We start from the raw sequence: 144,179 nt of genomic DNA, 5'->3' as shown, positions 1-144,179 counted from the left end.
GTTTGATACTTAAGTGAAGATTAATGGTGTTTTAATGCCACTTTTTCTTGCTATGCTATAACATGAATTTCTTTCATTTTGGTGCTCTTTTTCAAAAATTTTAACTAAGTCTCCAAACTCATTTTGCTACGCAGAAAAAAACATTTTGGTTTTAATAGATTCAAAGAGAGCAAAATATTTACAACTTCAAATATAAATTTGATCAATGCCATTATCTTCTTTGAAGTCTTTTGCAAATGGATCTTCATCAATATTTTTCATTGACAATACACCTGTGTTTATATTCGTTTCACCATTTTCGTCAAAGCTTTTTGATATTTGTTCAATAGAATTATGTTTTTTGTTTTTAATTCGAATTAAAACCACAACAAGTAAAATAATAATAATAATAATTACAAACACAGTAACACCAATTATAATGTTATAATTTGGATTACCACCAATGTCATTATCTTCTATTGTATAAAACATTATAAAGAAATTAGAATAAAAAGAAAAAACAGAAGGAAATATAATAATTGTGTATTCATAATAAATAAATTCTGTGAAAATATATGTTTTGATTGAATTAATTTTTGAGAATATATAAGTTAAAGTAAAACAATTTTTTAGTGAATATGTTTGTGTAAATGAAATAAAATATGTTAAAGTGAAAGATTTTGAAAAACTTAATGAAAAATTGGATATAAATAATTTTGATTTTATAAATGTTTTCGATTTGGTATATGTATTTGATTGAGTGAATGTGTTTGTATATGTATTTGATTTTGTAAATGTATGTGTTGACCAAGGATGTTGATCACATTCATCAATTGGCGTTCCTTTGGATATGTTAAGTTTACCAAATGTTTCATTTTGATATAAATCGGATGTCATAACAAAATTAGTTACAATTTCATCAAAAGCATTATCTTCGATAATTGGTGTTATATAACCTAAAAAGTAAATACATGTGAGATTACTGCATTGTGCAAATGCTGAATCCCCAATAGAATTTACATTTTGGCCAATAATAATTGTTCTTAATGATGAACAATATTGAAATACACCAGATTCAATCCTTGTTACTGAATCAGGAATTGTGATATTTATTAATGATAAACATTTAGAAAATGCATAATCCCCAATAGAATTCACTTTTTGGCCAATAATAATTGTTCTTAATGATGAACAATATTGAAATACACCAGATTCAATCCTTGTTAATGAATCAGGAATTGTGATATTTATTAATGATAAACATTTAGAAAATGCTGAATCCCCAATAGAATTTACATTTTGGCCAATAATAATTGTTCTTAATGATGAACAATATTGAAATACACCAGATTCAATCCTTGTTACTGAATCAGGAATTGTGATATTTATTAATGATAAACATTTAGAAAATGCTGAAATTCCAATAGAATTTACATTTTGGCCAATAATAATTGTTCTTAATGATGAACAATATTGAAATACACCAGATTCAATCCTTGTTAATGAATCAGGAATTGTGATATTTATTAATGATGAACAGTTAGAAAATGCTGAATCCCCAATAGAATTTACATTTTGGCCAATAATAATTGTTCTTAATGATGAACAATATTGAAATACACCAGATTCAATCCTTGTTAATGAATCAGGAATTGTGATATTTATTATTGATGAACATTTAGAAAATGCTGAAGCTCCAATAGAATTCACTTTTTTTACCAAAGATAATAATTTCTAAATTAATACATTCTTCAAAAGAATATGCTCCAATTGTTGTTATATTTTCACCTATATAAATTTTTTTTAATTTAATACATTGTTTAAATGCCGTATTTCCAATTTTCATAAGTGAATCTGAAATTTTTATCATGTCATTTGATCTTCCTAATGGATAATAAACAATTTCTGTATAATTCTTATCATAAAGAATCCCATCTTTTTCTGCATAATTTAAATTATCTTTAGATACATTAATAAAATAAAGTTTAGTACAATTAGCAAAAACATTTTGTTCAATAGTATAAACTGATTTTGGAATTGTAATAATTTGTAATGAAATACATGAAAAAAATGCATATTCATTAATAGAACCTACATTTTCTCCAATATTAATATTTTCTAATTTAATACATGAAGAAAACGTATAACTTTGAATTGATGTAACAAAATTTGGTATCGTTATATTGATTAATGAAGAACATGTTGAAAATGCATAACTTCCAATCATTGTTACATTATTACCAATTGTAATATTAATTAATTTAACACAATTAGAAAATGCATAACTTCCAATCGTTTCTACATATTCACCAATAAATACTGTTTCAAGACATTCACATTTATCAAAAGCATTAGATTCAATTGATATAATTGCATTCTCGATATCAACAGAAATTAAAGAAGGCCATCCTGAAAATGAAGAAGGATTTATTGTATTAATTCCTCCTTGAATTATAAGATATTTTGTATTCTGTTGATATGAATTTCTAGTTGCATAATCATTTGAATTAATTATTGTTAATGTTTTAGTACTACTATTGTATGCTGAAAATATTTGTTGATAAAAGAAAACAAATAAAAATGGTAAAATTTTAAATTTGACTTTCTCTTTTGAAACAATTTGATAAATTAAGTTTAAAAAATAAGTTCTTAACATAAAAAACAATATAAAAAGGACTGCAAGAATAAATAAAACATTTGACAAAATTTTATGGAAGAAGAAAGACAATAAATTTGAAGAATTTTGGATAATATGCTGAAACTTAGAACATAATAAACCACTGATTTTTGGAAGAGATATAATAGATTTTATAGTTTCAAATAAAATTTGAAGATAAATATCTTTTTTTTAAACGATTTTAATTCTTTGAATCAATTCAATATTCTTTAACTGAGGTATTTTTAATACATTCGATACATTGCATGACATCGTGAAGACTAGAAACAGCATCCCAAAAAAAAAGCATTAACAATTTTTTTTACATAACCGAAACAGTTTTATTCAAAAGCTGATGTTAAAAAAAATTTTTGACATTGAAATTTCCTTCACTCAACTTTCATGTATTGAAAAGCTTTTCAATTTTTTTTATGACAACCGTTCGGACTTCCTTCACTCTGGGAAGTCACTTACTTCCCAGGTACTAAGAAAAACCAACTTTTTTCCCAAATTGAAAAAATTCAACTATTAATGGAAAATGTTTTTGGTTTTTAAAAGATTGTTCTTCAACATTTTTTTGAGATGATATTGGTTTAAAACAATCATATCAGTTCAAAGGCGATATCATCTCTTTAATTAGTTTTGGTTCATACAAAAATAAACTATGTTGAAAAACAGTAACTGTTGCTTTCTAAATATAAGTCATTTAAAATTCATTTAATAAATAAACAAAATTAATACATTAGTGATTTATGATATTAATGACATACATAGCTCCTTCCCGGTTTAAACTATTTGGTTCAGCCCTTGGGGATGAATCAGAATGGTCATGTTAACATGTAACTGTTTACCAATACGAATCACCTTGTTAATGGATAATGATTGCGACAATCTACTCCTTGACTGTATTTTTATATATTGAGTTTGTACAACTCATTTTTTCTTATTATCAACATATTTGAGTGCAAACAACCAGTCAGAAAATTGTTTGATACTTAAGTGAAGATTAATGGTGTTTTAATGCCACTTTTTCTTGCTATGCTATAACATGAATTTCTTTCATTTTGGTGCTCTTTTTCAAAAATTTTAACTAAGTCTCCAAACTCATTTTGCTACGCAGAAAAAAACATTTTGGTTTTAATAGATTCAAAGAGAGCAAAATATTTACAACTTCAAATATAAATTTGATCAATGCCATTATCTTCTTTGAAGTCTTTTGCAAATGGATCTTCATCAATATTTTTCATTGACAATACACCTGTGTTTATATTCGTTTCACCATTTTCGTCAAAGCTTTTTGATATTTGTTCAATAGAATTATGTTTTTTGTTTTTAATTCGAATTAAAACCACAACAAGTAAAATAATAATAATAATAATTACAAACACAGTAACACCAATTATAATGTTATAATTTGGATTACCACCAATGTCATTATCTTCTATTGTATAAAACATTATAAAGAAATTAGAATAAAAAGAAAAAACAGAAGGAAATATAATAATTGTGTATTCATAATAAATAAATTCTGTGAAAATATATGTTTTGATTGAATTAATTTTTGAGAATATATAAGTTAAAGTAAAACAATTTTTTAGTGAATATGTTTGTGTAAATGAAATAAAATATGTTAAAGTGAAAGATTTTGAAAAACTTAATGAAAAATTGGATATAAATAATTTTGATTTTATAAATGTTTTCGATTTGGTATATGTATTTGATTGAGTGAATGTGTTTGTATATGTATTTGATTTTGTAAATGTATGTGTTGACCAAGGATGTTGATCACATTCATCAATTGGCGTTCCTTTGGATATGTTAAGTTTACCAAATGTTTCATTTTGATATAAATCGGATGTCATAACAAAATTAGTTACAATTTCATCAAAAGCATTATCTTCGATAATTGGTGTTATATAACCTAAAAAGTAAATACATGTGAGATTACTGCATTGTGCAAATGCTGAATCCCCAATAGAATTTACATTTTGGCCAATAATAATTGTTCTTAATGATGAACAATATTGAAATACACCAGATTCAATCCTTGTTACTGAATCAGGAATTGTGATATTTATTAATGATAAACATTTAGAAAATGCATAATCCCCAATAGAATTCACTTTTTGGCCAATAATAATTGTTCTTAATGATGAACAATATTGAAATACACCAGATTCAATCCTTGTTAATGAATCAGGAATTGTGATATTTATTAATGATGAACAGTTAGAAAATGCATAATCCCCAATAGAATTCACTTTTTGGCCAATAATAATTGTTCTTAATGATGAACAATATTGAAATACACCAGATTCAATCCTTGTTACTGAATCAGGAATTGTGATATTTATTAATGATAAACATTTAGAAAATGCTGAAATTCCAATAGAATTTACATTTTGGCCAATAATAATTGTTCTTAATGATGAACAATATTGAAATACACCAGATTCAATCCTTGTTACTGAATCAGGAATTGTGATATTTATTAATGATAAACATTTAGAAAATGCTGAATCCCCAATAGAATTTACATTTTGGCCAATAATAATTGTTCTTAATGATGAACAATATTGAAATACACCAGATTCAATCCTTGTTAATGAATCAGGAATTGTGATATTTATTAATGATAAACATTTAGAAAAATGCTGAATCCCCAATAGAATTTACATTTTGGCCAATAATAATTGTTCTTAATGATGAACAATATTGAAATACACCAGATTCAATCCTTGTTAATGAATCAGGAATTGTGATATTTATTATTGATGAACATTTAGAAAATGCTGAAGCTCCAATAGAATTCACTTTTTTACCAAAGATAATAATTTCTAAATTAATACATTCTTCAAAAGAATATGCTCCAATTGTTGTTATATTTTCACCTATATAAATTTTTTTTAATTTAATACATTGTTTAAATGCCGTATTTCCAATTTTCATAAGTGAATCTGAAATTTTTATCATGTCATTTGATCTTCCTAATGGATAATAAACAATTTCTGTATAATTCTTATCATAAAGAATCCCATCTTTTTCTGCATAATTTAAATTATCTTTAGATACATTAATAAAATAAAGTTTAGTACAATTAGCAAAAACATTTTGTTCAATAGTATAAACTGATTTTGGAATTGTAATAATTTGTAATGAAATACATGAAAAAAATGCATATTCATTAATAGAACCTACATTTTCTCCAATATTAATATTTTCTAATTTAATACATGAAGAAAACGTATAACTTTGAATTGATGTAACAAAATTTGGTATCGTTATATTGATTAATGAAGAACATGTTGAAAATGCATAACTTCCAATCATTGTTACATTATTACCAATTGTAATATTAATTAATTTAACACAATTAGAAAATGCATAACTTCCAATCGTTTCTACATATTCACCAATAAATACTGTTTCAAGACATTCACATTTATCAAAAGCATTAGATTCAATTGATATAATTGCATTCTCGATATCAACAGAAATTAAAGAAGGCCATCCTGAAAATGAAGAAGGATTTATTGTATTAATTCCTCCTTGAATTATAAGATATTTTTGTATTCTGTTGATATGAATTTCTAGTTGCATAATCATTTGAATTAATTATTGTTAATGTTTTAGTACTACTATTGTATGCTGAAAATATTTGTTGATAAAAGAAAACAAATAAAAATGGTAAAATTTTAAATTTGACTTTCTCTTTTGAAACAATTTGATAAATTAAGTTTAAAAAATAAGTTCTTAACATAAAAAACAATATAAAAAGGACTGCAAGAATAAATAAAACATTTGACAAAATTTTCTGGAAGAAGAAAGACAATAAATTTGAAGAATTTTGGTTAACATGCTGAAAATTAGAACATAATAAACCACTGATTTTTGGAAGAGATATAACAGATTTTCTAGTTTCAAATAAAATTTGAAGATAGAAATCATTTTTAGAAAGGATTTTAATTCTTTGAATCAATTCAATATTCTTTAACTGAGGTATTTTTAATACATTCGATACATTGCATGACATCGTGAAGACTAGAAACAGCATCCCAAAAAAAAGCATTAAACCAGAAATGAAAAGAACGATAAAACTTTTTGCAAGACGATTCACTTGACACCTCTCAAATTTTCAATCGGTTTTCAATAGACGATGACTTGAGTTGATTCACCGCTCTTGTTTTGTTCTAATGTTTAATATAGAGAATAATTAAAATCATATGAAATTAATGAACGAAATATATGATAGTAACACATGATATAAACAACATTATGTTAAAATAAAATTATCTTATAAAACATTTAATATTTAATTAACATAATTAGAATTATTCATTTTTATAATAAAGTATTCTTCAATAAGTTTCCCGAACGATACACTTTTTTAGGCCAATAACCCTCGCACTTCTATTAAAAAGTTCTATCGTTTGGGAAACTTATCGAAGAATTCAAAATTTATTTGTTTTTTTTTTAGTAGTTGGTATGATCCCCATTATTGCGAATAACTTGTTGCAGTCTGTCTTGCATAGAGTTTGCAAGATTTTGAAGCATTTCAGGGGAGATGCTTTCCCAGACTTCGAATATCGCAGCACAGAGCTCATCAATGGTTTTCGGCTTATATTCATAAACTTTTCTTTTCATAATCGCTATTAGATTCTCAATTGGATTGAGATCTGGGCTCATTGAAGGCCAGTCTTCTAGAATGTTAACGTACATTCTTAAGTAATTCATAGTTTCTCTGCAAGTATGAGCGGTTGCTCCATCTTGCATTTATATCCAACCTTTGATTCCATAGACTTCATTCATCTGCGGTATCAAACCGCTTCCATCTATCAGTTCGTCTACATAGGAAACATGGTCAATGGTCCCTCTTTCAATAATGATGAGGTTTGTTTTGACTTGGGAAGATATCCCACCAAACACCAAAACCTTATCTGGGAATTTTTTTTCAGTAAGCATAACTTCAGGACATTTCTCGCCTCTTTTTCGATAAAGAGGTCGATGATTCTCGTTGAGCCAAAAGTAACTTTCATCTGTGAACAGCACTTTTGTCCAGTCGGTTCCAAGCTGCAAATGCTTTTGTGCAAACAATAAACGGTCGCTTTTCTGTTTCTCTGTAAGTGCAAATGAAATCAATGGGTAGCTGAATCGATATTCTAGAATCTTTCTTGCTCTCATGATGGTAGATTCGCTCATATTGTTGTTGAATTTTCCAGATTGGTTAGCAAAGACTGATAACGAAAGATTTGATAATCGTCGATTTGCTTTCGTCATATCATCAACAAATTCCAGGAGTTCTGTCGTAATCTTTGTCGGGGCTCCAAGTTTTGTTTTTTGAAAGTAAATGTCTTCCCCATCTTTAATCATTTTTCGAACCAATTTTACAGTCTTGTGGTCATGACAGTCATCCGTTGGATGTCCATATCTGAATACCCTAGGTAAATCCATTTTGCTATTTCCTGCCTTCTTTTTATTGTTGTTTTTGTCGCCAGCATGTTCCTTGTCTGCGGAAGTTATTTGATAGCTTTACGTGGGAAACTTATTGAAGAATACTTTAGTTTTTAGAAAACGAAATATTTGTTTTTCGAAGGTGTTTTCTGTAACGTCACTGAATTATATGTTGTAACAATTATGTCATATGTTTTTTAGACATTAGACTGCGATGAAAAACATGTAGACCAACACCTCATTATAACCCATGCCTATACTGTAGCATTATTCATAGAGGACATATTTAGTAATATATATTTAATAATTTTTTTTTGGGTTTAATTTTGTAATTTTCGCAATAAGTTCTATTTTTCACTCACTTCACTAAGTAGAACGTTAACACGAAAAAAATTTTTTTGAGACTGAACATATGTTAAAATTTCTGTTCGCTCGCAAATTTTTTTAAAATTAATGATTTATCTAGAAATTTGTTGTTGGTCTACAGGTTTTTCAAGGCAGTCTATATGATTATGAAAATTTTATTGATATAAATTTCTCATAAAAGTATGTAAATCCCTATTGTTATAATGGTATATATACCTTCCTTGAAATTTTCGGTTTCAGCATTTTCTGTTATTGTATTTGATACTGCTTCTCTTTATTATGTTTCTTATGAAGAGACCCATTATTCTTTGAAAGCTCCATATTTCACGAAACTTCCTTCTAACTTTCAATTACAACTTATTTTTTATGGAACTCTGGTACATAAATTATTTTTAAGAAATTGTGAGTTTCCAAATATTTCGATGGATTTTACCACAATTTATTGTAGAATAACGACACCGTTTTGTTCATACTAAAACGGATATTTAAAAAATGGGATCTTTATTATGTGTTTTACATGATCAAACAGAAGAATTATAAGGATTACGATCATTTAGACAAATAAATTCTGATTCAACTAATTCAATAGAGATCACAACTATTGAATATAATAATAATAATGAAAATGAATAAATATTGATGATTCTAAAGAAGATACATATGCATATTCATTTTCTTCACCATCACAACATGTTAAATTAAATAATTTATTTCAATGTACAAACATTTGGAATTACTTTCCGGAAGAATATTAAAAAGCATTTCTCTGCGTATTATTTTTATATGAAAAGTCTCTCAGAAAGTTATGATATCGAAAACAAGAAACACTATCCAAAAGGTAAAATTGATATTTACATATGATGATTGGGCAAACATTTCCCAATTAACATCAAACTAGTAAAAAAGTGATTGTTTGTGCTTATAACATTTTGTTTAAACAATCATAATGATATCAATTTATATGTTCATAATTCATGCTTAAATAATATTATATTAATGGAATTAATCTTAATATCAAAGGTATTAATTTGTTTTGTTTATTGTTTATTTAAATAATTTTATATTTCAAAATAATATTCCAAATTTATTTATATTATTTAGAACAGCACTTATGCACGCATCAATGAGTGGTTTTATAGACATTGTTCAATTGCTTCTTGAACAAGATGGAATTGGTGTCAATGCCAAAGATATTTCTTTAAGAAATTATATATCTGTTTTACCTATTTAGTGTTTCAATAAAATATATAAAATTTATTGAAATCATTCGATACAGCATTTATGATTGCGTGTGAAAATTGTCGAGCTGGTATAGTGAAGTTATTCCTTACGAAAATTGGTTGATATTCATATGAAAGGTTTTTCATTTTTATGTTTGGAATTCATTTTGCATTTTTATATTTCAAATTTATTTATATTATTTAGAACAGCACTTATGCACGCATCAACGAGTGGTTTTATAGACATTGTTAAATTGCTTCTTGAACAAGATGGAATTGGTTTCAATGACAAAGATATTTCTTTAAAAAAAAATTATATATCTGTTTTATTTATTTGGTGTTTCAATAAAGTATTTGGAAATTGTTCAAATTATTTAATGCAGCAATTGATATAGCAAATTCAAATAGTTACCCAGAAATAGTTGAACTACTTCGTAAGAAAGGCGCTGTCGAAAATACCCGTGAGAAAGTTTGGAGTTTGAACAGAATGCAAAAATGAAGACAACAATTCGTCAAATCCACAACGTTCCGAAATGAAAAGCAACAAACAGAGTCCAAAAGAAAATCAAAAAGAAAAATATTTGCTATTCGTCGTCACTCACTATTTTTTCCACTAGATCCTTCAGCATAAATGGGAATGAGACTTGGGCCGGCTCATTCTTATTTAAGTAATCTTGAAGATATTCTAAAACATTTTGTTGCAATAAAAGTGCTACTAATTCTTTTTCGTCACCCATTTTCTCTTTTGTATCCAAAACTAGACGAAAAAGTTGTTCAGCTGCACTTAACACACATTCGTTATCCTCAAATTGGAGCAAATCACACAAAATCACTAACACTTCATTTGTTATTAAATCACAAAACCCTAACTCAATACAACAACAAACATAATCGGCACATAGCAAACCAATTTCCTTTTTGGCTTCAAATACTTCGTCTTCATATATCTGAGCGTATCGTTCCATCTGACGCTCTGACGATAGGTACTTTATCACATCACATTTCTCATTTGACTGAAAACTGAGTCCGATTATGTATAAAGAGAGCTTAAAACGATCTACGTCACGGGGATTGGATAACGATTCCATAGATATTTCAACAAATTCGGCTACATTAAATGGAATGATCATCAGATTCTTCTTATATAAAATCGAATATAGTTTTAAGGCTGATGATGATGATTCTTGATCGGTACAATGGATCATGGATAACACAAAGGCGGGATAATTTAAATTGTTAAAAATTTCGAGATTGATTGTATTCATCATTGCCATATAATAAAGAATCCAACAAAGCATATAACGAAGTTCACCATCACTCTCAATCTCATTAAGGAAATAAGTGAAAGTTTGGAGAAGAAGAGCTGAATCATTAATTGTATGTTCTTTTGAAACAATTTTGAAAATACATTTCATCCATCTTAAAACTAACTGTGTAGTTGAAATAAAAAAGTCAGAAGAGATTTGTTTAAAAAATTTGGAGATGGAAACAAGAAATGGAATTGGAAATTTATTCATGGCTAAATTTGAGAGATCGGGATTTTCGTCGCCGAAATAGTTATCGACTATCTGTAGTAAGTATTCAGTGGAATAAGGATGTCTTAAACTTTGTAAAAAATGTGAAATCAATCCAAGAATATCATATTTTTGAAATTCAAAACAATATTTCCCGCCAACTGAAGTAAGGTTAGTAATTACTCTTGAAACTACAATGTGAATTTCTTGATTATTTGTTTCTTTAAAAAATAAAAATAATGGATAACAAACTTTAGGCTGAATAAAAGAAGGCAAAAATTCCACGACATCGCTATCAAGAATAGATTTAATTGTACCAAATAAATTAGCGCATTCTTGTGTTTCAGTGTTTGGTTTATATGAATTAATTTGCTGAAAAATTTTTTGAATTGTTTCTATATCTGTTTCACTAATATTGCTTGATTCTTGACAAAATTTTTTACCTATATTTTCTTTTCTCTTATTTTTATACCCAATTCTCATAAAAGACAGCCATAAAAAGTGACGTTGTTTTTTTGGATCGTGCCAAATAACCGCTTAATTGAGAACCTTGTCAAGATATAACCGTATTATTTTATTTGAAATTGAATATAATTATCATTTGATCAAATGAACCAATACGTTTTCACATATGATGAAAATCAGCCTTCTTATTTCGAGGGGTGGATGTGGAAGTGCAAAATAGGCATTTTGGAGAGATGGCAAAGACGTTACTTCCGTCTTCAAGGACGTGTTTTGTACTATTTCAAAAAAGATAAAGGTGAACCTCCATGCGGCTTTATCCCTTTACTCGATGTTAAACTCAAAGATCTCCCACCTAAAAAAGGAAGAAAGTATGGCTTTGTTATTAAAATAATGAACACTGAAAAATTGAACGTAAAACGTGACGAATATTTGATCAACGCTGAAACAGCGGAACAAAGAGTTCAATGGAAAGCTAAAATTGTCGAGAAACGTGCCAAGATTTTGGTTGGTCAACCTTATTCTGTTGCATGTACAGTTTCTCCAAAAGATAATAACGTCAATTTGTTGGTTCCTTACTTTATTACACCAGTTTTTGATGCTCTTAACCAATCTGGCTATAAGCTTCGTGGTATCTGGACAATCGATGTTCCAAAAGATACAATCAACAATATGATGTTCCAAATTGACCAAAACTTCTTAATGCCCGTTAACGATCTCCACAACTGTGCAGGAGCTATGCTTGAGTACTTTAAGTCACTTCCAGAATCTTTATTCCCATCTGATCAAATACCAAACTTATGCAATCAACCCACACCAGCGGCCATCCGTGGTGTCATCCTTCAACTCCCTGCTCCTATTCGCCAAATTCTTAAGATTCTTGCTTCTCATTTCAATAAGCTCATTGAAAATTCTTCCAGAAATGGATTAACTAAGTTCACCATTATATCCGCTTTCGGACCTATTATCATCCGTCCAAAGGATTCCTCCGTTCCTGCTGGCCAAGTTAAGAATGCTCAAGAACAAATAATTTCTGCATTTCTGACAAATTATTCAGAATTGTTCGAAGACATCCATCAGTTCCTTGACGCACCACAGCAACCAGTAACACGTCGCGCAAGGCTCTCTTCTTCTCTTGTTCATCAAAATGAAGATATCTTGGAAGGTACCCGAGGTTTACTTGTTAACGTTGTTCGGACTGATAGCTTAGGTTGGTGCACTGTTTTCACTTCTAGCCGTAGGGTTGGTCTTGTTCATGAGAATTGCTTAATACCATTATCTGATGAAGAACAAGCAGAAATCAACAACGGAACAAGCGTAGACGCTTTGGTTGATAATCTCTTAGACACTGTTCGTGAGAAAGTACCAGAAATGATGCTTTTATTTGATTCGATGTACGACGAGTGCCTCCAAATCAAAACCGCATTAACCGCTTGATTTGGTTCAAAAAGTTTACTAAAAGAAAAGTGGGTTGTAAAGCTTTGAATTTTTTTGGCATTTGGAGATGTTCCATCAGAAGTATGATAAGTTGACTGCAAAATTGGAGGACATTTATCAAACAAGAAATGATTTCTATAGATTAGCAAAGAAATTCAGTGATTTGGCTTCAACAAAAGATGAAAATGATCCTCAAGAATGTGCATACGTTGCTTTGGCAAAATTCGGAGAAATGTCTTGTTATATTAAAGTACATGATGATGCAAAAACAGCATTAACAGCTATGAAAGCAGCAAGACTTTATCTTAAATCTGCTTCATATTTTTACCAGGTATCACGTAACATTAACGATACTTGGCAAGATAACTTAACTGACGCATTCCATTGTTATAAGATTGCAATTGATCTTTACACAAAAAATAATCAAGGAAGTCTTGCAATATTCATACTCTTAGAACTTGCTAAAAACGAAATGGATTTTGAGCTTTTCCGTCACTCCGGTGAAACATATGAAGAAGCTTGTCATATGATAATTTTACAAAAGATGCCAATTGACCAAGTTTTCGAACCACTCTTTAATACTGTTGAAGCATACGCGAAGAGCGCACGCTATGATCTTGCATACAAAGCCATAGAGAAAGTTACATCCAAATTTACTCCAGCCATTATTGAAGAAATTCATCAGTCACCAATAGCTACTCGTCAATATGACGATCTTACCATCCTCAAAGCAGAGCTCTTATTGCTTCAATTCAAATATGATGATTGTTTACAATTTTCAAATGAAAATCTTAATCCGGAAGTTTTCCAACTTTTCGTTTGTCTTTGCGATTCTTCACGGAAATATAAGACGTCTGAGTTCGACGCATACTTTAGCGATGCGAAATCACAGGAATATTTCAACCAATTGGAAGTTTACTTGCTTGAACTTCATCTATCGGAGCTTTCAAAAAGTTCAGAAGCCGTTTATTCCACAACTTTGCAATAAAAAAGTCATTTTAATCATTTCGATGATTCTTTGAGGCCGTCGGCGACAAAATCTTGTGCTTCTTGAGAAACTGTTGTTGTGGGATCAACTTTCATGTACGAAAGGATTTCTTTCATCTTTGCAACATATATTTGTCTGATCTTTTCAACAAAACGATCAGCATTTTCTTCAATCATTGTGCCAATGGTAACAAGGTGAGCAAGTGGGCTATCAGCAAAAGCAACTTGTGTTGTGGAAGAATTGACAGATCCAGATAGAGAGACTGGCTTACATTCTCCAATGCTAAGCGCAGAACAGCCCCAAGTGACATCAAGAAGTGCAGAGGAAACAAGAGTATATTGATATTGCATTGATTTCTTGTTGATTCTTTTGACTTCAAAAACATCGCAGCATGAAATAAGGCCTGAAATATCATTGGAATTGCGTAGTGAAGATTGAACATCTTTTCTAACAAAAACGCCAACACCAAAAGAGTTATCATCAATTTCCCAGCAATAAACAGAAAGAATCCCATAGTCGAAATATTGCTTAAGATAACTTTGGAAGCCTCTGTTGGCCATAACTTCGAGTTGGATTAGATCCTCTGGAAGTGGATAACCGTCAGATAACTTTGGAAAATAATCATTAGTTCCTGGAAATCTATAACTATCGCAGTCACGGTTGTAGTCGCACAAAATATAGTTTCTTCCTTTAGGATCTGTTCCAACTTTTAGGGGAACATCAACAGTTGATAATAATTCATCTGTTGTATCTGGGCTTAAATGAACAACATCATAGAGTCTATCTTCAATGTTCTTTGGGTCAACATGTCGAAGGAGATCTCTACCAGCGTCTTCGTTGGAAAATGCTGATTTGCTCATTTTTATAAAGTAATAATTGAGTTCAATACAAAAAGTTTCAATTTATTTTTGTCATTCAAAATTTCATTTTTCATTTCATTTTTCTTCATGCCATAATTTAAACATGGATATCTTTCAAGCTTGTGAATATAAAATCTTTTAAAAATTGATAAAACGTCAATATTATGCATGATGTTATCTTTAAAATTCGTATTTGTAATCTTATCGAATTATAAACTGCAAATTATAATAACATTTATGAAGACTTTTATCATTACTTTTGTTGCTATCATGGTCCGACTGTAATCTTTCTTAAAATTTTAAGTATGATAATACTTAAAACATGTTTTTGATAATATCATTTTATCAATTATAATTGTTAAATAATTTAACACAACCCTAAATCATGAAAATACCTAATAATTTCTCTATGATCGTTTGTTTTCGCAATCATAAAAGCTGTTTTAAATAATTTAAATAATTACCATATATTATATTGGAATATAAAAATAATAAAATCAAATATAAATCAAATAAATTTATATTTTTCTCATTAATATTATTTCCTTTCTTCGAGATAAGCATTTTAACTATTTCTGTACGACCTTTTTTGCATGCTTTCATAAGTGCAGTTTCAAATAATTTAAATAAACGCCAAATATTACCTTGAAACTTTAAATTATCAAAACAAATAATAAATTAAACCAACAAATGTCTTTAGCATTAATGTCAATTCCTTTTTGATCTGTAAGATATCGAACTATTGATAATCTGCCAAGTTTAGCAGCATGTATAAGTGCAGTTTTAAATATTTTGTATAATTTTCATATATTATTTTGAAACTTTAAATTATTAAAACAAATTTCAAATAAATAAAATATATATCATATGCATTAACATCAATTCCATCATATTCAAGAAATAATTTAACTATTTTTGAATTACCACTTATAGTTGCATGTATGAGTGGTGTCATAAATATTTTTAATAATTATCATACATTATTTTGAAATTTTAAATTTTCAAAATTAATATCAATTAAAACGAATAAATATTTTTATCATTAATATCATTTCCTTCATGTTTAAGGATTAATTTGACCATTTCTTCATTACCTTTTATAGATGCATACATAAGTAGTGTATTAAATAATTTAAATAATCTTGAAATAAAATTTTGAATTTTTAAAATAATAAAACAAATACTAAATAAATCAAATATATATCTTTTGCTTGAATATCGATTTCATCATATTTAAGAAGTAATTTAACTATTTCTATTTTTCCTTTTTTAAATGCTTTAATCAGTATAGGAGTAAATAATTTAAATAATTTCCAAATATTATTTTAAAACCTTAAATTAACAAAACAAATTCTAAATAAAACAAATAAATACTTTTAATATTAACATCAATTCCTTGTTTAAGAAGCATTTTAACTATATTTGTTTCACCATTTTTAATGCCCAAATAAAAAATCTTTTAAATATTTAAAAGAATTACCAAATATTATATTAAAATTTCAAACTAATAAAACATATACTAAAATAAACAAATAAATATCATTAACATTCACATCAATACCTTTTTGTTTAAGAAGTAACTTAATCATTTCAATGTTTTTATTTCTAGTTGCTTTTATAAGTGCTGTACTAAATAATTTGAGTAATTTCCAAATATTATTTTTAAATAAGAAATTATTAAAATAAATATTAATTAAAATAATCAAATATTTTTAGCATTAACTTCAATTCCTTCTTGTTTAAGTAGTAATTTAACCATTTTAAAGTCGTTTTTAGAAGCTGCATAAATAAGTGGCGTCCAAATTAATTGAAATGAATTTGAAATATAATATTAGAATAGAAAATCAATGTAAGAAATATCAAATAACTTGAATAAATGTTTGTTGTATTGACATCAATTTCTTCATGTTCAAGAAACAATTTAGCAGATTCTTCATTACCATATTTGACTGCATAAATAAAAGCTGAATCAAATAATTTAAAAAAATTCCAAATATTAATTTAAGACATAATGATAATAAAAAGAACATCAATCATAAAATATATATATTTTTAGAATTAACATCAATTCCTTCTTGCTTAAGAAGTAATTGAACTATTTCTGTATTACACGCAGCTGCTTTTATAAGTGCTGTATTAAATAATTTGAATAATTTCCAAATTTTAATTTGAAACACAATATTATTTAAATAAACAATGGTTAAATTAAAAAAATATTTTTAGCATTAATATCAATTCCTTCTTGTTCAAGAAGAAATTTAACTATTTCTGTATTACCATTTTCAGATGCCCAAATAAGTGCTGTATAAAATATTTTAAATAATTTCCAAATAATTTTTTGAAATCAAATATTACTTCAATAAACTTTGAATAAAATAAATGAATATCTTTAACGTTGATATTAATTCTTGTTGAAAGATTTATGACTATATCTATTTGATTGTTTTTAGCTGCATTTATAAAAGCATCATTAAATAATTAAAATTATTATTAAATTTATTTTTGAAAACATAATTTATTATAAGCAAAACTGATAAAAGTAAACAAATATTAGTAACTTTTATATCAACTCCTTTTTTCTCAAGGAATAAATCGATAATTTCTCTATGATTTTTATTAAATGCCCAAATTATTGCTGTGTCATATAATATCAATAATTTCCAAATATTATTTTGAAATTTTAAATTATTTAAATAAATATCAAATAAAATAAATCATTATCTTTAGCATTGATATCAATATCTTTTTGTTCAAGCAGTAATTTAACAATTTCTGAATAGCCTTGAGAAGATGCATATATAAGTGGTGTTCGAAATATTTTGAATAATTTTTATTAAATATTTTAAAACATGAAATAATAAAATAAAACATTAAATAGATTAAGTAAAAGTTTTTCGCATTAACATCAGTTCCTTTATGTTCAAGAAATAATTTAACTATTTCTGTATGACCTTTTTCAGATGCTTTAATAAGTGCTGTATCAAATAATTTAAATAATTTCCAAATATTATTTTGAAATATAATAAAATTATAAAAATAAATTTCAAATAAAGCAAATAAATATCTTTAGCATATATCAATTCCTTCTTGGTCAAGAAGTAATTTAACTATTTCTATATGACCATTTTGAGATGCCCACATAAGTGCTGTTTGAAATATTTTAAATAATTTCCAAATATTATTTTGATATCCAAAATTACTAAAATAAATTTTAAATAAAACAAATAAATATCTTTAGCATCAATATTAATTCCTTTCTGTTCTAGAAGTATTTTAACAATTTTTGTATAACCATTTTGAGATGCTTTAATAAGTGTTGTGAAAAATAATTTAAATAATTTCCAAATATTATTTTGAAATTTGAATTTATTAAAATAAATTTTAAATAAAGCAAATAAATATCTTTAGCATTAATATCAGTTCCTTTATGTTCGAGAAGTAATTTAACTATTTCTGTATGACAATTATAAGATGCCCACATAAGTGCTGTTGCAAATAACTTAAATAATTTCCAAATATTATTTTGAAATATAATAAAATTATTAAAATAAATATGAAATAAAACAAATAAATATCTTTAGCATTAATATCAATTCCTTTTTGTTCAAGAAGTAATTTAACTATTTCTGTATGACCATTTCTAGATGCTAAAATAAGTGCTGTATAAAATAATTTAAATAATTTCCAAATATTATTTTTAAATTCTAAATTATTAAAATAAATAATAAATAAAACAAATATATATCTTTAGCATTAATATCAGTTCCTTCTTGTTCAAGAAGTAATTTAACTATTTCTGTATAACCTTTTGCAGATGCCAAAATAAGTGCTGTATTAAATAATTTAAACAATTTCCAAATATTATTTTGAAATATAAAATTATTAAAATAAATATCAAATAAAACGAATAAATATCTTTAGCATTAATATCAATTTCTTTCTGTTCAAGAAGTAATTTAACCAATTCTGTGTGACGTTTAAATGATGCAAGCATAAGTGGTGTTTGAAATAATATAAATAATTTTTAAATATTAATTCTAAACACGAAAACATTCAAACAAAGACCAAATAAAACAAAAAAATATCTTTGTCATAAATAAAATCAATTTTGAATTTTTTAAGAAAAAAGTTGAATATATTAAAATTTATTGCATCACTTCTACAAAATATAAACAATTTAATAATTTGACAACTAACCTCAGAGAGTTTTTTTTCATAAATATATTTAAAGATATTGTTTCTATGGAATTCAATTGCTGCTTCATATGCACCTTCAAATGATGAATGATTTTGTTCACATAAAAGAATGATTTCTTCATTTCCACCTGCAACTGCATATTTACCTGTGTTTATTACATTTGCATTGTTCATAAGTAAATATTTGAAACATTTAATAGAAGAAAAAAATGCTGCATAATCAATTAATGTAACACCTGAACAATTAATATATGAATGTCTTTCATAAAGTGATGGTTCAATTGTTTGATTAAAATCAAAATTATTTTGTGATGATATTTCTTGAAGTTTTTCTATGTCGTCATATCGAATTGCTTTTGCTATTTCGTTCGGATTAACTCCTTCTTTAACATACTTCTTATGAAGTTGGAAATTATTTGTGAAAGTAATTTATAATTCCTAATGAAATTCTCTTCTATTATCTGATTGACACTGAACTTTTCTGTGTATTTTGTTTTATTTTCTTCTTCCGTTTTGTAATGTGCAAAATATTTAGAATGAATGTTCTTTGTAACATTTGGTGATACTAAATTTAATTCAATAAATCTTTCTATAAGATAAAATGATTCTTGTGAATATAAGCCAACAAGATATTCTACAAACGTGTTAATAATTTTATGGCTTTTTCTTTTCTTTTCTATGTTCTCAACTTCCTTAATAAAATCAATAAATATATTTAAATCATTCATTCGAAAAATAAGTGATGCATATACAAATCGAGATAGAATAATATCAGAACATAGTGAATAATCATTGTCAAAAACTTTTACTACTGATGCTGCTGTTTTGCTTATGTTGTCTTGGGTTAACCCTAAAATTATTTTTTCAAGAGTTTTCATTTTTTGAGCCCATTTGCCTTGAAGTAAAATACTTGTTCGGTGTGATTCATTCATCTTGGGCTTCCTCATTTAATTATTAATCATTACAAGGTACACAAATTTTCATAAAAACCATCATTTTTTTCAGACGTTTACAAAATCTAGTAACCGTTTGTTTTGTTCCCAAATATCGAGATATTGAAAAAAAAATATTTTATTAATACGAATGATCCCGATATCTATATCTTAGTGAGATCCAAATGTTCACATAAAATTAATTCAAATATTATGAAGAATAAATTCCAGATTTTTCTTCATTTCACATAACATGTCCTTGAGAAAATGCTTCTTTTTGCTTTCCTACAAATCGCAATTAAAAAAAGCCTTACACAAGAAAAGTTTATGGAATACATTCATGGGAAAAATTCTATAATCGTTAGATTTTATGATGAACATCACTCAAGATCTGTTCAATTAAACAAAGATTGGGATAAATTTGAAAAAATGTATTCAAACATTACTAACATCACAACAGCACGTGTAAACTGTGGAAAAAATTTAAGGTTATGCCTTCATGAAACTGCTTGGGATTTTCCAATTGTTCGTTTATACATGAACAATAAAGTGATACAATACGATGGCGGTATGTCATATGAATCTCTTTCAAAATGGGCAATGGAGAATACAGGAATACAAGGAATAAATCTTCAACTAGATTTACTTTCTCCAAATAATCGCACTTTCAATGAGTTACTCAATACTCAAAAATGTGTATTTGCTATGTTCCATACAAGGCAGTGTAAGAAATGCAAGCGATTTATGAAATCATTAAAAGATATTGCGATCACATATAAGGGGAAAAATATTTCTGTCTGCGAAATTGATATCGATAAGTTTAAGTCTTTTTCATTTGATTATAAAATCAAAGAACTTCCAACATTTTATCTATTTAAAGATAAGAAACGAAAAATTTATGAAGGAAAACTGGAAAAAATGAACATAATTAATTTCATCAATGAAAAATGTTTTTTAGATGACGAAAATGAAGAATCACAGATGAATTATTAGATCGGAAATTTTTCAAAAATGTATGAAAGAATTTAGTTTAATTAAACTAACATAAATATAAAAATATTAAATAAATTATTTTGCAAAAATATCAAATTCTATGATTTTATTGATTTTTTGATGTATTTTTTTGTTTGTATTGCTTTTCAAAAAATAATTTTTATTATTTACAGACAAATTATTGTTAAAAAGTTTCAATGGTTTGTTCCATTTTTTAAAATTACAAAAAAAATCAAAATTGTAATGTTTGATGAAGGTGTTGGGAAAAGTTCGGCTTAAGAAATGTAAAGATCTGGAACTTTTAGTGGGGAATATGAGCCTCCAATTGGAATTAATTATTTATTGGAAATTACAATTGACAACGAAATACGTATTTGATGTCCTTTTAACAAGAGACTTTTTTTCAGATCAATAATAATATGCATTATGGAGATGGTTTTATTGTAATATAATTATTCATTTGAGAAAATATTACATTATTGTGACCGCATTAAGAACATTAAAGGAAGTAATTTTACATCAATTTTAGTTTGTGGTAATAAATTGGATCTTGAAAACGAAAGACAGGTGAGTAAAAAGATGGGAAGATATTGCAGATTTTTATCGAAACTTCAGCAATAGATAATATAAATATTCACGAAATGTTTGAGACAATTATTCGATTGGTGCAAAAAGAGAAACTTGTGGTTACAATAATATTAATCAAAACAACGAAACAAAGTCGTAAAACTTTCCTCATAGCAATGCTATGATATCATAATTTTTATTCGAGAGAAGCACAAGCAAAACATTCCAAAAAATAAGTAAAATGTGTTATAACATAGGTATGAAAAATATTGATATAAAACGAGAAATTTTTCGATTAATGTATTATAATTTTTCAAAAATGCGTATGAAAAACTTAAATGATAACATTATATCATTTCGAAATGACCAATGAAGTAATGTTTGCACATTTTCAACGTTATTTAAGTGTTTAATTATTTACTAAATCACTTTCTAATACGGATGTAGCTATCGGCCTTTTCTCTTTTGTTCTGGTGAATGCATTCCGAGATCCATTGTATGTTTCTCACTTCTTGATCCATCAGATGCACCCATGCGTAAAACACTCCGAATTGGAAGAATATGTTGAATGAGTCGACGTTCATTTCGGCCATTCGCTCATAGAACACGTCTTCGATCGAATTCGTTTGCGAAACAGATCCCCACAGACCGCGGTACACCTCATAGCTGTCGAGGATTCGCGCGACGTCGGCTTCAGTTTGCGCGCGCACCAATAAATGTGTCGCTTCGGGATATAGTTGTCCGATTCGTGGATAAAGAGCTTCTCTATCATCAAACATCAGAGAAGTCTTCAATGAGTTCAGTGTTATGATAATCGCGCGACGATCTGCTTCGAATTTAAGGATTTCGAGCATGATGTTTGCGGTTTCATTACCGAGGCCCTCACAGAACTTGTAAAAGCCATCAAAGTATTCGCGGTATAACATTAATCGAATGATTTCGACGTTTTGTTCATTAAGTGTAGTCTTGGATAAACATTTCTGGAATAATGGTCCAAGTGGTGTGTCAATTAAGACGGTTTGATAGAGCTCTTCGGCATTGGCTGCAACAGAAAGACTTTTGATACCATCAAACATGCCAAGTGGATGACATCGTTCAACTAAATCTGTGACATCACGATTACGAACTATACCTGAAATAAGTAAAACAACATTGTCAATCATGAAGGGGATACGTATCCATTGGAAAAAGGTCTTGAGGTCACTTTCGGCTTGACATTCAATATCATTAAAACGTTGAACCATACGTTGCATACAGCGTTCATATATGATTTGGGGTGTGGCTGAGCCTGTGTCGTTTTGGAAATATTCTTGGAATCCACAATTTCCTAAATGAAGACGAAGATCATCAAGTGTTTCACTTTGCTTTAGTTGCATGTAATCGTTCTCTGTTAAGAAGCCTGTAAAGTATGCACGAACAAGACCATCAATAAATCCGTAGCGGATGTTGTAATTGAGTGTGTCCATTTTTAAATTAACACGATTCGAACAGACTTTGTTAACTTTTATCATCTTTGAATTGACTTTGTTTGTTTGATTTGTATCGGCTATTCAAAAGTGTCAAGTTAACAACCAAAAAAGATTTATCCACTTTAAAAATGGAGACTTTACGGATGATATTCATAAACTTTGTTATTGGTGCTTCAATATGACAATTAAATTAAATGAAAATTTAACATGTATGTTAGAAAATAAATTTTAATGTACATCATCAAAAACGTTATTTTTGGTAACAGTATTTCATAATTAAATTGGTGTTTATTTGGACTAACACGACATTATGTGTTATTTTAAAATTAAGATCTTAAATTTAGTAAAAACTAAAATGTTTCACAAAGCAAATATTTTTTTTACAATTTGCTCCTTCGAAGTAAAATATATATATTTTACATGAATTGGTAATTTAAATATAGAAAAGAATTACAGAGGTTTATGCGAAATACCTTTAGCCAAATGCTTAAAATATTTGATTACAAAAACATATTATTTAATGATAATTAGAAAACCAAATTAGGAGAATAGAATATTAAAAATGTATGTTAACATGAAGTTAATTGTATTTGTTGTTATCACAAGAGCTAAAAGAAATGCTTCCAATTTTAGTGAAGAGTTTTTAGACCAATTTAAAAAATATGTTGAAAAGAATGATTCAAAATAGGTTAATTCTTAGGTTTTTTGTTTTTTTAATATCAAAAATTTTATTTGTGAAATGTTATATAAAAGTTAAAACATGGGCTTAAGTCAATCGTCTACAAAGACATCTTTTAAAGAAGGTATCCATGAGCCTAATGAAGTATTTTCAAGGCAAATGGTTGATCATATTAAATCAGAACTTGCGCATCAGTTTGCTTTAAAAGATGAAACTTCTCCAATTGATAATATTAATTTATCAATGATATTACAGAATTTAATAAATCAACAAAAATATGGTGAGTTTAAATTACCTGATGATTTCGAGTATAATTTTTTCCGTTTCATTAAACAAGATTTAGAAGTGAATTATGGTCGAGGAAAGATATTTCCAAATGCTTTTGCTATTTTGCTTGATATTATAACAAAATATTTAAACAATGAAAAAATTATTTATAATAATGATCATAAATTTATGAAAAATAAATATTCTTCTTTATTTGAAGCAAAGACAACTCCAACAAGTTATTTAGAAAATCTTTTTTCTATTACATTTGATATGTGTATAGATAACATTGAAACAATTGATGAAGAACAAATCGAAAAATCATTTAAAGTTTTAAATGATATATTATCAAAGCAACAACCACATTCTTTAACATCAATATCATCACCAATAATGAAATCCATTAGTAAACTTACAAGTCAAGTTAGTAAAATTGAGAAATTTCAAATTCCTCAAATTCAAAATCGAATAATTTTGTTGTTGTCTTCTATAGGCATTGTACAAAACAATGCTAATGGACCTATAAGTTCGTTATCTTTTATGTTAACATTAAGTAAAAAGGCGCCAATTAATGTAGATTTCGGATTGGATACAATTTTTGGAGATATTCCATCAACAGAAAATAAATTCGAATTTGATATTAATAATGAAAATGATGAAATCATCGACTTTTCAATTAATCAAACATATGTATTATGTTTATTTAAAAATTCTGGAATTCTTAAATTTATAATACCGGAACCAATTTATATTAAAGTTCCAATTGAAACAGACTCGAAAATTTTGGATTTTAATTCGAATATTTATATTTTTTCATGTAAATTAAATTCATTAATTATATTAAACGAGAAAAATAATATAACAAAAACATTAGAACTAAATCAAATGATTGATATAAACTATGAAATTATTTGTGTAGGAAATTTTAATAATGATAATATTGTAATTATTCAAGATTACTTAACTAAAATCAATATTTTAATTTTCGATGTTAACACAAACCAAAAAGTAAATTCTTTTGAAATTGTTTATAATTTTAAATCAAAATTTATTTTTATTAAAGATAATACAATTAATATTTTAAGGAAAAATTGTTTTATTCATATATACAAATTAGAAAACAATAATTTAATAAAGCAAACACAAAAAATATTTTATAGTTATCCAATAATTAAAAATTATCCAACAAAGTTTCATAATAATAAAATTATTTCTATTATTCAAGAACAAACGAAATTATATTTTATAAAATATCCATTTAATAATTCATTAACAATAAAAGATGATTCATTATTCGTTATTGACATAACATTACCACATTTAGAAAATAAGTTATTAGAAAGTATTTCATTTTTAGCAAATTCAATACAAAAATATATAAATTATCAAATAAAATCATTATATAAAAAACCAAAATTTGTAACAAATCAACAATTTTCATTTTTTGTTTCATCTGATAATAGTTTAATTTTATTAGGAATTTCATTAGTTTCACAAGTTTTGGCAATTAATTTTATTACAATAGAAATGAAATCAGTTATAATATCAATTGGATTAAAGTTAATTTCATTAAATTTGTTTGTATATTTCCAAAAGTTTTATAAAAATATAGAATTATATGATGATTCCGATAAAGAATTATTTCATTCTATCATTGATATTATGAATAAATGTATTCAAAATGAATGTTTTAAATCATCAATAATTATATTCGAATCAATTTTGTTAATAATACATTTTTCTTTTCAATATTTATTTTATCCAAATTATCAAAACATTAAAATATTTTTCGATCAATTTTACAATAATAAAATTATAAAAAATTATTTATTAGAAAACATTGGAATTATATCAAATTCGTCAGTAATTTTATATATATTTAATCAAAAGTTATATGATGAATTATTATTAAATTATAATGATGAAGAAATACAAAAATTATTTCTTTCAGCACTTAATCATTTAAATCATCAACTTAATTTTTATATAGACAATTCTGTTAAAGAAAATGAAGAAAATTTAATTTCATTTTTCGATGTATTATTTCAATTTATTACAAAAATTTTTGATAATAACAATTTACTTAATCCTTTAATTCAAGTATTAGTATTTAGAATATCAACAATCGATACATTTCCTTATATTTCATCAATAATTGTCGAGAAATCTATTCCAATTTTTTATAAGTCATTTAATAAATATTTAAATGAAGAACTTATTTTACAAGATTTAAAATTCATAAATCATAAAAAAGAACCAATTTCATTTATACAAAATGTAAAAGTTATCGAATCACCGCATAATTATGAAGATGATGCAAATATCGTTGAATATGTAACATTTGAAAACGCTTCAATTATTCGATTAGATTTTGATCCAAGATGTAGAACTGAATTAAATTCAGATTATTTATGTATATATGATATGTGTGATAATGGAAAAGAATTGTTTAAATTATCAGGACCTGATGGTTGGCCTACATCAATAATACTTGAAACAAATTCATTAAAATTCCATTTTAGAAGTGATGGATCTGTAAATTATTGGGGTTATAAAATTATTTGTACTTCAACAGAGATTAAAATTATGAACTTTTTTGATCCGAATCCTATTTTATTCTTTATGAATTTTTATTGTTATATATTGGGGAATTTAACTTTAAATGGATTAAAATCATTACCAATGTCTAAAAATGAAAAACAATTTAAGTTATTAATAGAAAGTGATTTACTTCAAGGAATTAATAAAATTAATATACCTGAACAATATTTAAAGAATAATGAAAATTATGAGCAAAAACATTTACAAAAAGGTATTTCTCGTGGTATTTCATTTGATATGAATCAAAACGAATCAGATTTTTCAAATGAATTTAAAAAAGGTTTTATTAATGATCTCATATCAAAAGAAAAAGAAAATAATAAAACGCCTGCAAAAGTTTTTATTAATTTTATGTATAAAAATATACATAATAATATTAATACTAAAAATAAAGAAATTCTTGAAGTAGAAAAATTCGCAATTGCTGCCTTATTAAAGCAATTAGGCTTAATTAATCAATCAATTTCATTTTCCTTAAGTATAATACCAAATCAAATAAAATCTAATGCTAATATACCACCAAATCTTAGATCAGTTTGGAAGGCAATTTATAGATTAAGATCAATATTAGCATCATCATATCAAAAATTTAAAACTTTAAATGGTAAAGCGAAAACTTTAAAAGAAGATTTTCGTTCATTTATAAAAGAAGCAACTTTAAAATCATTAATCTTATTATATATTGATCCTTTATTAAAAAAGCGTATGAATAGGCAAACAAATTTAAATACGCAAACAATAGAAAAAACATTAAATGATTGTTTATCATTTATTACATCAGATTTACCAATGGAAAATATTGATCGAATGATCGAATTAAGAAATAAAAGAATTGAAATTAGGTTAAAATCATTATATTCTTTACATGAATATATTCAAATGAATAATTCAAATATTTCGGCAAAATTATCTTTTATAGATCCTTTATCTTCATGTTCAAATATAATTTCCGATATTTCTGATATAAAAAATGCAAATATCGAAAGTCTACAAAAATTAAAAGCAGAATTTTCTAAAATTTATGATCATTTCATTACACATATTTGTGAAAAAGATATTAGTGAAATACAAAGATTATGTTATTTAAGATTCATTTCATATCCATTAAAATCATTGATTCAAATCGAAAACATTAATTTATATTTCCAATTGTTATCAAAATTTTGGTTAAATCATTTAAATGATTCATTTGAATCTTATATATCTTATTCTTGTACATGGAAATTGATATCATTTTGGGCATTAAATTATCATACAAAAGAAATAAATAAATTTCTTTTAAATCATGCATCTAATATAAATAATGAAAATTCTCAATATAATTCAATATTACTTTTAACTTTATTATTACAAATTAATGATGAAATTGATTATGATATAAATGATATCTTTAAATGTTTTAATAAAAAATCATATAAAATCATCAATGCAATAATTTCATGGTTAGCAAATTATTTAATAATAAAAGGTATAGAAGATTTCGAATATAAATTTAACGACAAAATTTATAATTTAAATTCTTTTTTATATTTTCTATTAAATGATTTAGGTAAAACTTTGTGTGGTAAACATTCTTTGTTGATTAAAAATGAAAATAACCAAAATATTCATCAATACATAGGAGAAGAAATCATTTCATCATTTAGGTTAATGATTAAATCATATTCTAAAATTAAAGATTATGTCATAAATATATTTCATGAGATTTTAGAAAAATTTAATCTAAAAGAATCTTTATATGAAATTATTTCCATTTTCTCGATTTTGGGGAAAGAAATAATTTCATTTCATGATAATGGTTATATATTAAAATATGATAAATCTAATTATGAAGTTATTAATATTAATACATATGATAACAATAATAATATAATATTGTCAAATAATTCGAATAAATATGAATTTATTGATTTAACTTTAAATAATATATATTCTCCTTCTTGTAGATATAAAAATAATCCACTTGATTTTGATTTTATATTAACTAAAACTGAAATAAAACATTTAAATAAAATTAATATTAAATCAAATAAAATTATAAAGAAAAATAAATTTACAAAAATCGAAGATTACATATTAATTTCAACTTATTATGGGTTTTTAACTAATATACTACAAAATGAACATAACATGAAAAAATTAAATCAAAATTCAAATGTTTTGGATTTCCTTTCATTAGTTACAATGAAAATTCCAATTAAAAAAAATTATACAATTGGTAAATTAACAAATGAAATAAGTCAATACATATGTCAAATATCGAATAATCTTAATAACAAATTAAGAAATATAAATTATATATATTCATTAGCTTCAAATATTAATACACCTTCAACATTTATATCTATTACATTTGGTAAAGTAGAAATCGAAAATTATTTAATAAAAAGTGATGATAATTTAACTTCAATATTTGTTGGAGATAAATTTATACCTTTTACAAATTTATTTTATTATGAAATTAAAATAATTAATTCAACAAATTTAAATAATTTTATTTTAGGTTTTATAGATAAAAGATCTTCAACAAAAGGTTTATATATATTTGGATATAATTTCATTAATAATACAATAATTTCACCATTTTTAGAACAGAAAAACCCAAATGATTTTAAATTACAAAAAAATGATATCATTGGATGTGGTTATAATTCGAAATGTATATTTTTTTATATCAATGGTAAAAAATTACCTTTTATTGTACCTTGTTTAAGAATTGATGATTATTGTCCAATATTATTAACAAAATCATCTTTTAATGTATCATTTAATTTTGGTCATAAAGAATTTCAAATTAATTTTTCTGAATCTTCTGATTTCGATATAAAACCATATTGTTTTGAGAAAATTAATGTTCCAATTTTAGATAAAGCTTTCAAAATACCAAAATCGAATTTATTAAATTCAGAAGAATATAATAATATAATAAATCAAGAAATTCCGAATTATAATTTCCCTAAATCACATGAGTTAAGCCAAAATAAATACTACTCAATACAAAATCAACAAACACCAATTTCAGATAAAATTACTTATACATTTCAAACCACAAAACCATTTTATTGCAATATGTTTTACATAGGACAAATAATACATATTTCGAAAAGAGAATTAACTAAATCTGATTCATTATATATCGAATATTCATTTCCTGGAATTGAATCATTAAAACAAATGAATAAATATGTAATTATTAAAAAGATAGAACATAAAGATAAATATTCAATATTAACAGTAAATTCATTAACAGAAACAAATGTAAATGATTTTACTATAGATTCGCGTTATATAAATCCAATTCCATGTAAGATTACAAATATTATTACAAATATAATAAAATTTCAAATTTATAAAGGTGTAAATACATTGCAATACTTAAATGAAATTAAATCAAAACTCATGTCTTTATCAAAGTCATTTTGTATTAAGTTGTCACGTTATTTATTTTTAATATTTCTGGATTATTTTAGATATATAAATAAAACTAAAGAATTTTTACAAAATGATAATATTACAAATATGATGAATTCTTCTATTAATGAAGTATGTAAATTTAAGCATCATGTTATGATATCAACAAAATGGGAACATGTTAATAACATTGATTTCATTTTTAAAGTGAATTCGATCAATTATAAATATCCAGGTGATCCACATTTATTTTCACGATTTATTTATACGTTTTTAAGTAGTAATTTTAAATTAATTCAATATTTCATAATAAATTTAATACAAAATTGTATTTTGAACATATCAAAAACTAAAAATATTAATGCCGAAAGTTTGTTTTCTTTTATACGTAATGAATATATATTGGAATCTTGGAAACCTCAGCCTTCAACTTCAATATCTTCGATAATTGCATTTTCTAATTCTATTTATGGGTTTATACCAATATTACATCCACTACATAGTATATCAAAGAAAGTAATAATTAATGGATATTCAATTGAAGATCCATTATCAGATTGTTATTTAATATTATCTAATAATTGTAAAATTGATATAAATACTTCAGCTGATAATAAACGAAATGGTATTTATTTAGGCATTTTAACCATAAATAAATATTTACAAGAAAACTTAAAATTTACTACATTAGGTTTTATACATGTATTATTAACAATATTTTCAATAATTTTTTCATTAAAAATTCATATCGAAGAAATAGATAACTTGTTAAAACAAAATGTTATACCTTCTTTAACAGCATTAATGAATTCGAATAATTTATTTATTAATGTGTTCGCATTTGAATTAATTACACCAATTTTGACATCGTTAAATTGGGAATCCATAGATTTAACAAAAGAAATAAAAAATTCATTTTATGAATTTTGTAAATTATTTAATGCAACAATTATAGAATGGGCGCCATTATCATTATATTCACAAAAAGCATTAATTATTACAACATTTATTAAATTGATTTTAATTGATTCGAATACTTCTTTATTAAATTCTAATTCTTCTTTAAAGGAAAAAGAAGATTTATTTGATCAATATATTTCAAATATACCGAATAATGAATCGCCTTTATTCGAACAAATGCAAAACGCTGTTTCATATTTTTCTGCCTTAGGCTTTGAGAAACCAATTTCGATACGCTTTCCATATTATTTGTTTGCAGATTCTTGGAGTGAATCTATTTCATTTAAAAGAGACTTTTATATATATCAAAATGAAAATTTATTAAATACAAAAATAGAATTTGATGAAATGAAATGTTGTACAATTGAATTTAATAGTAATATTCCAGAAAATTCATATTTATCTATAATAAGTTCTCATAATGATATAATTAAATTAGAAAAACCACAAAAAGTTAATGTAAATTCACCAATAATTATACAATTAAATGATAAAATCGATAATTTACCACTAAAAAATATAAATTATATAATATCAATTACAGGTTATCCAAATTCATATGAAACAAAACGATTTATCTTTTCTACAAATTATAACTTATTTATGAAACATATGAATTATATGAAGAATAATTGGAAAGTTGAATATGATGAAACAATTTTAAAAGCAATTAAAAGTATTCCATGTTTAACATCAATGTTTCCATTAACTTTAAATGACTCATTTTTCCAAACAGAAACAATTTTAAGTCATATTCCAATACCATTATTAAGGTCACGTATCCAAATAATTCATAACTTTTCATTATTAATACCAAACATTACAAAAGTCATTAAAATTGATGATACAAGTACAATATTATCTTTATTATTTCATTCCACAACTTCATCAATTTCTACTGAATATAAAATTAATTCCATCGAATCAATAGTATTAAATAAAACTCCTGATAATAGTAATGGAAGATTAAACTTAAGTTTTAATCGATATAAGAAATCTTTGTTAGAAATTAAACCAAATGACACTTCTGGTCAATCAATACTTTCGCAATTTATTGAACAAGTTCCATTAAAAGATTTATATAGACTTAAAAGAAGAACTGTTCCTTGGCATGTAAATCTAATTGGCGAAGGTTCGACTGATGCTGGTGGACCTGGGAGAGATTTATTCACTGAGGTATGCATGGAAATAATGCACCCAATGAATAATTTGTTCATTCAAAGCCCTAATAAACGAACAAAACAACAAAATGTTGAACAAGAACTTTTAATTCCAAACCCGAAGCCTTTAACTGATTATACCAAGAAATTATACTATTACGCAGGTGTTTTAATGTCTGTTTGTTATGTTTCTAAATTACCTGAACCTTTTAAATTTGCAAAATTGATATGGAAATATATCATCAAGTCAAAATTTGGTATCGATGACATATATGATGTTGATTTGGAGTTTAAACAAATGATTAATTCATTAGAAAAAATTGACAACGAAAAAGAAATGTTTAATCATCAACAATTTTCAATTTTATTCCCTTATACTTTTCAGGTTCAAAATTCACTTGGGGAAATGGTGGAGCTATTCCCTGGTGGTGCGTCTATACAGGTAACATTAGATAATCGAATCGATTTTATTCGAAGATGTAAAAAATTTCGTTTAAACGAATTCAATCAGCAATTGAATGCTTTACGCGACGGTTTCACTTTATTTTTTGATGAAACCGCTTTAACGATACTGTCTCCTTGGGAACTTGAAATGTTAATTTGTGGAGATGGATTATGCACAATTAAAGAATTAAAGAAAAATTGTAAATATCCAATTGAAAATCCTCATACAGAAAGATTATGGAGAGTATTAAAAACTTTTACGCCAAAAGAAAGAATGTTATTTGTAAAATTCGGTTGCGGTAGAATGGGACTACCTCCTCCTGGAATGGAGTGGAGCGAAAAATTGGTTATTAAATTTACTTTTGATTCAAAACCTGATAACTTAAAACCTTTACCTACTTCTGCTACTTGTAGCTCAACAATTACTATACCTCAATATGAAACAGATGAATGGATGGCAAAGAAATTAAGAACTGCTATTACTTTTGGCGCAGATATAGATAGAGATCATTCTGCAAACATTAGTGATGTGGAACAATTTACATAAAAGGTGCTGTAAGTAAACTTTTGAATTATTTTACAATGATTATTTTAATCCAATGAAATGCTTCACTGTTGCAGGAGTTCAACAATTATAAAAATAACTGCGATTGATTTCCTTAGTAATAGTGTTAAGGTACATCTACACTGTGGTTAACTAACAACAGTATCATGGAATCATTTTTTATCCAATTCACGAAATTGATTTTATAGAAAAATGAAAGTGTCAATTTCACAAAAAATAAATTATGCTCTATCTAAAGAAACTTATATTTGAAAATCGATGTTTAAAATATTTGACATATCTCTTTTCGATTTTTATTTTGAGTATTTGGTTTTTGAGTTTCTTGGACTGGTATGTCTCCGCTTTCTATTATTAGCTTTCCAAGTTCAAGAAACATTTTATTGATATTGGTGTTATTCAATCGGCCGATGTCTCAATAAAGTAGCCACCTAACCTTTTTGCAAGAGCTTCCCCTTCATCTTGACTGACAACCCGATTGTTGTCAAGATCGACTTTATTCCTGCAAAGGAAAAATGGAACATTTTTTGTGCGAATAAAATCATACCAGTATTCAACATCATCAAAAGATTGATGATTGTCAATGGAATAAACAATAACAAAACCATTTGCTTTCGGAATGACGGATTGACGATAATAGTAATCTTCACCTGCTGTATCAAGAACAATAAATTTAATATCTCTTCCATCAGTTGTAATTGTGCGAGTGAAAGTATCTCAATTGTTGGATCATAATCGGTTACAAAAAACCATGTGTAAATTGAATCGTTATTGATGATTTTCCTGAACCATATCCTCCTAGAACAATTATAAATAAATCAGTCATTAAATAAAATTATGTTGGTTATTTGTCAAAATCAATTTGTTGATGAAGAAATTAAATGTTAAGTGAGATTAACGTACGAAAAACGTTTAAATGCTTTAATTACAATTTCAACAAAATGTTTGATCACATTATTTTCCAAAATCTAGAAATAATCGAATTTCTTTTCCAACAAAAATGTATAACATCACCAATCACCACAAAAATTTTTTTGTAGAATTTAAGCTATTTTTTAAAGCACTTGATAATAATTATTCTGAAACTATTAAAGTGCTTCTTAAACAAAAAGATATTGATGTAAATGCTAAAAATGTTTTTATAATTAAATCGATATTTTTTTGGTACATTTTTTGTTTTTATTAAAAATTTGGTTTTAAATCATATTATTTATGACTGCATTAAAGTATGCTTGTAAATGTAATAATTTTAGTATAGTAAAATTATTGTTTCAACACAAAGATATTAATGTTAATGCAAAACATGTAAATTTGATTTATTAAGTGTTTTCTTTAATTTTACTATATTCCAATTTCGTACATAAAATTTATATCATTTATTTTATTCTGATTCTTTCTATAAGTATGATATGGATCACACGTTATTTAGCGATAAAGTTCTTATTCAAAATGATGGTATATTTTTTTATAAAGTTGTTTTCCCTCTTTTTTGGAAGTTTTTTATCTTTAAAATTTGTATTTTTTCAATTTTTGGATTTTTTTTCTTTCATATGCAACAGCTCTTATGTTATCATGCATATACGACTCTCTAAAAGCAATTAAATTACTTCTTGAACATAAAAAATTGATGTTAATATTAAAGATTTTTATATAAAATTTTTGGCCATTAATAATTTTTTTTGATGCTTTTTCAAGATAATGAATAATTATGAATTGAAAATAATTCGTATTTTTTATGAATACTTAAAATATTTTGGTCCATCCCATTCATTGATTAATTCAATTTCTTTTATTCTGTATAAACAAATTAAAAATAAAATGAGGATATTATTAATAATACATAGTAATTAAAATAATTTTTCGTCTTCAAATAAATTCGAATGTATCCGAAAATGAGTGAGTTTTAAATTTACTATTATGGGGGAAAAAATCACGTTTATTATCATAATAATGCATGTTATTCTATAAATAATATATATATATATATATATATATTTTGATTAACAATTATTAAATGATAGTATATTTTGAAATTCAAATGATATATGAGATTTAATTTGCTTACTCATTAATTTATAATTTAATCGTGGAATTATTATGTACAAAACATAAAAACAAAATTTTGCTTTAGTTGATAACTAATTTCATACATAACAAAGAAAATAAAAACAAAACATTATTTAATCATAACAATTATTATTTATTTTCTTGTTTTGCCAATGCCTTTGCGCCTGATAACAATTCCATTGACAGAACCTTTGGTTTCTGTACCATTTTACTTAATGGCTGACTAATTCCAGCCTGGTTAATCCAAACTCTATCTATATCTATCCATAAGCAATCCAAACTTTTTATATTTTTCCTTGATACCGCATGAATTTTCACTCCGATTGGTTGCTTACATTTTGGGCATAAAAGTTTAATATATGCAATAGATTCCCTATCAACATATTCCGGGTTCGTTTCCTCGAAGCAATTCTTCCCAATCGAGTCGTTTTTGATGTAGCAGACGAAGACATCCGTTTCCACATCAAAAAACGATTTTAAATACTGAGAGGCGGTTACGCCAACATCAATTTTACCCGCCGGATTCAATTCAAATTTGGCGTCGATACATAAAGTTGTCGAACATAAGGCGCACGTTAACTTGGCGTTAGCGTTAAAGTTTAACGTCTCAACAGGTTTCATCGGGAATTTGACGCTCATGTTCGCAAAGAATGTGACTAAATTCGACTGAATTTCGTTGTATTTCTTTCTTGTAATAATGCTATGTCTGACCCAGTTAGGTAATTTATCAATAATACTTTCAAATCTTTGATCAAGCAAAAAAATTGCACCATAATCACGAGAATTTCGAATGCATCGACCAATGGCTTGTGATAAGCTTCGATATGCTTGAATTTCATACCATTCTTTCCCTGATACAAAACCAGGATGTGTATCATTAAATGCTCGCTTAAGTGTTACATCGGCATCTTTAAGATTTGGATATGGAATACCAAATGCAAACACAGCTCGAGCTTGATTGTCACTAAAATCCATTCCTTCACTAATTTTTCCACGACATACACCGAGAAATAGCCCGCCTTTACCTAAGTCAATGGATTTTTTGAATTCGTTGTACACTTTATCAAATGTTTTCTTTTGCTCTTCTAAAAATATCGGTTTGATGGAATTGATCTTTTTGTAGATTCCACTCTTACGCCATGACTTGATGAGGTTTTTGAGGATGTTATGCGATGATAAGAAAAATAGTACGCCATCTGGAATTGATGGTAACAATGTGGTTAATACATCCCCTAAACTTTTATAAGTTGACTCGGAATTACTGGAAAGATATGAATATGAGGAATTTAAGGTCATTCCAGATGGGGAAACGGAGATAGGATAACATTGAACTTGAGATGGATCAATTACATGTGGAGCTGATAAGGAGTTCTCTCGTGGGAACTTAGTTCCAAGCTCTGTTGCAAAAGAGTCCAATGGTGATAAGGTACCTGATGTCAATAAGATTGAATGCACTGATGCTGAAAGTGGTGAAAATGAAACACCTGGATGCAAACAAATAAACTTGATTTGATCTTCTGTTGAATCATCTCTATTATATTGATATATGATTTTATAATATTCGAAATTTTGACCATTATTTGCAAAAATCATTTCAAAACCAATAAAAATTCTATCCAAAAATGTCACGAGAGCTTCGCTAGGAAATCTGTCACCTTCATTTGGATTTCCACTCTTTTTATCAGCTTTAAAGATTTCGTTAAAATCCCGTTTAATTAACGGCCAACTTTCGACCGTTAAGTGCATTGATGCTAAACAATCTTTGGTACTGCGTTCTTCGATATAATTATTATCATGACGATCAATGCTTTCAAATTCTGTTCGTTTCTGTTCAAAATATTCTAAAATAACAGTAAATATACCATGAATACAACTATATGCATCAACTAAAGATGGATATAAGATTTTATCCCCATCTGACATAACAGAAAGAGAATAACACGTACGAGCTGTTTGAAGAGATATAGCTAATGAAGCAGATTCTCTACATGTAGATTCAATATTATGAGCTTCATCAATTATGACAATGGCACCAGTAAGGTCTATCTTTAATTGGTTTCGAATTGAAGAACTTACAATATAAGTGTAAGGTGCTAAAATTAAATCAGCATCTTTCATCAAATTTTTGGAAATGATATATGGACACAAGGTTCTTTCACGGCAATAATTTTGAAGATCTTCCAAGTCGAATTTCGAAAATTCTCCTGGTGGTAAAAATTCTGCTGGTAAATATTTTTGATTTGTATTTGCTCCATAAACACATTTATGTAATTTTTTGTGTACTGTTTTACAGAAGTTGTCAATGTCACCTGACTTTAGACCTGCTTCGTTAAGGCAAGTTTGTTTGCGTGAAGCAAGTATTGCCATTCTTGGTTTATATCTAAGTTTTTTAAGTTCGCCAACAAGTTGTTTCAATTGGGAGTGGGTACGGCTCGTATACCATACTGTGCATTTTGGTGGAGCATCAGGATTTTGTGATTCATTTGCTGGCATTGGTTGAACAGGATGTTGAAAAATATGATCTTGATATGCTAATGAGGATGCCAAAAGAGCAAGAGATTTTCCAGTACCGGTTGGGGATTCAAGAAGTGCATTTTCTTGAGTAACATAGCACTTCATGGCTTTTGCCATAAGAGCACGTTGAGCTGGATATGGATCTCGATATGGAAAATCTACATCGATCCCCATAAACACAGGATTTTGGTTCATTTAGTTAATCTTGTGAGCCGGCGGTCTCCCGTTTTATTTGGGTTTAAATAGTTTATCTGTATCGTTGCTCACAAAAGAACGTCTAAAGTGAAGTTGATTTTTCGCTAAAGATGAACTGGCCCATATTTCAAATGATTTAATTTATTTCATATACTTCAACAATGAGATAAAATTATTAATATTGACACCGTTTTATATAACATGATTTAAATATTTTTCAAAATGAATCAATTTTTAAAATTGAATTTATCAAATAGTTTTCGAATCAAACGTTCAAAGCTCAAGATTATATCCTAATGATATAAATTTTTGTGATGAAAACAAAAAAAAGTTCATTTAATTCTAATTCTGTAAATATGAAGTTAATTTAAAATTGATCAATAGAAATTTCAGAATGACGATAAGTTTTTTCCTGTGGAAAACAGTTTCTCGATCATTTAATTTCTCTATCGTTTGTCCTTGTCCTTTTGGCGCCAAACGCAAACAATTTTACATGGAAACAAAATATTTTTTTCCAATTTTTACATAATTTAATTGGTTTACCGCAACGCGAAAACTTTTTAATGAATTTGTTTTTGTTCATCCAACAAATTCCATTTCTCGTCCAATTCCTTTTTAATATTTTCCTCGATTTGTACATTTTCGAACTTAAATTCCATTTTTGGTGCCTCCTCATTTTCACAAAAGTCATCGATTGCCCAAAACTTCAAAATCTTATCGAACTCTTCGAACGTGCTCCATTCCAACTCCAGTTCCTTCGCCATATCCAAGCTGACGCCTTTCATTAGTCCGCAGTCTCTATCCATTGACATATTCCAAGTGTACGTTATGATCGTTTTCAATTTCTCTTTAATTTCGTTCTCGAATTTCATCTTCTTAACAATGTTTAATATCATATTCCTCGAGAACTGAGTTAATATTGGTGAAACGCCAACGCAAACAACTAATTGCATAACTTCATCAACAGATATCATGTTATCGCAAATTGTTAAATATGAACAAGCAGAGTCAATAAGTCGTAATGAAGCTGGAGTCGTGTCGTTCGAATGTTTTAATATGATTTCCATCGATCGCTGCTTCGTTAGTTCGTGTGGACAGATCTCATGCATCATATCAAAGATTTCGGGGATAAATTGCTCAACAGAAAGTTCGGATACGTATTCGCAGACATATTCTTGGAAGCCGCCAATTCGAACATGTCCAACAGCAAAGAATAAGCGAAGAAGATGTATGGAATGTAAAATTCGATAGTGGTTATTTCGCTCAAAGTTGTCTCCTTCTTCATCTTTGAATGATGAAAACTCATAATACGTTGGAATATCTTCGAGATAAAATGTTTCAATATTATGTGTCACATGTTTCTGAACAAATGACTCGCCTGCAAGAGATAAAAATAATACCCATATAAAATGAATCACATTGGGATGGATGGTGGCAGCATGCGCAGGTAATAAATCTGAGCATGATTGAAAAACACATATTTTGCATATGTTCTTAACAAGGTATCGATAAGCTGTGGCACTGTAACGAAAGACTGAGGCAACATCTTCGGGCCAAAGATCTATGGCGCGCATAAGAATTCGAAGAATAGAACCAATACCATATGAAGCTGCTGGTGTGTTGGATTCTAATGATGAAAGAATGGATTCGGTAAGTGGAATGGAATCACAAAAAACACGATGAAGTGAAACATTGCTTGTTTGGAAAAGATTAAGAAGAAGCCGTTGATCAGATCGTTGGGTTTTAGTAGTGAAGTATGAGTAAAGAAGTTTGATGTTTTCGGGTTTCATTAAGAAACTCATTAATTGAGGATTATTGTTGCGGAGTTGAGTTGTAAGATTATTACATTTTAAAAGATCATCAAGCTGAAGGTTAGGGTTTTCTAATGCTTTTTCAGTTTCGCCTTTAGCTGCTTTTCCACTTAGCATAAAATCTTTTGACCGCCAACCAGATAAAAATGTTTACAAAAAGTGACAGCGTTCCTCAGCAAAACTATCCAATAACACAGCAATGATATAATCAAATTTTAATGCTTTAAATACAAAAGAATGAACAAAACATAGTAATCACTGAGATGAAATTTCAAATTATCTATTTAAATGAAAGCCACATAACAATATGACAAATTATAATGTCCACATTTTATTATTATGAAATGCTTTAAATACGCTTTATAAAAATCGTTTTACGTTTTTTTCGATAAAATTAAAAGACTCCATGAATGAAAGAGATGGTATTCACAATTTGTAGGTGTCGGAAAAGTGACAACAATTATGTGAAGTGGCCGTTTATCAATAATTGAATACTAGAACACACCCATAATTGATATCGGCAATGCTCTTTTTGACTTTATTTTTTTCTGCCTTCGAAAGCGAGAACTTACCGGACTATAGCATTACAGAGGATGGGCTTTACGAGTACATTTTTGACGAACAAACAAATTCCATAAATATAACAAACATTCTTAAAAATTCAGAAAATTTAGTTATTCCTTCAACAATTCGACATGGTAATACAGACCATCCCGTGAATAATCTTGTGCTTCATGGGAACCATGCTGGTTTTCTCACAGGTTCTCTCACCATTCCAAATACTATAACTTTTATAGGAGAAAAATATTTCCTAAATCAAGGTATTTCTTCTCTTCTGTTAGGGAATGACATAGCAGTGCTTTCTGATTATTGTTTTTATCGGTGCACTAACCTTACTTGTGATATAACTTTTCCGTCTTCATTGGAAAAAATCGGATCTTATTGTTTTAGTTCAACACAAATTTCATCCATCACGTTTTCTGAAAACTCGCAACTTAAAATAATTGGATCTTATGCATTTTCATTCATTTACCATGACATAAATTCAATTACATTTCCATCCTTATTAGAAGAAATTGGTGAACATGCATTTGGTTATTCATATCTTAGAGGCGAAATCAAGTTTCCTTCTTCATTACGCGTTATTGATAAAAATTGTTTCTATAATACATTGATTACAACAATTTCATTTGAAAATTCGACAACTGATGAAATAACTTTAGAAATACGTGATTCAGCTTTTAGTTATTGTTATTTTTTAGCCGGAGAAATTGAATTTCCTTCTTCTTTGGTTAAAATTGGTGCTGAATCTTTTTGTTTCACAAGAATTTCATCAATTATATTTCGTCCTTTTTCAAAACTAACTATAATTGGTAGCAATGCTTTCAGTCTTATTAGTTTTAATAAATCAATTGAGTTTCCACCTTCATTACAGCAAATTTGTTCTGAAAGTTTTAGTTCTTCAAAAATTCCATCGATTACATTCCAAAACTCTAATTTAACGCGAATTGATAATGAAGCATTTAAAAATGCACAATTTACTTCTGTATATGAAATTACTTTTCCTTCTTCATTACAAAAAATTGGTGCTAATTCATTTGAAGGAACAAATGTTCAAAGTATAATTTTCCGAGAAGATTCACAATTACAAATAATTTCGAGTTTTGCTTTCAGTGAAACTGATTTAACAGGTGAAATTAATTTTCCTTCATCATTAATCGAAATTGGTTATCGCGCATTCAATAACTTAAAAATTACTTCAATTACATTTCCAACTTCTTCAAATATAAAATATATTAATATATCTGCTTTTGAATCTTCAACAATTAGTGGAACATTAAATATTCCTTCTTCACTTGAATTAATAGATGAATACTCATTTAAAAATACTCAAATAACATCACTGAATTTCCCGTCAAAGTCTAATTTGAAATATATTAAATCCGAAGCATTTCATGGAACATTATTAACAGGTGAAATTAATTTTCCTTCAGCATTAATAGAAATTGGTTCCCGAAATTTTCAAGGATCAAATATTACATCAATATCTTTGAATGATTCGATTTCAATTGAAATTGGCTATGATGCATTTTTAGATTCGTCTTTAGATTGTAATTTAAATTTTCATCAATTACAATACATAAGATTTGATTCAAGTAGCTTTATGAATACAAATATTGGTGAAATAACTTTTCCTTTTAGAGCTTCAATAATATTTGGTTCGGAATGTTTTAGGGGATGTAAAAAATTTAATATACTTTCTAGTATATCTGCAGTGAGTATACAGGATAATGCATTTTATGAATGTGTAAATTTAAAAGGACCAAATAATAAAATTACAATTTATAAAAATAAATATATTTATCAAGGTGCATTTTATGGTTGTTCATCATTAGAAGAAATTCATATTGTTACAAGTAATGACAATCGAATTATTTATGAAAATGCTTTTTCATATTGTTCTAATCTTAAAACAATTACTATCGAAAGTACTTTAACATATAATCGAAACTTTATTAGTAATTGTGATAATTTAGAAACGTTAAATATATCAGGGAAAAACGAAATAACAAATTTCGCAATTCGTAATTGTCCATCATTAACAGAAATTACATTAATTAACGCAACTTATATTTTTGAATCTTCATTAACCAATTTTAATTCATTAAAGAAAATAACATTTATTAATTCAAACATTACATTTAAACAATATTCATTTAGTAATTGTCCATCATTAAAAAGTATTATACTTGATGAAAATTCATTTATTAACAAAATCGAATCATTTGCATTTGATAAATGTTCTTCATTAGAATTTGATTGTTCTAAAGTTTTATCAATAGAATCATATGCATTTCAAGATTCATGTGATCAAAGTTTTACGTTTTATAGTTCGATAATTCCTTCATATTCAATCAAAGGTTCATCCACATTAAAATATATTCGAATTGCTCCAACTGTTACTAAAATTTGTGCGCATTTCATCGAAAGATGTAATAATTTTATGTCATTAGAATTCTTAGAGCCAGAAATTAATGGGAAAGATTTAATTATAGATGATGAAGCATTTTGGAAAATGGATACATTTGAATTATCTTCAAGATTACCTAAAAGACTTATTACAATTGGAAGAGAATCATTTTCAGGTTGTACAAAAATCACAGGTTCATTAATTATACCTCCAAATTTAATATCAATTGGATCCAATGCATTTGCTAATTGTAATGGTTTAAATGGAATTTTAGATTTTTCGAATAGTACTAAATTAGAAATGATTTCATCATATGCATTCTTAGGTTGTACTTCATTAAGTGGATCATTAGTATTACCTAATTCACTTAAAGAAATTGGCGCATATGCATTTTCTAATTGTAAATTTGCAGGTCCATTAAAAATACCTAATAATGTACAAATAATTAATCAATATGCATTTGCGTTATGTTCATCATTTACAGGTTCTTTAATTATTGGTGATAAAGTTGAATATATTGGTGAATATGCATTTTCTGAATGTAAAGGATTTAATGGACAACTTGAAATTCATACGAAAATACTTAAAGAAATAGGTAATAATGCATTCTTTAGTTGTGCATCATTAAAAGGCACATTAAATTTACCAAACACATTAATATTTATTGGCGATTTTGCATTCTTTGATTGTCGTGGCTTAGAAAATCAATTAATATTACCTGAATCTTTAATATATATTGGTGATTCAGCATTTGCTTATTGTGCTGGATTTACACAAATATTAACATTCCCTAAAAACATTTCATATATTGGTCGAAACGCATTTTTACAATGCAAAGGATTCACAAAAATTTATTTTGATGAAGAAACATCTAAAAATGAATCAATTGTAATTGGCGATAAAGCATTTGGTAACTTAGCAATTCTATGTTTAACAAATGTGCCTAAAACATGTAAAGGTAATACATCTAATAATAGATGTTATGACTCAACTGGATTTAATTCGATGCAACAAAAGAGTTCAATCATTGCTGAAAGTTGTGAATTAAATACTGCATTAGAAGTTTTAATAACATTATTTGGAGTAATTTCAGCAACTGGCGTTTTTGGTATTATTTCAGCATTTGTTAAAGATTGGTTTAATAACATTTATACAGTTAAAAAACGAATTACAGCAATTTTCGAAACAATAATTAAATGGGCAAAAGATAAATATGAAAAAGAAAGAAACGAAAATGAAATTATTCAATACACAATAAATGAAATACAAAAATATATTAGAAAGGAATCAAAGAATCCAAAGTTTAACTTGAATGAAAAGAAATTAAAGGATTTGCTTGAGGCCGCGTTTACGTCAATATGGTCTTCAGTGCCTTATGACGTAATGTCAAATGTGTTGGAAAATTGTTTTAATGGAATCGATTTCGAAGCTATTGAACAAAGTCATAAATTGGCTAAAAATGAAAAATGTTGTTCGTGCTTAAAAAGAATATTTAAGAGAGAAAGTAACAAAGTTGAATTAAACTCTTTAAGTGGAGCTGAAATTAATATGCCAATTATTTAAAAAAAAAAATTAATATACATAAACCATATGTAGAATCGTTATTTTTAATGACTTTTTTCAATTTTAGCTCATCAATAAATATGAAAAAACCTCTTTCTCATCATTCTTTGTTTTGTGGTCGGAAAAAAAAGTGAAGTAACAAATATGACAAGTGCAGAATATATTGGAAAACATGCTTTTGATAAATGATATATTCTGAGTATGCTTTTCTTTGATCAGCTTTGTCAGAAGAATTGTTGCTTATGCATTTTTAAATGCTATTTTTTATTATGAAAATGTAACTTTTATTCAGTGTGAATTTATAGGAAACTATGCATTAAAAGGAACAAATTTACAATTCATGAATTTACTTAATCTTATATCACCTGGAATTTGGCATTAAGTGAAAGATAGTTAATTATATTTGCCAAATATTCATATGTTGGATAACAGTTTTTATGTTTTTATGCTTTTAGAGCAACAATTTGTCAACAAATAATAAATTTAAAATAAACATTAATAATATTTCAATTTATATATAAATCAAATGTTTGCTTGTTCAAAATAAGGATGTTTCATTGCTTCCACAGCCGTTATTCTTTGCTTGTGGTCAATCACCAGCATTTTTGAGAGCAAATCTAATGCTTCTGGTGTTGCCACATCTTTATTATATTCTGTCACAAAGCTTGCAAACGATTTCTTTTTATATTTCTGTATCTTTGTTGCGACATTCGGAGGCAGCGTAAGAGAATATTTTTCCACATAATTTACGATGTCTCTGCACCCAAAGATCTCTCCAAGGCGAATCACTTGGTCATCGTTGTCGTGGCCTTTAAAGAATGGAATGCGACCAAAGAGCAAAGTTGCAAATGTGCAACCCAAACACCAAATGTCGAGGCTTGTGTCATATTTAGTATATCCGAGTAAAAGCTCCGGCCCTTTGTAATGCTTTGTTGCGACGCGGACAAGGTATTCTCGGTCTGGCTGATATTCTTCTGCCAATCCCCAATCAATCAAACTGACAGTAAGAGTATCTGGATCAAACATAATGTTACCAGGCTTGACATCCCGGTGCATGATATTGTGAGAATGTGCATATTCAAGGGATTGGAGAACTTTATAAATGTATGTTGATATTTGTACTGTGGTGAGATGACGTAGAATTGTGCGAATTGGAACATTCTTTGACCAATCAAGAATAAGTGCTATTGATTTTGTGTCTTTATCACTAACAACGTCTAATAATTGAGATGTGTTTGGTGCTCCCCGCATTCGGCGTAAAATATTAATTTCGCGTTGTATTCGATCTGGGCGAACAGGTTTAAGAACTTTTATGACGCATAATTGGCCATTTTCTGTTTTGCCTCGAAATACATTTGAATATTTTCCGCGGCCAACACGGTTGCAAATATAATACTTGTCAATGTCTCCAAATTGATATGACTTTGTAGAATCTTCGTTTGGAGAAGTGCCGGGATTTTGGCTCTTCCGCATCTGATCGTTAACCGTTGTAGGAAAGAAAAATTTCACCAAAATTAACCTAACAAGAAGAAAAAAATTTTAACATAATAATTACATAATGCTTGAAACGGTAAATTTTTTAAAATCATGAAATTTATGAAAAAGCCTATATCTCATTGAATGCAATACAAACTTCATTCTAAAAATTTTATTGGCTTCCAAAACCATCTCATTTCTTTTATTTTGAATTTGTGAATGAATCATTTTTAAATCAATTATTGGAATCCACTATTTTGTGACAACATCATCATGTAAATAATGAGTTGTATTTTTGTTAGTCGCATTCCTGTTTGCAACAAAGGAATATTTAATTGAATCAAAAATAATTGAAATCTACAATATCCTATTATTCCAGAATTAAATATTAAATGTTAATTAACATAATTTCGCTCTCAGTTGTTTCACAAACCATGCACAATTAAAGATATTCGTAAAAAATTTTTTACAAATTAATATTACTGTTTCTCCATCTTTGTATCATAATTTTATTAAAAGACGACAAAATAAAATTGTTAAGACCACAGCCTATCCACAGAAAAAAGAATGAGATAATTTATCAAGGAGTTTTGTTTAAAACATATTTCAAATTTAAAAAAGTATGTGAGCGATTTGCCGACAAAATTGATTTTTAATTTCGATGAAATTGGTTAACAGGAATGAGCCAATAGAAAAACAAAAAAGGTAGTTGTCCCTTCATTATTGAAAAATCTCAGAATTGAATATTGTGTGGATAGAGCAGAAAAAAAGATCTCATTAATTACTACTATTTTTATGGTGATGTATTAACACCATTAATGATAACCTCAAGAAAGATTCTTGATAATGATGCTATATATATATATATATATATATCATTTAATTATTTAATAATTTCAAGGATGTAATGAGATGTTTTTATTTCACTAAATTTTCTTAACGGTGCACTCCCAATTTTCGGGGCCGCCCCAGGTCGACGATAGATATTAATGTAAACGGTTCTATTGAATACATTATGTTGAAATTTTTTCGAACGATTATTTTTTCCATAAAACATCTATCGTCTTCCATATACATATTTTTTCAGGAAAATAAGGGGATATAGTTCAGTCTACCGTTTCACTTTTATTTTTCTTGAAATTAACACATTTTCTTTACACTGATTCTAATTAGCTTTTGTAATGCGGTTATTTTCCTAGCATTTTGGAAGTACTTTTGGCGCGACCGTTATGCTCTGGAAATACAATTGTTTGTGTCAATTTTTGTTTGATACTTTTGTTTCTAGTGTTTTTTTGTGAACATTTGATCTTAAAGTTTATTTTAATATTATTAGTAATATATGATTTATTTCCATTTCGTATTGAAAATGATGATTTGATGTAGAATAGGAATCTGATTCAAAATTTTCGTTTTTGCTTTATATTTTTTTCACTAAGTAAATTTACTATTTCTGTGTAACCTTTTTGATGTGCAATTTGAGTTGCAGTAAAATATTGTTAAAACATATTCCAAATTATTAAAACATATTTCAAATTATTAAAACATATTTTAAATTATTAAAACATATTCCAAATTATTCAAAAGAATATTTTTTGCATTAACATCAATTCCTTCTTTATCTAAAAGTAATTTTACTATTTCTATATTATTATTTCTAACTGCTATATGAAGTGCTGTTTCAAATTATTAAAACATTTTCCAAATTATTAAAACATATTTCAAATTATTAAAACATATTTTAAATTATTAAAACATATTCCAAATTATTAAAACATATATAAAATTATTAAAACATATTTCAAATTATTCATATGAATATTTTTTGCATTAACATCAATTCCTTCTTTATCTAAAAGTAATTTTACTATTTCTATATTATTATTTCTAACTGCCATATGAAGTGCTGTTTCAAATTATTAAAACATATTTTAAATTATTAAAACATATATAAAATTATTAAAACATATTCCAAATTATTAAAACATATATAAAATTATTAAAACATATTTTAAATTATTAAAACATATTCCAAATTATTCAAATGAATATCTTTTGCATTAATATCAATTCCTTTTTGTTCAAGAAGTAATTTTACTATTTCTATATAATTATTTCTAACTGCTATATGAAGTGCTGTTTCAAATTATTAAAACATTTTCCAAATTATTAAAACATATATAAAATTATTAAAACATATTCCAAATTATTAAAACATATATAAAATTATTAAAACATATTTTAAATTATTAAAACATATTCCAAATTATTCAAATGAATATCTTTTGCATTAATATCAATTCCTTTTTGTTCAAGAAGTAATTTTACTATTTCTATATTATTATCTCCAACTGCCATATGAAGTGCTGTTTCAAATTATTAAAACATATTTTAAATTATTAAAACATATATAAAATTATTAAAACATATTTCAAATTATTCATATGAATATTTTTTGCATTAACATCAATTCCTTCTTTATCTAAAAGTAATTTTACTATTTCTATATTATTATTTCTAACTGTTATATGAAGTGCTGTTTCAAATTATTAAAACATATTTTAAATTATTAAAACATATATAAAATTATTAAAACATATTTTAAATTATTAAAACATATTATAAATTATTCAAATGAATATTTTTTGCATTAATATCAATTCCTTTTTGTTCAAGAAGTAATTTTACTATTTCTATATTATTATTTCTAACTGTTATATGAAGTGCTGTTTCAAATTATTAAAACATATATAAAATTATTCAAAAGAATATTTTTTGCATTAACATCAATTCCTTCTTTATCTAAAAGTAATTTTACTATTTCTATATTATTATTTCTAACTGCTATATGAAGTGCTGTTTCAAATTATTAAAACATTTTCCAAATTATTAAAACATATTTCAAATTATTAAAACATATTTCAAATTATTAAAACATATTTTAAATTATTAAAACATATTCCAAATTATTCGAATGAATATCTTTTGCATTAATATCAATTCCTTCTTTATCTAAAAGTAATTTTACTATTTCTATATTATTACCTCCAACTGCCATATGAAGTGCTGTTTCAAATTATTAAAACATTTTCCAAATTATTAAAACATATTTCAAATTATTAAAACATATTTTAAATTATTAAAACATATTCCAAATTATTAAAACATATATAAAATTATTAAAACATATATAAAATTATTAAAACATATTTCAAATTATTCATATGAATATTTTTTGCATTAACATCAATTCCTTCTTTATCTAAAAGTAATTTTACTATTTCTATATTATTATTTCTAACTGCCATATGAAGTGCTGTTTCAAATTATTAAAACATATTTTAAATTATTAAAACATATATAAAATTATTAAAACATATTTTAAATTATTAAAACATATATAAAATTATTAAAACATATTCCAAATTATTAAAACATATTCTAAATTATTCAAATGAATATATTTTGCATTAATATCAATTCCTTTTTGTTCAAGAAGTAATTTTACTATTTCTATATAATTATTTCTAACTGCTATATGAAGTGCTGTTTCAAATTATTAAAACATTTTCCAAATTATTAAAACATATATAAAATTATTAAAACATATTTTAAATTATTAAAACATATATAAAATTATTAAAACATATTCCAAATTATTAAAACATATTCCAAATTATTCAAATGAATATATTTTGCATTAATATCAATTCCTTTTTGTTCAAGAAGTAATTTTACTATTTCTATATTATTATTTCCAACTGCCATATGAAGTGCTGCTTTAAATTATTAAAACATATTCCAAATTATTCAAATGAATATCTTTTGCATTAACATCAATTCCTTCTTGTTTAAGAAGTATTTTAACAATTTCTGTGTGACCTTTTTCAGATGCTAAAATAAGTGCTGTATTAAATTTTATAATAAAAATTTAAATTGTATTTTAAAATATCAAATTGTTTTAATAAAATTTCAATAAAATTTTCATACACTTCTCTTTAAATTAATATATTTATGATCAATAAGGTAGTCAAAAAATTCTTCCTTAATAGAAATCTCTGAAATCTCTAAAAAATTCAAAGTAATATTATTATTTCCGAGGAAATATAAAAAAATAAAAATATTTCCTGTACTAATAGAATTGATGATATGATTCTTATTGATATTCATTCCTTCTTCTTTTAAAAATGAAAGAAGATCAAAATTATCATGTAAAATACATTCTTTTCCTAATTCTTCTAAATTATCATCAGGATTAATTTTATTTTCAGAAATATATTTAAAGATATCATTTCGATGAAACATAATTGCTGTTTCATAATCATCTTCGAATGATGAATGATTTTGTTCACATAAATGAATGATTTCTTCATTTCCACCTGCAATTGCATATTTACCTGTATTTATTACATTTGCTCCATTCATAAGTAAATATTTAAAACATTTAACTGATCCAAAAAAAGCTGCATAATCAATTAATGTAACATCATATTTATTAATAAATGAACATCTTTCATAAAGTGATGGTTCAATTCTTTGATTAAAATCAAAATTTGTTTGTGATGATATTTCTTGAAGTTTTTCTATTTCATCATTTCGAATTATTTTTGCTATTTCATTTGGATTATGTCCTTCTTTAATTAATTTCTTATGAAGTTCAAAATTTTCAGAAAGATCTTTGAAATTATTTTTATTTTTGAATTTAATCCTTTGAGATTGCAGTTTTATGAATTCTTCTTCTGAAACATAATGTATATAAAAAGGATTATTTTTATTTTGAATAATTTTTGATTCTATTAATTTACTTTCAATCATTTTTTCAAGAAGATAATTTGATTCTTCGTTATTAATTGATAATAAAAATTGAGTAACAACATTAATTAAGGCATTATTTGATTTTATTTCTGCTTTTTGTAAATACTTGATGCATAATTTTTCAAATCCTTTGGAAACAAAATATGAATAAATAATTCTGCTAATAATGTGAAGAAATGAAATTGGAAATTCTTGAGAAAAGTATTGAAAAGAAGATTCGACTGATTGTTCAATATTTTCCTCATTTAAATCGAAAATAATTCTCTCAATAGCTTGCAATATTTGAAGGTTTTCGTTATATTTGAGAATCGATTGACTTTGATTTCCCCCCACTTGAAATAAACTGATTAATTGAATAAATAGGTTTTGTTTGTATTTTGATCGACAAAGGGTAGTTTTTTGGAGGGATCGTTTTACCAGGACATAACGGTCGTCATAAACGGTCGCATCCGTGGTAAAAGCCCACCGAAAATTGAAAAACCCGCCAATAATATTATTCCCTCCAAAATTGATATCACAAATCAATTATCTGAATTTCTAATATTAGACACAGATAATCTTAAATTACAATGAGGATTTATGCAGCATAATAAGTATTCAGAATGTTTTATTGCAATTTTAGATTTTGGCCCAGATATCGAGTTCTTTTTTTGCACAAAATGTCATACATGGAAAAAAGTCGGAACAACAATTTCTCATATTAAAATGCATTACAATACGATTAGTTATAACGATGAAATATTTGAAAAAAACACAGGCATCAGTAGGAATTGGCAAAATAAATTAAATAATTGCATTGAACTATTTATTTTATTAAATGGATATACATATAAATGTATAGAAGATAAAAACCTGCAAGTGATTCCTGGGTTGTGTAACATAAAAAGCTTACAATTAAAATCACGTAGAATAGCAAACAAAGTTAGAGGGGTATCAAAAAATATATTATCGCAATGCGATTTTTGTACTTTATCTATAGATGAATGGTGTGATTTAACAAAACGTCGGTTTCTTGGGGTTTCTTGTCATACTCAATTGGAAGGTGAAATGAAGTTTTTGACAATAAGTCATGTATCGCTTGATAAAGTGATTGCTTGTGATGGAAGAGACCACTTAGCATCAGATGAAATTTGTGGTATAACAAATTCTATTATTGAAGGATATAATATTAGTGATAAAGTATTATTAATTGTAACAGATCGAGCACAAATCATGAAATCAGGAATTCAATAACTAAATGACTTAAGACTACAGCAAAAAAGCCCTCTAATCCTTTGGGGAAATTGTGTATGTCACGCTTTTAATTCTCTTTTAACCTTTTTTATCAAAGAAATTAATCCTTTGATAACTCCAATTCGTTAATTTACAAAAAAAATTAAAAAATTCAGAAATTTTTGCATCATTTTTAATTAGAAAGGAATCAAAAATTACTCGGATTTCTAGTTATAATGAAGTAAGACGGCACAGCCTTTTCAAAATGCTAAATCATATGCAAAAACTTAAAAATGAAATAATTGAGTTAATGCGAATTGAATTTCAAGAAGTTATACCAATGAAAATTTGGAATAATATTGAAAATATAATGAGTATCGTACAAATTGTAAAAAGAACAACAAGAGCACTCGAAGGTGAGAATTATACAACAATATGTTATGTTTTGCAAGCATTTTACTCTATTTATTCTTGTTTTTCTGATCTAAGTAAAAAAGGTATAACATATTTAGAGGCTTTTTAAAATTGGCATATATATTCTAATGAAGTTTTTAACTGAAACTGAATATAGTTGGAGTCCTCTCTTGGAAGTTGCATGCTTTCTTCATCCAGGATTAAATCATGAGGTATTACTTAATCATAACGATATGGAATTAATTTTTAATTTTTTTGCAAATGAAAATGGCAAATGGTCTTACATTACACAAAAATCAGCTATATTACAATTAGCGAATAGTAATCTAAAAAGCAAAAAAGTTAATATTCATTATTCATTAGAAGTAATAGATATAGACGCTTTAAATAAAAATAAAGAAGAAAGAAAAGATGATGTAAAAGATGATGCATTATTCGATATGATGTCATTAGTTAAAGATGATGAAAAACTACAAACAAAAAATGAGAACCTTACAATCCATGAGGAAATAAATGCGTATAAAGCACAATGTATAATTGGTGAATATATGCCAAATCAATTTTGGAACAAAAAAATCCCTCTAACTTCCAAAACTAGCAGAAATTGCAAATAAAATTATGTCGATTTTTCCTTCTAGTGCTTCTACAGATAGACAATTTCCTTGTAGCAAAAGGATTCAAAGTTTAAGATAAGCGCATATGTGTGATGATGTATTTGAGGATCAAGTTCTCATTGCTTTAAATCCAGAAATAACAGAACAAGTATATAATATTTAAAATGATGAAAATAAATAAACTTAAATTATTAAATTTTTATTGAGTTCAATTAATTTTTACATTTCTTCACTTTTTTCACTTTCTTCATCACTTTCTTCTTAATCAATGATGCCCATTTCAATTCGATAAGTTATTAAAATAATATTAAGAATAGGATTATCAGTTATTTTATCTATTTCTGAATCAATTGACCATAATTGCAAAGAGAGAATAAATTTTGCAATTATTTTTCTATATTTAAATAATAATTCATCCCCATGTTCGACAATTACTTCTATAACTCTGTTTATTAGAGACTGAATATTGAAAATTGATGGTAATTCGTGTTCTTTGATTTTTTCATGATTTAAATAATATGTAAAATTGATAATTGCTTGAATTTCTGCTTCAGTTAAAAAATTGTTGTCCTCTTCGACTCTTGTAATTGCTAATTTTGCTTGGAATTTTGATGGTATAATGAGTTTATAAGTTGATTTACTTTGCATTTTATTATAACGTGCAACGACAAAACCGTTTCGTCTGACTGATTTTAAAATTCATCAAAACCGCCAGACGACTGTTTTGACAGTCAGAAATCGTCAGAACGAAATTCAAAACTAAACGACAATCATTGCATTTAATTTTTTTAATTTAATTTTATATGATACAAAACGACACTTATTTTATTAATTTTTATTAATTTAATTTCATCTGGCGTAAAGAGTCACTTATCGGAATAAATAAAGAATTCGAAAGCATAAACTATACAATAATTTAATGGAAACGACCGTTATGCCCTTGAAATGCGATTCCTCTAATTTTTTGTTGTGAAAAAATTTGAACAAAATTGAATACCAATCCGAAACAATGAAAATTTATGTCACTCGTATTTTGAATAAAAATAAAATAAGCTTTATTCAAGTGAATATTGAAAACTGACTTTTTGAACGGATACTTGGCCTTTGCCAAGGTACTTCAATTATCAAAAAAACCAATTTCTTTCCTTATTTTTTCATTTCATATATAAGCATTATATCAACTATACAATAATTTATATATCAAATCAAAAAAATTTATCAACTCATGAAATATAATTTTTAATCGATTAAAAAATATTATTTTTTCCACAGCAACCGGTAATACAATCGAAAATACACATAAAAGTGACGAAATCTTAGATCATTCATTTGAAAAAAAAGCAAGGTACAGAATTTTTTTGAATTGTTTACTTATTAGGGTGGTACAATTTATAATACATAACTACAATAATCTAGTCTAGTTGCTTTGTGTTTTTAATACAATGGTGGCATATCTTTTACTTTATAAAATTTTGTCCCCTGTTTGTTGCGAATTGTTCGAATTGTTTCATGACAAAAATTATAATTTTTTGCTTGATCTCTCAGAGTTAAAATATATACAACGAGTTCAATATTATGTTGACCAGATGAGTAAATCAATATGTCAGGAAGTTTTTAAAGAAATCAAGAAATATATTTCCATTAATTGCAACATCAATAATAGAATTATTAATTTTCATTCCTTCTTTTTGTAAATATGAGAAAATTTCATAATTATTATATAACTTACAGTTTTCTCCTAAATCTTCAAAATTATTAAATTCTTCTAATTTATTTTCATAAATATATTTAAAGATATCATTTCGATGAAATTTAATTGAAGCTTCATATGCACCTTCAAATGTTGAATGATTTTGTTCACATAAATGAATGATATGATTAGTTGTTTGATCAAAATTAAAATCATTTAGTGATGATATTTCTTGAAGTTTTTCGATTTCAACATTTTTAATTATTTTCGCAATTTCATTCAGATTATATCCAATTTATATTAATTGTTTATGAAGTCCCCAATCATTCTTTGATATTGAAAATTTGATCAATAATTAAATTATAAGATATAGAATAAATATTATCATATTTACAAACAATTGTTTTTGCAAAAGCATATTCAATAATATTTTCTTTGGTCAGATTAAAAATCAAATGTTCAATAAATAATAATATTTCTGGTTTGCTCTCATGTTTTTGGTCTGTTTTTTCATCCTTGAATTGACGTTCCATTTGAAGATTAATTGCAATCATGATGAGCAAAAAAACGGTGGCTGATAGAAAATTCAATAAATATACGATTGTTTTAAACAGAAATCAAACTCATACCAATTCTAATTTTTGCGTATTTTGATAAATCTCATAGAAAATATTAAATAAATGAGTTTAGATTGAAAAAATGGGGTTCTCAAGATCTGAGTAAACTTTTTAAATGTTCACAATTTTTATCGGTTCAGGATATTGAAAGCATTTCTATCCTCAATCCACTTCACATAAATTTATGTTCAAGAAGAACGAAAACATGGAATACATTCAACTCGGTAAATCCGATTTAATTGTTTCACGTATATGTTGTGGATGCATGAGCTTTGGTGATAAAACTAAATGGATTCATGAATGGCTTCTTGATGAAGAACAATCAGATGAAATTGTTAAAAAGGCTTTAGAACTTGGAATCAACTTCTTTGATACTGCTAATGGTTATGCCGCAGGTACATCTGAAGAAATGCTTGGTCGTGCAATCAAGAAATTTGCTAAGCGTGAAGATGTTATCATAGCCACAAAAGTATACTTCAATGAAGGACGCCTTTCAAAGCCCGCAATTCTTCGCGAAGTTGACAGGTCACTTGCACGACTTGGAATGGATTATATCGATTTATTAATCATTCATCGTTGGGATTACAGCACACCAATTGAAGAAACAATGGAAGCTCTTAACGAAGTTGTTAAATCCGGCAAAGTTCGTTACATTGGTGCTAGTGCAATGTATGCATATCAATTTCTCAAAGCTCAAGAAGTTGCTCGCCAACATGGATGGGTCACATTCATTTCTATGCAAGATCATTATAACTTAATATATCGTGAGGAAGAACGTGAAATGTTTAAATTATTGAGGGAAGAAGGAGTAATGTCAACACCATATTCACCACTTGCATCTGGAAGACTTGTACGCGATTGGGATGCAGAAACATTACGAAGTAAAACGGACGAAGTCGCAAAAGGAAAATATGACTCAACTCGCGATCAAGATATGATAATTGTTCAAAAAGTGAAGGAAATTGCCGAAAAAAGAGGAATTTCAAGAACACAAGTTGCACTTGCTTGGCTCCTTAGTAAAAGTATTGTTGCAGCACCAATTGTTGGTGCGACAAAGGTTCAACATTTGGTCGATGCTGTTGGTGCTGTAAAGGTTAAACTGACTCAGGAGGAAATTGATGAGTTAGAAAAGCCATATGTACCACATCATGTTGTAGGACCACTTGATCCAGAGGAAGCAGAGGCACATTTCAACATGATCATTGGTAAAAAGTAAAATAAAAAATAAATCTAGGTGTTATTGTTGGTCTGATAACAAAATATGAGCATATGTTAGGATTTGTATTTGTTCATTGAAAAAAAAAATTTTAGTTTTTTTTCCCCTTGATAACAACTCAATGAAAACCTGATTTTTTATAATAAAAATTGTGATTTTTGAGTTCTTTGTTTATAGATGTTTTTATACAAAATGATTTTAAACGTTCGCCGTTTATCCACCAATAAATTTTCTTTTATTGTATGGATCTCAGGAAATTCTTAACAATTAAACCAAGAGGTCACACAAAACAGCAAGTTAAATTCAATGGGATTTATTCTAAGTATAAATGGACAATCCAACAAATTTCGGAACAAATTTATTCTAATAAATTGACAAATATAGTTCCATACACAAGTGATATTACAGACCATAATAATATCATTTGTTCCATTTGTTATAATTTTTATCCTTTAATAAATGAAACAAATTGTTGTCATCAACATATATGCACAGAATGCTTTGCTGCATGCATTGATCCAAAAGAGCGCATGTGCCCATTTTGTCGTACAAAAAATATTACAGTCACTCCTAATCAAAAGAAAGAAAATTTAAAGATTCAAGATTTTGACGATTTACAATTTGAAAAACATGAAAAAGAAATTAGAGAGGGGATTGATTGGGACAAGATGAAAGGATACAGTGATGATGTTATTGCTATGTCAATACAGTTTAAAACAGATCCATCAGTTGTCAGTGAATTAATGGCATCTGGCAAAACAAACGAACAAATTGTCCAAATGTTAATGGGAAAGTATATTCAGCCAGTTGTGCAAACAAAACAAAATCAAAAAACAGAGAACACAGAAAATATTAATAAACAAAAAACGCCAACTGTACATGAAAGTAATAGGCAATACATTTATATCTCTGATTCTGATTAATAAAATTTGTAAATATTATATGATATCTTTTTATATTTTTAGCGCACATCTTATATAAAGAAAAAATTATTATATTGAAACAATGTTATCTCTTTCCTGAGGATTTTTATTTTATTGGAAATATTTGAGAATTCAAAATTCCAGTGCAAAGTTTTTCTCGATTTCATTCTGATCTGATATATAATCAAAAATTATGCAATTACATTTGTGATTGTAAGATTTTGATTATTCCAAACATTGTAGCAAAAATTGAAATGGGTGAGTTTTCTTTATGTTGATAACACATATTATTAAAAAAATTGTAAAAGCTATTGGAGATAATGCATTTTTGAGCTGTGCTATACATAAATGTATTTATCTCTTTCTAGTATTTATAGTTCATATTTATATTCATTTGTTACAACAAAAATCAGCTCGACGTTTTTATACATTCAAACTTCGATTATATTTCATAATAACATGAATTATATCATCATTATACATTTTTGTTTGTTGTGAATATTTTAATTTTTATACTGATTTATATTTTATTATTGGAAATAAAAAAACAACAAATGATGACATAATATATATATTTTTTGTTTATATTATTATTGGTGTTTTAATTGCTGTATTTATTATTATTTCATTACTTATTGTATTATTCATATTTGAAATAACAAACAAAAAAGTGAAGAAAAATCGAAGAAATCTATAATTTTTTTGGTTGAATATTTTAAAAATAATAATGAAGAAGATCCATTGAAAAAGATTCAAAGAAGACAATTTTGTTATTCACATATGATATTAAATATCATTAGCTAATGATTTTTAGCTATGCTTTTTTTTCCATGTCCTACGACAAATCATTACTTAAATTGCCGATATAACCAAAATATTCTTGTTATAATGCAAAAATTCTATATAATTTCCTTCTATGATCAAGAGCTTGTTGACATATATACCAAAGTAATAATCCAGATTAATGAAAGTTCGAAAAACGTATAATTATTAATTATAATTAACTTCCAATTTTCCTAAAAACCTGTAGAATACAATAAAATTGCATTACTAAAAATTTGCTTCGGTGATTAATCATTAAAAAAATGATGTGAATATTTTTTTCAAATATAAATTAATTTTAACATATGATAAATATATGTGTCAATGATCGAAGAGGAAAATCGATGAAAATCCCGAATAACTTATTTATGTATTACTTTCCGATGATTTATGGAAAAACGCAAAAAAAATTGAATCATGCCGTTTTTTTATGTATAGAATTATCGGATAATTCACTGAGCTTTTTTTTTGAAAATTGAGAGCTCCCGAAAATACAACATCATATCACTAATTTTCATGCCACCACACCACGGACCAAGAGGACATGGAGGACATCACAGACCACCACCACGCCACAGGCCACCACCACCACATCATGGACCACATCATGGACCGCATCATGGAGGTGGTGGATGTTGTACACTTTTGTAATATAGAATCAAATGTTGTTACAGCATAGAAGGAAGTCATGGCAACAATTGTGATTGTCTTTTTATTTATATATATTATAATATGTTCATCATAAGTAAAACTATGCTTTTCTCCTTATATTTTGATGAAATTCAATGGATTATTCTGAGCATTAAGAAAATTTGAATAAAGTACCCTATCAATTTTATCTGACGGTTTTGCAATGACTTTGTAGAAGAAAAAATATCATTCGATAAACTCGTTACAATTAATATTTAATACAATTAATCGCAAAAATAAATCATAGTTATCTGGGATAATAGATTTGATTGATAAATGGCATAAATAATAGCAAAAACAAAATCAAATTGTATCTCAGAAAAAAATACTGTGCAATATGCTAACGTGTTACGATTGATTTTGACTTTTTAGAAGAAAAATACCAAACTAGTGATGATTTTTTTTTTCATATCCAATATCGACAACACCAAAAAGTTTCGAAGTTTCTGTAAATTATATTTTGCATCTTCTTATGTAATAAATTTTTACAATTAAATTTTTCATACCACATACAAATTTAACAACATAATCACTTTTATTCCTTCTTCATGTGCATAGTGCCTTCATTACTCCCTTGTTTGCCACCTTTGTTCTCATTTTATCGTCGGTATACAAAAGTCCTTTTTCGAACAACTTCTTCAAACTCATTACGTCCGCCACATCCGCCGCGAATGCGCCGTCAGAACTCTTACACAACTTCTGTACGAACTGTGATTTCTTCACAGCCCTCGTTAAAGCGTTGTTTACTATTTCATTGATTCGATTTTCTTCATGTTCAATCGCTTCGTCGATGTTTATGCCGAACTTTAAGTCCTCAAACACATGCGCAAGCGCGCCGCCGTGCGCGCCGAGTCGTGTGGATACTCTTCGAAGCTCATACGCACTAAATATCTTGGAGCGAATGAGGATTTCGAATGCAGTTTCGTTAAAGTCTTGCGAACACGAAATTCGAATCGTGTTTAGTGATGAAAGATGAGAAATGTTATTAAGAATCGAAGAATCTCGAAGCTCTATCACCGTGGGAACAAAGTTTGTGTAAAGGTTTTTACGTGAAAGGGATGATGAAACTATATGATAAAGTGATGTATTAATTAACGTATCGCCGGAATGTAAAAATATGACTGGCCGAATGGTATCAGAGAAACTATGAAGAACAGAAAAGAAGTTATAGATGCCATATGTGGAAATAGTGTTGTCTTTGTTGAGAATTTGATCAATTGACTTTGATATGCGAAGATAGGTTTGTCCAAGTTGTGAATCAAGACCAAGTGGAAGAGAAATTGACTTGTTCATGCTTTTAGGATTAAGAGACTTAAGAATATCTGCAGATAAATATGGGCGAAGCTTAAGAAGTCCATCAAGAAGAGATGTCTTAAGGTGGGAAACAAACTCAACTTCTGTGGGGAATTTGGATGCATCAAGATTTAAAACAAGACGCTGTTTAGTAAAAAGATCTTCTGCAAGTAAATTAAGAGTTTGGGATTTTCCACTTTCATAAGGGCCAGTAACAAACATTGTGTTTCTAGATGGTAGTGTTTCAACATATCGTTTAAGAGATGTGTTTAACGTAGAAGATAACATAAATGGAATTCGAGTATTATTTCGTACAAATGTCCTCCTCATGAATAATATGTAGAATAAGAAAAGGGCTGTTATTAGGAATATGCAGAATAATGTGATGTTTTTCCTTGTGAATGTGTTTCCCATTTAATATTATCTGACTTTGTTAGCGGTTACTTCGACGTCACTTTTTGTCAAATTCAATCTCTAGAAAACTTGGAACCAAAAATATTTTTTTTTAACATTTAATAAACTAAAATTCTTTTTATTTCTTTAATTTTTTTTTGAAATGTATAATCTAACATTGTTTTTTGAATCAGGTATATTTCTTATATAAATGATCGTGAATGCTCTGCATCCTTTCATAAATATACCACTTATATTTTCAAGTAATGGTAGATAAAGAAATTCTAAGCCTGAGCCTCATTGAATGCACCTTCAGAAATATTTTTGATTTTGGAATGTTTAAAGTTTCCAGTGACGAACATTCGCGAAAAGTATCATTTCCAATGTAACATTTGGTAAATCCGCAGCTTTTAAAGGCTTGTACATATAAAACATATAGACAAAAACGTTTCTAATAAAAGGTAAACTTATTGGTAAAAATTTACCAAACACATTTCATTTTGCAATCTTTAAAGATCACAAAAATTTGTTTCAAGTGGAATGCTTATGGAAACATTTTCAACATTCCAATCAATTTTTTAAAAATTATCATTACAACATCATAATCTGTAATAACATGACTCGAAACTGAGGGGCTACGAATTTTATTCCAACTAGTGAAATTGATCATATTTATCTGCAGATGTGAATTTTTAATATTAGTATAACTTTTAAAACCAGCTTACCACAACTTAAGAAAAGAAAACACAATAAAGAGCATGAATTCACGAATATTCATAAGATTCATGATTTAAAAATTTTATATAAATAAAAAATTTTGTGTCAAAGTTCACATCATTAAAGAATACACTTTTCTAAAAATATATACCAACATGAACAAAAATTTTAATATTTTCTGATAATGATTATTCACCTTAAATTTTCAAAAAATTTTGGTTCATCTTTTGGAGCCAGTTCCATTTTCTTTTTTCTTGGTATTCAGCAAAAATGAAGGAACTGTCTGATAATATGATTGATGTGAAAAAACAAGGGCACGGACAATAGCCTCAACATTTTCAGTTTCACGACGATTTACCTCACTTCCAGGAGTATTTGACGCTGTAAGAGCTATAGGTAATGGAATTGGAACTGAAATATTTGCAACAGCAACTCTTTTTGAGAGTTCATTGGTTTCTTCAAATAACTCAAAAAGCTCTTTAGTTCTCATTCTTGTGATTGAAAAACGATATCTTGGAGTTTGTAAAAGAGTTGATACAACCATTCTTCTTCTGATTATATTATCAGTTGCATTTTCAAAAACCTTTTTGGTCAGCTGCTCTATAAATAGACCACCAGCGTATGACAAAAGTACAGCTGCTTTTTGTGAAATTCCTCGTTGAAATGGATTTTTATTGGAATGAAGATAAAGAGGTTGACGAGCAACACGCTTCACCGAGTTGACTGGGAATGGAAGACCTTGAATCTTTTCTTCTATTGCTTCGGCAGTTGGATCCATCTGATATTGTTTTATAAACGGTTTTGTGTTGCGTCACTTTTGTTGTAGAGCTCTCATTAATTGCGCAATCGTCTTACATAGGTGGTGACACTTTAAATACCAACACAACATATACTTTTTTTGGGTAATATACGGATAAATTCAGTTGTATTAACTGTGCAAAGGCTCAAGAAATCATTTCTTTGAAATTTTTTCGAACGATCATTTTTACATCAGATGTCTAATCTTGTTGCTAGTGCATACATAATGCAGCAATTTCATTAAAATTGATATTTGGTTATACTGATTTTTGGGAATGTTTTTTTTTTGGTTGAAATTTCGATCTGGTTAATGGTTAATATGAAAACCGTTTATCACAGTGTATTCAAATTTTAACGATAAATTTTATCACGAGTTTTTCTTTACTTTACAAATTTATAAATTCCCACATCTTAATTTGGTTATCACCTCCTCCAGTTACAAACATTTGTAGGTTTTTGCTAATTTCTACTGTCAGCACTGAATTTGTATGTGATTTTATGCAATAAACCATTTCCCCCATTTCCAAATCTGTCAATATTGCTGTTGTATCTTTTGATCCGCTTAACAACCATCTTCCATCAGCGCTTACATCCAAACAAAGGACCACATCCTTGTGCCCATTAAATGTTTTTACCTGCTTAATTTCGAGATCATTTTTGGAATTTTTACCAATTTCCCAAACATTAATCTCAGGGTCGAGGGAAGCTGTCACTAACCGGCTTGAGTTTGGGATGAAAAACATTGAATGAATAATTGCGTTCTGGCAATTTATTTGGGAGATAATTTCATTATCGTTAACATTCCAAATTGCGATAGATGAATCCCCATAGCTAACTACGATCAAGTTACTATCTGGAGAAATAGACAAACAAAGTGATTCCATCGGAATATCTCCATCTTTTTTGATCAACATATTTGTCTCCGAATAATTTTGTAATGAATAAACAGTAATGCCATTGTTAGTAGCTGACGCAAAATATGCTTGGTTCGGTGCTATTTTGACTTGATATATCTTATCAAATCCGGTGTTGATATCTTGAATAAGTACAGATTCTGGTCCATTAAAAACAAAGATATGGTTTTCTTCAATAGAGCAGAGAAAGCGTTTGCTGTCATTTGCCCAAGCAATTGATGTTACGTGATAATCATTTTCAAGAACATAGCGAAGTATTAACTTATCTTCATCAATGTCATAAAGACGAATACACGTCTCGCTACAAATAGTTAGATACCTGGAATCTGGACTAAATGATAATCCAGAAATTATTGAGACTTCTGAAATTTCTGCAAATAAACTTATCTTGAGTGGTGAATGGATGCTTTGTGGTGGAACTAAGGTTTCTATCTCCCAATTGTCAAGACCTTCTTCATTATCTGAATTAGGAGCATTCCCATCACTTTCAAACATACTGTATTGTAACTGCTTGGGGCTTTCGGGACTAGCCAGCGCACTGGGTGATAAAGAATATTCGTCCTGACTAAATTCACTAGAAATTGATAATGTATCACTTTCTTGGGTTTCGGAACTAGCTGACGCACTGGATGATAAAGTATATTCGTCCTGACTAAATTCACTAGAAATTGATAATGTATCACTTTCTTGGGTTTCGGAACTAGACGATCCACTGGATGATAAAGTATATTCGTCCTGACTAAATTCACTAGAAATTGGTAATGTATCACTCTCTTGGCTTTCGGAACTAGCTGACGCATTGGGTGATAAAGTATCTTCGTCCTGACTAAATTCACTTGGAATTGGTAAGGTATCACTTTCTTGGCTAACTGGCGCACTGGGTGATAAAATGTCTTCGTCCTGACTAAATTCACTTGGAATTGGTAAGGTATCACTCTCTTGATTTTCGGGACTGGCTAGCGCATTGGATAAAGGAATATCTTCGTCCTGACTAAATTCACTTGGAATTGGTAAGGTATCACTTTCTTGGCTAACTGGCGCACTGGGTGATAAAATGTCTTCGTCCTGACTAAATTCACTTGGAATTGGTAAGGTATCACTCTCTTGGTTTTCGGGACTGGCTAGCGCATTGGATAAAGGAATATCTTCATCTTGACTAAATTCACTTGGAATTGGTAAGGCATCACTTTCTAGGTTTTCGGGACTGGCTAGCGCATTGGATAAAGGAATATCTTCATCTTGACTAAATTCAGTGGGAATTGGTAAGGTATCACTTTCTAGGTTTTCCGAAGGCAAACCTTCTTCGTCGGACCAAAGTTCTTTGAAATTTTTTTCCCTTTGTATTATTTCTTGTATTTTAATATCTTTGTATGTTTTGTTTTCTTCTTGGTAAACTTTACTTTTCCTTTTGATTATTTCTTCTTTCAGATTTATGAAATCATTAGCAAGTTTTTGCATATCTTGAATTCTTGTATGTATTGTATCTTCTAATGTTTGAATATCTTCTTCAATATCTTCTTTTATAATACATAAGGTCTCATATTGATTACAAAGTTGATCGAGAATTTCCTTTAATTGGGATTCAGTCAGGATGCTCATCTGGGATTTTATTAACGTCTTCCATTTTGGCCAGAATCGATATTTTTTTAACGTCATTTCGATAGATATTCGAACAAACTCCTCTCAAAATAACGGTTTGGTCCCACCTTTCTTTCGTAATGCCTCTTTTCCATACCAAACAACAAGAACCAAAAAAGATTGAAACCACAGTTCATATCCAAAAGCTTGTTTATGACTCACGCCGTAAGTTAAAGGCACAAAAAGCTATCAAGGAAATTGTTAAGGTCGGTCAAACCCTCATGGGCACAAAAGAAGTTAAAATCGATCAAGAACTCAACAGCCGTGTTTGGTACAGAAGCAGAGCAAATCCACCAGCACGTGTTCGTGTTCTTTATGAGCGCAAAGTTGATGATGATGGCAAAATGTTCACAACAGCCTCATACGTTGACGTTCCATCATTCAAGGGTCTCCAAACAGAAAAGAAAGAATAAACAATTCCTTTGAAAAGAATTTATCAAATCATCATTGGTAATGTTAATGTTGAACCTACCAAACCCATTTTATCTAACCCTTCACCACCATAAGTTGTTTCTGGTAAGAATTCCAACTGTCCTTCACCTTCCAATGTAATTTCATTTTCTTCAGCCCATCTTCTATGCAAGGCTAATAAGAGGTCTCTTGCAGTTTCTGGTGAATCTGTAGGTGCGCCAGAAGAATTCTTAACAGGAGCAAATTCATCTTCTCTATTACATTCGACGATAACAACGTTTTCGCAATACTCAAGCGCATCAAAAATAAACCTTTCAAACTTTTGCACATCGCTCAATTCAAGTTCGCCCTTATCATTCAAAACCATTTCTTTTTTGTTTGCGATGTGATAAGGCAATTCAATTTCGGCCACTTTTTCTATAACCTCGATTGAATACAATTGTAATGCAGTGTTTCCATAAGGATACAACGATTCTTCACCTTCAGGGATTTCAGAGTATTCTATGATCACTGTTTTCCCATCACGCTTACATACTGTGCCCATTTTTTCTTTCGGTAGCTTCCGTATAACTTTAATAGCAGCATCTCCTTCTTCATAGATCATTGCACCTACAAAAAATGGATCTGCTGGTCGTGCAAGTGCATTATCGATTGGATGAATATCGACATATCGAATGCCTAATTCCTTCATTTGTTTAAGTGCTCCTGATTCTTTTAATGCTGAAAATACTGCACCATTACCATTTGGTGCTGCACAAACTTTTGTTGGATTACTTAAAACAAATTCGCCATTAGAAAGTTTTCTTGCCGGAAGTTGTTTTTGCTTAACTAACATAACATGTGTAAGGCCGAAATTACGATGTTGAAGAAGATATGCTGCAATTGTTGAATGTGTTGATTCGGATGTTAATATATAGACTGGTATCGGCTTCGGATTTTGCCCATACGATAGAAGCATATTGTGAAGTTTACGAATACGACGGAGCTGAATTTCAAGTAATGTCATTTTTGATGGGATGTCAAGTTCGATCAAAGCTTTTGGTAACGGGGCCCTTAAACGGCTCCCTTGACCCCCTGCCATGATGACAACAGCAACTTCACCATGGCTAAGTGCATCGATACCATTTGCAACTACATCTTCATTAACAGAATCATAATCAGTAAGTTCCGCTATGGATTCAAGTTTGCCACTAGATTTGCCTGCATCAAATGTTTTTTGATTACTGAAATCTAATGTCTTAAGTTGATATGCTAATGAATTCCTATCAATTGGATTGGCTGAATTTGCAAATTTCGTAAGTTCGGGTGGTGCATTTTCTGGAATTTGAATAGGGAAAAAGTGGAACGGAATAAGTGCTGATGCTATGGATTCAGTCATAAATTTATCCATCGTATAAAAGCCACCTGTAATTTGTCCTATGAGTTCATTGTTTTCAAGTGAAATACCTTTTTCTATTTGTGCAGTAAAATCATCCGGTATTTGGAACGTAGGTGACATCCCAAAACCAAATTTATTCTTTGTTGAATCTGCAACGGAAGAAAAGATATATCCATAAAAATCATCAAATTCACGTTGAACACCAATTGAAACACTTACATAATAATCAAAACCTTCTGTTTCAAATATTCTTGTAACTGTTTCGCTTTTTGTATCTTCTAGAGTACGATATATTTTTTCATCTTTAAAATCTATTTTTGTAATAGAAGGCTGTGATTTCTCATCAAGGACTTGTTGAAAAATTGTTTTGGTTGCTGATAATACTGAAGGATTGCTTGAAAGTACAGCAATTTTCATTCCAAAAGTGAAATCAAACAAACATATTCAAACCCAAAATGGAAAGCAAAATCCAATTAAAAATTATTACGTGGATTTCATATTTTGTGATTATACTAGCCAGTCTCTTTGTTGTTCGAAAGTTTTATAAAATAGAATATCAATTGCTTAGTTTAGATAAAAAGACAACTCAAGCAAATGATCCACTTAAACAATTTTTATGCGATATTAATGTTTCATCAGTGGTAAATAGTACCAAAAGGGATGTGGTTCTTTTATTTGCTTCACATTTTGCATCAGGTCTTATACTTACTATCAAATCTCTTCGTTCCACAGGTTGCCGTGCTCGTATTGTATTATTTGGTGGAAGCAGTTTTACATCTGATGCTGAAGCGCAACACTTTTTATCTGCCATGCATGTTGAATTAGTACCAAATTGTGATGAAAGAAAACAAAGGCCATATGTTCCTCATATGTTACGATATGAATATGAATTAGAATGGCTCATTAAGCATGAAAATGAAGTTGATCGTGTTTTCCATACAGATTCATTTGATGTATTTTTCCAAGGCGACCCATTTTCTTCAAATGTACCATACGATTCTCTCAAATTCGTTGTGGAGCCACATCAAATCCGAAATTGTGGTTGGAATTATGCATGGTTTCAAAGTTGTTATGGAGAATCAGAGCTCAAAAATTATATGCATAACTTTATTATTTGCAGTGGTACAATATGCGGCGACTGCTCTTCATATATTTCACTTTGTAGGTTAATGATTGAACAAAGTGAATGGCTGCATTGCTATAGTCCGAGTATGGATCAGCCAATTCTCAACTATTTGGTGTGGAGCGGCCAACTGAGCAAAGTCGGAATAGAGTATTCGTTCACTGGTTGCAACGAAGGATTTTTCACTGTCGGTTGGTGTGCACTTGATCAGCATGTGGATATAAATATCCACGAACAAGCAATTTCGGAGAAGAATACTGTTCCAAATTATGTGCACCAATATAATAGAATTGAAAATTTGACGAATTTCTTTTACCAAAAATGTGGAATTCAAAATAACAATAAATAAATGTTGGATTGTATATGAAATTTATGTTTTTGCAATTTAAAACTCATTAAAATATATTTATTTTGATAAGAAATATTCAGAACAGCTGCTGCTCATTATAAAGTCTATCGTTTTTCACTGAAAATTCATTATCGTTATATTCAATATTCTGTAGCAGCGATTTTGACTGGAATAATTTATGCTAAATATTTTTACTCAAAAATTTAAATATTCATATATTTTTACTTTGTCGTTTAAACTGAACAAAGTAAGTCAAATTATTATAAAATTCTTATGACTGAAAAGCCATCAATTCAACCAGTATTTGCTAAAAAGATCCTAAAGAAAAATCAAGAAGTTGGTAAAGTTTCAAAAGGTGTACCAGTTTTAATTTCTTATATCACAGAGTTATTTATCCAAGAAATGATTTCAAAACTTCCATCAGATGCCTCCAGTGAAATAAAAGTACCAGACATAATTAAGGTTATTAAGGAAAATAAGATATATGACTTTCTTCAAGAAGACATTCCAAGATTTGAGCAATTAATAGAACCTGAGACCACAACAAAAAGGAAAGCAGCAGCTGAATAATTAATAAAATTTTATATATAAAAATTAGTTTACAAACTATAGTTTTTATATCATAAAATAATTTAATCATATACACATCCTATGATTATTTATCTTTCAATAAGTCATTCCAACCCTTTGAAGGAACCTTCTGATTAAAATCATCAAAGTTTCGAATTTATGAGATTTTGATGATTTATTGTATTGTTCCATTTTATACCGTCCTTATATAAGACCCAATCATAGTTAGCCTTATAAACTATTCTTATTAATAAAAATCCTTAATATTCCACATGTATTCGAATTTCGTCTAAATCAAAATTGAGTGCAAAACAATCGTTTGCTATTCAATTCCCTATCGTTTGTCCTATGTTATCTCATTTCATTAATACCAAATTTTCATATTTTAACAAGCACTGCCTCAATAGTCTTTTAAAATAATAAAATTTCTTTCCTTTTTCCTGAAATTCATTTTCAGTTCTTATAAAAGGATTTATCATATCCTAAAACAGTAAACAGTTAATAATTTATGTTCAATATTTATGAACTGACATTTTATCAATTTTCCAACTGATTCAATTCTAAAGAGAATCTTTTAGAGTTTGAATCTGTTCATTAAAGTACTGCGCTCTCTCAGCGACAGTCTGTTGGCTGCTGTTCAACAATTGCTGAACTGCCTTTTCACCGTTTTCCTCGTACAATGGCTTCATGAACTTTCGGTCGTACGTATTTCCCTCAGCCGTGAGCAAATTTATGAAATGGATGATAGAATCAATGACACGAAGTATTATGAGTACTATTTCGCCATTTAACATTTCGATGAATACTCGAATCAGATCTTCTTTCATCAGCATTTTGATTTTGGTTTCATCGGCAAACATAACTGTGGTGGCAAGGAAATATGAAGCTTCTTTCTTGACATTAAATGAACTATATGCTGCAATGTCAATCGAATTATCAATAAATTCGGATGTGAAAAGTTTCATCATCATGGTCGGTACTGCCTCGAGAAAACTTGTTAGAACCCAATAGACATCGGCCGTGAACTCTGTCGTGAGTAAATCAACTAATTTGGGGAAAAGTCCTATCGATAACATCTTCTCAATCTGTGATGGTTGGGCAATGGCCATGTTGCGGATAAGGCGTAAGACTGTGGATGTGAGGTTGTGATTGGGTAAAAGGTCGATGATTTTTGGATATAAATTTAAGTCGAAAATTGATATGATGGTTGTGGGATTCTGAGATGAAATATCAATGAAGCAGACAAGGACAGATTGAAGTGCATCTTCGGATTCAAGGTTGAGAAGTGGTATCATGGGATTAATGCAATCAAGTAAAATCGATGTGTCAATTGGCTCCGGATTCTCAAACATGTGTGAAAGGGACTCACAGGCAGCTTCAACAACCTCTTTGTTACTTGATGTTTGAGCAATGTTGATAAGTGTCAAATGAATATCATTGCACATAATAGCATCACGAGCGTAGCTATTGTACTGAGAAAGGACGCCGATAAGGCCAATAGCAGCAATGACAAGATCTGAGGAATCTGATTCAAGAAAATCGAAAAATTGAAAACATATGCCTTCATCAATGTATGTGATCTGTGTATCTGTGGAAATGGGATAGAGGTCGGCGATGGTGTTAAGGAGAAGTATGATTAAGGGTTCTGGTAAACCACTTCCTAATGCGGCGGTTAATTTTTGTGCAATTTCGGTCGACTCCAAAAATTTGGTCATGACTTTCTGATTCTTTTCTGCACATTCGGTTACATTTTTAAGGAAGTCAGTTAATTCTGTTTGGTCGAGTTTATCCAAAACTTTGCAAGCATAGTCGACATCAAGAAAAGGGCTAGATTCATTGAATTGTTGTTCTTCCATCTTAGCAATTGTACGTTTGCATAATCTTGCAATGGAAGGCCTCGTAATTTTTTGGAAAGTCATTGTTCTGGAGATACGATCTTGTGCGAGTTGCGTTTGGAAGTCACTTAAGTCTACACCACCATCTTGGAGGCCACCAAAACCTTCGTAAAGGCTGAGCCCTTCGGCGCGGCTCATACTGCGATGCATTTTGACAAACTGGAATCAAATGCTTTACAAAAAATTCAATGCTAAGAGCAAACAACCGTTCAATTTTCTGGCCAAATGTTTTTGGGCTAAATTCTCTTTATTTTTATCGCTCTAGGAAGATTTTCGTCTAACCCCGCATTCTATTTGAAGCACTTACTTTTTTGCTTTCATATATTAAATGAAAGCTAAAAAAGATGATAATTATTTTTAACGAATAATTTTGATTTACAAAATAATTGTATATATATAAATCATAAGATAAAAACATTGTTGATTGAATGAATAACGTTGGTAAAATTTAATGAAAAACTTCAAAACAGAAATTAGATATTTAATATCTTTCATGTGTCAATTATTAATTATTTGTTATCTTAACTTAACTAAAAGATTATCTTAATTTGTAATCACTCGGAAATGATGAAGAAAATATAAATACTAAAATGACCAAAACTTTAGTCAAAATCACAAGCGATTAACATGGCATTGTAAATATTGAAGCTTCAAATAAAAATGCAAATAATATAAAAATAGTACATCAAATAAAAATTTTATTTATAATTTTCTGATGAATTATTAAGAATTTAATGATCTCAAAAAATTGATTTAAAAAAAACATATTTGAAGCTTCAAATCTTAAACACAAGACTATTGATCTACATTTATCATATGCGATTTTTTTTAGACAAAATTCTTAAAAATCATTAGATCACTATAAAACCCATAATTTTGACTTTGGCAGGTTTAAAAAAAAACATCTTAAAATACAAGATGATCCATTCCCAGACAAGTATTTCCTTCGGTGAATCAGTGTCCAAACAAACACCCCCAACCATTTCACAATGCGGACAAAAATTAGCTCAACTCAAAGGTACTTCAACTCTAAATTCCTCAATAGTTTTTCGTTGAAAATCAAAATGTATGGGCAACTTCGGGTATTGAGTTTAAATATAAATTTTTAGGCAATTTCGACTGCTGAATTTTGAGATCTCGATTTCAAATATCAATTTCTTGTATAATTCATGGAATGCTTACATATGTATGGAATGAAAAAAGAAGAAAAAAAATCTGTTTTTTGGGGTTGAAGTAACTCTCTCAATTCCCATTTTTGAATGGTTTACTGAAAAATTGAATGATTTTATGAATGAATGTGAAATGAAAAGCTGCTAATTGACAATTTTATTCATGGATTGAATATGCTATTTTTATTTATGATCGCAAAAACACTATATAATTAATTCCTCAAAATCATATGGATGACTGTGATTACACCAAGGTTTTAATATCAAATGAAATTCAAAATTCTTCTAGACAAGCACCGCAAGAAGAAGGAATGAAAAAGGCAAAAGAGATAGGGGCGATGTTTGTAGAGGTAAGTTGCGTTACAAGAAGTGGACTAGATGATCTTTTAGAAAATATTATTAAATTCCATTTGACAAAATCTGGTTCATCTTTAATCTTTATTATAGCTTTAATCCTAATTCTAGTGGTCCTGCAAAAAATGTTAGTACTTCCAATGAAAGAAAGGAAGTTTGCTTCATACAATAAATGAAAATTATATTTTTAATGCAAAACATAAACCATCAAATTCACCACATTTGGAAAGAACAATTTCAATTGAGGTTACTTTTAAATTTTGGAAATACATTGTTGTAACATAACCTTCCAATAAATTTAATAAAAATATTTTCAATATAATTTTATCATAAATGTTATGGAATTAACAAATGGACAAAATTATTATGTCGAGAGTAGCTGATAATTGTAATGAACTTGAATGAATAAAACGCGTGAATTATATAACTTCGTTAGAAAAATGTTTTCGTGATAAAAATTTTTCTTTTAATTTTAAGTTATTTCATGTATATTGCCTCTGTATTAAAGATAATATATAGATCTAATAACTATTAAAGAAGAAAACACTGATTTGTAAATCATTAATATTTTCCTCTAAATTCTTTTAAATATATGATTTCATGAATCATTTTATGTTCTTAATGAAAATCTCATTTGAAATAGATTCATTTTTAGATAATATTAATCCGATTCTCATAATAATAAAGAAAAAGCATTTTTTTAATACGAAATTTCATCATTTATTTTCTCTAAAATTACCAGTAGTTCGTTATTGATTTTGTTTTTTTGAGCAATCTAAATTTAGATTTTGTATGTTACAGTTTTATATATAGAAAACTCAAATTACCTGAAAGAAAGAATTAGCTTTTAAAGAACTAAAGTTAAAACTCAATCAATACCTGATACGTGTTCTAAGTAATTTAAATTAAAAAAAAAATTTTTTGTACTAATTTACTTATTGGCAATTTGGTGAGCCATGTAATCAGCGCCAAGGATATTGAAATTCAATATCTCTTTTTGCGTATAACATTTAACATTTTTGATCCAATCGGGTCGGGTGAATGAATTAAATTCTGTTGCTAATTCTTCAGCAACTTGAGAAATAAACCAAGAATTTTTAACTTGATTATCTAAAGCCATAAGAATTGATCCGCATGATAATGAAGTTGCAATAATTTTTGCTGCTCTAGTAAACATTCTATAATGCCATAAAAGTGCATCTCTTGCAATTTTATCTCCTTTTTGAGCTTTCTCAGCAATTTTGGGAGGATCTAACTCTGCTTCGCTCGTTGATCCTTTTTCCTTTTCAAGAAGATATTTATAAGCATAACATAAACCTTTTCCACTACATAAATCTTCAAATTCTGGTGTAAGTTTTCCATCATAAAATGATGAAGATAAATTTTCTAACATTTCTTCTTCTTCTTTATGACTTAGACCTGAACAAACAATTGGAATTTGAAGGTGTCCAATCTCAGTTGGAAAAACAAATGGTTTATCCAGGAATTGAGACTTAACAATGATTGCTCCTCCTAGGCCTGTTCCCATTGCAAGTACTGCTGTTCTTGAATTATTAATAATTGATTCTCCTGGCTTTGCTTCTCCAAATAAAAGTTCAAATTTGCTTTCAAGGATTCCTTGTTTGTCAGCTGCAATAACTCCATATGCACCAGCTTCTAAATCATTAATAAGAAATGTACGATCTTTTGGAAATATGCGTGATGGTAAACAACTAGAATGTATTGTTCTTTGTTCTTTTGTTCCTTCCCAATTTGTTATTATGCATATGCCATTTTTAATCGGACCAGCAACTGCTATTGTTGCTCCTTTACATTCAAAATCAGGAGCTAAATTCTCTAAGCTTTTCTCAATATTTGTTAGAGCTTCAATTGCTTTTGCAGTTGTTTTAACTTTAATATGTTTTAAATCAATATATTCTGATTTGATTTCAAGTGCATTGGAAATCCTTACACGTATTCCTGAACCACCAACATCGACACCTACACATATCGATAAATGATCATATTTGGTCCATTTACGTAGCACAGATAAGTTTAACGAAACTTCAGACATTTTTGTGATGTGATCAATGCTTCAGAAGAGGCTCAATTTTCTGTGATTTGAAAATAATATCGTAAAATCTTTAGAAGTGAATCTAATCGGTTATTTGAAATGCTAAATATTCAAAACTTTGTGTAATATGGCAAATTTGGGAGCTTTTGGATTCAATGACTAACCAAAAGATTTTATGATAACTCAAGTTCAATGTGTTGAATTTATTTCACTTAGAGATTTTAATTGAACGCATTTATTCGTTTTATAAATTGCAATCGTAATGATTTTTTTCACTTCAATGTAAAAAAACGATTATTTTTGGGATGATGATTTTCTAATTCTTTTGAAAAATAATGAAAATGAAAATTACAACATTTGATGATAATCAAAACTTGCACATCTGATACCTTGTTGGTGATACAAAAAAATATTATATAAATAAAAAATACATATCAAATTAAGTTGAAACGGAAAAATGCAATGCTAAAATCAATATGATAAAGTAAAAAAAGTATGAATAACATTATAAAAAAAACAATTAATGAATATATATATATATAAACATATAGTAAATAATATATAATAAAAAAGAAAGAATTAATTTTTATAAATAAAAATTGTTATTTAGGAAAAAATATATTAATTAGATACTTAATATCATAATAATTATTTGTGCATTAAATCACACACATTGAGCATACTTTAATATTAAATAACTTAATTTTTCAATGATGAAAATATATTTTTTCCAGCACATTGATAAAATTTTAATGTTTATCATATGAAGAATAAAAAACTAAATAAAAATTTTTCCGTTATATTAAATTAAGTTAAAAATTAATTGGAATTCTATAATAATTTTTAATACAATAACAAAGTAATTAAATGATATCATCAAATAATTTAACTCACATAATATATATTCAACAAAAGTCCTCTAATTTCAAAAATCATTTTCACATAAAAGAAAAGTATTAATATAAGTGATTTATAACGATATCGATTTAATTGTTTGAATTAGCAACTAAACAACCATGAGAAGAAACCTCTTTTCGGCGTTTCATTTGGTACTGGTTTAGGACTAGGCTCTTGTTGGGCTTCCCTTTCCACTTCCATTCTTTCCAAACATTTTTGGGCCATTGTGGTAAATAGCTCATTTATTCCATTTCCTGTTTTTGCACTTGTTTCGAAATAATCTACATTGTAAGACATGGCTTTGTCCCGGCCTTCCTCTGTCGTGATTTCGCGTTGTTCTTCTGGAATATCTGACATATTCCCACATATGCAAAATAACGTTTTTTTGTTAAATTCCATAATTTCTTTATGCCACAAATCAATATCTTCAAATGACTCCCGACTGGAAATTAAAGACTCGGGATTTATATCACCAACAGCAAAAGTTAGTATTGCTAAGTCAGCATCACGATAATACATTGGTGCCAATGACTTATAAGTTTCTGACCCAGCTGTGTCCCATATTTGCAATTTAACACTTTCATGATTTGGAAGTTCTATAACTTTTGAAAGATAATTAATACATACTGTAGCATTTTGCTGCTCAAACTTATCATCAATAAATCGGTTTAAAATAGCTGTTTTTCCAACTGAAGCATTCCCTACAATTAATACCTTAATGCTATTTTTTGTTTTCATTGGGATGATTGGGATTTCGACCAAATATGAATTGAATTTATCTTAAACAGCAAAACTCTTCTTTGCACAAAGATGATAAAGTATAGATGAAGCTAAAATGAATTTCTTCCTTACAATGCATTATTTTTTCATGTGTTTGGGAAAACAAGATTGCATTCAACGAATTATTTAAATGATTTACTAATATAAAATGTTTAATGTTTATTTTACTATTTGTTTTACCAAGGCAACTCAAGAGCAATTTAAATTCGTATATGCATGAATTTATGATTGGACATTGAAAATGATAAATTATGCTAACTATTAAAATTAATAACATTACCAATTGATAAAAAAAGAATTACCACTAATGTTAAGAATTTTTAATCTTTATTTATTAACTCAAACAGAAGAAGATTTCATTAGCAATATATATTGAAAAGTTTACATAAAAGTACACATTACTTCTCAAGTTGAATGTTATATCCGCCGTCTGGGTTTTGCTGGAACTTGAAGTTATCAGTACTCATGCCAAAAAGTCCAAGGAACTTGTTTCCAAGATCTTTAAGTTGACTAAGTGCTTCATTTTTCATTTTTTCTGTTTCTGCATCTGCTTCTTTCTGAACTTCCTTCATTTCAACACTATAAGAAGCCTCTAAAGAAGGATCTTCTTCAATTGCTTTTTTGAGTTCAGCAAGAGCATCATTTGCTTTGCCTTTTTTTCTTAAAGCCCAATATTTTCTTAATCGACATCGTGGATAAGGCGTTTTAAGAGAAAGCCCATGTTCCGCATCAGATAGACACTCATCAACTTTATTTAAAGACATGAAACAAGCAGCTCTGTTACTGTATAATGCGGCTTTAATTTCAGAATCCAATTCATCTCCAAGAAGTTCTCCCTTAAAAATTGCATCTGAATAAAGGTTAAGTGCTTTCTCGTATTCTTTATTTCGAAAATTTTGATTTCCCTCTTCTTTGATAGAAAGAATTTCTTCTAAGCTCATATAACTGTTCAGACAAAGCTTGTGAATTATTTGTGATGAAAACGATCAAAAAAGTGCATGAAAATTTCTTTAATCAAGTTTCTTAATTGAAACAGGTTCAACATTGTTGTCTGTGAATAATTTTGTCGCTTCGTCTTTTGATTTTGCTGTTAATTCACATGAAAATGTTCCGTCTTCGCCACGGCTCATTCCAATGATTTTGATGCGATTTTGGCTTAACTCAGCAACAGTTCCAATTGCATCTGCTTTTAACTTTACTGAATAACTTGCTCCTGATGTTTTGGGTGGGAAAGTAAATGGTAAAACGTTTTCTTGAGAATTTGGAATAATTTCCATTTCTAAATGTTCACCTGGACAAAGTTTGAAATGGTTATCACCAGGAGTGAAGTCATGAATATCACTCCAAAGATTAATTACTGGATCAAGTTTTGCTTTGTTCATCTGTTCTAAAAGTTCCGGATAAGAAATATTTGCACATCCTATTTGGAGATTTTGAGATGATTCAATAACAGGCCCTGTTTTAACATGCATAAAGAACTTACAGTCATTGCATTCTCTACATCTAAATTGTCCACATACGATTACAAACTTGCAGTTTGAACAATTTCTACAAAAAATAGAACCCCTAACAGCGGACAGTACAAATTCACATTCGTTGCAACGATCTATCATCATTGAATCGCAGAAATCAGTTACAATAACTTTACACCTTTCGAGTTGATCAACAACAAATTGATTCCCATTAATTTGTCCTGGAGTTCGTACAATGGTTTCATCAGATTTATTTTTTTGAACAAAAATTGAACGATCTATTGCTTTTCTAGCTGGTTGAGAAGGTTTTTGTTCTTCATTTTTCAGTTCTTTATTTTCATTTTGTTCTTTTTGAGGTACATTTTCTTTCGGTTGTTTTGTTTCTTTATGAGTTTGATGAGAAGAAAAAATGTTTCCCATTTCCATTAAGAAATTTTTAACGTACGCATCAACGGTTTCTGAACCACCCCAAAAGCTTGGATGGAAATCGATTTCTCATCTTATCATCTAAATGTTTTATTAAAAGAACCAGAAAGACTTGAAAAATCAATTGCATTACTTAAGGATCAGTTTGATGAAAGCGTGTCAAATAATTATGATTTTTTTATCAAGACATGTGAAAATGTTTCTACAATTACAGATGATCTTGAATCTTGTACAGAAAACATTGGGGAACTAACATCTGACATTAAAAAGTCAATTGATATGTGTAATGATCTTCGTTTAATTGCGCAGGATACAGTTGATTCATTATCAAAAACATCTTCAGGTTTTCGACATTTATCACAAATTCAAGATATTTTACAAGTACATTCAATGATGCGTGCATGTCGCGTTTCAAATTATCATGAAGAAGCTCTTCAACTTTTTCAATCTGTTTCAAGATTTGCTCGTCAATTTCCAGGAATTCCTTCCATACAGTCCACACTTACAGAATCACAGAAAGTCAAACAAGATGTTGCACAAACACTTTTAGACAGTTTTTCAGGGAAACTCAAATTAACAGATTCTATCCAAAACGTTAATTTACTCAAATCGTCAGAGATTTACAGTGAGTCTGAGCTTAGACTTGCATTTGTGAATGGTAGATTTCAATATCTCCATAAAAAACTTGATCATCTAATTTCTAGATCACCTGTTTTTGACTTTGACAACCTTACTAAAAAGTATCGTAATGCCTTTAGTAAGCTTCACACCCAATACTCAGCTCTTTTTTCGAATGATGATTCTGAAGATCTGACAATACATATTGCATTTCGAAAAGAAATTACAAATTATTGTCGCCACCTTAAAGGAGCACTTGAAAAGGCATTAGATGTTAACGATGCAAAGCAAATAATGCAATCTGCTTTATACTTCGTAAGTTCGCTCAGTAGAATCGGGTTTTCTTTTGTTCCTTTAATTGACTCTGTTTTTTATGAATCGAAATGGAATAAATAAATGTAAATATTACAAAAATTTGTTGATCAATTTAACTAAAAGAATTAATTAAATGCATAAGTTATTTTAGTATTTCAAAATATTGTTTAAAATTACCCAAATTGTTTAATGCTGTATCTTGAATTCAAGAGAATTCTCTTTATGAAGCCAAAAGCAAAAAACTTATCATTTGCCGATCAAAGATAACGGTTTATTTGGACGATAGATACTTTTAACGTGTTTTTTAATGAGTATTGAACCAGAATTTCAAATTGAAGATCTCGATGATACAGTTGTAATTTCAGTTACCCTCAAAGGTAGAAGTGCATCCAAATGCGATCTTGTTGTTGCTGATCTTTATGCAAAATTTAATCTTTCACCATACTTTTTAATAATTGATTTTCCTGAACTTGTATCACCTAAAAACATATGTGCAACAGCCAAATCAAATGACCTTATGGTTCGAATCAAAAAAGAATCACCACAAAAATGGCCAACCTATCCCTGGTCATTTCCCAAAGATGAGCTCAAACAACGAAGAGAAGAATCATTTCAACGCCTTGTAGAATCAGAAAGGGCACGAATCGAATCAGAACGAATTTCTAAAGAAAATGCAGAGAAAGAAGCCATGCAACGCGCATGGGAGCTTGAAAAAGAGCAACGAGATGCGCTTAAAGCAGCCCAAGAAGAAGACAAGCAATATGCCTATTCACGAATTCATGGAGATAATAGTTCCCAAGAATTAAAAAATAAACCACTTTACGAGCCTGCCACCATAGCACCCACCCGAAGCGCCCAAGTTGTCCAAATGGTTCATACTCCCACCATGAAATCTGTACCTGCACGTTATGAAGGACCAAATCGTAATTTCATTGTACCCAAAAAAGGCGATGCGTCACCACTCTGGATGAAGCAGCAAGGCGACGTATTTTACAAAAACGGGGATTTTAAGTCTGCCATTAATGCTTATACAGAAGCGATCAATGGCAGCGATCGACAATTTGTTGCTGCGTTTAGTAATCGAGCTGCATCGAGACTAAAAATCGGACTTCCAAAATTAGCATTAAATGATTGTGACGAAGCTTTAGCTCTTATTCAAGAGCCGATTTTAACTGCTGACGTCGCAATGATGAAAGTGAGGCTGCTGTCCAGAAAAGCAGAGGCGCTGTTCGAGGAGAAAAGATATGCGGAAGCACTCGAAAGCACTGCGGAAATATTGAAATACCAAAGAGAAAACCAATGTTTGAAGGACGACGTGAGTCTTTTGATGAAATTAGCTGGGAATAAGCTGCAAATGACAAAGGAAATCGCTGAATCAATACAAAAAATATTAAACAAATCGGAACCTAAAACTGAATAAATATTTGTTTGAATTATAATTTTTTCATAATTATTTAAAAAGAAAAACATGTTCATATGATGTAAATTAGTAATATTGTGAAAACAAGTAAAATGGAAAGATATTTGTGGAAATAACGTATTATTTGACATATGGAACGAGATATCTCAATCAGTTTATAGGAATTGGGAAAAAAGATTAATACGAATTATTACACACAAATGGGAGGAGAATCCATCTCAATAAACAAAAATAATTTTTATTTTTTATTCATCAAAATATGGGCTTATTACTTTTTGTCCCTTATATAAATAATTTCATTTTTTTTTTTTTTAAATTTAGTAATTGCATATAGACACATTCAAAGGCAACACTCCCCAATTAATATACTTCTATTATTGTTTTTCAAGGTGTATTAATTTGATTTTCAATAGGTCCTTTCATCTCTTTTGGTATTATGAAATTAAAAATATGTCGAAATTAATTTTTATTACAATACATTACAAAAATATATTTACAAAGTCCCATCAAGTCGTGAAGCCTTTAACTTCAATCCACCTATTTTTGTTTTACTTCCGACTGTTATTTCTGATACTGCAGCAATTTGCAAATTCAACTCCGCCAATTTCTGCTGTAGTTTTTCATTTTCTTCTTTCAGTTTCTTGTTCTCCTCCATTAGGTCCTCCAAATTTTCATTTTGCACAAAATCCGCATCAACAATTGTTTGACTTGGCTTAACGTTCGCCAATCGTTCGTATTCATTTTTCAATGACTCGTGAATTTTCAATTGCTTCTTGCATCGGCTCAATTCCTTATTTATGCTGTTCTTTGTTTTCTCCAACAGTTCGGGTGCCCTTTCTTTTGTTTTTCTTTTCAATTCAATTTCCCTCTGTAAAGTACTCAATTCGAACATTAGTTTATCGGGATTAAATTTTGACCATTTTTCCAATTTTTTCAGTTTTTTCTCGAGTATTGAAACTTTATTTTCATGTTTCCTTTTCCAATCAGTTAATTTTATCTTGTTTTGGTTTTCTAGTTCTAATTCTCGCTTAAGTTTTTCGACTTCTTTCTTTGCAATGTTTACATTCTTCATTACGATTTGATATTGTTCTTTAAATGCGTTTTCTTTAATGACTTTTTCGTTGTTAAATTCATTGATCTCTTCTTTGATTTGTTCTCTTTGCTCTTCGATTTTCTTCAGCTTCATTTGATATTCATTTCGTGTAGATATCTCTTGTAACAAACGAATCGACTTGAGTTTGTAAACAGCAGTCGAAAGTTCGGAGCGTTGCGTCATCAATTGATGAATGTTATCATCGTTTTCAAATGCCTTTTTCATCGATTCTTTGATCTCTTCAGGAATATTTGTGGATTGTAATAGTTGCGATATTGATTGCTTTTTGATTTCGAACATTTTACTTTCGATTTCTTGTCGTAAACTTTTCTTGTAATTCTCTAAATTTTGCTTCAATGAAAATAATTGTAATGATAATTCATAGACTTGTGGTGAATATTCATCACGAAGTTTTCGTCGGATTTGTTTTTCACGTTCTTCTTTATTAAATTTTGTTGATTTTAATGTTTCTTGTAAAAGATTAATTTCATATTCAATGTTATTTGAACGATCTGCTAATGATGTTTGTAACTTTCGACCATAAGTTTTGATTTCATTATTAATTTCTTCGATTTTTTGTTGGAAAACTTTTTCAAATTTTTGATTCGTTTCATATAAAATTGAATACAATTTTTGAAATGAATTTTGACTTTCGAAAAGTGTCGTGTTAAACAAGTTTTCAATTGACTGTGAAAATTGAATTAATCCCTGATTCAAATGAAAATCTGAAATTTCAATTTCATCTTTTGATTCACTTTTTGAGTGCAATTGAATAAATTCAATTAATTGCTCTAAAAACGGGTGAATTTCACCTTGTTTTAGATCTTGTTTTAATATTTCATCAACATCGGCTAAAAATGGTAATTTTTCATTAACAAATTCATTTGTGTTTTCATTATTATAATTTTTCTTTTGAATATTTTTATTATTACTATTAATGAATTTTTGTATCATTAAATTAATCAAAATAAATTTAATTTTTTTATGATTTTCTTTTAAAACATTATCAATAATCAATAAATAATGATTAAAAGGCGAAGGAAATTTATATTTTTTATCATTAAATGAGAAAAATGGCTTTGAGATTAATTTAATTAATAAAATTTTTTGTTTAATATATTGGAAACGTTCATTTAATTGATCATTATCTTCCAATTTTTCGATTTCTTTTTTAAAAACATTTCTTTGGTCATCATTAAATTTCCATAAGAACAAATAAAAGAAGTTATCGATCGAAATGTTTAACCTTATTAAATCATTTAATTCATTTTCTATTGTTTTAATTATATTAAAATTAATATTTTTATTATAATTTAAATATTTTGTTTTTCCGAATTTTATTCCATTTTCTAAACAACTGATTTCGATTTGTAATAATAAATTTATTACATTAATTCGAACAATTTGAATTTTTTGTGTTTCATTTGATATGTTTTGAGTATTTGTTAATATATCTATTAATAAAGGAGCATCAAATTTAAGTTTCAAATGATTTTTATGAATTTTCTTCAAATTTTTTGATAAGTTCGAAATATGATAAGATAAAAATCCATAAGATAATATTAATGAATAAAACTCTAAATATTGCCGAACTTTCTCTTGTCTTAATGAAGGTTGAATTTCATCAATCATTAATAAACATTCTTTTAAAGTTGGAATTTTGATATTAATTCCATCATTAAATACATTTAAACATTTAATTACATCAATTAATTGCGTTTTGTTTTGTAGAAATTGTATATAAATATTTGTTTGTTGTTGTTGTACGATTATTAATTCATTAAATTTCGAGTTCTTATTAATGTTTGTAATGTTCATTGAATCACGAATATTAACTTTCGCTTGAAGTAAGTCTTGAAATAAAAGAAATTTCTTTTCGTTAATTAACGTTTCAATTAAATTTTGATCGAAATATTTCATATAAATTTTTGGAATATTTTCATGTTTTATATTTAATTTGTTGATAATATTATTACGTGATTTTAATTCGATAATTAAAAAATTATAATTTACAATCGAATCCAATAATAAAGATTCGACTTGTTGAAGTTTAATTATTGAATCGAATTCAAATTCATTTATATTATTTATGTCGAAGTTTAATGTTTTAACTTCATCAATTGCCAAAATGAAATCGTTTGGAATTTGTTCTTCATTTTTATTTAATTCATCAAACAAAGTTTTACTTAAATGATGTTTCAAATTTAAGTTTTTATTATCATTATAACATAAATTTTGTGATTTATATGTATTATATATAATAATTGATTTCATTAATTCGAATTTAATGTTTTGTAATTTAACATTATATTGTATTTGATTTAATTCCATTGGTAATTTTACATTTAAAATTGTTTTTACTTTTTCGGATAAATTAATTTCATTAAATATTTCCGAAAGTTGAATTGTTTTTAAAGAATTAATTTTATCGAAAAATGAATTAATGTAATTCCATATGATATATTCTATATTAATCATTGAATCAATATTAATTGTATTTTGCTTTAATGTTATAATTGATATAATATTCTTTACTTCTTTATATATTAAAATTATATCATTAATTGAGTTAATAAACTTTGATTTTATTATATTATATTGGAATTCTAATATTTTGATGTTAATTTCAAATGGAATCCTTATATAATCATATAAATTTAATGAAATAATCGGCCTTAATAATATTATATAACGAATTAATTTATAAATTTTTTTGCAATTTTTATAATCTTTTGTGTCATTATATATTTCATAAATTTGTTCAATTAATTTCCGTTTTATATTTTCATATTTATATTCTAATTCATATAAATCTTCAAGTAATGTTTTACGATCTATTTGATTTCCAAATTCTTTTTCCCATTTTCGTATATAATAACTTCCGAAATTTAATAAATTTTTTTGTATGTTTTCCATAAGTTCAATTGTTTCTTTATAAATAATATTTTGTTTCGTTATATTGTTTTTAATAATATAACAATTTGGAAATTGTTCAATTTGAATAATATTATTCCGTTCAATGAATAATTCGGAATTTATTAAACAATTTTCCGATTTAATTCCTTTTAAATCATTTTTAATGTTCTTTAATATGTTTACAAATAAATTATTTATCGAAATAATCATTTGTCGTAATTCTTGAGTTTTTAAGTATTTTAATTTAGAAATTACATTTTGTTTTGGTATGTTTTCATTGTTATTAATACGTTGTGTAATAATTTGTAGATTAGAAATATGTAAAAATGATTCTTCGCCATATAAAATTTCATCGATTTTGTCATCAAATGAACTTAAAAATGAAGAAATAAAATGTATTTGACGATGTTGTGGTATATAACTTATTATTGATGTTGACAATTTGATATGTGCAATTGACAAAAAAAGTTTAAGTGGCAAATTTGTTGACGTGGAATCATCAATACGTTCATCAATATAAATATTATTCCATGAAATGGATTTAGGTAATGATGAAATAAAAAGTTTGTGAATGCTATTGAACATTTCATTTTGTGATTGACTATTATCAATTGAGAATTTGGTTGAAAGTTTTTGTATCTCTGAGTCAAGTTCTTCATTTTTAGTAAGAAATAATGGAGGTTGACAGTTAAAATTGGATTTTTGTGAATCTGTAAAAGTATCAGGATGACTGGTGGATATGAGTTGAATAAAGCTGGATGTTGTTTCGGGTATATGAGAAAATGGAAGATAATGAATATATTCGGAAATTATTTTAATGAGTAAAAAATGTTCAGATTGTTCATAAATATGTGAAAGACACATTCCTGTAAGCTCGCTTTCTGAAATTAATGAAAATGGTTCGATTTCTTGTTGATACTCTTTGAATTTATTATTACATTGTTCTTGGATATTTTCTTGTGAAAAGTCCTCAACTGCTTGTGTGTTAATGATAAGTTCGCGAAATTTTTGGATTTTTATTTCTTTGATCAATTGATCTTTATATTTCAAAATAAAGTCATTAGTAACTTTTTGAAGTGGAGATAAAAATGGTTTGCGACGAGCAAGAGCTTGTAAAGGAGAAATTGTTTGTAAAGTACAATGTTTATCAATAAAAGAAATACATTTCTCTTTAAGTTCTTCATAATTTGTAGGAATTTCCTCAGATGGATTTATATTAGAATCAAATTGCTCTTGAATTCCTTGTAGTATCGAATTTATATATTCTTTATAATGATCAGAATTAACGAATTCATCCTCCAGCATTATAAAACGTATTTTTTTTACAAAAAAGTGTCATTTCAAGTAAATTTCTCAAACATAAAAAATTAATTTTACATCTATTTAGGATTTGTTTATAGAAAAGCATTCATTGTTGTTGTAAGCCTTCTTGTTTTGATAAATGATAAAGAAAGATCATTAAAAATTTCTCCATCTCTGCATGATCATGACATTGATATAACATTTCTACCTTTGCTTTTCCATTGTTCACAGCCATTTCAAAGCAAGCTCCGTGTCTAGAATCAAATGGTAAAGGTCTTATAAACAAAATCTGATTAAATGAATATTGTGTACTTTCTGTTGCTGACCGCGATGTTTTGAATCCTTCTGGTGAAATTGAACATTCTATGTTCTTGCCTCCAAGAAAACTATTCTTCTTATCTTTGAATGAAGATTCATATGATGTTTGTTTAATACCATTTTCAAGACATTGTTTCCAGCATTCCTTTCCTTGTACAAGAGCTTGATTTAGATCAAGGATATCAAATCTATTATTTGTTGTTATCTTCATTTCAAATTCACCTGCAAAAGAGTATGTTTTGAGTTCAAGTGCATTAGCATCACCATTAGCTTCCATAGAAGGTTTAAAGTTTGTAAATCCGAGATGTATTGAAATGTTAGGAAGATCCTTTGGATTAGAAGACATTTCAAGCCAAAATCCATTTACTCTTGCCCACCTTAATGTTTGCTTTGATTTCTTGGCGTCAGTTTGAGTAATAGAATATACATACCATCCAACAAGAGGTGGAGGAGTTTCTTTTTCGTTCATAACTTTCCTGTTACAACCGTTAAATTTTTTTTGACAATAACCGCAAAAATAATCAAAAATGCCGTTAGGCGGACGTTTAGTTATTGCCAAAAGTGACATATTAATGGATGATATAAAACCAGCAGAATTTATTCCTCTTGGTAGCCCACAAGGGGTTGCAATAACTTCCCTTGACACATACATTGAACTTCGTAAACAAGATAATCTTGAACCTCCACTTGAAGTTCCTGAATATGTTGATGATAACATAGAAAATAAAATTAAAAAGCTCCAACTAAAACAATCAAAATTATATGAGGAACTGAATAAAGAAAAGAGAAGAGGTGAAAATCTTAAATCCACATTCAACAAAGCAGTATCCCTATCAGTTGAAATTCAAGAAGAAAAACTAACAAAGATTCGAAAGATTTTACAAGACTCTGCAGATGATTCTAAAGTTATTCAAAGAGCTATCCAGTTTATTTTAACTGTTCTTGATAATCAACAAAATTCAGAAAATGCAGTAAATGCAGAGAAGGAAGCACAGAGCATAATTGACACAGAGTTAGAAAATGAAAAGAATGCAATCCGAATGAAGGAATATCTCGATAAGAAATTGCAACAAACAAATGACGAAATCGATGAACTTAAACTTCAAATAGAAGAAGCTCAATCAACACTAAATGAAGCTACTGAGTCAAGAATCAAACTAAAAGATAAAATGAAGAAAGTTATTGGGGCATACAAGAAAAAAGAAGCTGCGTACAAAGAAAAATGCGAAACCCTCGAAGCTGAAGTTGATGTTCTGCAATAATTTTAATAAAGTTTGTTTTTAGCCGTAATTTTTTGGAGAAAGATTTTATTTTTAAAATTTTTGCTACTCAGCAATTTTCTCTGAAAATCACATTAGTCATACGATGTGATGTCTTTCCAAATTATTTATCAAAGTGAAAGTCCAATCCATAATCTGAAAAATTGATTTTAGATCAAGATGATATGTTTGATAAGAAAATAACATTAAATTTTTGGAATTCAATTTTATTTATGCTTTATTGAATGGTATAATAAGACTATAAAATTGTAATCTTACATCGAGTGGAAATCATGTTCTTAATGATAAAGTACAAATTGTTTTTTAAAAAAACGTTAAAACAGCACTTTTTGCATAACACCATTTGTTTGTTGGTTATGTCATACTTAATGATTAAATCAGAATTTAAGTGAAATGCACTGATTAATGCATTACAACTGTAATCGAGTCCACAAAAAAAAATTGCAATTTTTTAGTTTTTTTGATTTGAACTAACTTGTACCGGCATCATCTGCGGATAATATGGCATTTGCATTTGTGGATAATACGGCATTTGCATTTGTGGATAATATGGCATATATTGTGGGAAAAACGGCATTCCATAAGGTGACGGATATTGGTACATGGATGGCATGCAACCACCAAAAGGAGGCAAAGAACATAATGGAAATGTATAACATACTATGTTAACACTTCCTCCATTTGGAAGTTGCATTTGATCTTCTTCTTCTTCTTCTAAATCAGCAGAAATCCCAACGGATGCAAGATTTGCGCTTGGTGAATTATTAACATCAGATGTGCTAGGTTTGACAGAACTGGAAGTAGTGGTAGAATTGGGCTCATTGTCTTTTTGTAGCCTAAGAGCAGAATTGGGGCCGCCAAAAGAAAAGCCTGAATGATTGTTCTCTGAGTTTTCATTGTTTGTTGTTTTTCTAAATACGTTGAAGGATGAAAGGCCAAAGCCGCCGAATGAAAAGCTTGGACTTTTGTTCTCTGTGCTGGCTGTTCCAAACATTGGTTTATATTTTTGTTATGTCAATGTTACGGTTGTGAATATTCACAATATTGTCTGAGACCGTTAAATATTTGAATTTCCATAAAACAATTTTATATTCAATTTTTTTCTACATAATGAAATTGCTGAGTAAACAAAATAAAAAAATTAAACGTATATTATCGTTTGATTCAAAATATTCTATGAGGGATCTGATTACGAACAAATCAAACAGACCTGTTCAATTAAAATACACATGGAAGAAAAAAGAGAAAAACAAAATAATAATAAAGCTCCAGCAAAAGAAAGCCCGCAAACAATTCAGGAATGTTTAAAACAAATTGCCGAAATAGATCGTGAAAGCAGTCGTTTAAATAATGAAATACACGAAATATCTCAAAAACTCGAGTTAATGCGATCTTCAATCAAAGTACAGAGGACAAAAAAAGAAAGCAAGAATTATAAGAACCTATACGGCGGATTTATTATATTAATTTGTTTTTCAATTTATATTCTTTTGAAGAAATAAAATGAAAGTCAATTTGCTCCCTTGGTAGGTGGTCAAAATTATTAATATTTTCATCCTAAACATGTATTCTTCATTTTCCACTTTTAATTTGCCAATAAAATTCTGAGCAATTATTTTTGTCATTAAAATCTTTTGTTTCTTTCCTTTTTTTCTCTTATTAATTCATTGTTAACAATGAATTCCAATAACTTTGATGAATTAATGAAGTCATCTAATGGCAAACCATATGTTGTCAAATTTTATGATCCATGGTGTTCACATTGCAAAGAATTTCAACCAAAATGGGTTTATCTTATTGAAAATTCCAAATTCAAAGACAATGTTATTTTTGCGGAAACTAATTGTTTGGAGCATAAACGATTTTGCCTTAGTAAGTCTGTTAATGGTTATCCAGAAGTTCTTTATTTTGATACACAAACACTTACTCATACTGAATATGATGGAGTTATGCAACCATCATCAATAGATTCATTTATTGAGAAGCAACTTCATTTTCCATTTCATATATTAAATTCCACCAATGATCTCACTCCATATTTGAAGCTAACCAATTCTTCTTCTCTTTTTATTCTTCATTTCAATAATGAATCCACACTACAGCAATTGAAGCAATCCATTTTTTCATATCGTAATTCGACAAGTTATTTTTTTGCAATTCATTCATTTACATCAGAACAATTTTATGTTTATCGCTCACCAATCAACATCACATATTATGAAGGAGATTGGTCATTAACATCTCTAAATGATTTCATTCGACGAAACATTTCTCCAATTTTCGGTCCATTTACAGACACAATTTATGATGAAATGAGACAATTAAAATCGAATTTCATCATAACATTCATTAATAACTCCACCCAATATATAAATTGTTTAAATATATTCATCAACAATTGCAAATTTCCATTTTATTACGTGAATTATAACGACTATAAAACGTTTTCGAAGTTTGTTGGGATTAATTTCAATCAACTTCCGCAAATTATAGTCATTAATTTGCATAAACAAAAATGGTCTCTTTGCCCTTACAACATAAAAAACATTTCATTAATCATCGAATGGATAAATGAATTCGATGATAAAAAAGTGAAATGGAATGGACCAGGAAATCAGTTCTTCGCGTTGGTGAGACAGGTGTACAGCGAGGGAGGGCTGAAGTATTACGTGCTGGTAATATGCTTGGCAATGATTGCTTTGCTGATAGTGCTTTTCATTGTCGACGTGCTGAGAAATTACTTTTTCGTTGAGGATTACGCAAAGTTCGAATAGTTTAATGTTTGAATGTGTTTAATAAAATGTTTTCGTTTGTATATGAATTTTATGTGTTTTGAACTAAGAAAAAAATTTTCATGTGAAATTAATTGATATGTTTTCGATGTTACTAATCAAATATTAATGTGATTTTTCTCTTTTAAAGTTTGCTTATTATATATATATATATATATATATATATATATAGGTCAACACAATATTTATTAATATTATCTGTTGTCTATGTGACATCTCATGTGAAATAATTTATTCAGTTGATTAATAAATAATATTTAATTAGTTAAAAGAGCTTAATTAATTTGGGCAAATTTCCATGAATGATATAAATCAGATTAAGACTTATATATTACTTTATACGACATTTGATTTGCTTTCTGTAAATTACATATAAAAAAGTATAAATTAAATAACAAAGAAAATTTTTTATCTTAAAAAAAAAAAAAAAAAAAAAAAAAAAAAATAAATAAATAAATAAATAAATAAATAAATAAATAAATAAATAAATAAATAAATAAATAAATAAATAAATAAATAAATAAATAAATAAATAAATAAATAAATAAATAAATAAATAAATAAATAAATAAATAAATAAATAAATAAATAAATAAATAAATAAATAAATAAATAAATAAATAAATAAATAAATAAATAAATAAATAAATAAATAATAATAATAATAATAATAATAATAATAATAATAATAATAATAATAATAATAATAATAATAATAATAATAATAATAATAATAATAATAATAATAATAATAATAATAATAATAATAATAATAATAATAATAATAATAATAATAATAATAATAATAATAATAATAATAATAATAATAATAATAATAATAATAATAATAATAATAATAATAATAATAATAATAATAATAATAATAATAATAATAATAATAATAATAATAATAATAATAATAATAATAATAATAAAATCAAAATTATATTTTACATTACACAAACTTAACATTTCTCATCTATAAATATCCAATTTCTCCTTGGCGCCATCCTCGAAGGCCAAATCTCCACGAAGACTCTTTCCTTTCCCGGTGCGTACGGCAGCATTTTCTCTATCACTTCATGCGGCACTTGCGGCGTCGAATACCTCCCGCGACTTTTGCCGCATGGGCGACATATTCCATATCCGACGTCTCTTGAACGCTGTTGCGCGAATTCTTGTTGATGAAACTCTTTTGTCGAATATATGAATATCATTCGCGAGCTATGCATAAGTCCGAATTTTCCGGGAATCGACACAGGCTCAAACTTATTATTAAATAGCTCAACAACAAGCGAATCACAAAACTTAAGCTCAGCTTTAGCAGCAGAATAATTGACGCTTTGGAAATGCTCAGCATCAATCCAAACAAAGATAAACGATTTAATAAGCACCTTAGAAAAAAAAGTAAAAAAATTATCAAGCTCAGAAAGTGGAAAGCCTTCGTTAAGAGGAGGATCAAGAATTATGGCTTGCGTGTTCTCAGGAATTAGTCGCCGAATCGAATCAAATGTAATGTGGTCAAGATAATGATATATAGTATGATTAACAAGTTCTTGGAATTCTTCGTGTGTGATAATTGGACTGACATTGGGAAACTCGGTATGAACAGCATCTTCCGCTGATATTGGCTTGGATGCTTTGAACTTACGAAGAGGCCATAACTCAATATTAGCACCGGCTTTGGAAACATGTTGATATGTATTAAAGCGGACTTGCTTCCGATTGTGTTTGGTGGGAATTGGTATGTCGGAGTCTGAGTCAAAATCATCATATTCTTCAAAGTCATCATAATCATATTCTTCGGGGTCAAAATCATCATATTCTTCCTCTTCTTGCTCCTTTTCTTCATCAATTTCCATCCATACATTTAATGGAATGGTTTCCGGTGAAGCATATTTTTTAAAGAAAATTTTAATTGCTTCTTCTCGAGTAAGATGTTTTTCGGACATTAAACGCTCAACTTGGTTAAACACTGCTTCTGCATCCTCAGCTGGTAGGTCTGAGAGGAAATTGTCGTAGTAATAGCTAAAGTCTCTTTTTTTGTTCAACTCGTTGGATTTCTTGAAATAAACTCAATTCAAAACCTGATGATGAGAATTAGATCATTTTTTAAATTCACAAACTATATATTTTTCTGGATATTAACAAGGGACTCTAGCTCACCTGGGAGAGCACACGACTGAAGATCGTGAGGTACGTGGTTCGAGTCCGCGGAGTCCCATTTTTTTCAATTCTTTCCCCATAAAATCAATTTTTGTTCATGGGAAACAAATGTGATTCGGCTCTGTTATCAATAAAATATAATGTTTTGCAAAATCAAAGCAATTTAAATGAGAATCAATTGATTTATAATTTATAATTTCTTGTTTTGAAATCAGATTTAATGATTATTCCAAACAGCACTTAAATGGGCACATAAAAGAAAATATACAGAAATCATTAAGATGCTTGAAGAAATGGATGCAACAAATTGAGGATAAACGATGTAATTTTAAATCAAAGAAGTATCTATAAATATAAATATCTTTTAATCTTTTGTTTAATTTTTATCATATAATCTAGTGCTTTGAGCAGACACCTTATTTTGTTTATAGCATCTCTGAAATTTAATGTAGTTTCTATAATTGATGTTGCTTGTATGATATAGCCATTTTTATTTGCGAGCTATTATCTACTATTTGCTCATAGCACTTTACCATACATTCAATTTTAATATTAAAAAATGACACCAAATTTCAATTTCCTGAACGCTTTCATTCAAAATTTTATATAAGGTCTCGCAACCTTCAAATTTCAATTGAATGTAGTGCCGTTTATTTAATATTTACAACCATTTTTTTTCATGACTTTTTGATAACAACGATATAAATTTAGGCACTTTTCGTCAAACTCAAAATGGATTTTGCTTCAATACTAAGCAACCTCACAAGGGCGCAAAAGATATCATCAGGCCTTGAAGACTGGCAATCGTCAGTTCAAATAACTAATATATTAATCGAAAAATATCCCAAATATTATTCTCTTCAAACAGAGGTCAAAGGTCTTACAGACAAACTCGACAGACTAAAACAAGAGTTTATTTCCAACAGTGAAATTGGGAAACTTAGTCGTGAAGTTGCTTCTATTAATCAAACAATCACAGAGTCAAATGAAGAACTAATTATTCATAAAAACCAAGAAAAACAACTCAACACCAAAATCGAAGAACTCGAACTTATAGCGAACCCATTAATAGCCAAAAACAAAAAACTTTCAGTCCAAGAATCACAACTTCAAAATAACATCACACAACTTGAACAAGAGATCAAAAAGCAGAGCGAAAACCATCAAGCGTTAGTTACAGTACTTGATGACATTACCAGCAGTTATGCCCGTTCTTCGTTAGAAGAAGAGCAACTTATCAATAAGTTAATGCATCTTAAAGAACGCGAAGTTGAGTTACGTAACGATGCGTTTACCACCGACCACAAGCCTCATGACGTCAATTTAGTACCAGTTACCAAAGCACCAATTCCACGGTCGACCACCAAAAGTAATAAGAAGTCGATAGTTGTGGAAAATGTTGACATCCTCAAATACCTTCATGACGGGAACACGTCCAATCGACACTCAGGCCCCATCACCAGTATTTCCTTTGCAAACACATCTTCATATGTAGTCTCAGGCGGTGAAGATTCCATCGTTAACATCATCAGCACCGAAAACTATTCACAAGTCTCTCGGATTACAGATGCTAAGCAAAGTATTATGGCCGCGACATTTTCACCAAATGATCAATTATTGTGCACTGCTTCGTATGACTCAGGGATTCGAGTTTATCGCGTTCCTTCATTTAATTTAGCGTTGAACATCACCGAAAACAGAGACTGCGTATCGGATGCAATGTTTGCTGCAGATGATCGACTCGTGACATGTTGCAGGGACCGAACCATTAAATTATATGACGTCAAAAAGGCGTCTGCGATATCGACCATCACGAGTAGTAGTATCCCATACTCGATAGCGGTGATCCAGGGAGAATCTATGGTTGTGACCGCGCACCACGACGGGAAATTAAGGTGTTGGGACTTCCGAACGCACGGCTCGCCAATCGAGATCAAGGCGCATAAGGCAAAGGCGATCCAAGTGATCGGAACAAGAGGATCGATGAAGTTGGTGTCGTTGGGCGTCGACAAAAGAATAGCAGTGTCCGACTTAAGGGCAAAGGCAGTCGCGGGAAGAGTGAGCATCGAAAAGTCGGGGCTGCCGTCCGAGAAGATGCAAATGTGCTTGTACGAGAACTCGGCTATATGCGGAAGCACAAACGGAGAAATATATGATTACGATTTGGAGGATTTCTCGTTGAAAAGTTCAATTAAGGGTCATACGGCACCGGTGTTTTGTATAGCGATTAAGCCACAGACGGGGCTGCTCGTGTCGGGTGATAAGTCTGGCGTTATTAAGTTCTGGAATAAATAAATAAAATTTAATTTATACAACAGTACTTAAAGTTGTTTAAAAGGATTGAAAGATGAAGAAAATGATAATTTTTGCATGAAATTTGATTAATTATTTAAAATTAGAAGTGGATCGTATGAGTAAAGCACACAATAGACCGACGAATAGAAAACTTAATATTATATAATATGTAGATAATAATGACAAAAAGAAAATTATGTCCCTCAATAGTGAGCAGATTACAGACAATTCCCAAGGTTTAGAAGATGACGCTCACACATTGCAAGATGATTATTGAAATGGGTTGGCGTCAATAAAAATAGGACAAAACCCCAAATAACTAATACACACATAGAGATTTTGCTAATTTTATTTTGGTGATTTAATGCTGCAACATCAATTGAACTTTTTTAGAGCCAGTTACAAAAATGAAAAGCACAATACGACTCAAATATTGTTGTAAGTCGAAATGTTGTTGTAATTACAAAAGATTCTTTGTGCTTCTCAACATTTACAATAAATAATTAAATTTTTTATTCGTATTAATTTTAACAATTTACTTCAAAAATCAAATATTATAAAAATCTTTAAAATTCGATATATGTTAAACCTATTCATATATATGAATTTGTCAAATTCGATGTGTCATCAAAAAATCATTGAACCACTTCCATTCATTTTCTTTATTAGAATTTACTCGAATTTAGCACCTTTTTCTTCAAGCATTTTAATGATTTCTGTGTAATTTTTTTTAACTGCTAAACTAAGTGCTGTTTCATATAATTTAAATAATTCCCAAATACATTTTTAATATATCAAATATTTTAGCTAAACTTTAACTAGATTAAAAAAAAATTTTTAGTATTTACATCAATATTATTTTTACAAAGAAGTAATTTAACTGTTTCTGTATGACCTTTTGAAGATGCTAACATAAGTGCTGTCCAAAATAATTTAAATAATTTCCAAATATTATTTTGATATATCAAATTATTAAAATAAATTTTAAATAAAACAAATAAATATTTTTAGCATTAATATCAATTCCTTCTTGTTCAAGAAGTAATTTAACTAGTTCTGTCTGATCATTTTGAGATGCTATGAGAAGTGGTGTATTAAATATTAAAAATAATTTCCAAATATTATTTTTAAATATCATATAATTCATATAAATTATAAATAGAATTAATAAATATTTTTTGCATTAATATCAATTCCTTCTTGTTCAATAAGTAATTTAACTATTTCTATATGACCTCTTTGCGTTTCTATTATAAGCGGTGTATTAAATATCAAAAATAGTTTCCAATTATCACATTGAAATTCGAGATTATTTTATTAAATTATTTATAAAAAATATAAATATCTCTATTAGCAAGACAAATTCCTTTTTTTTGTTCAAGAAATATTTTAAGGATTTCATATTGACCACATTGAATTGCTGATAAAAATGCTGTTTTAAATTATTTTTATGATTTCCAAATATTGTTTAGAAATAAAAAATTATTAAAACAAACAAAAATTAAAATATATAAATATCTTTCGCATCAACATCAATTTCTTTTTGTTGGAGAAGTAATTTAACTATTTCTATATAACCTTTTTTAGATGCAACCATAAGTGGTGTTTGAAATATTTTTTGTAATTTCCATATATTAATCAAAAATATCAAGCTATTAAAATATATTTTATATAAAACAAATGTATGATTATAGTATTAATCTTAATTTCTTTTTGTGCAAGAAGTAATTTAACTATTCTTATGTCACAATTTTCAATTGCATATATAAGTGATTCGTTAAATAATTTTAATGATTTCCAAATTTTAAATTTGAATAAAATATTGTTTTAATAAATTTTAATAAAAACAATGAAAAATCAAATGCATTAATATCAATTCCTTTTTGTTCAAGAAGTAATTTAACAATTTCTGTATCACCATTTTTAGTTGCTATTATGAGAGCTGTCATAAATAATTTAAATAATTTCCAAATATTATTTTGAAATATCAAATTATTTAAATTTATTTTATCTTTAGCATTAATATCAATTCCTTCTTGTTCAAGAAGTAATTTAACTGTTTCTGTATAACCTCTTGCTGATGCACAAGTAAGTGCAGTATTAAATGATTTAAATAATTTCCAAATATTCAAATAATATTTGATATTTTTTGAATAAATATTATCTTTAGCATTAACATCAACTCCTTCTTGTTCAAGAAGTAATTTAACTATTTCTGTATTACCTTTTTCATATGCTTCAATAAGTGCTATATTAAATAATTTAAATAATTTCCAAATATTATTTTGAAATATTAAATTATTAAAATAAATTTTAAATAAAACAAATAAATATTTTTAACATTAATATCAATTCCTTTTTGTTCAAGAAGTAATTTAACAATTTCTGTATGACCATTTAAAGATGCAAACATAAGTGCTGTTCTAAATAATTTAAATAATTTCCAAATATTATTTTGAAATAGTCCAAAATTATTAAAATAAATTTTAAATAAAACAAATAAATATCTTTAGCATTAATATCAATTCCTTCTTGTTCAATAAGTAATTTAACTATTTTTGTATGACCATTTCTAGATGCAAACATAAGTGCTGTGTTAAATAATTTAAATAATTTCCAAATATTATTTTGAAATATAAAATTATTAAAATAAATTTTAAATAAAACAAATAAATATCTTTAGCATTAATATCAATTCCTTCTTGTTCAAGAAGTAATTTATCTATTTCTGTATAGCCATTTTCAGATGCTCTAAAAAGTGCTGTTTTAAATATTTTATATTATTTCCAAATATTGTTAGGAGAGATCATATTATTATAATAAATTTTAAATAAAGTATATAAATATCTTTTTTATTCATATCAAGTTTGCTTTGTTTCAGAAATAATTTTACTATTTCCACGTGTTCTTCTTCAATAGAATATATAAACGCAGTCTTAAATAATTTAAATAATTTCCAAATATTGTTATGAAATATTATATTATTAAGATAAATCTTAAATAAAACAAATGAATATCTTTAGCATTAACATTAATTCCTTTTTGTTCAAGAAGAAATTGAACTATTTCTAAATGTCCTTTTTCTGATGCTAAAATAAGTAATGTTTTAAATATTTTGAATTATTACCAATATCAATTTTAAATCATTAAATATTAAAAATAATTTTGATATATTATGAATATATAATTTTTCTATTAATATCAATTCTTTCTTTTTCAAGATAAAAATTAAATATTTCAAAATTAACAAATTTATTACTTAAAATTATTTCAAGAAATTTTTTAACAGGATATTCAACGATTTTATTTTCATAAATATATTTAAAAATATCATTTCGATGATATATAATTGCTGCTTCATATGCATTTTCAAATGATGAATGATTTTGTTCACATAAATGAATAATTTCTTCATTTCCACCTGCAATTGCATATTTACCTGTATTTTTTACATTTGCACCATTCATAAGCAAAAATTTAAAACATTCAACAGATGAAAAAAATGCTGCATAATCAATTAATGTAACATCTTCTTCATTTATAAATGAACATCTTTCATAGGGTGATGGTTTAATCATTTGGTTAAAGTCAAAATTTGTTTGTGATGTTATTTCTTGAAGTTTTTCTATTTCATCATTTCGAATATTTTTCAATATTTCATTTGGATTAACTCCTTCTTTAATTAATCGTTTATGAAATTCAAAATCTTCCTGTGAAAGTTCGTCATAATTAAATAATTCATCTTTAAATTGATTATCTCTTACTTTCGTGTAATAATATCTAGAACAAAATGATGATATGTTATCAAAATACCTTTGATCAATCATTTCATTTTCAATCATTTTTTCAAGAATGAAATATGATTCTTGTGTTTCTAATCTAAAAAGATATTCTTTAAATGAATCAATTAAATATTTATTATTGTTAAAGAATTCTCTTTCTTTGATTTCAATGTTTTTAATGAATTCAATATAAATGCTAAAATCTTGCATTCGTGAAAAAATTGCTGAATAAATTAATCTATTTAGAATAAGATTTGAATATGTTGATATATTATCATCATTATTGATTAAATTAATCATCATATTAATGGAATCATTGATGTTATCTTCGTTTAATTCAAAAATAATTTTTTCAAGAGATTCTAAATCTTGAATAAACTTATTAGAAGAATGAAGTATTTGCTTGTGTTTTGTTTGTTTTTCCATTTTGCTAAATGCATTTCCCATTTTATTTGATTTTAAAAGATTGTTTTTCAATTGAATTCAATACATAAAACTTTTTATGAAGTTTATTTTTTAATTAAAATTGACAATACAGTGAATTTTTTTGACACAGCACCAAAAATGTTAGAAGAAAGACTCAGAAAATTACAATTAAAATTAAATCAGGCTAGACAAGAAAACAACAGAGCTGCAGCCGATGAACTTGCCCGTGATCATAGGACTAGAGAAGAAGTAGATGAAGAATCTCAAATCTATGATATTCCTATGGTTTTTCTAAAAACAGCTGACAAAAGAAAATCTGGACCAACTGCAATGGACCACTTGAACGATCCAGATGTAGAAGATTATTTGAAAGGAATTTCAAAAATAAATAAAGTTGTATATGAAGATTATCAAAAAAGGAAAAATAAAGAAAACGCTGGGCCTTTCAAGCCAAGGCCAGAAGTTGTTGAAGGTTTAGCTAACAGACTTGAAAAAAAGAAAGAATTATTGAAAAAGAGAAACAAAAGAGCCCAAGACTATGATATTTCAGGAAAAACCAAAATTGATTTCATTAATGATAAGAACAAAGTCTTTAACAGAAAGCTTGCAAGAGATTTCAATGCTTATACTGAAGATATCAGGCTAAATATTGAGCGAGGAAGTAATGTATAAATTCTTAAAGACCAACACATGTTATCTCAACCACAAACACACGTGTTATCTCTGAATAAAGAAATTGAATTTAATCGTTATTTCATCAAACTCGTTAAAATTCCATTTGATTGAATTCCTTATCCTTCTTATTCTAAAATATTACATAAAACAAGTCGACATCTTTAGCATTGGTATCAATTCTTTTTTGTTCACGAAGTAATTTGACAATTTTTATATAATGTAAACAATTTGAACAACCAACTGAAGATGTAAAGTATACATTTTTTCCAAACCTGAACTCGCTTAATATTTTATATAAGATTAACATTGATTAAATAATTTAAGTAGATTTTGAGACATTTCACATTTGAAACATGTTTGGAACAACTGTATAAAGATGAAAACAAATAACAACAACAATTTTTAAAAATCATTCACAACATGCATATTTCCTAAGCTCCTCAAAGTTATTCAACAAGTAACTTATCAACTTCAGTTCAGCCTCTGCATCTTTCCACGACATCAATTCTCTACACGAATGCATCGCGTAGTTTCCAGGGCCGATATCGAGCGTTGCGACGCCGAGTAATTTCTCCACTTTCGGTCCGATTGTTCCTCCTCCCGAAGGACCATTTTTAGGCCGCGTTATTATGTATGGAACATTCGCTCTTTTAGCAGCCTCAGTCACTAATATCAATCCTTTATCATCGGAGGCATATGATGACTTAGCTGTTGTCTTAAGTGCGACACCAGTTCCAATAGGAAGTTGCGATTTACTTTCGCCTTCATAATTAGGATGCTGACAATGCGCAGAATCACAGCTTAAAAAAAGAGTGTTTGCTTTAAGTGCTAGATAATCAATTCCTTTGCATTTACATATGTATTCATATGTAATGTCAATGCAATTACCTAACGCTCCGGTACGTGTTTTACTCCCAATCTCTTCGCTATCAAAAATAGCAAGGATGTTGATAGTATTAATGGATTTACTTTCGAGAAATCCATGTAGACATGCATATGATGAACTTAAGTCGTCTAAACGGCCGCTGCAAATCAAATCACCGTTAACGGTCGCAGGTCTTGAATCAACAAACGAAAGATCAAAGGAAACAACAGAAAGGGGATCAATGTTGTATTCAGAACATATGTAATCAATTACTGTTTTGGTGTTAGGAAGCATTCCAATAATTGGAGTTAAATTGGTATCTCGATTAGTGGAAAAGATAAGACCACGATTAGAATTTTGATAAACACTAGTTGAGGGAAATGGAATTGTAGCAATGGGTTTCTTGGTTTCAACAACTTTCATAACAATATCATTTTTTTCTTTTACAAAAAGAGCACCGGCTACTTTTAAATCACGACCATACCATGTATAAGAAAGACCACCTGCATAACTTCCATTGACTGCTAAGGATACATTTTTATTGACGATATTATCCTTTTTTTTTAATTTAATTAATGGAGAATCATTGTGTGCTGCAACAATTACAGAAGATTCGATACCACCTATATCAAATGCAATCAATGCCTTTCCATCTCTAACCCAAAATGCTCTATTTGGTAATTCAGAAGGAAAATTTCCTTCAATAATTTCAACGTACCCTTGCTCAACTAAAAGAGGTCGTGCGTAAGTTACAAATTGGTAGGGTGTAGTTGATTGTGTGAGAAAATCAGCAAATCTTTTTCCATCAGACATAATATGTAGCACTTTTTTATTCAAGCATATAAACGTTCGAAAAGGAAAATAAAAAGTGACACAAAATCAACTTATTTTATTATCATCTATCATGAAAACCATTTGCATGGTATTATATGCAGCATATGGTTTCCAAGGCAAGTTTACATTTAAATATATTTATATTAGTATTGTTTGTATTGCTATAGGTCAATATCTTAATTAAAATCGTTTATACACGTCTTGGCAAAGTACGTGCATATTATGGCTGGGAACTTGGTATTGATAATTCACCTCCAATTCATGGCTTCCCATTTGATATTGGACATCCACAGTACAAAGGTTGCTTCCTTACGCTTCTTGGAACGTATCTTTTGTTTGAGGCAACAAAAAGTTCACATTTTTCACAATAATATGGACCATTATGGACTTTTATATCACCCTTATTGAGAGCACTTCTCCTGGAAGAAAAGCATGAGTAAAAAGTAATCAGACGCATAAAAATTTTTTTTAAATAATTCAAGGAACGCAAATGAAGAATTGTTTAGATGACCAACGGTTAAAAATATCATTGTTATTATTTGCTAAGACAAATTGTGTTTGAAATATCATTGTTATCAATTTGAAATGTGTTTCATGTGTATCCATAAAATTATCGCAATATTTTCCTAATGTTCTAATTTGCTCACGCCAAAATGCACTAAAATAAAGTTTTCAATGATATGTTTACATTTTTTTGAATATGTCGATAAGGGAGAAAAGATTTTCACTAGGTTTGCTTGTCCGGTACTATAAAACAAAATGAACAATTGGGAAACAATTCAGTTTATTCAACAAAAAATATTTTCCTTAAATAAAGAAAATCTTGTTCAAGCAGCTATTTCAGTGTTTGATATACTTGATAATAATTATCAGTATTCATTTAACTTACTTATTAGTCAAATAATTTATTCATCATTTGTAGCAGGTATGAATGATTTAGAAGTCTATATGAATTTCATTAAAGAAATAAAAAAAATTGAAGATAAGAAACAAATTCAAAGTAAAATACATAAAGTTTTTTTGCAAATGATTTTAAATATATATTCTCAAGAATCAAATTATTTTCTTGAGAGAATGATTCAAGAAAATTTATGCGAATCAAACATAGTTGTACAGATGAGAGAAGAATCGTATTTTATACATTACATGTCCAAAAAATTTCCAGAAGAAAATGAATATTTGAAACGAAAAATGGGAAACTTTGAAGAACTTTCAAGGAATGATTGGGAAATTCATAAGAAATTAATCAAAGAAAGTGTTAATCCCAATGAAATTGCAAAAATAATTCGAAAAGATGAAATAGAAAAACTTCAAGAAATATCATCACAAAATGATTTTAATTTTAACCAAACAATTGAACCATCACTTTATGAAAGATGTTCTTTTATTAATACACAAAATGTTACATTAATTGATTATTCAGCATTTTTCGGATCAATTAAATGTTTTAAATATTTACTTATGGTTCTGATATAAAAAATACGGGTAGGTATGCAGTTGCAGGTGGAAATGAAGAAATCTTTCATTTATGTGAACAAAATCATTCATCATTTGAAGGTGCATATGAAGTAGCAATTGAATTTCATCGAAATGATATCTTTAAATATCTTTATGAAAATAAAATTGCTGAAATTAATAATTTAGAAGAATTTGGAAAGAAGTGTATTTCATCTCATAATTATGAAATTTTTATATTTTTACAAAAAGAAGGGATGCTAATTTGCGAAAACATTATTAATGAATCAACAAAAATTGGAAACATATTTCTCATTAAACATTTTTTTGAAAGTAATCAAATTCCGAAAGATATTTTAGTATTTTCATCAGAGTCAGGAAATATTGAACTTGTTAATTATATTTTAATACAAGAAGGAATTGATATTAATGCTAAAGATATTTATTTCTTTTATTTAAAATTTATTATAATGGATCTGTTGATTTGCTGTTTCCTTTTTGTTTTTAAAATTTATATATTTTATATTTTTATGAAAAATATTTTCATCATGAAATGTGTTGGAAATATAGTCAATAAAACGAATGCTGAAAGTCATTAATAGATATATTTCATATTTTTTCATCAATTTGATGATTGGAATTGGAAGATATATTCTTGATTTTAACTCGAACAAAAAACCTTCAAATTTTCATCAAAAATGTATGAAACCTATTGTTTTCCATCTGAAATTCAAATTGTCATCAAAAATTTAATCGATACGAGTCATAAACAATGATAAGTGAGGTGATAATGTTCTCTTCTCATGAGAATTCGCTTTTAACTTGATACAAAACAATTTTGCACTCAAAACGATCAAAATCACTCAATACAACAATAATTCAATACCGAGCTTTCAAATAAAATTTTCAACTTTTCTATATAGTCATTTCTAAAAATCTACAATTATTTTAAAATCTAACTGCCTTTTACAGTCAAATTAAAATCTAATTCATCCAAAAACATTTTCACAGAAATTATCTTTGTGAACAATGAACATTTTTTTTTAGAAAAATTCCTTATTGTTTTTTGATGACAGATCCTTTCTTGTATCCAGCAGTATCTTGGAAGCGAATTATATGTCCAAACAAATCGATTTATTCAAAAAGAAAAAACAAATACATTTTCTCGATAAATGAACAACAAAAAAAATGGTTTTTTTCATTTAGATTTATAAGCTATTTGAATATTTTAACAAGCGCTTATCATCCTTGGTATTCTTAAGCTATTCCAAGTTTTTAATAAGGTTAATTTAAGTTTTATCAGTGTTCCATGCCTTTACATTATCGACAGAAACAAGGTAACAACAATTAATTTACTTTTTTAAAACAAATACTTTAAAATTTTAATATCATTTTGTAGAAGTTGTATTTGAATGCCTGTCTCCAAATAGTTGGACAGAGAAATTGTTTTGGTACAAAATGGTATTGAAATAAATTTAATATCTTAGAATTTCATAAAGTTGAAAGTAATTTGGCACAAGGGGTCATAAACCTTAATCAGGAGGGGAAGTTCTTCGGGGTGCGACACACGATGACTTAGATAGAATTAAAGTATGTTAAAAAAATTAATTGCATAAAGATATAAAAACCAAAATTTAGATCCATTTATAAGCAGCTGTCATGGAGAAAATGTAATAACAATTGGAGATTCTGCATTTTATTGTTGTTCATCAACAAGTCTCGCATCTGGTAATAAACGGTCGTTTTGTAAAAACGCATTTTTTTTCCTTTTTATACCAGAAAATATGTTAATTTCACAAAAAAATTTAAACTCACCTATTAGTAGATAGTAATATATTTTGATAACTCATAATAATTTACAAAAATTCTTTCTAAGAATAACAAGTTGAAAGCTTGATTTCGAATTTATTATGAGTTTATGTGTTCATATTCACAAGTAAAATTAACAAAGAATAAAATGATTCATTTTCTTTTTGGAAAAAAAATCATATGCATTTCTTGAATTAATTTGGGAATAGGTCAGCCTTTTTGAGGGTAAAAATTAAAAATATCTTTACTAAATTCTGTGAATAGTTGGCTTATTTGGCATAAATATATTTCTTGAATGTTAGTATTATTTTGATATTATTAACATATAATAAATAAAGTTATCATAAGTTTCGAATTTTTATATGTGCGATTGTTTGAAGTAAAGTATATGCATATTTTTTACCATTTAAAACATATTGAAATATTTTAAATTTATCAATAAATTTAAAAAATAAAATGTAGCAAAATAACTCATTCTGCATTTAAAATACGTATTTTAATTCCATGTTAAAATTGTAATGTTAATATGAAACAAACTCTTTTTCATACCCAGGAAGAGTCAATAAATATTTATTAAAGTTTTTTTCATTTTTCACTCAAGTTTGCCAATAAATTTACTAAATTTGGTTGTGTTAAAAATAAAGGACTACAATATTTAAAAGATTTCCTTAGTCTTGGCTATGGGTGAAATACCAACAGAAAAAAATATGTTTTTGTTTTGTGAGTAGTTATATTTTTGAACATTTTTAAACTCTAAATCTAATCAAAAAAAATATTTAAGCTCTTGTCCTATTTTATCCTTTAAGTTCCTATTCATTTGGTGATCACCATCTTTACAATATTTAATTTTGCACAATGAAGTTAAACTCTTTCACAGACGAAAAACAAGATTTTCGCGTTACAGAAAAAAGTTAGTTATTTGAATTGTAAATAGAGGATTTGTGAGGCTTGAAACTTTTTGTGAGCAGTGAATGAGATATCGTTATAAGAAGGATGGACCTGTTTTTGTCATTGTTGATAGATCTCCATGCAAACAAAGAAAAATACCAAATTAAATTCAACGCAGCAAATGAAAGCTTCGTGCAGACACCATTTTTTATAGCAATAATATTATTTGCTATGATTTTCATTTTTGTTTGGAGCTTTGTGATTTGTAACTTATGCTGTGGTTGTTGCAGAACTCCAGTGGGAGTCGAAAATCTATCAGAATCCTCAACATCTGATCAAGAAACTAAATATCCACAAAATACAAATGCACATTACTATACATATGACCAGCAAACGCAAGCCGGTATGCTTCCACCCCTACCAGAAGGGCTGATAATGCCTATGCCAAATCAAAACTATATGAACATGGTTCCGCAATATCATCCTTCAAATGTTCCAATGCAAGGTCCAAAAAGTGAACCACAACCATATCCTCCTCAAGCAGTACCTCAACAACCCTATCCACCACAACAATCATATGCACCTCAACAACCCTATCCACCACAACAATCATATGCACCTCAACAACCCTATCCACCACAACAACCATATCCATCTCAACAAAATCCACAGCAGCCATATCCTCCTCAGCAACCCTATCCACCACAACAACCATATCCTCCTCAACAAAATCCACAGCAGCCATATCCTCCTCAACAATCATTTACGCCGCAACCACCAACAGAACCCAATTAAATTAATATGAGAAAATTAGTAAAAACAAATGATTTTAATGTTAAATCTTTCAATCAAACAATACGATCAAAAATAAGTCAATTTCTCTGCCATTATGTAAATTTTGATCGTCTTTTTAAGAGTGCCCCGTAACATGTTTAAGACGTTACTGTTCCATTTTTTCAGAATATTACAATGTCAAAATTTTTGGCCCATGTCTTCTTTCTTTGACTCATACTCAAAGTCTTTCCAAAAAATCAGGAAGGCCAAAGAAACAATAGTTAACATTATGGACCAAACCATTGACAAATTGGAAACATTTTCTCGCCAAGTTAACATATTATTAAAAGGTTTATCAAAGGATCATTCAGATTCCAAAAGAAAAGAAAGGAAACCTTCTGTTGAAAAAAGACTAGAATCTATTAAGTCATCATCTCGCCAAGATTTTACTGATCTTGAACCTAACTTTTCTGCTGCATGGAATTTTCTCCATAATAACTATTTCAAATCAAACCACAGCCTTCAAGAATTCAACAACGAACTTCAAAATGATTTCATACCTCAACTTAAATATGTTCGAAATCTTTATGAATCTAAAATGTTAGAAATAGACACAAACATCACACAAGCAGTCAAAAACTTAAGCGAAGCAGAAGAAGCGGCCAGGATGGCTGATGACAAGTACAGAGAACATTGTGAAACCATTGAAAATGCCAAAGAAAAACTAAATGAAGAAGAGGTCATATCCAACGAAAAGCTTATGGCCAAATTTCAAAAGATCTTTAATGATGCTGTTTCACTATTTCCCGATCTTCAAAAAAATGCTATTGATCTTATCGATGAAGTTAATGAGCAAAAAATGAACTATCTCAGAGAAATGGAACTTTCTCTTACACTTTTTGAGCAGTCAGATTGCCAACGCGAAGAGTCTTTCAAGAAAATGCTTTTCAACTTCATTGCACCACTCGAAAAGTTGGCCGAAAACTTAATCACAACCGCCGAAGATCTCTCAAAATCACTTTCCGCATCTCACGACGATATACCGGATCCACTTTTTGAGTTGAAGGACGTTAAGCTGACGAACGTTACGTATGAACCACAAAAATTGCCATTTGATATATTAGAATTTATATCCCCACAGAAGATCTTTGAAGCAGATTTATCTAATTTCTGCGCTTTCGTGACAAAGGATTACACTGCAACAAAGACAGGAGAATTGAGTTTATCTGCTGGTGAAAAAGTTGTTGTATTAGATGACAAAAATGACATGTGGAAGGTACAGAACAAAGCAAGTAAAAGAGGATTGGCACCTTCGAATGTCTTTAAGAAGATACCTGAAACAGTCAGATATTTGTATACAGTTGTTTCCGATTACCAGGCACAAGACCCAAAGGACCTCTCTGTGAAGAAAGGAGATATGGTAATGAGCGTCAACAGAAAGGGAAACTATACTGTTTGTTTGGATACATATTTCCAAAAAGGAAAAATACCATCAATTAATTTGGAACTCTGCAAAAAATAATGGATTTCTTGTTTATTCCAAAATGATATTTTTAAACATGCATATTTCATGAAAAATTTTTCGTTTTTAATCACTTCCATTCAATATCGAAAATTTTGATTTATTTTTATTTTCATGTACAAACATTCAAAAAGAACAAAACAGAAACATCTTTTTTAGAATTTGATCATTTTTTGCTCAATGTATCAACGAACCTATACATGCAAATTGTAATTAATATTGTTAAAATTCTTCATTATTAAATTTCTGTTTCTATTTGAAGTTTTTCATATCCAGTAATTAAAATTCAGTGATTCTCATTTTTCTACTAAAATTTATAATCAATACAAGTTTAGTTTTATCATAATTCTAATTTTTAACCTATTAATCAATTTCTATATTTAAATTAATATGAAGTTCGCATTATAACAACAAAACGATCGAAATGGTTTAAATATAATGTTTTAGATAATTGTTAACATTATTTTCATCAAAAGTCAACAAATTACGAATTTATTCATCAGTACATTCTTGCATCATTTTGTTCAGCGTTTCGCACAATTCATTTTCTCCCAAATCTTCAGCGCCACTTATCAATGTCGCTAAGCACTGCATGAACTGGTCATCAATTTCTTCTTTTGGACAATTCTCATACACTCTATAAATGCTACAAACAGTTTGCACCAAGTATTTAAACATTTCTCTTCGTTCCTCATCAGTTCCCATCTCTGCCACTTCTGTGAACATGTCGAGGATTTTGATTACTTTATCTTTATCGTATTCAGAAGTTGGAATATGCTTATAAACGAGTGCAATTAATAAAACAATGTATCTCTTTACAAAATATCCATTGCCATCGAACTTTTCGAATAAATAATCAATGATTTTCATTGTATTCTCGCTCTCTAAAAGTATATGATCTGATTCGATAATGTAATAAAAACACCAAAGTGCTGCATCAAAGCTGGAATCTTCAACACAAATGTGTTTATATATAGAATCAATACTAATACCAAGAGACAACATGGATTGAGGAAATTTTTGGGTATATAATCCAATGAAAATAAGAATATGCCTAGTAAAACGTTGATCATCTATGCGTCTTTTTAAGAAATCAGTAAATTTTAAGCTTAAAAAGGTATTAAGGTGAAGTGAATCTTTCTTGATTAGATTAATTAAACATTCAAGAACAATAACACAATATTCTTCATTGACATCTTGATAGTCGTTATTAGGAATAACATGACGAAGTGGAGGAAGAATATTCTGAGCAAAGTTTAGATCAATGTTATGATTTAGTGTAACACTTTTTATAAACTTCAGAATTGCTTCTGTAAGATCTTTGTCAACAGCTCTGTAAATGTGGGATTCAATGTGCTGGAAGATTTCAGGAGTAATGTTATGATTGAACTCAATGAAAGCATCAAAATTTGTTAAAGTCACAACAAGAGGACGCATAAATTTCTCATTTTGTTCAAGTAGTTCAAGTATTGGAACTTTTTCAAAAAATAGAAGAGGAACATCACACAATTCTCTACAGTACTGATAAGTAGAAGTAAGATTAACAAGAATACTAAAAGAATGAAATAAAATATCAGGATTTTTGAGAACCGTAACTGTATCAATTATAATTGGGAAAAAGTTGGTTTCATAAAAAGGTTGAAATGGGTAAGGAATTGATTCTTTAGCTTTTGCAGCAGAATTAAATAAATTGAATAGATTTGCAATTGCATCACGAAAGGGATTTTCTTGATGATCGTTGTATGCTTTCTGAGCCTCTGCTAAATATGTATTGATCTGTGAACAAAAATAGGCATCTTGATAATGATTTTCAGATTCTTCAGAATAACCAGGATTTTCCAAACGACTCTGTTTTTTTGGGTGTTTTGATTTATATTGTGGTCTCATTTGAAATTAAATTTAACTTACCCAAAAATATACTAGTATTTGTTGTCACTTTTCGTAAAGTGCTGAATGTAAATTGTGTTACATACGTTTAGAATTATTGTTCAATGAATGTCTTCCAACAAGTGTTTGCAAGTATCGATTCAAAAGGTAGTGAGCACTTATTCTCTTCAGCCAACAGTGAAAATGTTGATATTTCTAACAATGTTAAACCAATATTAAAAAATACGAAACAATCATCTATTAAGAATTCACCTAAATATTCATCATCAAAGCAAACAATAAGTTCTAAATTAATCTCTTCTGAAAATAAATCTAAGAATGAGTTAGTTAGATCTCAACCTAAAAGAAATGTGCAATCTAAAAGATTAAAACCTAAGACAGAAGAACAACCAATTATAAGGACTACATTAAAGGAAGGTATAACAGTTGACCGAAAAACTCAGAAAGAAAAATCACATAAATTAGCTGAACTTGAAGAGCAAATTCTTATGATAGAGAACAAAATAAAGAAAGTAGAAAAAGAGCTATCTACTGCACAGAAGGAAAATGAAGAACTTATTCAAATAAATGAAAATTTGGAAAGTAAAACAAAACAAATGAAGAAAGCTGAAGCTGAATCAAAACAGAAACTTTTAGACACCAAACTCGATTTAGAAGAAAAGGAATTTGAGTGTACTGATAGTTGGAAGTTTCGAATTAATGAACTAAAAATTGAACTTGAATCACTATCATAATAAGATTTAAGTTATCACGGAGGATACTGGAACAAAATATTATTAAAATACTATTGTATGAATTTTAGTTTTAATTTTTTTTTTTGTTTTTGGACAATTGTTTGTGAAATGACAATAATATTTCCCCTCAAAATTAATGACAATTATTCGTGAAATGACAATAATATTTCCCCTCAAAATTAATGACAATTATTCCATAGATCTTTTAAAAAAAAACAATGAGAAATTCTTCCATTCAAAGATATCCATCAGGACCTATTAATACAGAGCAACAAGAAATAGATAAATTCACAACTGATCGTCGAATGGTTTTTGGTCAAAGGATTCCACCATTGCAACTTGAAAAAATGACAAAATTACCAAAAGCAGATAAGCATTTAACATGTTATGCACAAGCAGACAAGTACTCTGTCTCTGTTTTAGATGGTAATACAGTTGTTTGTAAGCAACAAGCTTCACCACAACCTAAACAATATGAACATAAGTTTGATTATGTAATAGATGCCATTTCTGCAAGTCCTATTCCAGGGTATCTTCTTCTTATTCCACGAAGTGGTCTTAAAGTTGTTAATTTTAAGTTAATCAATCAAGCGTCCGGACCAATCATTGATGTTTCTACTGATGACATTGCATATTCCACCACAGCAGTTTGTTGGATTGAAGAGCGAAGTCAACTTTTAATTTTAGTTGGTTCGAATTTTGGTCAAATAATGTGTTTAACAATCAAACCACTTTCCAAAGATGTTAGTATTCGCAAGCTATACACTGATGAAAACAAGACTCCGATTGCCTCGATAGCCACAATTACATGTCATAATTCACGATATATCTTATACACCACATGTCAATCACTTGTCATACTTCAATGGCCAGGAACCTCCTCTGAGCCCACACGTTTACGACGTATCACGAAATCCAACATATGTATACCATCATTTGTTTATTCGAATTCGGAATATGTTTCTTTTTTATCTCTTGAGGAACTTCGTATTTATACCTTTGATCAACTTATTGATGAATTTCCTGGTAGTTATGGTGTAAAAATCTCTGATATTCCCAGCAATATCTTAAGCAAGTCATTTTTATACAACAAATATTCTCCGTTAATTATGACGAAATATTACACATTGATCGTAGACAAAAATGTTGTGTTAGGCTTTTCGAATGAAGAATGTCGATTAGTATTTCATTATCCTATTCTTAAAGAACAACAAATCATTAACATCACAATCGATATCTCACGCACAGAGAAACTTAGCCAAATATATTTCACCACAGCACAATATATCTATAAGATCGATATTACAAATGAAGAAAAATATAAATATATTCCAACACTTCGAGAAGAAAAAGAGAAATTACTTAAAGACTTAGAACCATCAGAGAATGTTTCTACTTCAGAACTTTTGTCCACTTTGTTAGAGAAAGAAGATTATGATAATTCGATTGAATTACTTATTAATGATTTACAAAAACGAATTGAACAACAAAATCAACAAAAGAAAGTTTTATATGTTAAAAAGAGTTATGATGAACCATTACCACAAGAAAAGTTATCACTTTTATGTGAACAATTTTTAATATTAGAGTTACAAATCATTAATGCATGTAAATATAATAATCCGGAATTATTTGATCCGATTATATATGTTGATACTGAAGGTAAATATGATATCTTAAAGTTAATTATCGAAATGTTACAATTAAGAGCATTTTCACCAGTATCTAAAGTCTTAAGTAATCCAAATGTATTAAACAAATTTAAGAACTCAAACATAACATTAAATTTATTATTAGAAAATGATAATATACAATTAGCATTAAATAAAATCATTGAACAAAAACCATCGCAAAGTTTGTTATCAAGTATTATCTTTAATAAGAAGTTCACTAATTTAATATTTAAAGACTTAACTACGAAAGAAAAAGTTAATGAAATTTCTTCATTTTTAATATCATTATTACCATATTTAAGTGAAACATTTCCATCTGAAATCGCATTCCAATTATTAGAGAAAGAAATCAAAACATTAAATTCGAAACATTGTGATATGTTAATTTGGTGTATTACTAATATTAATAATAATAATTCCAATGATTTCGATCAAAAACTTTATGAACTTCTCAAAGATAATAATGGCTTTAAACACTTAAATAATCCTTATTCAACTTTACAGCGATGTTTAACTTCGAAATATTATCGAACTTCTGCTTATTTAGCTTATTTATTAGGTTTATATCATGAGTCAATTAATTGCGCTAAGAACATCGACGTGAATACTATTAAACATTATATCCGTCGTTCGCCACGTTCGATTCAAGCAGAGTTATGTCGTGAAGCTGATGTCGAATTAGAACAAGAAGGTAATGAACAAGCTATACGTATCGCATCCAAAGAAACTTTAGTGAAAGAATTAACTTCGATGAAAAAGAAGTTGAAGTTATTAAAGAAACAATCGCAAGAAAATGTTCACTTCTTACAAGACCTTGATGAATGGGTAAGTGGCGAGAACCCAATGCAAGAAAGTTGCGCATATTGTGGAAAGATATTAAATAATACTGTGGGGTTCTATTTCCCTTGCGGCCATTGTCTGCATGAAGATTGCTTAATGTGTCGTGTGAAGGAATTGTTAAGCGAAGAAGAAATTACCAAAATAGAAAAACTGTTCGCGGACAAAAAGGCTGAAAAAGATATTTTGGCAGCGGAGAATATGATCGCTGAAGATTGCCCAATATGCGGAATGAGAGCGGCAAAGGCTTTGAGGAAATCAATCGTAAAGGAAAATGATAGAAATTGGCCAATGAGCATATTGGAGCTCAAGCTAAATATGACAACGGCTTAAGTTTGAAATATATTTCAAGTAAATAAAGTTTTATAGGTGATTTGTTCTTGTGTATGTATCTTTGAACAACTTTTAATTTGTTTCTGATTTAATAAAAAGGAAAAATGATATGAAGGAATTCATTTGTTTAATATATGTTATTGATTGTTATTTATGTTTAAACTTTTCTTGGGAACTGAAAAATATGTTTGTCTTGTGGTATCCTATAAATTCAACATATTTATTTTATATAAAGCTATAGTTAGTTAGCTATATCTAACTAATTATAATAATATAGTTATATATATCAAAAACTATAAACTAATTATTGAAATAATTAAAAACCATTCAACCTTGCACAAAGATGAGCTTGTTCATTTTATTTTAAAGCTCCCTAAAAATGGAAACAATTGAATTTTTCGTCTTTTTTCTAAATGAACTATATCTTGGGTTAATGCGTGTGTTCAAACAATATACAACGCTTTTCGAAACTCAGTATATAATATATTAATAGCATTTATTTTAACAAAGTTTAACGAAAAATAATAATAATCATATGTTTATTATACGTTTCTGCTTAGTCAAAAAACAAATAACATGTGCATTTATTCAAAAGTGGCGGATTTTGTTTGATAATACGATAAAGCACTTTTACATTTAAACCAGTCAAATTCCTTAAAATACATTTATTGTCATTGGTTCCAATTACCTATGCAAAAGATGATTGCATTCGAACAAATAGTTTTAAATTTAGCTGAAGAAAATCTTGACAAATCATTTCAGGAAATAATGTCATTGTTTGATGTAGATTTTCCAATAACATTTGGCATTACTGTAAGTAATTTAATTTATTATGCATTTTGTGTACGCAATAAATCATTTGATATATACTTAAATTTTATGGAATTAATTCAAGCAAAAGAACCGAAAACCAAAATTATTGAATCATTCGTCAAAAATATTTCATTAATTGATTCTCAAGAAGCGCATTTTTTAATTGCACAAATGATTGATCGGAATTTGGCAGATGTAAGTATCGCCAAAAATGTTAATGCAAAATATTATGTGCATTACAGAACAAATGAAGAAAATGTTTCCGAAAACATGTACCTTATTTCATATAAAGATTCCAAATTTAAAGATTTCTTTTATAACCTTACAGAACTTTCAAAAAATGATTGGGAACTACATAAGAAATATGTTAAAGAAGGAATTAATCCTAATGAAATTGTCAAAATCATTCGAAATGATGAAATCGAAAAACTTCAAGAAATATCATCACAAAATTTTTTTGATTTTAATCAAATAATTAAACCATCACTTTATGAAAGATGTTCATTTATTAATCAAGAAAATGTTACATTAATTGATTATGCAGCATTTTTTGGATCAGTTAAATGCTTTAAATATTTACTTATGAATAATGCAAATGTGAAAAACACAGGTAAATATGCAATTGCAGGTGGAAACATCGAAATCATTCATTTATGCGAACAAAATCATTCATCATTTAAAGGTGCATATGAAATAGCAATGGAATATCATCGAAATGATATATTAAAATATATTTATGATAATAATTTAGAAGAAGTGTGGAATGATAACCGAATTTTTCACACATATACATTTGATATAGAGCCTCAACTACAAATTTCATTTGGCACAAAATTCAATGACTTTTACCGACTCTTATATTCAATACTGTTACTAAGGTATTCAATCGATGTTTACATGAAAGATGAGGAAAATTTTTTTATGAGTCGAGGAAATTTTGAAATGCTTTCAGATATAGAAGAAAGCGGACTTCATATAGTTGACAGAATTCTTAATGAGTATGTAACACATGGAAACTTATACCTTGTTAAGCATTTCCTTCAAAAACGAAAAATTCCAAACTCTATGCTTATTTTAACTTTACAATCAGGAAACACAGAACTTATAAAATATGTAATAGAAAATAATAAAATAAATTTAAGATATATTCATATTCTAAATTTATTGTTTTGAAATAATATTTGGTACTTGTTTAAAACATTTGGCACAGCACTTATTCGTGCAACTAAAAATGGTAATATAGAACAAGTGAAATTACTTCTTGAACAAAAGGGAATTAATATTAATGATAGAAATGCAATTTGTTTTAATGACTTTCTAATTACTAATAATATATGGAAATTATTTTAAATATATAAAACAGCACTTATGTCTGCAGCTCAAAAAGGTTATCTTGAAATAGTTAAATTACTCCTCGAACAAAATGGAATCAATATTAATGCTAAAGATTTATATTTACTTTATTTAAAATTTGTTTTAATGACTTTCTAATTACTAATAATATATGGAAATTATTTTAAATATATAAAACAGCACTTATGTTGGCATCCACAAATGGTCATATAGAAATAGTCAAATTACTTCAAGAAGAAATCGACACAAATACTGAAAGTAACTCTTCCAAATGTCACCACTTTTAGCATAACAAAATATTTTTATTGTTCAAAAAATAAAACACTTTTTGGTAATAGGTGGATCACCTATATTTTGAAGTAAAAATGTTTAAATTTTTTACCTTGTTTAATTATGGCTTTCGGTTTTTCATTCTCTTTTGAGACATATCATATGTTTCATATATGCATACATAGGTAGGTGGTGACAAGACACTGTCAACTTTCCCTCTTATAGATTTATTTTTAATTTTATAATTATTTGTAATGTATTTAATACATATCAGATTTTAACATATAAGAACAGTAGACGAATTTTTATGAAGATATAATAATTTTTTTTTAAAATTCCTTTGAATTTAGTCACTTTCCATTTAAATTCGTGTAAGATACAATACACAAACGGTCATCTAAGCAAAGACTGGATGTACCAATTCACCACATCTAAACCAGTATATACAAGAATTGTTGAAAAATGTTTAAAATATTTTTATCTTCTGTTTAATTTTGTGATTCCTTGTTGTGAGTATCGGTCAATTGTGGAGGAACGAATCTTGATGGATTTGTAACCGCAAAATTAATTCACCTTTTTTGGGATCTCACAATTGTCCATCAGATTTTTCTTGAGCCTTTTCACAGTTAATATATAGCTTAATTTATGTATATATTACCAAAAAAGTGGTTGTTTCACCACCTACGTAATAATTAAAAATTTTGAAATTGTATTTATTCATAATCAGTTTTGAATTGGCGCTTTACCTTCAATTATTGATGTCTCTCTTATGTTGAATTCCGTTTGATTCGCTTCTTTCTCTCTTTGCTCTGTTATCCATCTGGAATTTCTTTCGATCTTCTTCGCAAATTTATTTATTTCTCTTTCTTTGCTCTGGTAAACAGGATTCTCTCTCATGTTCTTGATCACTCTGTTTACTGGCGCAACAATCTCTGGAAATGCAACTTTGTTCCCAAGTTCAGTAAGACATATATCCAAAAGTTCAAGTGATGTATGAAAAAGATTTTCTTGGTATTTAACAGTGCGTGCTATTTCCTTATTGGCAACAAGAAGATTATCCCAATCAAAATCTATTTCCGAAGTATTTTTTTCTTGAAGAGATTTCCCTAATATTTTAGCAAGTGGAGCAACACATGGAAGATATTGGCGGTTTTCGATCAAAATCCTCAGAATTTGAAGACGGAATGGATTAAGCTTAAGTGAGCTATCAACATGGATGACATGAAGCGCAACATCTACAAATGCATTAGCATAGTTAGTATATTGAAACATAAATGGGCTCCAGAATTTCATAGTATTAACATATCGTGGGGTTGCAAAAACAGTGAAGTTCTCCCGATTTTGACTTGCAAGAAAATGAATAACATCAGTCATGGATTTCTCAAGTGGTCCTATTGTGGCTTCTGGTTCAAAATCTACAAAATATTTGAAAGCTTGTGAAGTCGCCGGGAAAAGTGGATTTTCAGCATCAACAGAAGTTGTTGCAACAATTGTACCAATAGCATATGTGTAAAATGTAGGAGTATGTTGTACAGCGCGGGATGAAATAAATAATAAAATTTGTACAGCTTGATCAGGATTGGAAATCATTGCTTTTGTAACGGTAGTAAAAATGTGCTGTGTGTATTCAAGTAATGAAATTTGTTCAAAAATAGGAGCTAATGTTGCTATTGCTTTTTTTGAGAAGAAAGCTGCTTGAACAAACATAACAATACCTTGTCCTTGTGATAACCACATTCCTGGTTTTGCATTTTTTGTTATATTTATACCAATCTCAATAAGGAGATCTTCATTATTGTTTTCGATAAAAACTTGAAGGAGATTTGGGATAGCATCAAAGTCACCTTTTTCTAGTTTAGATAGTTCTTCTTTTTTATTTATTGCAATGTTTTCTTCCATCCAAAATCCAATGGTCGACCAGATATATGTTCAAAACCAAAATTAACCGTTAATTATCGACGTTCATTTTTGCTCACCCAAAGATTTCTTCATATGGAATAAAGTGGAAGTCATATTAATATGTTTCATTACTGCTTCAATAATACACAAATTTTTATTATGAAAAAACAAAGTTATAAAAACAATAGATATTTATTTCCATATCAAATCTGTATCTTTATCAGGTGCTATATTTTAAGGTTTTATATCATGTTGTTCTTTCTATTGCTGGTGGTTGGATTCGTAAATTATTTTCTGCTTCTGTTTCGTTTTTATTTTGTTCAGTTTTTGTTTCATTTGTACTTTTAGCTTCATTCGCATTTTCGTTGTTCTCAAGTGTTTCGTTTCCGTTTTGTTCATCGCTTGTGTTGTTATTATCATCAATTACAATTTCATTTAATTTCTGATCATTTGTTGTATTATTTTTATCATCAATTACGATTTCATTATCATTTTGTAATTCATTTGATGAGTTATTTTTATCATCAATTACAATTTCATTTAATTTCTGATCATTTGTTGTATTATTTTTATCATCAATTACGATTTCATTATCATTTTGTAATTCATTTGATGAGTTATTTTTATCATCAATTACAATTTCATTTAATTTCTGATCATTTGTTGTGTTGTTATTATAATCAATTACAATTTCATTTAATTTCTGATCATTTGTTGTATTATTTTTATCATTAATTACAATTTCATTTAATTTCTGATCATTTGTTGTATTATTTTTATTATCAATTGCAATTTCATCATCATTTTGTACTTCATTTGATGTGTTATTTTTATTATCGATTACAATTTCATTTATTTTCTTATCATCAGTTTCATTTTTATTTTCTTTATTCTTTGTTTTTTGTTTTTCATCAATTTCTTTTTTATTTCTTTTTGGCTTTTTATTTGAGTTATTATTTTCTATTTCATTTTCATTTTCTGTTTCTGATTCATTTGTTTTATTTTGCTCACCATTTACTGAGTGATTTCTTTTTCTTGCTTTTTCTATTTTCGCCTTTAGTTCATTCACATCTATATCATATTTCTTTGCTAAATAATCTATATCGATATGGTTACCTTGTTTCATCATTTCTCTAAACTCTTCTTTCACTTTTAACTTCTTCATTTCCAAATCATTTGATGCTTTTCTTCTTTTCATTGCGTTATCTTTTTGTATTTGTACATATTCAAGTGCTCTTTTTTCTCGTTGTCGATTAATTTCTCCTTTAGTTTGTAACATATATTCTTTTTGCGCGTTCATTCGTTCAGCATTTTCATCTCTAATTTTATCCTTTAACTTTTGATATGCGATTTTCTTCGCTAATTCTTCGCTTTGTAATTTCTTAACATTTTCGACATTTTTATCGATTTCTTCCGATTTCTTATAATATGCTTCTCGTTGTTTCCGTTCATTCTTTTCTTGTTCTTCGCGCATCTTTTCGATATATTGTAATTTCTCTTTTTCGATTTGTCTTTCGCGTTTATATCGCTCGAGTTTATCATGTAAAATCGCATCGCGTCTTTCTTGATCTTTATTTTCCTTAAACACAAGTTCTTTAATTCGTTCTTCTTTAGCTTTTTCGATATTATTTCTCGCGTTCTTATTACGTTCCATAAGTTGTTCTGTTTGGATTTTCTTTTGTTGCGCTTGTAAATCACGTTCTTTAAGTACATTTTCATATCGTTTCCGATTTTGTATTTCTTTTTGTTCCATAATTTGTCGCTTTTCTTCATTCTCTTGTTGCGCTTTTTGTTGTGCTTGTGTATAACGTTGTTTTTGCTCATTAAATATTTTCATGTTTCGTTTCTTGATCTTTATAACTTGTTCTTGACGTCGTTGTTCCATAAGACGTTCACGTTCTAATTGTTGCCTTTGTTTTTCAATCATTTTCTTTCGATCTTCTTCATTTTGTTTTTCGATTGTTTCCCTACGAATTACTGCTCGTCGTTGGCGCTCAAGTTCTAATTGCATCATTTCCCTTTGCTTTTTAGCTTTCATCTCTGCAATGTGTTGTTGATTCTTTTCGACTTCTTTCTCTTGTTTACGTTTTAGTTCGATTAATTGCTTTTCACGCTCTGCAATTCGAATTGTTATTGCTTCTTTCTTTTGCTTCCGCTTTTCCGCTTCGATTTTTTGCTTTTGTTGGATCTCTATGTTCATTTGCCGCATTCGTTCGTCGCGTTTTCGTTGAAGTTCTTCTTCGTCACGTTTCGTTTGTTCATAAATTAACTCATTTGTAATAAGTTGCTCGATTTCTTTCTTTTGCATTCTTCGGATTCGTTCAATTTGTTCAGCGCTCGAATTAGATTTCGATGTATTGTTGTTCCCTGGATTAGTTCTTGTGGTTTGAGTGATTGGTCCACTCATAGTTTTCCGCATTTCAATTTCTTTTTGTACTTTTTCGCGCTCTTGCTTTATTTGCTTAATAAGATTCTCACGCCGATTTAATAAAGTGGTTTCAACTTTCTTACGAACATCTGGGAAATCTGGATATTCAGAAAAATCAGCTTCTGTTGGTTTCATGAGATGAGATGGTTTAATCCCAAGCCTACACATGGCAATTACTGTCGATTCTTCTGTGAAATAAGGTTTTTCATTATCTTTGAATTTATCTTCAAAGTTAAGAATACTGATTTCTTCAGTATCTCTTTCAATTTTCTTAGGTTTCTTGTGATGAGTTTGTTTGGGTTTTGGAGTTTTTTGTGTATTTGAATTTTTTTCTTCTTGAATTTTTTCTTGAGTTTCTTGTTGGTCTTGTTCATTCTCAATTTTTACTTGAGGAATTATTTCTTCTTCTTGATTTGATTGAGAATTTAATTCATCTTCTTTTTCTTGTTGTTCATTTTCATAACCAATTTTTACTTCAAGTTTATCTTCTTCTTCTGTAGGTTGTTTTTCAGTTGTTTCTGTTTCAGTAGGTAAATCTTGATTATCTTGATTTATGTTTTCTGAATTCTCTATTTCAGTTTTCTCACCTCCTTCATTATTTCGTTGAAATTTTTCATCACCTGTTTTTGAATCAGATGTGTCAGTGAGGAAAACTTTGTTTTCTTCAAGATTCATTTGTTATAACGTTTTAACCGTTACAGAACGTTAATTAATTAAGAAATTGTTGAAATGAGAATTTACATAAAGATCTTCAAAGTTCATTGAAATTGCAATTAGAACAGAAATAGTTTACTTTAAGACCTATTTTAAGTAACTTTATTTTATGGCAACAATTTATTGTTTTTGTGTAATCAAAGGAGCCAATGTTGTGATATTCATTAAATTAGGAAGACACTCAGGCTTTCCATTCTGGAATTGTTCAAGCCAAGTTGAAATATCAAGACTAACTTGATAGTTATTTGGTTCTCGAATATTACGGAACTCTGCAAGCCTATGTTTAACAGAAGTATTCCACCTGTTTTTAACAATAGTATCTGTTCTGCCTGGAAGATATTTTGCAATTTCTGCCCATTTGTTTCCAAGGATGCTCTGTTTCTCTGCTAAGATACAATCTTCCATATGAGTCCAAGGTCCTTTGTTAATAGATGGGTTTAAATGTCCGTTCCATCTTTCACGACATTGTTTTGGTGTTCTTGAGAGTTGTGCAGCAATCAAACCCCAATTGCATGGGCCATTTCTTGACACATGGTTGTAGATTTGGATATCTTCTGCAACTGAGAATGGGTTCTTACGTAATGGTCTGCTCATTTATAATTATATTTGATTTCATTCAATTTTTAACCACTCATATTTATGAGAATATCTTCTTATTAAAGCAATTCTCAAACTTTATATTCTAAAATAATTTATTAAATAAAATATTAAAATTAAATCTATAATATTTTATGATTTGGGTTTGTATATAATGGATAAAATATGTTTGAATCTAGTGTCATGAAAATGTGGTTAATTTCGGGTTTTGAATGATTCTTTGTGGTTAAGTATTTAAAATGAAAAAATCAATTCAAAAATTGTAAGTTGGATGAGATAATTCAATACTAATTTCAGAGAGATTTTTCTTTATGAATGTTTAATCGTCCAAATTGGTTAAAATGGCACAACCTTTGGCTGCTTTTTTCTTTTTTAGCCATGGCAAAGCTTTTGTTCCCCAAAAAACTTTACAAAAATAATAAATGATGTACTTTAATACTTAGCATGTGCTGATGAAATGAAATGTCTTTATAAAAATTGCCTTTATATATATCAAAAAAACGTATTGTTTAAAGTAATTGCTTCAGTATAAGATAAACAGTAAAAATACATTTATGTTTCGAAAAAAAAATTATATTTATCATATTCATTCTCAATTAATTTTGGGGATAAGCAGAATCCTCATCAAGCTTTTGTTTAAAGCTCATAACTTCTTGGTACATCTTCTGCATTTTGACTAAAAAGACTCCAAATTTATTTTGTGCAACCTTTAGCTGTTCTTGAAGGGCCACCTTTTGTTCTGCTATTTTATTATATTCATTTTTCTTCATTTCGATTTGATTGACTTCATATTTCATTCGTTCTATTAAAAACTCTTCTTTTGTTAAATGCTGCATTATTTCCTCTGTAAGGCCTTTCTCTCTTATAAAATCTTCTACAGGTCTCAGCTTAAGCTTGTTAGGATCAATATTGAATTCGTTTGAAACATTTTCATCAGCAAGAGTTTGACATAAGTGTAGTTTCTCTTCATATTCGTTGTACTTGTGCCTTATTTTCTCATTTATATTTTGGAGTTCTTTTAAATGTTTTCCTTTTTTGATCGAAATTTCAATGAATAACTCGTTGATTTCGCTCATTTTAGAAACAACATCAATTATCAGATTGTCTGGATCATTAACACTTTCAATTGATGAGATAATCTCCTTTAGTTCGGAAAAAACAGAAGCCATGAAAATTTTCACATCACATTTCACTTTGTTTGATTTCACCGAATGCAAATTCCTGTTAAAATCCCTGATCTCTACAAATTTACTTGTGGTTCTGGTTCAAATGATTTTAGCGAAGATGACATGGGCGAAATAAAGCCAGATAAAGTCGAAAGAATTCGATTACTGTTTCCATCATTTGGAACAATTAACTCAGTTCGAGCAGTTGTTTTGGTTCATATTCATAAACACCCTCATGTGCTTCTATTAGAGAAAAAGATAGATAAATCTATTGTAGTTCCTGGTGGAAAATTAGGACCAGGAGAAGATGACGAAAGTGGGGTCCTAAGACTCCTTTCTAAAAAGATGAATTTGGTTGAAGGCTCTTACGAAATAAACGAATTATTAGCAATTTGGTATCGTCCTCAATTTACTGATCAACTTTTCCCTTATCTTCCTGTACATGTAACTGTTCCGAAAGAAGTTGAAAGATGGTATCTTGTGACGCTTCCTGAAAATGGATTTTTTGAAATTTCATCAAAATATTCACTTCGTGCAGTGCCATTTTATGATTTATCTGATATTGATCATCAGATTTTTGATAAGCAAATAGCATCAATTCCATTTTTAATGAGTAGGTTCAATTTAGAACCCATCTAACAATTTTTTTTATTAAATATATTATCTTCAAATTAATTTTTTACAAATATTTTTATTTGATTAAGATTAATAAAACTCATACAAGAGTTGAACTAACCAAAGCCTTTAAATTAAATCCAGGATTATTATATAATAAATAAATTAACATTAATTATATGCATTATTTTAAATTTTCCCAAATTTATAAGGATTTAATCATTTGCTTGTCATCAAAGAATGTTCGTTAGTAAAACAAAACATGATTATAATCATGAAAAATTTCCTTTTTCATGCATACAAAAGTTAAAATGAAAAATATATGGTGTGCATTTAAATCAAATTAGATTTTCGGTAAAAGCTTCCACAGGGTATAGAATTAGTTTTAATTAAAAAAAGATATCAACGTAATTTAAGTAGTTTTTTATCATTATTGGTTATAAAACACTTTCCAACAAGAAAGGCTTCGAAGCATCTTCCCTAAGTATACTTGAATATGCATGTAAAATAATATTTTTCGTGTTTGTCTCGACACTTTTTGAATTGACTATGTCCGTTTATATATTGTCGGAATGAGCGATCGCTCACCTTCAAGAACTTCAATTATATCAGGAAAAGCCAAATTACAAAAATCAAAAAAACAAGAAGTAGATGAGGCAACATTGAAGTCTCAGATTGAGGAAGAGATTCCTGAAGTTATCGGAAAAAGCTTCGAAGAACTTCGTAAGCTTAAAAAAGACATGATATACGAATATGATTATGATAAATCAAGCAAAATTCAAACATACATTGAGTTACAAAGAACAGATAATACAGGAAAAGTAATTGAATCATTCCAAAAATGGCTTCGTGATGAAATTACAAAAGTAATTGAAAACTATGATAAGAACCAAGAAGATGCAGTTCGTGATTCACGTGAGTTTGAAAAACGAATCAGAGTAGATACGGAAAATACATTTGAGCAGATGAAAGCTCGTCACATTGAAGAACTTACAGACATAGAAACAGAGAAAGAGGTGGAGAAGCTCCGTGAAAAAAGGAGAGTTTCCCAAGAAGTTTATGATCTTTGGCGCCAATCACAGAAACTCGCTTCAGTAGACGAAATCGAGGATGCAATGAAGACTAAGGCTCAAGCTGACTCTCTCCAAGTACAACAAGGTGAAGAGCGACAAGAAAAAGTTGAAATGAAATATTCGAAAATTATCAGACAAGTTTTAGATAAGCAAAAGAAGGAAATCGAAGGCCTCCAGAAGAAGCTTGTTTCGCTCCTTGATGAAGCTGAAGCTGTTATGGAGAAGGAACAGATGGAACAGAAGAAGAAAGTTGGCGTTTTTGTTCAATATGCGCTAAACAAAGCTATCACAGATGGAACGAAGCAGTTGAGCAACAAAAAGATGAGAATGACAGTGACAAACGAACTAACGGCGTTTGTGAAAAAGCTGCTAAAGGAAAACGGGAAAGCAGAGTTCTTTGATATTCAACAAATTCAATAAATAACAAGAATTATGAAGTCTTATTGAAAGTTATGTGATTTTTATGGAATTGTTAAATCAAAATTTCATAATGCATAAAAAAATCAGTGATCGTATTAAAGAAGATTTGGAAATAAAATTTCCAAATTCTAAAGTTTTGCGTTAAAAAAGAAGAACTAAATGTTGACTTTAAATTTTTTTTTTTTTTGAGCGAATAATTCTGTTCTTATCGTCAACTTTTTGTATAATGTTACGAAAATATAAACTATTTAAAATTAGTGAGGAAAATTAAATAACAAAAAATATAAAATTCTTTATAAAGATGATTATCTAATTAATGCACTATTCAAACTTGAAGTAACAGCTTTTCCTGTACTTACAAGTGCTTGTTCAAGATAATTGAAGTCTGAAGGAATATTTGTTATGTCATCGCTTGTTGGATCTTGTTTTGAACATCCCATGAGAATCAAAACAATAATAAATGCAATTAGCGGCAAACCAGATAATGCAATCTTTGCAATTGCACCGTATAAACATATTGTCCACCTTTGATGAACAAATTGAGATAATGGATCTTTACAAGTTTCTATGTTTTGTGAACAATTATTTTCATTCATCCATTGAATTGCTATTTGTGATGGAGTTGTTTGGTTTAATGTTCCATATAAATCATTTGCAATATTCGACTCTGGGGATTGTGCTGATATAATAATTTGGATAACGAGAAAAACAAAATCGCCAAGGACAGAGATAACACAAAGTATGATAAACAAAAAATGAAAGAAGACATAATGACTACTGCAATACAATAATACGCATATAAATATAATTAATGCAAATGTTGCAGCGCATGTTGAAAGTGTTACAACTACACATACATATGTTTCTTTCCCAAAATTGATAGTTTTCCAGAAATTATTGTTGACTTTTAAATATGAATAAATGTCCCATCCGCCAGAAATTAAAAAGGAAATTGCAAACAAGATCAAAGAAGCCCCAAGTGCCTTGACTAAGCTGCTAATGTTTTCGCCTAATCTCTGTCTGATCATTTAACTTTTTTTGACCGCATCTGAAAATACTTTTTGAAAAGTTTAGAGATCAAAATTGAATGGAAGTTGTATCCGCTGGAGTATTCATTTGTTTGTGTGTAAACCATTCTAAAACATTTATCAGCACATGTTGTAAAATTTGGATTATGCATTATGCAACTTTACACGTAAAACATATTACAGAAATCAAGAAATCAATATTTATCATTAATGAGTTATGTCATGAAATACCTTGCTAAAGTAATAGATTTCTGACAAATTTCATAAAACGAAAAATAAATTGTTTCTCTAAACAAAATCACAGCATGTGAGTTTGATTGATTAATGCAAAAAATAAATTCAAGAAAGAACAAATTTTACTGAAAAACAAATTTACAACTTTTGCTAGTTTAAACAAAAATTTTTGTTGGTTTCACCTGAATAATTAATTGACCAGACTATACCAAACAATTAAAAAAAAAAGTTGTTTGGTCTGTAAAAGTATGTGATATATTAAAAAATGTTAGCCACCCAGATGTTTTTGACATATGTTCATGAACTCTTCACGAGAAATTTTAAAATAATTTTGGATCATTTGGATTCTCTCTGAAAAATAAGAAAATAGGATCGACGTTGTATCGTTGATGACTGTGTTGACGGATGTGTAAACGTCCCCCGCACAGTTTATGTTGAACGTTAAGTTTGATATCCTGACTTTTGTTTCTGGTGTGATGACAGATGCAACTAAAATACATGCAAGTGCAATTTCCTCACATGTATACTTGCAACAAAACTCTAATGAAAGAGAACAGAATAAAAAGAATCGAGTGTTCTCAAAAAGATTCTGTGAGCTATCTGAAAGTGGTAAATCAATGATTATGCTAAAGTAATATTGGATAAAATCAAGAGGAGTTATAACAAAAACATTATAGTTGGTGTGCTGGAATATCATTATTTCATTTTCAAGAAGCATTTCATCTGTTATATTTGTTGTCAAGTTGATTATCTTACTAACAATTGACAAATTGTTAGGCTCATTTGCCTTGGCTTCAATTAATAATAGAGTTGCGCATTCAAGTTCAAGATCATTTCTGTTTAAAGGCTTTGTAGATAATAAATTATCAAATAGTTTGATTGCCATGCATATAGAAAAATCATTAAGTCTTAGCCGAAACCCAATGTGGATTATCCACTCCACGCTGTTGTTTCTATCTGGAGATTTAAGATCCTTTTGAACGTTATCTAAGTAATTTATGTTGAATTTTTGATATCGATCTTTGATACGATTTTTCTCGAGCATGATTTCTGAGTATGGTATTTTCTTTATCTCTAGTGTTGTTGGATTGAATTGTATTAATATTGAATCAAAATTTTCATTTGAATCGGATTCAAAATTGCTTGATTGATCATTTGACTCACCATCGCTCGACCCATCTGAGTTAGAGTCGATCCATTTGTAGATTCCATGAACTTGGGTGTTATTAGTTCGAAAAACGTTCATAAAAACTACCCCGGGGTTTTTAGCTTTTTGAATTCATAAATAAAATGAAAATTGAATAAAGCTTTGAAATTTGTGTGTTGGAATTTTTGGCGCCAAATAACCAGCTCCATTTCTGTGTTGAATTTATTTTATCTGATTAGTCTTCATGAAACTGAACTTTGTTATCCAGTACATATAAAACTATGTTTAATATATGAGCTTTTTTTGTAATGAGAAATTTTTTAAAATAGTAAAACATGTTATACTCCCTGAAAAATCTTATTTCACTGAAAAAGTGAAATATTGAATTGAATTCTAGCGTAAACCGTTGTTGATATGCTGCCACCAAATTGAACATTTTTTCCCAAAAATCAATTATTTTAAATTAAAAACGTGTGATTTGTAGTATGTACTAATTTATTTTGGTGTTTTTATCATTGATAATTCTATAAGATCCGAAAATCATGCATAATAAAAAAGATGTTTTTAATGTAAAAAAATTGATTGTAAAAAAGAGATTTTGAAGTTAGAAAATTGGGATTCAGAAAAACTTAAAAAAGAAAAAAAATTATCTTACATTTTGAAGATATCATTAAATATGTTTTAAAATAATTTTGAATTTTTCAATAAAAATCATTGGTGGATTGCATATTATTAGCAAGCTTATGATCATGATACTGAATCAATTTGAAAGTTAAAAAAAACAGATTTTTTGAACGCAAGTATCATTTAGGCATCACTCGGTAACTCATATATAATGCTTTTTCACTCGTTTGTGATAAAAGTTCAGATTTTTTCGAATTTAAATCTTCATCTTAAACAGTCATCTTTCATAAGTTTCTCTCTTCCTCTTAAAAAAGCAATCATTTGGTGCTAAATATGATTTTGAAAAACTAGAAGCTTCAAAACAAATTTTTTTTACAAAATGCTGATTATTAAAAAGTGACGAAAATAGCCACAAATGAGCAAACCAGAAAAATTATGTCCTCTATGTATAAGCAATTTAACAGACGGAGAATATGAGTTTTATCCATGTCCATGCGGTTACCAGGTTTGTGGTTTCTGTTTTAATCGGCTTCTGGAAGAAAAAGAGCCTAAATGTCCGTATTGCAGAAGACCATATGATGCAAATGCATCTAAGCGAGTTGGTGAACAATATAGGCCTGTTAGCACAAATAGTGATCAATCAACTCCAGTTTATTATCTTTCTTCCAAAATCGTTCAAATTATTGGAATTCCGTCTGAATTACTCTCAAAAGAAACTCTTGTAAAACCAGAGTATTTAGGGCAATATGGAAAAATTTCAAAGATTTCCATATCAAATCATCCGTCAAATAAGCTCATTATTCAATCCCAATCACCTTCTGTTTTTGTCAAGTTTAAAAGTAAGCAATCTGCAGATTCATGCGTTATGGCTCTTGATGATTATGTTCTTGGTCAGGATCGACTCCAGGCGACTATTTCAATTGTTGAAAGATGTCCACATGCTCTCCGTGGGAATACTTGTAGCAATAAAAAACAATGTCTCAAGATCCATAGAGAAATTCGTTCTACAGATATAATTATAAATTCCCAAGAGATTGACCACCAACCATCAATACTACGTAAGAAGGTTAACAAACCAAAGCCCCCAAATTATTCTCTCTTTCCCAACATAGCCAAGATTTTCCCATCAATTTTCCCACCGCCAAAATTGGTGCCCCCCGTTCCGTGTCACTTTTCTCATATCAATCTGTATTCATTACAGAGAATGTCGCTACTCGAACTTGCAACTGATCATGGTGAGTTTTTACTCGCTCAGCCTCCAGTAACACAGAGTCACAATAGTTCATCACAAAATGTTTAAATAAATCACCTGCAATAAGAAAAATGTTTATTTGTTGTTTGTGTTCTATGTCTAATCATTAATCAAAAAAATTGTTTGATTCTTCAACATTTAACTCCGCATAAATCTGTATTTACTACATACAATTTACTACATTCCATGGAATTGGTTTAATAAGATATCGAAATAACAAACGACAATAATAGTTGTTGATGGTACCGAAAAATTAATTTAATAAAAAAAATTTGTTTGTTTACTCACTGGGTGCATTATCAATACTTTCAGTTACATCAGGAATGTGATCAATGAACTCAATTTCAGACTTTGCTTGTGGGTTTTGTTCCTCGATGTGATCTCCGTTGTTTATCTTCTTGCAGCAAAAATCAGGGTCATTCATGTACTTCTTCGGTATTTCATCGCAACATGACATTTTAATATATATTTCTTCTTCACCAGTTTCATCATTGCAATCAAACACTTCCATATCGCCATTTTCAAATGGTATTTGATGACCTTCATGTGCACCAGTGATACATGCTTCACCAGATTGAGTCGGAGAGTAAAAACAATGGCACCTCGAGCATTGGCAGAGCCGAATTATTTCGAAATATTCGGTCGATATTTGTTTCAGCTTTTCTTTGATTTCCTCTGACATGTCATGTGAAATGAATATGACATATGACTTTGCAAGGTCTTCTTCGAATGTAGGCTCATCCTGAACAACAACTAAGTCAATGTTGTTAAGTGATGACATCTTTTCTTTAATGGGTCCTTTCTCGGCTTGATCAACGTTTGAATAGATTACAGATAATACGGAATATTTCTTAAGTGTGGGAATAATGAGCTTCTCAATTTGATCACATATTTCTTGCGCTTCATAGTCATTGTATTTAGCAAAAGTAAATTCATATTTGTAGCCAGGAATTCGTTTGACAGCAACTGGTAAACGGATTGGAATGTTAAGCTCGATAATAATCTTTTTGTCAAGTTCTTCATCGCGTTTCAGATCATCAAATTTGGCATTATCTTCTTCACTTGCAAATAACGATAGAATTATTGATGCATATATAAAATCAAGAGTAAGTGGAAGTGTGAAATCAGCTAATTCAAGGTTCTTACGTGGCTGAATTTTACTCCATTTTTCAATGTTTAAATTAGAAAATTCTGGATTCTTTAAATCATCTGAAGTAGTAGAATTGGTGATTCCATAACACATGTACTTCATATATTTCAATGGAAATGGAAGGACTTTTTGATCAAATAAAGGTTTGCCTTTTTTATCTAATGTATGAGATAAAACATATTTAAGCATATCAAAACGTTGTTGCTCATTTCCTCCTCTAAGTTGAAACACCTTGTTAGCGCCTTTCTTTGGAGCGATAATAACACTACATGCGTTGTCTTGAATCGCACGCATTCCATCTTTTGTTTGTTGTGAAATTTCAACTGGTGATGTAAATGTAAGGTATTTTCCATTTTCATAATGTACATTAAGTGAAGGATCAAATATCTCGAATAATGCTTCAGAACTCATTTATAAATCTTTTCTGGCCAGAAAGATGTACAAAAAGCGCTTTTTTTGTGTTGCAAACGGTTACAAATTGTGAGCAAAACTGCTCTTTGCGTAAAAGAAAAGGATGACATGGAAACAAAACGGTTTTCTTACTTTTAAACGTTTTTTATCCATATTTGATAATAAATAAAAATGTCATATTGTTTTATTCAATTTTTACTGGCACAAGTTTTCTCTTGATTTCATTGTAACAAAATGACGATGATGAAGACCTGTCCCTTTGTCCCTTTTCCGGACGCATTCAACGCAGAAAAGGCACTTGAAGGATCTAAAATCTCATCTCAAACATTAGATCTTTATGAAAGACCAACAGACAAGCTTGGAACTCATATTCTTTCTTTTGATATAACCCAGAAGCAATTCATTGTTGGAAACGTAAAGAGAACTCTTCAGCTTGATTTCTACCGTAAAAGAATGAGTATTAAGGGAGGATTTGAAGGAACAGTTTTTGAATCTCGAGGTAATATGATAAAGTCTTATGAAGTTGATGAAAAGGATCACTTCTTAGTAAGAATTACATTTTCTACAACTTCATCTCCACAAGAATTTTGGATGGAAACTACCGATGAAATTCAAAAGTTATTTGAATCATTGACTGAATTCCGTGAATGCTGCACTCGCCGTTCTACTTCCTCATCTAAACAGTAAAATCTAAGTTTAACAAATATTCTCTAATTAAATTTAAGTATACCAACAATGAAAATACCTCAAAAAAAATTATTTTAACCACTCATTATTCTAATGTTTTAGATTAATCATATAATAAGAACAATATATATGGATTTGGACGAAGCATTTTTTAAACGTTCTCTTTGGTTTTATAAATCATTGAAAAAGTTTTGAATCTTTGTGGTCTTGCAGATGGACGACAACCAAACTATTTTTATAGCTGATGCAAATTTTTTCATTGAAGGGAACACAACCATTCAAGCCCCACAAAAAATCTACACAACACAAGATGCATTGAATGAAGTCAGAGATCAAAGGTCTCGTGAGAATCTTGAACGCATCAAAGTATCACATGACATTATTATCCGTGAACCATCTAAAGAATCATATAATGCAGTTGTTGAATGTGCCACAGAATCAGGTAATATAAATCTCTTAAGTCAGACCGATATGCGTTTAATTGCTTTATCACTTGATATGCAACCACCTGATAAAACTGAAGAAGACACAAGCTTCAACAACGGATTTGATCAATGGATCACTGTTGACAACTTCGGCAAAATCAATGATACAGCTCATGTTATTCTTTGTACTGGTGATGCGACCATGCAATGTATTGCAGTTGTCATGGGTATACATGTTGTTTCTCCAACTGGCCAACGAATTGCCGAAGTTAAACGATGGCTCATGAGATGTTCAGCATGTGGTGCTGAAACACTTGATGCCACAAAAGAGTTTTGTCCTGAATGCGGCCAACATGAGCTCGTTAGATACGCTTTGGTCACACGCGCAGATGGCGATCACGAACTTCCACTTCCGAAGCGTTTCGAGCCCACAACGCGCGGCAAAAAATATTCTATTCCAACTAATCGTGGAGGGAAACATCAGAAGCCACGTCTCGTCCTTAGTGAGGACATGCTAATGGAAGCGCGAAGAAAGTACGCGTGGACTGGCGGCGCGAGATCACTAAAGAAAAACGCGCCGGATGGACATACGTTCTTTGAGCCAAGAAAGAAGAGCAGACCGCCACCAGAGTATGGGTTTGGTAAGGCAAATCCAAATGTACCACATCATTTACTTGGCAAAAAGAGGAAAAGGAATCAATGAATAATAATATAAATTTTTGATAAATGATTTAAAAAAAATATTATAAAAACTTTTATTTATTGTAATATTTTGGTTATAAACGAATTAAAAATTATTTGAAGGTTATGGAGTAGACTTGAAAAGTAATGTTTTTGATATTATCTTGTGTAAATATGCATATAAATTTTATGGTTGCATTGACAATTATCAACATGGAATTTCCATGTATTCATGAATTTAAAAGCAAAATTAATAATGTCTGTATGCATACAAATTGGTGATGTTAATATGTTACTATAATGCACAACGTATTTCAAAATGAAATTACTTATTTTGGCATTATATATATGCTAAGCTATGGACCAGATATATTCAGCATTTATTTAAATTATTTAAATAAACATCATATTTATTTTTATTTTTTTAGATGTTGAAGGAAATGGTGAAATAGAACAAAAGATGAATTTAGAAAATGCCAAAATATAGGGGGTGGAAAAAGCCTGTTCGTCAGGCCTTTTTTTTGATTTATATTAGATATTTATATAATCAAGTTATATAAATAAAATCTATAATAATTATATTATCATTTTTATTATAATACTTTTTTCCAAATAAATATGATGCATGAAGTAAAACAACTTTTTTTCAGTATACCCTCTGAAAGAGAACGTTTAATCATTCTTATGTCAGTTCCAATTGAGGAATTACGTTCTGTTGTTTATTTTCTTTTGTTAGAATCAAATGAAAATCAAGACATATATAGTCGATTATGTGCTGTATATGGTGATAATATTATTACACTTGGAACAGTTCAGAAATGGACAAAAAAGATGAATGAACATACATTCTCAATTTTCAAATCGAAAAAAACAGGGATACCAAGAAGATCAGATTTAGATCAAAAAATAGCCAATTTTATATTAAGTTATCCATATGCATCGACCAAGAGAATTGCCAAGAATGTAGGTGCAGAGCCGTATATAATGAATGGATGAACAGACTTTTAATTACAATCGAAACTCAAGGTTAATACATAGCATAATAAATAAACAAATTTTCTTTTACTTTTTTATTCATTGAAAAAAAGGCTGACGAACGCACTTTTTCCACCCCCAATAAGTAAAAATTCAGATAATAGTCAAAATGGTTCGATGGGAAAAAATATAAATTAGATAACCCTTACAATGAAGATACTAATAATAATAACTTTTAGAAAAATTAAACTTAATTAAAAAAAAAAATTGAAAAATAAATTTATTTTTGATTTTCTCTTATTTAGTCTAAGAAAGCTTAAGTTTGAGTAAATGAAATTTTAGCTCTAATCGATTGTGAATAAAATTAAAACAATTTTTTATATTTATGTGAATTTTATTTAATTTAATTTTTCTAATCATTTTTTACAATATAAGCAAGAGAAAGCTTTCGGATAAACATGACCACATTCCTCGCATCTAACAAACAAATTCTGATTAGCATCCTTGTATATATGTGCAATGCAATAATCAGAGAATGGAACGGCATTATTAATACATGAATCTGAATTGCATAATATTCCGAGTTCTGGATTACATTTTCTAGAACTTTCTGCCCACTGACGTCTTCTTTGGAAAATTTCTTTTATCTCTTCTATATTACCATTTTCTAAAATATTTTTTATATTTGCACATTCTTCCTTTATCATTTCTTGTTCTTTTTGCATGTTAATTTGGTATAAATAAAACCTTTTAATTCTGATATATTTTTCTTCATTTGATAGATTAGCATCTGATGATAGTAAGCCTACATTTCTTAAAAGTTCACTTGTATCAAAACCTGATAAATTTACATCATAAACTGGATTATCTGTTGTTTCGAAGTTATCTGGTGGCCGTATGAGAGATGTATCGCAATTATTCTGTTCCAGAATCTTCAGAATGTTTTCCCCCATTTTATTTTTCATATAACATTTCATGTGTTTTGTGTACGTTAACGGTCATTTTCAGTAACGAATTTTTTCGAGATTCAAAATGTCTTATGCAGTAACAAAAACAAGGCAATTTGATTATCGATATGATCCATTTTATCGTGATAGCACAATGCGTCCTACGCCTAATGTTGCGTATTGTACAACACTTCAAAATACAGATGTCAATGGTTCAGATAGACCGTTATTCTTTGCTTCTCCAATTACAAGTAATGTTACAGCACGCCCACCTGATGTTATTCTTGCAACGACACCAATAACAGCGCCAGAATCACCACATGAAAAGAAAGTTAAATCACATAAAAAAGTTGATGTTGCAGTCCAAACAGCATATCGTGAATCCTCAGGCCAAACAGATCCCTGGCTTCCCGACACCACAGATCATACTCAACCACGAGCCTGGTTTGAAGAAGAAGAACTTGAAAATCTCTCAATTGAAGAACGACAAAAGCGCTTAATTGAAATTGAAGTTGAACAATGGGCTAAACGTGATCGTTACATCAATGAAATTCAACAACAACGTCTTAATCTTCTTGTCAAAAGTTTTCAACAACGTGAAGATGAAGATTCAGTTATCCGTCAACGTCGAGTCGAAAGTGTAATAACAGCTCGTGAAGAAAAGCGCAAAGCAGCGATCGAACGTATCGAAAAGAAGCGACTTAAAGTCTTGCGTACACTTACAGAGCAACGACGCCAAATGACTTCACGTAATCGAACCACGCGCGACATAATAAACGAATATTCTAATAAAGGAAGTAGTGCATATGCGCCATTACGTCGTAATGGTAAAGCTGATTCCCGTTGCTACATGAACAAAGCCGTATATGGTAAACGCGATGTTAATACTGATACATCATTAAATGCGTTAAATGAAATCGAATCGATGTATTCCAAGACTCAAGTTAAACCACTTCGTAAAGAGAAGAATTGGAAACGCTCCGAAAAGGCGCAACAAGAATATCTAAAGACAGTTGAGCAATCAGTACTTGAGAAACGAGGCGACAAATCATCGATTAACAATAAGAAGAAAGTACAACCATTAAAAATTGCACAACGAATCGAAAAGCCACCACCGCGACCACAAACTCCTGTTATACAACCTAATATTGAAAATGACGAACGCGAAATGGCGATAATATTGTTGCAGCGATTAATTAGAGGTCGTTCGATGCAAAATGAGATGTATCATAGTTTAGAAAACCAACGACAACTTATACGCGAGTTAAGGACAATCGAAGCGCTTAAAGAAGTTGAAGAGAAATCGGAAACGAAAGAAGAGAAAGAAATCGCAGAGAACTTACGGAATAATATCGAAAAGACATCAAACGCCGAAGGAAAAGTTATTGGCGAAATGTTAGTGTTCTTGAATAATCAATTACAAAGAAGAATGGAAGAACGAAGAATCGACGCAATGATGAAATTAGCGGAAAGAGAAAGAAGAAGAAGAGAAGCGGAAGAAAACGGAAGAAGAGAAGAAGAAATTAAGCGACAAAAAATCGAAGACGAAGCGTTTAGGAAAATTATGGGCGTTAACTATGAAACTGCGGATTCGTATTTGGAAAGTATTATTAACGAATCGATAAACGTAACAGCAAATGATATCGCGAAAAATATTGCAATGAAAGATGCCGAGAAAATTACAAATTTCACCGCAACTGCTGCGAATAGTGGTAACGATCAGGCTATTGTCGCAAGGGATTTGGTGGCCGCATTCTTGTTCCCTGAAGTAGAAAAGGAAACAATTAGAAAGAGACTAAGAATAGAACAAAACAAATTTAAACACGCTGCGGAAAATGCTATCAAAAAAATCGATTCTAATCTTTGAAATAAAAATTTATTATTTAAATTAATTAAAAGCTTATTTCTAACTAAGCATTCTTACATTATGGAATTAAAACAAATAATAGCAATATATTACTTGGATGTTTTTTATTGAGTAATTCATATATGAAACTTTGTTGTTAACTGTGTTGGCAAAACGATTATATTTGCTTCAAATTTGTCATTTTGTGCTATCGTAAAGTACGAGCAAAGGTGCACGTTTAATTTCCATATCAATTTTGACTAGGTTTGTTCAAATTCAGTACAATGAACAACCAAGATAAAAAGCCAGTTCAAAATAAAAATCCAACACCACTTCCAAGATTCGCTCCAGCTAGGCCTAGAACAAATTCTATGACTTCGAGTCGCTCTGTACCTATGCTTACACAATTAAATACTCCTTTGCCTACCAAAAAAGAAATTAAAAAACAGGCACCAGCAAGGAAACCTAGGCAACCACATCTACTTGATTTTGCTAACACACCATCCTCAATGAGGAAACAAACGATTGGTGAAGTTTTACATCCTCCAAATTCTAAACCAGTTTCTCTAATTGCCAGTGATGACACAATTCAAGACGAATCAAATATAGCAGTTCAGCTTCCACTAGTTCCTGTTCCTGAACAAAAGACCCCGATTTCAAATCTTTTATCAACAGAAAAAGGCGATAAACTTATTCTTGTACAACTTCCATCATCTCTTCCAATTGCGTATCCTAATGATTCCGCACAAATTGACACAAATCCACTTGTTGCTGCAGCAGATGGACAAATAGGAACAATTCAAATCCATCAAAGTGGAAAAGTAACAGCAAAATTCGGTAACATACAATTTGATGTTTCGTCTGGAGTTGCTCCAAGTTGTATTCAACTCTTATGCGTAAAAACACAGTCAGGAATCGAGTACGCACCAATTTCGGGTAATAAACTTCAGTTCAATATAGACGTCGACCAAATGCTTTCGGACATTAGCAAGGAAGCAGACTAATTTATTAATAAATTAATTGTGTAACTAAACTTTATTTTTTTAACTTTGTTTAACAATAAATTGAAATGAAAAACATTTTTATCTTATATATCTTCTAAAATAATAATTAAATAAATCGATTTCATACAACTCAAAATATTAAATGTTATTAAGCTTGTAAAGAAAATTGATGTCTTAGATGTAGTATAACCATTTATTCCTTCATTTGTTAATGGAACATTATCATAGTTGAAGGTTATCTTGATGAAATGATGGATGTTTTAAAGAAGTTATTAATGAAAAACTTACAATTAAAGACGCAAATGGCTTCGAATTGAAATTGTGTGCAAAGGCAAGAATGTAAAATGTATATGAATTTGATAAATGATTTAGTTGTTCATTAATTATAAAATATTAAATAAATGAAAATTTTGCATAAGATTTATAATAATCTTTAATATCACATTGTTCAATTCAAATAAATTACCTACTTTAATATCCAATGGATTTATATCAATTTGAATAATTGAGTAATTTAAACATTGATTAAGTTTTATAGATCGAATAACCATTTTTATGAGTAGGATTATTATATTGATCCATAAATATGTTTGAGAAATTTAACTAATTTGATACAATATTACATCATGTTTTTAATTTATATATATTACTTAAGAATAAAATTCTAAAAACAAAACAAACACATTATATTTTTGGATTGATTTGAGATATTTTCTAAAGTGTAGACCAAATATTCAATAATGGACATATGACCTACATATAACATATATAAAAAGGAGACAATGTATCAAGTTATATTGCAATTGCATTTTAATTATTTAAATTCATCAAAGCATTATCCAATTATCTATAATTTATACAATCAAAAACAAATGTATTTATAGTCAATACTAACTAAAAATAAACATTTTATATTGCACTTAATGTTTTATGTTGTCGGATTTGGGTTTAATTCCGAAAAAATTTGATCTGCATCTGACATATGAATCAACTCGTTATCATATTGCACATTCGCAGATGCGTTCATATCCTTTTCTCCGTACTTTGCGCGCAGTTCATCTTTTGTCGATGCATTTTTTATACATTTTATCTGTACAAATTCGACATGTGCCCAATAGACAAGGTCCAAAATGAAATCGAATGAAAACAACAACGAAATCAAATAAACAATTCGCATGTATTTTCTGTTAAGTAACTCGAAGGTTTTATCATTTCCATTCATCAAAATCATTGGTTCACATTCCACGTCAACATTCGCCACAATTTTATAAGTCGTTTGCCCTCTGCGATTATTAACAGTGAATTCTAATTCAACGTCACTTGCTGGATATGACTCGATCGAGAAATATGCAAAAATCGGAACATTGGACGGAAGTCGAACATCTGCTCCTTCTTCTTGCCACGTCAAGTATTCCAATTCATAAGTTTTCACATTTGGACCTTTGACTAAAAATGTTGGCGGTGCCATTCTTACTTTAGTTATATCATGTTGAAGCTCTTCAAGTGTGACAACTTTAGGACGAATGAAAAAATTGGTTGGTAAATATGGAGACTTGTATGAGTCAGAAAATGGATAACGAAGAAAAACTTTAATCAGAATAATTATGATATATATGCAGAGTAAAGGATAAAAAAGTGTAGAGCCTACATCAAATGTGAAACAACAAATTAATTGTGATATTGTAGCGCCTAAATAAAATAGTGTTATAAGAGGAAAGGAGAAGAGAAAATACATTCGAGAAAAAGGAAAGTTTTTGAGGATTTGCTGCTTATGATTACAATAATAAAGTATAAAAAATATATATGGAATAATAAAAATGAATCCAGAAATAAAAATCATTGCTGCTTTGCTTCCAGTGTTATAGCACCATACTGAAAGTTGTGTTGGATAACATATTGAACGATTTGTTGAAACAGTACCATTAGGAAATTTATCCACAGAATTGAGACAAAGGCCATCACACATGACATCACCACATAGAAATTTAGATCCCACAGGTATTTCAAAAGGAGACGAAGGAAACATATAAACGTATTTGAAATTTCGGTTATCAGGTTTAAAAGTGCAACAACTATAGCTATAGAAAAATATTGGGCATTTATTTAGCGATTCACTTTTCGTGTATAATATGATCGTATATACATTCAAATTTGTATTCGTATTTCGGTTTTGCGTTAAAATTTTTATTGAAAAAGTTGTTGTAAGGTCGCGCCAAAAATAGGTAAAAGTAGCGCCAATTTCATGATTTTATTCGGATTCCCCAAATACTACCAATTATACTAGAAATGTTATCAATTGGTCCCAATTATACTAGAAATGTTATCAATTGTTACCAATTATATGATAAATGTTACCAATTATTACCAAATGCTTCCGAATGTTTAATTACATCTTAAATCATTTTGCCGAACATTATTATATTTTCAAATTACTTCATTTTATAATTTCAAATTTTAATTACTTTATTTACTAATGTTTCATTCATATTTTTTGTTATTTGATTTTTAATTTATTACTTATCTTAGATAATTTCTATATTATTGATTTATTTTATATATTTTATTTATTTATTATTTATTATTTAAAATAAAAAAATAATTAAATTTTATATACTTAAGAAGTTAAGTTAGCTAATGGGCACCTTGGTGCTGTATGACCTTTCTGCCCACATATGCTACATCTATACTGCTTTTTTTCTCTGGTGCTCCAAATTCAGTATTATTTCTTGGATGTGTTTGAGGTCGACCAGGAACTAAAAAATTTGGTGGTAAAAGTATTTCTTCATTTATCCCAGATTGATGTTCAATCGAAAACAAATTATCTAGAATTGCATGCAAAATATCCTGGTTTTTTTGATTCTTCGAAGCTGAGCTGAAATATCTTTCAAATTTTGCAACACAATTTGAATACGACCAATCAGAATCATTTGTTTTATTTTTTTGAACAGTAACCACACTATTATCAATTAAATTTATATTTAAATTATCAGAATGTCTCCATCTTGGAAGGAAATCATCAAGTAAAAGGAGAGGCATTCTATCTTCTTTAATTCTTTCTAAGACAAAATGCTTACATGGAATCCCAAACATAATACAAATATTGCAGCATTCCGAATTGTATTCAGTAATGCATCCAACTCTATTCATTTCATTGTATTCATTTAAAACAATGCTAAGTGCAACTGATCCTATTTTTAATGCATCTTCTCTCAAAATTATGTCATCAGGCATTTCAATTCGTTTATCTGATGCTGATAATATTCTTAATCTTTCACCCCTTAAATATACAGCGCGAAATATCAATGGTAGTGAAAGAATTTGATGATCAGTTAAGTTCTTTAAGCTACCAAAGAAACCTTCAACTCGATTTGAAGTATTATTGTCAGCGTGCATGTATTTATTTGTTAGACTTGGTAGCCAATGTTCTTTTTCTTCGAGGAGGTGTATTAATATACTGACAATTTATCTAGAGTTGGGAAAACGATAGATTTCCACCGGTGTCACTTTTGCACAAGAGAGTTACTATTTTGGATCTGCCAAGCAACATTTCAAGAATTTTAAAACCACAACACTATCAACAAATCTACATTAGTTCGTAAACCATTTACTTCAATTATTTTGCAAAATGTCGATTTTTCGTTTATTCAAAATTCCATCCGCAATGATGATAAAAGTTCTTAACCATTTTTTCCGGAAACTCTTCGCAAAGTGAAAAAAAGCCTTTTTTTTTCTTTTCTGTTGTAGTTGTGTCCATTTTCGATATTCTTGACTTCAGAACAGAAAAAAAAGAATCATCACATACAGAAGCAAGCTTTGCATTTTGTGGTGGAAGATAAAAGCACTCAACATGCTTCTCTTCCAAGTTTTTCTTAATTTTTGAATTCATGTGAACTCTTAGGCGATCCATGATCAAGACAGTTCCAGAAGGGTTTCCGTATTTGTTTGCGAATTCTTCCGACCATTGGTTCATTTGATCAAAGCCCATTCCTGCCACTTTCTTTTTAACAACAACACTTCTCCCATTGACCTTCTTAGTTTTTTGAGGAGAATGAGAAATGAAATAAGGATGAATGGTTCCATCGGCAGATAGCGCCACAACACCTGTATCTCTTTTATGATCTCCAGGTGAAACAACACCTACTGAATCCATTGTGGATGGGTTAACGTAAGTGCGTTGTGAAACAGAACCATTCCACAACCCCGTCTCATCCATGGTAAATATCCTGGATGATGGAATGGAATTGGAAGAAACAAAATTCGAAACTTCATCTTGAAAATCTTTCACTTCTTGCTCTAGGGTACTTCGAACTTCTTTTTTGTTTCTTTCTTGGGTTTTTCGGCTAGGCCAACCATGCCTCTTATAAAAATTACTGATATATTAATCAGAAGCTTTCTGAACTCTCCCATTGGTAATTCTTACAATAGCTTCTCTTGTCCATTCGATTGAAACTACTTCATGATTTGCTCTTTTATCAATTGCCATTTGTATCAGGCTTCTTTCCTTCTCATCAGTTAGCAGCTTCCTGTTTCTAGGGTGTACTTGTCTTTGCTTTCGAGCCTCAAGAGACATATCCTTGTGAGCCCACCTATGAATTGTACTTTTTGGAATTGACGAAGAATCAAAGATATCTTGCCATTTACATCCATTGTTCCTTGCTTTTGTGACTTGTTCTTTTATATATTGCTTTTTTTCTGGCTTTAGAAAGCAAGATTTGATGCTGAGATTTTTCATTAACTGAAATGGCGCCAACCTCTATCCAAATATTCAATTATTGAATGATTTATATAAGTAAAGCATTCAAATTTCAATTAATTTTCCCATCCTAAAATGAAAGTAAAACTAATTTAACTTGAGAATATGTTTAACTTTGCCATTCAAATGGAAATTGTCAGTATTAGCACACACACACACACACACATCTCGTTTCACTTCGTGCTACGCACTCGTTCGCTCCGCTGTGCTCTCGCCGCTCCTTCGTCGCGAGCTTCGATGTGTTGGTCCGCTCCTTCGTCGCTACCACATGATATCCATTAATATTATTCTCTACATTCCATCAAGTCATCAATTATTTATGTTTGTATTGTTGTGCGCTCATTATTTTACATCAAGTCATCAAGCATTTATGGTATCATTCATGGCGGCATTCATGATTTTTCATGATGCAAAATACTAATAAATAATAAATAATAAATAAATAATAAATAAATAATAATAAATAATAACAAATAATAACAAATGAAACTAGTTCCCACATTCCCCCGGTAATGTTTAACAGTAAATAATAATAAAAAATTCTAGTTCCCACATTCCTCCGATAGTGGTATAACAGTAAATAATAACAAATAAAACTAGTTTCGACATTTTTTCGGTAATGTTTAACAGTAAATAATAACAAATAATAATAGTTTCCACACTTCTCCGATAGTGAGTATCATATGGTAGCGACGAAGGAGCGAACCAACACACCGAGGCGCATAGCGCCGAGAGCAAGCCGTAGGCTAAAGCGCAGGGCATAGCCCTAGCTAGCCAGGGTTGTGTGTGTGTGTGTGTATTGATACTTATCAAATTCTGTCCAATATGAATCAAGCAGTATATAATTAATGCATTTGGCCATCATTTTTCAATTGCATTAATTTGTGTTGGATTTCTATCATAAACAAACGACCTAATTTCGCCAACATTTTATTTAACATTTAAAAAATAGTCAATAAATGCTTTTTGGGTCCGATTTACAATGAAGGAAAATGAAAGAATGATTTTTTCCATTTTCATTTTCACATAGCATCACTAATAAAGGAAGTCCGTAATAATTAGTGCAAGATGTATCGTCTACAATGGATATATCGTTGGAAATTGGGCTCAAACATATCGGAAGATGATGAACATAGCATCCACTAAATACTTCATTATCAATTAACATGATACTTTTCCAATTTTTCCATAGATTCATTTCTTTTTGTAAGTTTTCCATATCATTAATTTTCTCATTCTTTAAAATTGATCTTCTAGCGCCATATAAGACATCTTTAGTGCATAAAAGATTCATATTTAATCGAATTTTTCCTGATGTCACTCCTTGCATTATGGCTTCTTTAATTCCTGCTCGTTGTAAAGTTGTGAGTAAATTTTGTTTTCTATGGTTAGGTTTTGAATTAACACTGTGGGTATGCTTTTCATCAATTGAAATAAATTTTACAATTCCATTAATAAGTTGAAATCTTGCTTCGACTTTGCAATTATATATTGTCCTATTGTGACAACAAGCAAAAATTTGTGTTTTTATTGATTTACCTGTCAAAAAAGCTATTAATTTGCTGCCATATAATTCGGATATTTCAATAACTCGCGTTACTAAAGAATCAAGTGAATTCATTGCTGTACTATCGAGTTTTTTAACACACACACACACAGCGCTATGTGAGCTTCGTGCTACGCACTCGCTCCCACCCGCGCTACATAAACTAAAGGATGAACGGCTAAAATCGATTGAATTATCATAAATCGGTTGGTTTTGATTGAAAGTAATAAAATATATTTAAATTCATGATGACATTTATTTTTTAAATGTGTGATGCATGAATCCGGCTGAGTTGTTGTTAATACTATGTGGAAAGTTGTAAATTCTATGCTACCTGATAACTTGATATACCAGGTAGTTACCAGGTAATATTGCGATTAGCTAAAGGAAATTTAATATTGTTATGTGAGTTTCTCAAATCTTGTGAAATGACGTGAAAATCGTGAGTTTACGGGAGCTGATGATGATAACGGATGAGTTGTTGTTAATGCTATGTGGAAAGTTGTTATTAACTGAGGTTGTGAATGTAAAAAGTACTGTTTAAAATTTCGAGGGTTAACTTTAACCAAAAAGTGAACCCTCAACGAAACGGAGAAAATGAGCATTTTTTGAAGGCTTTAACGCAAAAGTTGACGGTTGATTTATCGGAAAGAATTTAATGTTAATTCTCTGTCGAAAGTTGTAAATTCTATGTGGATTTTAGTGTTTTGAACTTAAAAAGTACCGTTAAAATTTTGAGGGTTAACTTTAACCAAAAAGTGAACCCTCAACGAATCGGAGAAAATAAGCATTTTTTGAAGGATTTAACGCAAAAAGAATATGACAAAAAAATAAATTATTTAAACTAAGTTTTATAATAATCCGTAAAGTTTCATGAATTTTTTATAACGTACTTGTACTTTTTTATGATTCACGTCATACGCTCTAACAAATGCCAAACCGCGCTTATCATAACAGATTGTTAATTTTCTAAATTTAATGTCGTTCCAGAAGAAGAAAGAATCAAGCTCAGGATCATAATAATAATCTTTAAATTTATGGTTACCGTATTCTAAAATTTCAATTGAATCTTCATTGATTTCGTCGAAGAATTCAAAAGCTCTATCGCTATATGAAGAAGTATTTTTTTAGATTTTCTGACTGATAAACCCAACGGAGATTTGAAACGTGATTGTTTGAACGATTGTGATCTATATGATCTATAAAAGGTTTGTCATCAGGATTTGGAATAAATTGTAATGCAACAATACGATGTTTAAGATATAATTTTCTGTTTAATTTACATGCAATATAACCGGTAGTTTTAATTGAAAATTCTTTAATGATTTTTTTATCATTTTTTCTTCTAATGGCATAAGGGTATTCTGTGTTAATCTCATAATTTCGGTTTACGACGCAAGTTTTCCAACTCATATTTTATTAAAAATAAAAAATTAAATTTTTTTAAAATTAGCTTTAATTTTTTATTTTGTAAAATCATCCGAAAAATGTTAATTTACTTCGTTTCGTTGAGGGTTCAAAAAAAGGGTTCACTTTTTTATTTTTTTAACCCTCAGAAATTTTGTGTCACTTTTCGAGTGTCACTTTTTTTGTAAAGGTCGTTGGTTCGAGATACAGCACTATTGAATTTTTTATGGAACCACTTTTTTACAATTTCAAATAACATGTCTTTTCATAACATTTCCGAAAAATTCATTTCG

At 28.6% G+C, this 144,179-nt stretch overlaps 46 protein-coding genes across 46 annotated transcripts; 18 read left to right on the top strand and 28 right to left on the bottom strand.

Moving 5' to 3' along the window:
• Positions 1-7,408: 7,408 nt before the first annotated feature.
• GO595_005736 (Transposable element Tcb2 transposase) lies at positions 7,409-8,005 on the bottom strand (the record flags this gene model as incomplete). The annotated part of the gene is made up of 1 exon (XM_067919012.1): positions 7,409-8,005. One exon carries the CDS (start codon positions 8,003-8,005, stop codon positions 7,409-7,411), a length of 597 nt encoding a protein of 198 aa, XP_067774115.1.
• A 3,847-nt stretch (positions 8,006-11,852) lies between these two features.
• On the top strand, positions 11,853-13,085 carry GO595_005735 (Variant SH3 domain containing protein; the record flags this gene model as incomplete). The annotated part of the gene is made up of 1 exon (XM_067919011.1): positions 11,853-13,085. The coding sequence occupies one exon, from the start codon at positions 11,853-11,855 to the stop codon at positions 13,083-13,085; it is 1,233 nt and encodes a 410-aa protein (XP_067774114.1).
• A 232-nt stretch (positions 13,086-13,317) lies between these two features.
• Positions 13,318-14,073, top strand: GO595_005734 (uncharacterized protein; the record flags this gene model as incomplete). Its single annotated transcript, XM_067919010.1, has 1 exon — positions 13,318-14,073. One exon carries the CDS (start codon positions 13,318-13,320, stop codon positions 14,071-14,073), a length of 756 nt encoding a protein of 251 aa, XP_067774113.1.
• A 14-nt stretch (positions 14,074-14,087) lies between these two features.
• GO595_005733 (F-actin capping protein, beta subunit) lies at positions 14,088-14,933 on the bottom strand (the record flags this gene model as incomplete). Its single annotated transcript, XM_067919008.1, has 1 exon — positions 14,088-14,933. One exon carries the CDS (start codon positions 14,931-14,933, stop codon positions 14,088-14,090), a length of 846 nt encoding a protein of 281 aa, XP_067774112.1.
• Positions 14,934-22,047: 7,114 nt separating this feature from the next.
• GO595_005732 (V-type proton ATPase subunit d 2) lies at positions 22,048-23,088 on the bottom strand (the record flags this gene model as incomplete). The annotated part of the gene is made up of 1 exon (XM_067919007.1): positions 22,048-23,088. The coding sequence occupies one exon, from the start codon at positions 23,086-23,088 to the stop codon at positions 22,048-22,050; it is 1,041 nt and encodes a 346-aa protein (XP_067774111.1).
• Positions 23,089-35,371: 12,283 nt separating this feature from the next.
• Positions 35,372-37,951, bottom strand: GO595_005731 (Fanconi anemia group J protein-like; the record flags this gene model as incomplete). Its single annotated transcript, XM_067919006.1, has 1 exon — positions 35,372-37,951. The coding sequence occupies one exon, from the start codon at positions 37,949-37,951 to the stop codon at positions 35,372-35,374; it is 2,580 nt and encodes an 859-aa protein (XP_067774110.1).
• Positions 37,952-38,511: 560 nt separating this feature from the next.
• GO595_005730 (uncharacterized protein) lies at positions 38,512-39,879 on the bottom strand (the record flags this gene model as incomplete). The annotated part of the gene is made up of 1 exon (XM_067919005.1): positions 38,512-39,879. One exon carries the CDS (start codon positions 39,877-39,879, stop codon positions 38,512-38,514), a length of 1,368 nt encoding a protein of 455 aa, XP_067774109.1.
• Positions 39,880-44,818: 4,939 nt separating this feature from the next.
• GO595_005729 (putative casein kinase 2, alpha subunit) lies at positions 44,819-45,769 on the bottom strand (the record flags this gene model as incomplete). The annotated part of the gene is made up of 1 exon (XM_067919004.1): positions 44,819-45,769. One exon carries the CDS (start codon positions 45,767-45,769, stop codon positions 44,819-44,821), a length of 951 nt encoding a protein of 316 aa, XP_067774108.1.
• Positions 45,770-55,315: 9,546 nt separating this feature from the next.
• On the top strand, positions 55,316-56,347 carry GO595_005728 (aldo/keto reductase; the record flags this gene model as incomplete). The annotated part of the gene is made up of 1 exon (XM_067919003.1): positions 55,316-56,347. The coding sequence occupies one exon, from the start codon at positions 55,316-55,318 to the stop codon at positions 56,345-56,347; it is 1,032 nt and encodes a 343-aa protein (XP_067774107.1).
• A 2,981-nt stretch (positions 56,348-59,328) lies between these two features.
• GO595_005727 (uncharacterized protein) lies at positions 59,329-60,363 on the bottom strand (the record flags this gene model as incomplete). Its single annotated transcript, XM_067919002.1, has 1 exon — positions 59,329-60,363. The coding sequence occupies one exon, from the start codon at positions 60,361-60,363 to the stop codon at positions 59,329-59,331; it is 1,035 nt and encodes a 344-aa protein (XP_067774106.1).
• A 1,042-nt stretch (positions 60,364-61,405) lies between these two features.
• GO595_005726 (uncharacterized protein) lies at positions 61,406-61,963 on the bottom strand (the record flags this gene model as incomplete). The annotated part of the gene is made up of 1 exon (XM_067919001.1): positions 61,406-61,963. One exon carries the CDS (start codon positions 61,961-61,963, stop codon positions 61,406-61,408), a length of 558 nt encoding a protein of 185 aa, XP_067774105.1.
• Positions 61,964-62,369: 406 nt separating this feature from the next.
• Positions 62,370-64,496, bottom strand: GO595_005725 (Transcriptional repressor tup11-related protein; the record flags this gene model as incomplete). The annotated part of the gene is made up of 1 exon (XM_067919000.1): positions 62,370-64,496. One exon carries the CDS (start codon positions 64,494-64,496, stop codon positions 62,370-62,372), a length of 2,127 nt encoding a protein of 708 aa, XP_067774104.1.
• A 119-nt stretch (positions 64,497-64,615) lies between these two features.
• GO595_005724 (large subunit ribosomal protein L31e) lies at positions 64,616-64,948 on the top strand (the record flags this gene model as incomplete). Its single annotated transcript, XM_067918999.1, has 1 exon — positions 64,616-64,948. The coding sequence occupies one exon, from the start codon at positions 64,616-64,618 to the stop codon at positions 64,946-64,948; it is 333 nt and encodes a 110-aa protein (XP_067774103.1).
• A 23-nt stretch (positions 64,949-64,971) lies between these two features.
• GO595_005723 (UDPGP type 1 family protein) lies at positions 64,972-66,741 on the bottom strand (the record flags this gene model as incomplete). The annotated part of the gene is made up of 1 exon (XM_067918997.1): positions 64,972-66,741. One exon carries the CDS (start codon positions 66,739-66,741, stop codon positions 64,972-64,974), a length of 1,770 nt encoding a protein of 589 aa, XP_067774102.1.
• A 2,185-nt stretch (positions 66,742-68,926) lies between these two features.
• On the bottom strand, positions 68,927-70,399 carry GO595_005722 (uncharacterized protein; the record flags this gene model as incomplete). Its single annotated transcript, XM_067918996.1, has 1 exon — positions 68,927-70,399. The coding sequence occupies one exon, from the start codon at positions 70,397-70,399 to the stop codon at positions 68,927-68,929; it is 1,473 nt and encodes a 490-aa protein (XP_067774101.1).
• A 2,316-nt stretch (positions 70,400-72,715) lies between these two features.
• On the bottom strand, positions 72,716-73,837 carry GO595_005721 (Glucokinase 1; the record flags this gene model as incomplete). The annotated part of the gene is made up of 1 exon (XM_067918995.1): positions 72,716-73,837. The coding sequence occupies one exon, from the start codon at positions 73,835-73,837 to the stop codon at positions 72,716-72,718; it is 1,122 nt and encodes a 373-aa protein (XP_067774100.1).
• Positions 73,838-74,836: 999 nt separating this feature from the next.
• On the bottom strand, positions 74,837-75,472 carry GO595_005720 (ras family-domain-containing protein; the record flags this gene model as incomplete). The annotated part of the gene is made up of 1 exon (XM_067918994.1): positions 74,837-75,472. The coding sequence occupies one exon, from the start codon at positions 75,470-75,472 to the stop codon at positions 74,837-74,839; it is 636 nt and encodes a 211-aa protein (XP_067774099.1).
• A 440-nt stretch (positions 75,473-75,912) lies between these two features.
• On the bottom strand, positions 75,913-76,455 carry GO595_005719 (Tetratricopeptide repeat protein 1; the record flags this gene model as incomplete). The annotated part of the gene is made up of 1 exon (XM_067918993.1): positions 75,913-76,455. The coding sequence occupies one exon, from the start codon at positions 76,453-76,455 to the stop codon at positions 75,913-75,915; it is 543 nt and encodes a 180-aa protein (XP_067774098.1).
• A 69-nt stretch (positions 76,456-76,524) lies between these two features.
• GO595_005718 (protein XRP2) lies at positions 76,525-77,406 on the bottom strand (the record flags this gene model as incomplete). Its single annotated transcript, XM_067918992.1, has 1 exon — positions 76,525-77,406. The coding sequence occupies one exon, from the start codon at positions 77,404-77,406 to the stop codon at positions 76,525-76,527; it is 882 nt and encodes a 293-aa protein (XP_067774097.1).
• A 60-nt stretch (positions 77,407-77,466) lies between these two features.
• On the top strand, positions 77,467-78,426 carry GO595_005717 (conserved oligomeric Golgi complex subunit 8-like; the record flags this gene model as incomplete). The annotated part of the gene is made up of 1 exon (XM_067918991.1): positions 77,467-78,426. The coding sequence occupies one exon, from the start codon at positions 77,467-77,469 to the stop codon at positions 78,424-78,426; it is 960 nt and encodes a 319-aa protein (XP_067774096.1).
• Positions 78,427-78,652: 226 nt separating this feature from the next.
• Positions 78,653-79,765, top strand: GO595_005716 (dyslexia susceptibility 1 candidate 1 protein-like; the record flags this gene model as incomplete). The annotated part of the gene is made up of 1 exon (XM_067918990.1): positions 78,653-79,765. The coding sequence occupies one exon, from the start codon at positions 78,653-78,655 to the stop codon at positions 79,763-79,765; it is 1,113 nt and encodes a 370-aa protein (XP_067774095.1).
• A 493-nt stretch (positions 79,766-80,258) lies between these two features.
• GO595_005715 (uncharacterized protein) lies at positions 80,259-81,158 on the bottom strand (the record flags this gene model as incomplete). The annotated part of the gene is made up of 1 exon (XM_067918989.1): positions 80,259-81,158. One exon carries the CDS (start codon positions 81,156-81,158, stop codon positions 80,259-80,261), a length of 900 nt encoding a protein of 299 aa, XP_067774094.1.
• A 4,024-nt stretch (positions 81,159-85,182) lies between these two features.
• GO595_005714 (uncharacterized protein) lies at positions 85,183-85,863 on the bottom strand (the record flags this gene model as incomplete). Its single annotated transcript, XM_067918988.1, has 1 exon — positions 85,183-85,863. One exon carries the CDS (start codon positions 85,861-85,863, stop codon positions 85,183-85,185), a length of 681 nt encoding a protein of 226 aa, XP_067774093.1.
• Positions 85,864-85,921: 58 nt separating this feature from the next.
• GO595_005713 (uncharacterized protein) lies at positions 85,922-86,656 on the top strand (the record flags this gene model as incomplete). The annotated part of the gene is made up of 1 exon (XM_067918986.1): positions 85,922-86,656. One exon carries the CDS (start codon positions 85,922-85,924, stop codon positions 86,654-86,656), a length of 735 nt encoding a protein of 244 aa, XP_067774092.1.
• A 469-nt stretch (positions 86,657-87,125) lies between these two features.
• On the bottom strand, positions 87,126-87,668 carry GO595_005712 (uncharacterized protein; the record flags this gene model as incomplete). Its single annotated transcript, XM_067918985.1, has 1 exon — positions 87,126-87,668. One exon carries the CDS (start codon positions 87,666-87,668, stop codon positions 87,126-87,128), a length of 543 nt encoding a protein of 180 aa, XP_067774091.1.
• A 2,763-nt stretch (positions 87,669-90,431) lies between these two features.
• On the bottom strand, positions 90,432-91,418 carry GO595_005711 (uncharacterized protein; the record flags this gene model as incomplete). The annotated part of the gene is made up of 1 exon (XM_067918984.1): positions 90,432-91,418. One exon carries the CDS (start codon positions 91,416-91,418, stop codon positions 90,432-90,434), a length of 987 nt encoding a protein of 328 aa, XP_067774090.1.
• Positions 91,419-92,364: 946 nt separating this feature from the next.
• GO595_005710 (autophagy-related protein 16) lies at positions 92,365-93,927 on the top strand (the record flags this gene model as incomplete). The annotated part of the gene is made up of 1 exon (XM_067918983.1): positions 92,365-93,927. One exon carries the CDS (start codon positions 92,365-92,367, stop codon positions 93,925-93,927), a length of 1,563 nt encoding a protein of 520 aa, XP_067774089.1.
• Positions 93,928-98,273: 4,346 nt separating this feature from the next.
• On the top strand, positions 98,274-98,807 carry GO595_005709 (SYF2-domain-containing protein; the record flags this gene model as incomplete). Its single annotated transcript, XM_067918982.1, has 1 exon — positions 98,274-98,807. The coding sequence occupies one exon, from the start codon at positions 98,274-98,276 to the stop codon at positions 98,805-98,807; it is 534 nt and encodes a 177-aa protein (XP_067774088.1).
• A 412-nt stretch (positions 98,808-99,219) lies between these two features.
• Positions 99,220-100,488, bottom strand: GO595_005708 (Clan MH, family M18, aspartyl aminopeptidase-like metallopeptidase; the record flags this gene model as incomplete). Its single annotated transcript, XM_067918981.1, has 1 exon — positions 99,220-100,488. One exon carries the CDS (start codon positions 100,486-100,488, stop codon positions 99,220-99,222), a length of 1,269 nt encoding a protein of 422 aa, XP_067774087.1.
• Positions 100,489-104,766: 4,278 nt separating this feature from the next.
• GO595_005707 (uncharacterized protein) lies at positions 104,767-105,456 on the top strand (the record flags this gene model as incomplete). Its single annotated transcript, XM_067918980.1, has 1 exon — positions 104,767-105,456. The coding sequence occupies one exon, from the start codon at positions 104,767-104,769 to the stop codon at positions 105,454-105,456; it is 690 nt and encodes a 229-aa protein (XP_067774086.1).
• A 133-nt stretch (positions 105,457-105,589) lies between these two features.
• On the top strand, positions 105,590-106,957 carry GO595_005706 (Intersectin 1 (SH3 domain protein); the record flags this gene model as incomplete). The annotated part of the gene is made up of 1 exon (XM_067918979.1): positions 105,590-106,957. The coding sequence occupies one exon, from the start codon at positions 105,590-105,592 to the stop codon at positions 106,955-106,957; it is 1,368 nt and encodes a 455-aa protein (XP_067774085.1).
• Positions 106,958-107,449: 492 nt separating this feature from the next.
• On the bottom strand, positions 107,450-108,394 carry GO595_005705 (uncharacterized protein; the record flags this gene model as incomplete). The annotated part of the gene is made up of 1 exon (XM_067918978.1): positions 107,450-108,394. One exon carries the CDS (start codon positions 108,392-108,394, stop codon positions 107,450-107,452), a length of 945 nt encoding a protein of 314 aa, XP_067774084.1.
• Positions 108,395-109,796: 1,402 nt separating this feature from the next.
• On the top strand, positions 109,797-112,421 carry GO595_005704 (uncharacterized protein; the record flags this gene model as incomplete). Its single annotated transcript, XM_067918977.1, has 1 exon — positions 109,797-112,421. The coding sequence occupies one exon, from the start codon at positions 109,797-109,799 to the stop codon at positions 112,419-112,421; it is 2,625 nt and encodes an 874-aa protein (XP_067774083.1).
• A 3,159-nt stretch (positions 112,422-115,580) lies between these two features.
• Positions 115,581-116,756, bottom strand: GO595_005703 (Noc2-domain-containing protein; the record flags this gene model as incomplete). Its single annotated transcript, XM_067918975.1, has 1 exon — positions 115,581-116,756. The coding sequence occupies one exon, from the start codon at positions 116,754-116,756 to the stop codon at positions 115,581-115,583; it is 1,176 nt and encodes a 391-aa protein (XP_067774082.1).
• Positions 116,757-117,003: 247 nt separating this feature from the next.
• Positions 117,004-119,859, bottom strand: GO595_005702 (uncharacterized protein; the record flags this gene model as incomplete). Its single annotated transcript, XM_067918974.1, has 1 exon — positions 117,004-119,859. The coding sequence occupies one exon, from the start codon at positions 119,857-119,859 to the stop codon at positions 117,004-117,006; it is 2,856 nt and encodes a 951-aa protein (XP_067774081.1).
• Positions 119,860-120,018: 159 nt separating this feature from the next.
• On the bottom strand, positions 120,019-120,492 carry GO595_005701 (Myb-like DNA-binding domain containing protein; the record flags this gene model as incomplete). The annotated part of the gene is made up of 1 exon (XM_067918973.1): positions 120,019-120,492. The coding sequence occupies one exon, from the start codon at positions 120,490-120,492 to the stop codon at positions 120,019-120,021; it is 474 nt and encodes a 157-aa protein (XP_067774080.1).
• A 599-nt stretch (positions 120,493-121,091) lies between these two features.
• Positions 121,092-121,664, bottom strand: GO595_005700 (uncharacterized protein; the record flags this gene model as incomplete). The annotated part of the gene is made up of 1 exon (XM_067918972.1): positions 121,092-121,664. The coding sequence occupies one exon, from the start codon at positions 121,662-121,664 to the stop codon at positions 121,092-121,094; it is 573 nt and encodes a 190-aa protein (XP_067774079.1).
• A 1,184-nt stretch (positions 121,665-122,848) lies between these two features.
• Positions 122,849-123,769, top strand: GO595_005699 (uncharacterized protein; the record flags this gene model as incomplete). Its single annotated transcript, XM_067918971.1, has 1 exon — positions 122,849-123,769. The coding sequence occupies one exon, from the start codon at positions 122,849-122,851 to the stop codon at positions 123,767-123,769; it is 921 nt and encodes a 306-aa protein (XP_067774078.1).
• Positions 123,770-127,217: 3,448 nt separating this feature from the next.
• On the top strand, positions 127,218-128,102 carry GO595_005698 (uncharacterized protein; the record flags this gene model as incomplete). The annotated part of the gene is made up of 1 exon (XM_067918970.1): positions 127,218-128,102. The coding sequence occupies one exon, from the start codon at positions 127,218-127,220 to the stop codon at positions 128,100-128,102; it is 885 nt and encodes a 294-aa protein (XP_067774077.1).
• A 232-nt stretch (positions 128,103-128,334) lies between these two features.
• GO595_005697 (uncharacterized protein) lies at positions 128,335-129,615 on the bottom strand (the record flags this gene model as incomplete). The annotated part of the gene is made up of 1 exon (XM_067918969.1): positions 128,335-129,615. The coding sequence occupies one exon, from the start codon at positions 129,613-129,615 to the stop codon at positions 128,335-128,337; it is 1,281 nt and encodes a 426-aa protein (XP_067774076.1).
• Positions 129,616-129,849: 234 nt separating this feature from the next.
• GO595_005696 (uncharacterized protein) lies at positions 129,850-130,302 on the top strand (the record flags this gene model as incomplete). Its single annotated transcript, XM_067918968.1, has 1 exon — positions 129,850-130,302. One exon carries the CDS (start codon positions 129,850-129,852, stop codon positions 130,300-130,302), a length of 453 nt encoding a protein of 150 aa, XP_067774075.1.
• Positions 130,303-130,515: 213 nt separating this feature from the next.
• Positions 130,516-131,430, top strand: GO595_005695 (Nin one binding Zn-ribbon like-domain-containing protein; the record flags this gene model as incomplete). The annotated part of the gene is made up of 1 exon (XM_067918967.1): positions 130,516-131,430. One exon carries the CDS (start codon positions 130,516-130,518, stop codon positions 131,428-131,430), a length of 915 nt encoding a protein of 304 aa, XP_067774074.1.
• A 1,985-nt stretch (positions 131,431-133,415) lies between these two features.
• Positions 133,416-135,197, top strand: GO595_005694 (protein MAATS1-like; the record flags this gene model as incomplete). Its single annotated transcript, XM_067918966.1, has 1 exon — positions 133,416-135,197. The coding sequence occupies one exon, from the start codon at positions 133,416-133,418 to the stop codon at positions 135,195-135,197; it is 1,782 nt and encodes a 593-aa protein (XP_067774073.1).
• A 263-nt stretch (positions 135,198-135,460) lies between these two features.
• GO595_005693 (uncharacterized protein) lies at positions 135,461-136,180 on the top strand (the record flags this gene model as incomplete). The annotated part of the gene is made up of 1 exon (XM_067918963.1): positions 135,461-136,180. One exon carries the CDS (start codon positions 135,461-135,463, stop codon positions 136,178-136,180), a length of 720 nt encoding a protein of 239 aa, XP_067774072.1.
• Positions 136,181-137,108: 928 nt separating this feature from the next.
• Positions 137,109-137,915, bottom strand: GO595_005692 (uncharacterized protein; the record flags this gene model as incomplete). Its single annotated transcript, XM_067918962.1, has 1 exon — positions 137,109-137,915. One exon carries the CDS (start codon positions 137,913-137,915, stop codon positions 137,109-137,111), a length of 807 nt encoding a protein of 268 aa, XP_067774071.1.
• Positions 137,916-139,820: 1,905 nt separating this feature from the next.
• Positions 139,821-140,393, bottom strand: GO595_005691 (IS630 family transposase; the record flags this gene model as incomplete). The annotated part of the gene is made up of 1 exon (XM_067918961.1): positions 139,821-140,393. One exon carries the CDS (start codon positions 140,391-140,393, stop codon positions 139,821-139,823), a length of 573 nt encoding a protein of 190 aa, XP_067774070.1.
• Between the last annotated feature and the right edge of the window lie 3,786 nt (positions 140,394-144,179).

This window comes from Histomonas meleagridis (assembly GCF_020186115.1).
Source record: "Histomonas meleagridis strain 2922-C6/04-10x chromosome Unknown contig_39, whole genome shotgun sequence".
In the NCBI taxonomy this organism is placed as follows: Eukaryota; Parabasalia; order Tritrichomonadida; family Dientamoebidae; genus Histomonas; species Histomonas meleagridis.
This window is presented reverse-complemented; position numbering and strand designations above follow the sequence as displayed.